This window comes from Agelaius phoeniceus, chromosome 8 (genome assembly GCF_051311805.1).
Source record: "Agelaius phoeniceus isolate bAgePho1 chromosome 8, bAgePho1.hap1, whole genome shotgun sequence".
In the NCBI taxonomy this organism is placed as follows: domain Eukaryota; kingdom Metazoa; phylum Chordata; class Aves; order Passeriformes; family Icteridae; genus Agelaius; species Agelaius phoeniceus.
In genome coordinates this window covers 13,513,133-13,656,529 of record NC_135272.1, presented here as the reverse complement: position 1 = coordinate 13,656,529, position 143,397 = coordinate 13,513,133, and the positions used below count along the sequence as shown (strand labels likewise).

The 143,397-nt window shown below is 44.8% G+C and overlaps 2 protein-coding genes across 2 annotated transcripts; one reads left to right on the top strand and one right to left on the bottom strand.

Moving 5' to 3' along the window:
• Nucleotides 1–26,663: 26,663 nt before the first annotated feature.
• On the bottom strand, nt 26,664–34,214 carry PTGS2 (prostaglandin-endoperoxide synthase 2). Its single transcript, XM_054638496.2, is given in 11 exon segments — nt 26,664–29,313; nt 29,457–29,604; nt 29,767–30,053; nt 30,959–31,205; nt 31,376–31,459; nt 32,246–32,427; nt 32,808–32,951; nt 33,370–33,513; nt 33,622–33,738; nt 34,083–34,194; nt 34,197–34,214. Coding segments are annotated over 11 exon segments (1,890 nt in total). The 3' UTR covers nt 26,664–28,906.
• A 23,105-nt stretch (nt 34,215–57,319) lies between these two features.
• On the top strand, nt 57,320–126,033 carry PLA2G4A (phospholipase A2 group IVA). The gene is made up of 19 exons (XM_054638245.2): nt 57,320–57,455; nt 73,272–73,374; nt 73,534–73,672; nt 79,897–79,978; nt 91,964–92,112; nt 94,576–94,689; nt 97,112–97,149; nt 99,084–99,222; nt 104,031–104,167; nt 107,434–107,656; nt 108,921–109,035; nt 111,401–111,538; nt 111,882–111,974; nt 113,319–113,390; nt 115,082–115,333; nt 120,215–120,399; nt 123,237–123,432; nt 123,639–123,796; nt 124,601–126,033. Exons 3-19 carry the CDS (start codon nt 73,640–73,642, stop codon nt 124,733–124,735), a joined length of 2,259 nt encoding a protein of 752 aa, XP_054494220.1. The 5' UTR covers nt 57,320–57,455; nt 73,272–73,374; nt 73,534–73,639; the 3' UTR covers nt 124,736–126,033.
• The last annotated feature ends 17,364 nt before the right edge of the window (nt 126,034–143,397 follow it).

Below are 143,397 nucleotides of genomic sequence, written 5' to 3'. Positions count from 1 at the left end.
ATGAATTAAAAGTTAATTAATTATTTCCTGCTGCTTTGACCCTTCCTCATGCCAGCTGTGGCCAGTAGAGAGTGTCCCTCCACCAGTCTGGGATGATGTTCTGTGGGATGCTGTAGGGAAGCCCACATGGAGCTCATGCCACCAGCTCAGTCCCATTCTATGGCTCTGCATTCCCAGCATGTGGATCACACCTCTGGTAGGTGCCTGGATGTGTGCTGTAGGTGGAGTCTGCAATCACAGGCTAGAAATAAAAATTGAATGAGTTTTTATGGGGAAAAATATGGAGTTTCAGGTACTTTTGGTGGGGCTGTGGGAGTGAGGGAAGGTCTTTTTTCAATCTGACAGGGATGCAGGGACTGTCTCATGTGACTCTGCAAACCATGTGTTCCCCTAGTAGCTGGGAAGCCAAGCCACTGAATTACAACCAAATCAGTAAATCTGAACTTTGTAAGGTTGGTACAGCTTGGGTTTCTATAGTGATTGTATTTTTGATAGGGTTTGGATAGGTTTCCCTGTGTTCTCAGACCCCCAAAGCTTCTGCACCTGTACAAGAAAAACAGCTTGTTTCCATAGTCCAGCTCTAGATCACATTGAGGCAGCCTCAACAGTTTGAAGCTTTTTGGTTTTTTACTTTTCCTTTGTGTGCTTTTTTAAGTCAGGTTGAGTGGGTTGGATTCCTCTGTCCTGGTAGCTACAGAAAATAAAAGTAAAATCTATTTCTGGGTCCACCCAGGTCAACTCCTGTTGCACAAGCTTGTTTTGGTCCATAATTATATTTAAGTACTCGCTTTGAAATTAACCCAAAACCACAAAAAAAGCAGACTCCATAACTTCTACCTTCAGCTGGGGGGAGGGGGTGTAGAATCCCCCAAGTAAAACAGAAACTTAAAGTATAACAGTTTGAAACATTAAAGTGCGTTTCCAGCTCCCAAATTTCCTCTTCTGCGTATGTTATTAAGGTACTTAATTTGATGAGCATTGCAAAATAGTTTCCTCCTTCTGTGTGCTGCATATTTCATGAACTTTCATTTTTCTCCTGTCTGAACTCTTCTGTGTAAAGTTAGGGATGTCAGGGAAATATAAAATGGCAAATGGTGCTTGACCTCAGATTTTTCTAGGAGAGGAAGCTGATTTATTTGTCTGAAGTTATTATTAGGCTAGCTGGAAATACTAAGGAGAAATTGTGGATTTTTAAAAAAATCCTCTTCCAATTATTTAAAATTGAAATTTCTCATGTTCCTTGTGCCTGCTTCAGCATCTTTCTTGCTCCTCTATCCCCCATTATTTTACCCCTTGGTTAAATTGGTAAAATTGCTCTCAGGACACAGAAGATGTCAGCACTATAGTAGAAAAAGGTGGTTTCATTAAGAAAAAAACCCAAACTTCTATTTTGCAACAAGACAATCCTAAAAGTGTTACATGTGATGGAAAATTTCTAGAACGAGATGACCTGTAATTTTCCTCCCTGCTGTTTTCTTATTATCACTTTGAAGTTGAATGAGACTTTAAATAATTTGTACATAATTTTATAATTACTTTATAATAACTCTCTAAAATCCTGGGAAGAGGAAAGTAGAGATACAGCACTGACCAGGCTGCAAAATCGGGTTTTGATATTGGCTTTTGGCATGGTTTAGCTGTACTGGATTGAAGTTATGCTTGTGGGTGTAAAATGTAAGATCATCTATCAGTACAAATATTTTTTGACCTGGGTTACATCACTTCTTGGTCAGATTTGCATCCATCCAGCTTGTTAAATAAATACGGGTGAGAAGCTTAACCCTGCCCTGAGTTACAGAAGGAAAGGTGACAGGTAAATAAAGGAGGTTATAGTTCATATTGGTTTCCTGCTTTCCCATGACAGGTTTGAGGTCATATTAAGGAGCATTTTAGCACCTGCTGGCACGTAGGGTTATTCCATATATGTATTTTTTATTCAAATACATGATGAAGAGTGAAGCAAATCTCTCACTTTTCTGAGGGCAGGCAGATCTTAATGCTCCATAAATTTCACTTCCTGTAAGTCAGGCCTAGTTAGATACAGCAGGAATGTTACACACAGCTTTCTAATCAATTGTTTCATTAAGAAAAAAGTTAATCCTTTGTCTGTTTGTTTCTTTGGGGTTTTCTTTAGATTTCCTGGGGCTTTTGCATGTTTTCCTTAGTGTCAGAGTTCTGGGTTATGTTTTAAAAAGTTTGTATCTTCTGAGAGGATTTGAGAAGAAACCACATCCTGTTTTCTCTTCTTTCTTATCCATCAGAAATACAAGTTGGGCTGTTCCCAGCTGCTTCTTGTATTCTGCAGAGCTGTTCAACACAGATTTCCAATTGCAGGGCATGCAGCTCTCTCCTCTCTGATTTTGGTTTTCATTCAGCACAAGGCAGCTGTGGAAATAAACCCTTTTATCTAGATCTTCCGAAGTGGCATGTTCACTTTCAGATTTGGAAGAAAACCTAGAAAATTTTTGAAGACTGCAGCTGAAGAAAGAAGGAAGGCATCCCAAGGATGATCCCAACCAAAGAAATTCATAATGGAGAAGGGAGATATGATGTTGAGCTCCTCACACCCAAAAGAATTCAGGAAAATATGTCAGTTCTGAGGGACTCATGGCTAAAGCAGCCAGGATTTTGGTATAAAACCTGGTTACCTGCCCTTGGGAGGGGGAGCCACTGGGAATCCCAGTGACCAGAGCAGGTTTTGGGAAAGCTGTCTTGGCAATGACTGGGAGGCTGGGAACCATCCTGCCTTCCAGTCTGACCAGCTGGGTGTCCAGTTCTCAGAAGAGAGCCAGAACTGGGCCAGTCAGAGTGTCCAGCTGCCAGAAGAGAGCTCGTGGTGGTGTCTGAAAATAATTGTATGGTCTTGTTTCCATCTGTGGCCTTCCAAGACCACAGATCAGAGAGCCCCTGGAATTTTGGTGCAGGGAGGTTTGTATGGATTTGGACAATGAAGGTGTGACAGGGAGCTTTGTATGGATTTGGAAAGTGTGTGACCTGTCAGTACCCATGTAGGTGTGACAGTTGTTTCATGTGCCATGAGCCTTTTCCATGCTTTCCCCAGATGACCTTGTGGATTTGAGGCTTTTCCAGGCTGAGCCAGTAAGGACCACTCTGGGGTGGGATCTTTTGACCTTTCCCCTTTTGCATTTTCAGCATCCCAGAAGCCACTTTGAGTCAGTGTGTAAATCCAGGACAGGTTGAACATTTCAGGGCTGAGGAGATGCCCTTGGGACAGCTGGACAATCCTGTCTGGATTAACAGCTGGATGTCTCAGAAGCACTGGAGTCTTTCCCTCAGCACACACAGCTCATGAAGTATGTGAATCAAATCACATAATTAGACAGGTCTGCAGGATTCCACTGCTCTGGCCACTGAGAAATTGAGTCATCCTCCTGATATTTATGGTATCTCTTGCAAGCACAATGGGAGATGCTGGAATCTGCAGCTGGAAGATGGGAATTGCAGGGTAAATCTCAAGGGTGAGTGTGGTCCCTGCAACTGATCATTCTACCCCCAAACCAACACTGTGAAAAGGAGTTCAGGACTTCAGCTGCTCAGTCTCATTGAGAAAAATTATTGACCATGAAATCCACTCAGAGCAGTCTGGGTCTGTAAATATTTTTACTATAAATATTGGGGTTTTCCATATGTGTCCATGCTTTCATGTTTGACATTTACAATGAAGGACTGAATCGAAAACATTATTTTTAAATAATTACTAATAGTCAACTAGACCTATGTGCATAAAAATATTTGCTCTACAAATGATTGCAATGAAAGGGAAATTAATTGGTAGCTGCTGGTTATAGAAGCACCAAAAAAGCCAAGTTTTTTCTCTTCTCTAAGAGGGTAAAAGTGAGTAGAAATAGGTTTGACCTGTAACAGCACCTGCTTGAGGAGCTGAGGCTATTTCAGATGTACTGTGATAAAAGCAGACAACCCAGATTTCTGGTGGGTTTGGAAAGTAAAAGTCATGAAAAGGTAACTTTCCTCCTCCCATGCTTCCAGTCCTGAAAGGAAGGTGAATATCTGGTCCTGGAGGTGCAAAAACCCGTGCTGCTTTTGTAGAGGAGGACTGGCAGTGCAATGGTCGCATTCCAGAGTTAAATTTCTTTCCATACTGTGCTTCATAAAGATGTAAATGCTCCTTTGCTTTGGCTGGTTCATATTCTCTAACTTTGCCTTCAAGCTCCCTGTTTCAAACTGAAGAGGGAACCCAAAGATCATTCATTTGTTTACTAGCTTCCTTCCCCAGCCATTGTAGTGTCAGAAATGGGGAGCTGTTCATGGTTGAAATCCATATTTGGCTGTTAATTTTTGAGCCAAACTCTTCATTAATGTGTTTAATGAGTGGTCACTTGATGTGTGGGTGTATTTGAGTGTGCTCCATGCTCAGTTTGGAGGTTAAAATCCTACTTGCCAGAGATCACAGCCAAAAAACTCTAAAAACCCACAATAATTCAACATATCATAGAATTCAGACTAGTTTGAGATGGAAAGAATCTAAAAACTCATCCAAGTGCCACCCCTGCCATGGGCAGGGACACCTTCCACTATCCCAGGTTGCTCCAAGCCCCGTCCAGCCTGGCCTTAGGCACTGCCAGGGATCCAGGGGCAGCCACAGCTTCTCAGGGCACCCTGTGCCAGGGCCTGCCCACCCTCACAGGAACAATTCCTTCCCAATATCCCATCCAACCCTGCCTTCTGGAAATGGGAAGTAATTTCCCTTTGTCCTGTTACTAAGGTCTCCCTGGACTCCTCTTCTCCAGCCTGGACACCCCCAGTTCTCCAGCCTGGTTTCAGAGCAGAGGGGCTCCAGCCCTCAGATCACATCTTGATTTTGAAAAGTTCTCAATCTAGTTTAAATCTGAATGTTACCAGGAGGGCAGCAGCGCAAACACCACACCATAGCATAATTTCTCTTTCAAAGTTCAGCCTCAGTGAAGGTTTTTAAAGACCTTTCTTAGAAAGGGATCTTCTTATTGGAAAAGATTTGCATGAACTGCTGCAGCTCCCAACAGTTAGACAGTGGTTTTCCCCTTCTCCTTGACAACACATCATCCAAGGTAGATCCATGCCCCCACCATGGTATTTACAGCAAACTTCCAGGAATTTGGGGTTACACTCGAGGATTGTGACATCAGTATCTTACACGAGGTTCTGTGGTGACAGTCATGTGCACGAATTTTTCTCCTTGTGAAAAGTGTTTGCAAATTAGGGGAAAAAGGGTGGAACTTCGTGTTCCCAGCAAGGGCTGTTCCTGTGCTGCCCATACAAGGGGACGAGCAGTTTGGAGATTCCCGTTCCCAGTGGGAGAGGAAGGGGATCAGCTCATCTCATCTTGGTAACTTCCACCGAGCCAGTGCCAAAGGCTTCATGTTGATTGATGCACAAAAAGCACCACTTCAGCTGCATCAGCCTTCAGGGGACAATTCTCTGAAGCATGGAAAATTTCCAGGATGCATCCAGGGTCTCAGCACAGCAGCTCCTGCTGTGGCCAGCTGGGCCATAGGGTCATTGCCTGTCCAGCTCAGCCATTCCAGAGGTGTCTAGCAGGCTTGTCCTTGGGACATGCTTTCCCTCGGTGATCTCTCAAACAGAAGGTAAAGGAGATTTTTCTGGGAAGTCTCACCCACCTAATAGCCTTTGTAACATGTCTTGGTGTTCACTTTTCCAGGAAATATGTGATAATTTCAACTTTAAGGGTCCTGTAGGAGGCTGATCAGAGGATTTGTGTCAAAAACAGCTCTCCAGGTGATTCTCCCAATGTCCCATGTTATTCTGCGGCTTTTTCAGCCAGGATCCATCTAGGATGCCCTCCTGGAGGCCTCTCTGTTTGTTAGACCTGGATGCTGTGACATGGACCATATGTAAGATTCACAGTCTTGGAATAACAGAATATCCTGAGAGGCAAAGGACCCCACAGGATCATGGATCCAGCCCTTAGCCCCGCCCAGACACCCCAACAATTCCAGCCTGTGCATCCCTGGGAGCTTTGTCCAAACCCTCCTGGGGCTCTGGCAGCCTTGGGGCTGTGCCCATGCCCTGGGGAGCCTGGGCAGTGCTTCCCCCAGAGGCTGAAGAACCTTTTCCCAATATCCAGCCTGACCATCCCCTGACACAGCTCCAGCCATTCCCTGGGCCCTGTCCCCGTCCCAGTGAGGAGCTGCAGCCCCCAGTGAGCCCCCTGTCTCCTCTCTCCAGGCTGGTTGGTGTTGGTGTCAGTGCTGTTCCCTCTGCCTCACCATGGTGCTCCCTGCCCAGCCAAGCCTGACAGCCCCCACACTCCTGACCCCTCTCCCCACACAGCAGGTTAAAGGGTGAATGAAAACAGCTGCTTTCTCTCCTCAGTGGGAGTCAGGAAAGCTTGGAACACCCCGGCAGCCCAGGAAGTGGCCCTGTGGGTGTGCAGGCACAGAGCAGTGCTTGGCAGATCAGTGATTGTGCCCTGGCAGTGTGTGCAAGGCTCAGGCATCTTGCATCAGCCCCTTGGCTGGCTAAAAAACCCTCTCCAGGAAACTCAGGGCTTCCCCTTTTTCCTGGTCACTACTCTCATGCAGCCAGTCTGTCCAGGAACTGTTTATATTTCCCTGAATAATAAAAATACTACCTTTAACTCCTGTTTGAAGGCAGCAGGGATGATGAATGGAGCTTCTGCTCTTCTTCTAAAATCCCACTAAAATTTGCATCAGCTGAGTGGTTTGGGGAAGCTTTCCCTTGCCTGTCCCACAGTCCCAGACACAGGAAATGGGCAGATATTTGCTGTTGCTTCCCATAACCTGCTGGAGTAAGAGAATATGTTAACTCTGTGCAATGGCAAATGGTATATAACACAGTGGGAGGGCTGGGGGACTTCAAACCCTCTTAGTCATCTAGCAATTTCCTTTCAGAGGGCTGGTGGGCTCCTTTATATCCAGATTCACAGTAGGGGATATTTAAAAGCTGGCCCTAACTTGCATTAAGAAACAGAGAAGATTTTCATAATAAAACCAGCCTATTCTTATTCTTTCTATATCAAGTCTTAGAAACATTTAAGTGACACAGCCTTGGTCAAACATTAATGTATCAAGCACCAGCAAACAGGTACAAAAACTGCTCAAAAGATCCAAATCACTTGCATTTCCCTACACTGACTGAGCCAGAGGAAATGGTTTATTGCACTTTTACTGGTGCGTAGAACTTGCTGTGCAAGTTCAACACTTGATATGAATAACTTGATTGAAATGCAGATATTAGGGAAGGAGAGCCTTTAATGCCTCTAGGAACAACCTTATCCACTGACCTTACTAAGTCATATGAAGAGAGAGATTTGGAGTTTATGAAATCCTTCCATCTTATCAAAGTCTCAGAAAAGCCAAATAAGTGCAATTTCCGGGTTCAGAACAGTGAGTTCATCAACATAGAAACACTTCCAGCACTTTATAGAAAGGATCTGAGTGGAAAGGCAGAGTGAGGGGTGTGATACAAACCAGTTCAGTGAATAGCTTGTTCTCCTGAGTAACTTGAGCTTGATAACAACCCCATGTGGGCTTGATATGAGAGCTTGTGAGACGTGGTGGAGCCGGAATCAAGTTTCATTAAGTTCTTCTGGTCTGACTGTTCTGAGCCTACAACCTCACTCAAGGGAGCTTTTCCTAGGAAAGGAAAAGGATGCAAGAGTTTCTGGGCCCCCATGATACTTGTGGGTGTAATGTGGGCAGCCCTTCACAAAACGTGACTGCAGCAGGTGAGGGAGCTTAGTGAGTGCAAACACGTGCTGGAGCCAACCTGATGTCTCAGACACCCATGTCACTCTTTGTGGCAGATTTCTCCAGGCTTTTGCTTCTTTTGGTCAAAAATACCTCTGTTGTTTTCTGCTGAGATGGATCATATGAACTTTCCACACAAATATTGCTGCAGGAATCCAGTGACTGCAATTCCTTCCCTCTCATGCTGCTGTCAGGGATCTTACATACGGGTGCCAGAGTTTAGCATGGTGTGCAGAAAATGAGGATTCCTCAAGCATTGAACCAAAATATTTACTTTTCTCTCCATGGATTTAGCTATTGCAAAGCCAATGTCTGTCAGCAAATCATGAGGGCTAAAGGAGCAGAGCAACCTGGAAGTTATCATTGGATGTATTGAGACCACGTAATGTCCCTGCCATGGGACCTTTGGAAATGGTCAATATCAGCAAATCATGAGGGCTAAAGGAGCAGAGCAACCTGGAAATTATCATTGGATGTATTGAGACCACGTAATGTCCCTGCCATGGAACCTTCGGAAATGGTCAACATGGGGCTGCTCCTTCTACTCTTAGAGACCAGAGGAATTTTTTGGATTGCAGTTTCAGCATTTTTTTCCTCCATGGGCTTTAAGGGTTTCCCAGATCCTGTTCATGTACAAAGCTAGTTATAGCAATGGAAATGTGGGTCACTGTTTGGATTGGAGCTGAAAAGCAGGATCTGACCTTTTTACAGCTATTTTTTCCCTCAATTGCACAGAAAATGTATGCACGATTAACAGACCACTAATAACTGCGTGACCAGCACTGGGTATTGCAGCACAGGTTAACACATGCAACCAGTGACCATGTTTGGTCATGGGAGAGGGCTGTAAATCCACAAAAACCGGGGTTTCATTCGTGGAAGCTGAAAGGATGGACGGTGCGTAACTCCTTGTAAGTCACCGGTTGTGTAAGTGCGAGGAAGCTGCTGGTGTAGTCAGCCCCAGGATCCTGCTCCTGGATCATATATCCTGCAGGGAAATGGCTTTGCACAAGTGCAGGAAGTCAGTTGTGTCAAAGATTGGTGACACACTGTGCGGGCTGAGTGATGGATGCACACGGGGCACTGTCCATGCCATGGGGTCACAGGATCTCTTGGCCTGGAGGTGACCTCAGGAGGTCCCTGTCCAACCTCCCTCAAAGCAGGTCAGCTCTGGGTCAGACCAGGTCACTCAAGGCTGGCAGCAGCTGGGTCTTGAGAGCCTCCATGGATAGAACAGGCCCTGGGAGCACATTGTACCTTCCTCCTGCCTGGAATGAGCAGTGAGGGTCACCCCTCATGTCCAAATGGCCACTGTAATGCCTGATCCTAATCAATTCCTGAGCTGATAAGCCTCAAACCCATCTGAGGTCTGGGCCTCAAAGGCACTGCTGTTACTCTGCTTGTCTCTTAGGCAGAGTGAATAGATTCCAACAAAACTAAAACTACACTAAAATGTTCTTTGTTTGACCAGCAATAGTAAGAAACTCCACCAAAGGTAATTCCAGCCAGGCCCTGGTGAGCTCACAGATGGTTGGGAGTTGAGGTGAGAAGAGTGCCAGGATCTGCTTTATGGACATGACTTCCCTCTCTGTGCCAGGCAGTAGGAATTATAGGAACTTTTCCTTCTTGAGACAACACTCCTTTTTCCCTCTATGTTTCTTTTCAAAACTCTGCACAGTTCGTTTTAAGGAGGCTGCACATTCATAGGCTGCATTGCATAATTCCTATTGTCCTTGCTAAAGCCTTAAAGGAAAATCACTTGAAATAAATATTTTTTCCCCTTGCCCCAGGCAGGATGTAAATGAAAACAGATTCCTTAAACCATGGATGGCCAGAGTATTTTTATTTACTTTTTTTATGGCCAGTTTAATTGTCGTCAGTGACTGGTCAAGGGATTAAATGAAATCCACCTGTTTTCAGTGCTGCTTGGGGAATTTTTATGTATGAAGAATGTTTTTATGCACGTTATAAACAAAATGGGGTTGATTTACACCAGCTACTGTAACAGGAAGCATTACAAAGTGAAATCAATTGCAACATAACACGCAATTGCTGAAGGCAACGAAATTAAAGTAAAATCCATTCTTCTCATTGCAACCTTTTACAGTGCTGTCATTGCTTAAGAAAATTGTGAAATAGCGGGAGAAGTTTCAGGTCTGTTTGAATATTTGAATGTGTTCAAATTGACTGAGGGGAAATTTAGGTTCAATACATGGAAGCAATTGTTCCCTGTGAGGGTGGTGAGGCCGTGGCACAGGGTGCCCAGAGAAGCTGTGGCTGCCCCTGGATCCCTGGAATTGTCCAAGGCCAGGCTGGATGGGGCTTGAAGCAACCTGGGATAGTGGAAGGTGTCCCTGCCCATGACAGGGGTGGAACTACATGAGTTTTTTAAGGTCCCTTCCAACCCAACCAATTCTGGGACTCCATGATACTATTTACTTTCCTCACCCTCCTTATATTTTTGCAGGGAAGAGACCCTGGGAACGACATTTGCCTTGTTTATCCCCTGGACCCTTCCCAGATCTCCATGACCTTTCAGAGGTGATGGACAGGTCTTGCAAGGACACCAGCCAACACTCTGATCACCACTAGATGCCACCCATCAGATCCCATGGACTTTAAGGGAGAAGGTTCCTTGAGAGACCCTGAGTAAATTCCCTTCCAGCACTGGTGGATCCCCTCCTCCTTGAGCCCCATCTCTAAGCTCTGGAGCCTGGAGACCTTCCTAGTGAACAGTGATGCAAAGTAGACAGAGTCCCTCATTCCCACCTGCATCAACAGTCACTAAATACTCTGCCCCACTCAGACACATTTTCCTTGTCCAGCTACACTGCCCATGTAGGTTTAGAAATTCTTCTTGCCGCCCTTGGCCCAGTCCATTGAGCTGTGTCTTTCCAGATGGCACCCCAGCATGTCTGGGCCATGTGTCCCAGTCCCTTTTTTTGCAGACTGCCTGTGCTCCTTCCTCAGTCTGGACCTCAGTGTAGACTAGGCTGCCATGAACTTCCACATGCCCAGACCAGACTCCCTATTTTTGTAAGAACTTGCTTTCAGTTTTGAATATAGAAAATGTCCCGAGGCAGAGATTTCCTTCTCTCTTTAGACCTAAAAGCACATTGTGGTACTTGAATTTCTGCTTTCTCATTGTACTGGGGGATCTTCAGCTCCAGCTACTGCTTCAGCTTCAGCTACTGTGTCTTCAGCTTCTCACCCAGCTATTAACCCTGTCAAATAATCAAGATGGTATTTGGATGAATGTTCTCTTGTAAGTGGTGCTACTGAATCAGAAATTGCCAGGTGAGAGTATTTAGAGCTGCCATGAATGTTTATAAAAGTGAAGAAGCCTAAGAAACTTTGCTTACTCATGAAAAAAAAATTAAAACTGTTTATTCTAGAAGGCCGAGTTTAACTCTGATCTCATTATATGATGTTGTTGATATTCTGGAGGCCTGGGCAGATCCCTGGACACTTTTGCTGTGACCATGGTGACATTTACATGCCAAGTTTAAGGGGAAATTAATGACATAGACTCATTTGTTTGTATACATTCTAGTCTAATGGATTAATCTATGTTTACATACCTGCTGTGTGAGCCACCTGGTAAACACCGAAACCTGAGGAGAACACAAGATATTGGTCCATGGCTTTGCTGAGTTCCTTCTCAGGAAGTAACAGGCCTGTGCTGCTGCTTGGTGCCCAACAGTTTGATTTCCATTGTAAGGAAATGAAGCCTGGCTAAGAAGGAGGCGCTCAAGCACCAAACAGATTAAAGATTAAAGAATTTTCTGTGCTTTGTTGCCTTCCCTCTCTAGAGGGAATAAATCTTTGGTTCTAGTTCCTACAGTTTTTGAGTATGTGGGCCTGGGACAGATGATTCATATGTTTTCATATACTTCTAGGCACATATTTATTAGTTCCTCAGATACAGAGAATTGAATTAGTTGATTAATTAATTAATTAAGAAGCTGTCGCTGCCCCATCTCTGGAAGTGTTCAAGGCCAGGTTGAAAAAGGCTTGGAGCAACCTAGTATCCCTGCTCAGGGCAGAGGGTGGAACCAGAAGAGTTTTAAGGAAATTCCAACTCAAACCAGTCTGGGATTCTTTGATTTGTGAGTGAGCACATGAGTGTGAATAGGAATTTAAATTGAGTCATTTTTTTTGTAACAAATCTTGTTATGAGAGAGTGTAGAGCTGCATCACTGGTATATGACCAAAGCAAGAGGATGATGAAATCCATCAGCAGCTGCTGAAATCCATCCCAGCTGCACTTATTTCATTATTCCTGATGTTGGCATTTATGAAAGCTCTTTTTAGAGAATTTCTACCCTATGAGAACTCTTGAAAGCCTATTTTTTCTTTGAATTGCAACAAACCCATGCTGAAAATGTTGGAATTCCCTGCAAATTGGAAGAGCTGTTGTTGACATGCCATGTGTATGTAGTGGGTCTAGAATTATTTTCCCACTAGAATTATTTACTGACAACAGGACCACAGCCCCATGTAGTTTTCTTTACATGTCTTCACCCTTTCCTTTCTCCTGATTCAGGAGAGAATTGGTGTTCGTAGGTTCATTTGTTCTCAAGCTTTATCAACTGAAACAGTTTTTACAGAGTTCTACTGAAATGTTGATCTCATCTAGACTCTGCATTGGGCAAATTGCTCACTGTGGTCTGCACCAACATTGTGTGAGTTGCGCTGGCTGCCAGCACCACCCCATGCCTTCTCTTCGTGTAGGGTGCCAAAAAAAAGGAAAGCTGCTGCCACTGCTTTTGTCCTTCTGTCTGCAGCATGGCTGGCTAAAAGCAGCTGAGCAAAGTTCATTGTGAGCCATGCTGAGATAGCCACAACCACATGCTGCTGCCTCAGCTGCACCAATTTTGGCCAACAAGTCCAGGCCATGTGGCTGGACCCAGCCTGAGGGCCGCCTCCAGCATCAGCCACGGGACCATTCCCAGCGCTGGTCCTGGCTGCATGGTTGCTCCTGGCATTGGGATCGTCTCGGGTGGCATAGCCCAGTGGCATTGTCAGGAAAAAAAGGGCTCTGCTGGGAAGGGGTCCCAGCTGCTCCATGAGGACAGGGCCCGGCAGGCTCTGCCGGGAAGGGGTCCCAGCCCCTCCACCAGGACAGGGCCTTGCAGGCTCTCTGGGAAGGAGCCCCAGCTGCTCCACCAGGACGGGGCCTGGCAGGCTCTCTGGGAAGGAGCCCCAGCTGCTCCACCAGGACAGGGCCTGGCAGGCTCTCTGGGAAGGAGCCCCAGCTGGTCCACCAGGATGGGGCCTGGCAGGCTCTCCAGGAAGGGGCCAGCGCCACAGCAGAGCCTGGCCCAGCCCCACCAGGCCGCACAGGCCGTGTGGAGCCAGTCTGGCCAGTGCCCAGTTATCTGTTCAAAGGCTGGAAGCAAGAGAGAGCTTCCCAGGGTTTGTTCATTTTCCAGTGTGTTTTCACAGAGGTGTGTCCAGCTTTCTTACAGGGTTTAACCATGTGTCAATATTCAGAACCAGCCAGCTGATTGGTTCTGTTTGATCTGAGGGAGCTGTTAGCAGCCCCTCACGGAGAATCATTTCCTAACTGATGGGTTTTCTCTTTAACTGAAAACCAAACTATGTTAAACCACGACAGCGTGACAGGTTTTTTTCTTGGCCATGCAACAGGAATGAGTCAGTAGGGTGGACAACAACAGAGAAACAAAAGCAAGTGATGTGAAAGATCTTACTTCACTGGTGTGTGTGTGTGTGTGTGTGTGTGTGTGTGTGTGTGTGGTGAGGTGTACAGCTCAGGAACCAGTAATTTGTTTCAAAGGTTTTCTCTATTTCATGCCCTTGATGGAGATGACTCAGATGAGAAATTTCCTGAAATTTCCCTTGGCGGGTTATTGCACCGTTTTATAGCCTACCAGCATGAACAATACTTTTGTGAAGATACTAAGCCCTTAAAAATATGGATTTATGAAAGTTTTGTATGAGCTAATGTAGGTTCTGAAATAACATGGTGGCATAAATGGAATTTCCTTGGAATATAGTCTTGGAGCTGCTCTCATTCAAGGAGGGGCTGTTTGAACAGAAGCAGAGAAGTGTCCTTGCAGAAGGAAAGCCCTGCACAGCACTGGTGTGGTGCTGGTGTCAGTGCTCAGGTCGCTGCCTTGGAAAAAGCTTTTAGGAGGCCAGAGTAGCTGAGGCTGCAGACACTTAAATTTGTTGGTCCTCTATCTATGGCAGCAATTCTTATTTTCAGTGTTTTTCTTGTGCTCCCAGCCCAGGCCCATAGCATAAAGGTGACCATAGTGACTTACATTTATTTACTGTTACTAATCAATGAATGGCCCTTCTTCCATTAATCCAGCTAGTTATTACATGTTTTGGGCTTTGCCATTACACCAAAACGTCGTGCAGCTTTACAAGTTGTGTGGAAAATGTCAGCCTTTTGTTTTAGAATTGCATCAGGTCAGCTGAATAGGCCTCAAGCTGGGTCAGGAGAAGCAGTGATTACTCCAGTGCCAGTCACCTTCCAAATGCCACCTGCTCATGTCTGCGTCATGGGTGATGCTCTGGGCTGGCCCCAGAGGTGACCTGCTTTAAGCTACAGGTTGGACCAGGGACTTCCTGAGGTCCCTTCCAGATTGGGTTTTCCTAGAAGCCAGTTTCTCCCACTAGCTCTCTTCCAAAAATATAATCTATAATAAATAGATAATAGATAATCACAGAACGGCACATTTCCCACTAAATTTATTATCACAAATATTCTGAGTGGGAAGGGATCATCAAGTCCACAAGGATCATCAAGTCCAACTCTTCAGTGAATGGCTGCACAGATCTACTTCAAAACCTTGGTGTTATCAGCACCATGCTCTGACCAACTGAGTTAATCTAATCTAATCTAATCTAATCTAATCTAATCTATATATCCAAGTGTCTCAAGTCCTGGCATGACTTTGTTTATGGTACTTGTCTTCCACACAGATCTTTGTCTACCTCTGCAGGTTGGCCAGCAGCCAATATTGAGATTGGGTCTCCTCAGGTGACAACTGGAGTTTTTTGTCATATTTCTGCCAGGCATGCAAGGCAAAACTGATTAGGAAAATTAATTCTGTCGCCAAAACTTTGCCCTGAAGGATTGCTCTGTCCTGAGAGCATTTCTTCATGTAGACAGTGCTCATGAAGACAAGGAACCTGGAGAACTGCACATGTGTCCTGGTGCCTGGGAGTAAATTATCTCAGGTCTCTAATGACTTCTCCTGATGATCTTGAAAGGCATTTTTCTCCTCTATCATCAGTTTCAAAAGTTAGCTAGTCATTGGTATTTCCTTTAGGGATTTAAGCTCATGGAGAAGCAGTTATAGATTATTTCATTTCAGCCTGTGAGATGAACACACAGATGCTGCACTTATACCAGTGAAATAAGGTTTTCCATCAGGAATGAGAGAAGGAATGTTTGAACAGGCTTCAGGCTTTGGATCCAGACTTGCCTCATTGTGCTAAACTTGCTTACGCACACCTAAGCTGTCTGCTGGACAGCCCTGCTGTCTGCTTCTGGTCAAAGCAAGATTTGGGGTTGATGATTCACAGTAGGCAGAAAAATCAGTCGTGAAGGTGAAGCTTCTCTTAATTCCAGCTATTGATGTACGCAATCCATTGACTCAAAACAGCTCAGGAGCAATGGATGACATTTACATGTGTAATTACATTATACACATAATCCACTGCTCTCAGAAACCTTTCAGGTGGCATTGTTAGCAGTCCTTTATTTGGATTTAAATAGAGTTTATAACATGTCCATGCTCTCCATGATACGTAGCGTTACTGCACTCCTCATTTACAGTACTTCAGGTGGTAATGGGTAAAGGTAAAGCAGATAGATCACATTTTGCCAGGCAGCTATGATCAGCTGGGGTCACTACAGGCTTTCATTTTCTTGGGCGGAAGGAAAATCCTTGTGTGGAGTGTGAGCCGGGTCTGGGTGTGCTGCGCTAGCACCACGTCACTGTGAGCAGAGCAGGACATGGAAAACCCATCTGGCTGCATCCCTGCCTTTCCCAGGAACTCACACTTCTTCACCAACCAGCGCCAGGCGATGTCAGAACCCAGGAATTAAAAAACAAAAAAGGCAACAAAAGAAATCATTGGTGCCGTTCCAAAGTGTTGGAACAAGAGTGGTGTTACGCCACTCCTTTGGAGCTGGACAGAGAGGAATGGGGCTGCGAGAAGCTTTCCAAGCACTGTGATACAAATCCTGGCTCTTTAAGCCTTTCACAAGGTCCTCCTAACCTCACTCTCATAACATTTTGGCTGCAAACTGCAGCAATTTCACTTTATTGGGATTCTCTCAGTACTTCTGGCTTGCAATGAGGTGATTATGCTCTTCTTCTTTATTCACCCCATAAAGTGTTTCACTCTGGGTACTTTCTCCTGGCATGAGTGACAGCATGAGAGCACATAAACAGTTTCTGCCTTCATAATTTTTATCTTTTTTTGCTTATTTTATAAATTCAAATCTCTCTAAAAGCCAGGAAAGTTACAATTCCCCATTATGTAGAATCATAGAATTACAGAATATCCTGAGTTGTAAGGGACCCTAAAAGCTCATAGAAGTCCAGCTTTGATGTAATTTGATGTAATGTAAGGAGGAACCATGAAATTTTCATTGTATTCTGTCACTACCAAGTGCTTCAGTCGATACTACTCCCTCTGCTTTAGTGTAAGTCATAGATGGTTTAGGCAGCCATAGGGAGCTTTACGATTTCAGACGATTTCAGAAAATTTTCCAAAAATTGCGAGGTTTTACACATCCAAGTTGGTCTGAATCATCCCCTGTAGGTGCACAGCTCTGTCCACTGACTACACTGGGGAGAAAAGACTCTTTTTTTGTCTTCTGAGTCACAGCTCAGTTGTCTTTGCAAAGCAACCGGAGAAGGATCAGACAGGAGGTGGGCTGTGGGTTTGCCTCCTTCCTCAGGGGGAAGAAATTCCTGGGATTTGTCAAAAGGAGCCGTGCTGGCCCTGACAGACAAATCTCTTTGGGAGAGCCACCAGAACCAAGAGCTGTTCTGTAAAAGGGAAAGGAAAAGAAAATAGCAAGGAAGAGCTGGAAAGCAGAGGCGGTGAAGCGAGGGCGGGAAGCTCCACGGTGGCCCTGCAGATGTGCCGGATGAGCCGGTCCAAGGGGGCTGTCCTTGGAGGCAGATGGAGCTCCTGAGGGACAGTTGAATGTCCACATCATACCTGTCAGCCCTTTCTGCCCCCTTTCCTGATTGCCTTGCCCATCTGGCAGTGTGGATGTGGTGTGATGTCCACAGCTCACTGTTCCTGCTCAGTGACTGTTTGCCCACTCTCAAATGCCTCTGCTGTTTATCTCTTCCCAGAGCCTTCTCCTTCCTCCATTGCCCTCATTCCTTTGCTCTCAGCATCTCCTTTTTTTTTCTTCTTCCTGTGCTTTCTCTTCATCATTCCTGTTCCTCTTCTTCCTTTGCTCCATGTTTGACTCTGCCTCCTTGTGATATTTTTTTTCCTACACAAGGAAAGCCACCACACTTTAGATGCTTTGTTTCTCTGCTGAGTTGTGTCTTCCTGAAAAGGAAGCCCTTCACATGAAGATCTATGTTGCTACATTTTGTTCCTGGACCACAAGAGCTGCTGTCCATGGAGGCCTCTGGGCACCATGAGAATATGAGCAATGATAATTAATGGAGCACTGCATGCATGGAAAAGGTGGAAGAACTGATGACACAGGGTTGATGCTTGAGACCCTTAAGGAAAGGCTGCTGAGATGTTTCTCCTGCAGTTGTGGAGCAGTTCTCAACGCAATGCCCTTTCCCATATCCTTCTTCTAGAACATCCCCACCCCAGAGTTCTGAGGTTCATCCCCACACTATGGTTATGCGTCTACTCAACAAAGTGAGCTTGTAGAGCTCTTCCAAAGGCACTGAGCCAAGCAGTGAATGCTGGCCATTAAAATGTGTGTCTGAGCAGCACAGCCTTTCCAGGAAACTTCTCCAGGTCTTTGTGCCTGCAGAGAGCCCTGCTAGAGGAGAGGGGAGTGAGGAAACCCTGGAAATGACAGGAGGGAGCAGGGAGCTCTTCTGCCCTCATCCAGGAGGTGCTTACTTTGTCCAGGCTCTTGGAGCAGTAGTCAATAATTCAAATAATTCAATTTAAAACTCCACAGCAGTTGGACTGCCAGTCTTGTTGCCAGGACACCCGAGGACAGCCTGCTGACTTTAGGCACCTGCAGGACTGTGCTTATCTGTGCTTCTCCCCCACTTCCCTGTTCTTCATGAACCCCTGGGTGATGTGCTTAACTTGGTGCCCTGTAGGGGTGTCCTTTGAGAAGTGCACAGAAGGTGCCAAGGATTTCCTCACACTTGGGATGTGCTGGGGTGACCCTTCCACTGTGCTGTTCCCAGCACCTACTGCCCTGTGGTGGGAACCCCAGGGACCATGGCATCACAAAAAGGGCTGGGTTTGGTTAATATTCCCAAGGGTCTCATAACTCTGAGATCTTTTCTGACCCCACAGGCAGCCTGCGTCTCTCTTTCCTGTCACATCACAGACTGCCCCGTTCCCTGTGCAGGGACCACTGTGTGACCAGGCTCTGCTTAGTGACTCCAGGGTTGGGCCCATGATTGGCTGCATCCCCCCAGCATTCCAGGGATCTGTTCTGCACCAGGCTCTGGGAAGGAGGGGAGGAAGGAGCCGTGATGCCATAGCAGAGCCTGCACCCCCTCACGTCCTGCCCTCCTGGAGTGCGTCAGATGCGCCACGTAGGGCTCGAAAGTATGAACGGGTTGGTGTCTCTATCTTCGCACGCCTTCACAGGCTGACATCAGAGTCAGAACAAACAAATAAGTAGGGTTTTCCCTACCCAATTTAAATTAATTTGGGTTGCTTCCCAGAGGCAGTTTTGCTGTGCTCTAGCATGACTTTTTGTGCTTGACAATGGTTCCACTTTGCATATAGGGGGAATTTTAAAACCTTTCTCCTTGTCCCAGTTTATTTGAGGGCAGCATTAAATATCCTAATTTTCCTTAGGCTTTCAAACCCCAAACAGCTTATACATACCATGTTAAACAACTATTTTTTCTATGATAATTGAAGAAATATGATCCAAGTGGTGCAATCATATTTTGGCCTTTTGTTTCCTTTTACAGCATTGTGGTGCTGGAATACACTGCCCAGGTGATGCTCTCCCTGCCAACTGGGCCAAAGAACTCTGCTCCAGGACTAGTGGTAAGCAGAATATCTGTCATCCTACAAAAATGTTCCTATTTTATGATGGAAGAGAAATAGAAACTTAAAGTTGTGGTATTTTTAAATGAAAGAAAGGAAGTGATGGGGAAAAAGTGACCCTGCAACGGTGATTTTATTGGGAGTTAATGTACTTACCTGGAGGATTGAGGTGTCACAAAAGCTCATCCCAAGCACTGGCCCAGGAGAGGTTAAGCCTCTGCTCTCTCTGGCAGATGGAGGGGAGGGGGAAGGCCTCAGCTCTGTTTTGACCAACACATTCCTTGCTAGACCTGAGAAACACTTCCCAAGGACACTTCAGTTGAACTTGGCTTGTCTCCAAAGTATTACATTCCAACAAAAGACTCATTTGTCTGAAAACTTCCATGGGCTCAAGCTGAGAGGTTTCCTTGCTTCCCAGGACACAAAGGAGATGCAAATGAGCTCCTGTTTGCTCTGACGGGGCGGGGGGCAAAAGGGGATTCCAGCTCTGGGTGAATGCGGCTCCACACGTCCGCTCCTTACTCATCCTGAGGCCACTTGAGATGCGTAATGCCAGAGCAAAATAAACTTCACCTTAAAGATGCTTTTGTTGGAGATCAGGAAAAGTCCAGGGCCCAGCTTGAGCCCACAGGAGTTTCCTCAGCACTGGCTGTGGCCCACGGCATCTGAACAGAGAACAGAGCAATTCCATCCTTGTGTCTGCAGACAGTGCAGGGGGGTGGAACAAGAAGATCCAAATCATTCCATGATCCTATGACTTTGTGTTTAGGGATGGGAAGGTTAAGATTTTGGCTGGACATGCAGGGACATTTTAAGGAGATAGTAAATATTTTTTTTACAAAAAGGAAAAAAAAAACTTTGAGAGTAAAATCCCACATTGCTTTACTCAATGCTGCACTCAGGCAGGGGAACCTCAGCACTCCCCATCCATTAATTTTTCCTATTGTGTTCCCCTGTTATAATTTATGTATTTATTTATTTTAAAATTAGTTTCATTGCACCTCTTCTGATTTCTGATATCATTGTGAAGTAGGGCTTAAGCTGTTTATTGCCTGACATGCAGTTCTTTGTCTCAGTAGGTCTGTATTTCCTTCAAACTTAACTTTTATTCATTGCAAGATCTCTATGTTATAGTTTATTCTTAATCAAAAATGTTCTTTTTCTTATAATATATTCTTACTTAAGTACTAAATATATGTTCTTGTTTAAATACTAAGCAAGAAGCCTAAAAGAGGTTTTATCATAGTATGCAGAGGAGTATTTTACATTATGAAGATCAAAACTTGGAAGATGTTTATTATAAGTTTTAATACTGGATTTGGAGACACGCTCCAGCTCTTACTTAGAAAAGCAATAAATGCAAAGCAGCTCTCACTTTCCCCTGGGAATGGTCCCCATATTCCTCCTTTAAGAATAAATCTGAGGATAGAACTGGAAAAGTATTGTCTGGGAAAAAAAAAAAAAAAAGAGAGAGGCTCCAAGTCCAAATTTTCACATTTTCAAGCTTTTAGATAGATTTTAGATTGGTGAAACTTAGCTCAATAAAATTACAAAGCAAAATTTGCAGAAAATTTGACTTGTATGAACTTATTTTACAAGTAAATGCACTTTTCTTCTTATCACCTTGGAGTCTGTGCCCTGTCAGGGTTATGAGAAGCAGGAAGAGGAAATGAGCAGGGGGTTTGTTAGGGGAATCAAAGTGTGCAGTCATTATTTTTGGTTAAACATCACCATTGGAGTAAGAAGAGCTTGCTTTGAGGAGAATTGAGCCTGGCTGTGAACTGGAAGGTGGGGCTGGCTTTGTGCAAGTCAGGCAATGATGGATTGCTCTGTCTCAGTGTGTGCATTTATGGCCCTTTAGTAATAAAGAACCTTAATCATAACCTCCCATGTTGCCTACCCATTCAGGTGCTGTTCATGAGTAATGTAGCTTCTTTTTTAAAGGATGGATCTTCCTGTGAAAATGGGGCTAGAGGCAAATAAATAAAAATTTTATTAGTCACTCAAGATGATTTACCTGACTTCCAGTTCCCCCAGTAAATTTTGTAGTTACTGAGGATGAGCAAACAGATTTAATGTGATGGGGAATGGCACATCCTTCTCTCAATGTATTTTTTTCTCAGACAAACTATTATGAAATCATTCCTCCTTCTGTCTTCTGGTTCCTGGTCTCTAAGTGAAGAGGACAAAAAATTTTAAAAATAATTCAAATTCTATTTTGGAGTTTGGTCTTGAGGTATCTGTCTGAAATCAGAAGTGACAGAAATCTCATGGGAACCTTTTCTAGGGAGCTTTCCTGTTCATTTTTGCACTGTCAGGAGATGCAGACAAGCTCTTGAGTTTTTCAGAAGTCAGTTCTAAATCTGATACTCAGCTGCAGAAGAGTTTTTCAGGTTGCTTCAGAGCACGAAGCACCCCAAGGTGCTGGTTTGTGTCGAATCACACTGGCACATTTTTAGTCTGTAACAAATTCCACGGGGAAAAGGCTTTGCATCTCTCTTGCCATTGCATTCTCTGAAGAAGGAGGGTGGGAAGTGCAAATAATGTTTACAACAGGCCAGTGTCATGCAAATCATGTGCAGTTTCACCAATGCCACCTCGAACAGCTGAAAACACTGGAGACCTGGCTGTTGAATAAATAAATATTACGGAAAATGGTGGTGAATGTTCACTAATTTGGAGAGAAGTTTTAAAGGGATTTAAAACGAGAGATATTTGCAACAAAGGGTGAATGAGGAAGTGACTTCAAATAGGAAGTCAACTTCCTAAAAAAAAAAGGAACCCTGGGGATTTTTATTCTCGATTCACATGAGAAAAGGTTTTATTTTTGCTGCTGCTTTTAAAAACATGGCTTGCTATGAACCATTGCCTGCCCTATTTTTTCCTCTATTTAAAGGGATATTTTAACTGAAAAGCCTTACACATTTGGCACCTCCTTCTTAAGTGATCCAGAAAACCTGCCTGTGCTCTGGGGGCACTGTGGACTTCGCTGTCAGGCAGAAAATTTCCAGAGATGCTTTCAGGAGTTCCCTGGAGTTGCAGAAAGCAAACCCTCAGGCTCTGCTGAAGCAGAGTCACTTTTCAAAGTCTCATCTCTCCCTAAGTGTTCTGATATTTGTTCTGCAATTATGGGAGACATTAACTTCATGGATGGTGTTCATATGCCCCTCAAATTTTCCTCAAAATGAGATAAGGATCTTTTTTCTTTCTTCACACTGAGGAAAATCACACAGAAACTTTGGATCAGTGTTTTATCCATGTCCACCTACTGAGCTGGAGATTCAATTTATAATAGAATGAAAATCATTCCTGATACAGAATGAAGACTATGTAGAACATACAAGGTTTCTTACTCTACAATTATGTCATCTTCCCTTTGGAATGATGCTAAATCCTTTTCTTCATTTATAAATAGGTCTTCCTCTTCATGATTAGGTTGGGAAATCTTTTTTCCCCATCCAGCCTGGGTCAGTTATGGTGACAAATACTCAAACACTTGACCTAGCAAGCAGTGAGAAGATGGTTCACTGTCCCACTTCCAGAAACACATCCTGAGTTTGCCTGAAATTCTACCAGTTCATTGGACATTCAGAAACTCAGTCCATTTCTAATTTTAAAGTGTTTTCTTTTTTCATGCCTTCACTGAAATTCTCCATGCTATAAAAATCCCAGCCCTGATTTAGTTGGAATGGTCTTTCCCTCCCTGCCTCTCTGGACGTAATAGCTCTGGATGTGATGGCATCACCACTTGGAATATCCCTGCCTTGTGTAAGAGCTGCTATTTCACCTCTGTGCCAGCTCAGCCAGGATTTACTATAATGAGTACCCACCACTGCTACTTAGAAACTCTGCCATTATTTGTTAGGCAGGATTAATTAGTCTTGTCTAGGCAACAAGCTGGAAAGCCACAACTGCAAGGACACTGAGCTGTCTCAGCTCTCAGGGCAGGGTTTTGGAGCTGCTGGAGAACATCTGTGTTTTGTTTCTCTGTCATGGCTCACTGGAAACTTTCAGTGCTTAAAATCATATTAAAAAATCCTTTTGCTGGGTTTTTACTGCAAAGTCCTGGTGCTTCTTGTGGTCTTGGTTTCACCTCCCACCTCTAAGGATCATCCAGCATAAATCTGGGGATATCCCTGTTAGCTGAAGCCTGTGTGGCTTGCATGGTGTTCCCTTGATGAATGCCTGTGGAATAATTTCCTTGGGTAGATCTTCTAAAGGGGAAAGGAAGATGAGACCATTTGGGGGAAAAGCCTTCCCACCTCCACAGCTGCTCAGTGTCCTGGGCATTGCTTCCACTCTTTTAGGAATTTTGGGGCATGTGTGTGTGTGTGTGTTTCAAAGGTTTCAGGTGCTCTGAGAGGAAAGTCAACCTCAAAAGCGGCGCTTTTGGGGCAAACGAATGGGTGTTGAAGTTGCCTGTCAGCAGGGCAGGTTTGGACAGGGATGCTCGCACACACCTACATCCACCATGGAGTGAGCCTGGGCTACACCTGGTTACTGCGAGAAAATAAAATACAGAGCAGGAATGCAGCTCCCACAGTGCCTTGGAAGGATTGTGGGGTTTGTCCTGAGACAGAAGGAAGTGTGAGCTGCTACTTTGATCTTGGATGTCTTTTCCAACCTTACTGATTCTGTGATTCTATTGCATAAAGATCTGAGGCACTTGCAAGCAGGATGCTCCTGGTTGTGTGACACTTTGTGTTTTGCCAGTGGCCTTCTGGTAAGTGTTAAGTAATTTAACATAAAAAATTATATATATATATATATATATATATATATATATATATATATATATATTTTAGGGTTGCAGTTAGTTAGAAGATGCAAAGTATTTCCAAATTTTTGTTGATGTGCCCTGCTATTGGCTATACAGAATCATAGAAACCCAGACTGGCTGGGGTTGGACGGGACATTAAAGATCATCTCTACCCCCCTGCCACTTCCAGGTGTCCAGGTTGCTCCAAACCTCATTCAGCCTGGCCTTGGACACTTCCAGGGATGAGGCATTGATCCAGAGATCCTCAGTGGGTATGTAGTGGGTTGATTTGAAAGCAGATGTTTTGAACATTATTTGCCTTCTTCCCCCAGGTTTAGGGTTTCCCTGCCTTGCTTTCTCTCCAATGAGGAATGCCCCCTGGATGAAAAGTAACCAGCATGAGTCAAATTCAGAGTGCTCTGTACCCTGCCCTCTCCAGTGGCAAACCAGTGAGATCTCACCAGCTTTAACAGGTTCCCTCTCCCAAAGCTGCTCAGCTCCCAACTTGCCCAGGCCACCTCTGGCTTTGCTTTCCCCAGCTTTGGCTGCATGTGAATGCTGAGATTTTCAGACAAGAAAAGCACAAAATGGAAAATTGGCTTGGGTTTGATTTTGGTTGTGATCTGTATCTTGCCAATATTGATGAAAATATCTGGACTTTGTAAGTAAGCACAGAACTCCCAGATTTTATGCTAATAGGAAAAAACCCCAAGAGGATCAGAGGAAAGAATTACAAATTGAATCCAATCCTGCTGCTCCTCAGTATGTTATTTGCAAACTGAAATCCCAGATTAAAGGAAAGGGAGCACTCAGCTCTTCCCAAGGAGGGCTTTTTCCCTATGATATTCCTTTGGGATATCGCTGCATTTCTGCCTTGTGTGGCCCTTTTCATGCATTTTAGCAAAGCGGGTAGGATGTCTCAGATCACCTCCTTTTCCACATTTAGAGCATAGAGCCTGCTCTTTTCTGTCCTATATGCACATTCCTACAACATTTTGGTGTTTTCCTTCCCAGTCTTCCAAAGGGAACAGCACAGATTTGCAATTTCCAGAGCTGTTCACCTATTTCATTGGCTGTGGACAGGCAGGGAACACATGACAGATCCCTTCCCTCTCTCCAGGCAAGGCACCTGTTGACTTCTCTGGATTGATGCTGAAAACCAAAGGATTATTTTCTTACGGCCACTTGTTGCAGGAAGATCTCCTGGAATCTGGAGAAGCAGCTGCCTTGGGAGCTCAGCTCAGCTCAGCTCAGCTCAGGTGCAGAACCCAACCTAGTCAGGTGCCTGCAGGGCTCCAACTCAGCGCACGCGAGGAATTCCTAAGCAGTGGGCAGAGAGGAAGTGATGCTGGGGAAAGCCCTTGGCAAGGAAGGGAGGGGACCTGCTTCCAAAGCATAAAGCTCTCCTGAGCCTGGATGGACTTCCTGCTGAGCCCCCCTCCTTTATCACACTTCCAAGGGTGCAACAGTTCCCTCAGCCCCGGCTGGGGAGCAAGAATTTGGCAGGGCAGGGAGGGAATGTTCCTCTGGGGAACATTCTTGTCTTTTGTGTCATCAGGACATGCCCCTGCTCAGAGGGAAGGAGGAGCTCTTCCTCGATCAAACTATCTCAGCCATTGTGCTCGAATCCATTCGGGTTGGCCCTTCCCTAATTAGGTCAGCAGTCACCCAAAACACCTTCTCCATGGATGATCCTGCAGCCTCCTGATCGCTGCTCGTCATCTCCCACTGAAACCACCGGCCTTGTCTTCCCTCCTCCCCTGCTCAGCTTCTCCCCAAACAGGGAAGTGGCAATTCACCTGTGGGGACAATGAGCTGACTGGTGTCAAAGGAAAAGAGCCCCACATGTGGTCTGAACCTGCCCCCATTCACCCACAGCCTGGATAGGCACTGAAGTGATGCTTTTCAAGGGTTCTCAGGATGTTTAGTTTCTGGGACTGAAGATGGTCACTGAAGTATGAGGAGTGAGTGGTGAGGGGAATTGCTGGAGGTGTTTTAGGTGCCTGGGTACAGTAGGAATGCAAAGGAACTGCACATCTATGGAGATGGAAAGGAGCCCCAAAGCAGAGGCAGAACTGTCACACTCTCAGGGCTGGAGTGTTGGGAATATTGACCTGTGGGACACTGGGATGAGCTTGGACCAGAGAGGACTTTGGGTGGCTAGAAGGAAGGTGACTCTGGGTGAAGTACTGTGGCTCTGGGGTTGGTCTCTAGGCAGAGGCTGTGAGAGGACAGGGTGCCAATACTGGGATGGGGGAATACTGGGGACAGTCTGCAGTGGGATGATGGAAGGGGACTGAGGTGCCATTTGCTCAGAGGCTGGTGCAGGTGGTGACTGACAGGCAGTACAGTGATCCTCTGGCACGTCTCCTTCTCAGCTTCCCCTCATTTCTCACCAGAGTTAAAAATGTAGGGAAGAGGCTGGGTGGCCTCAAAGGTGCTTACTGCAAGAGAGGGACACATTGTCCAAGCTCCAGCTCCAGCTTTCAGGAAGCAGAGCCCTGCTCTGGTCTAGTGGTCACTTGCACCCCAAAGCAGTTTCCCCTTCTGGAGAATGCCAAGCATGAAAGGAAACAGCTCTAAGCTGTTCTAGCCTGGGAAAAGGGAAGAGAGGAAGGGAAGTTAGTTACACCAAGGTGGTGTTGTGCAACTCCAGTATTGTACTTTCCCTTTGAAGCTGCCAGGGCTGTGCTGGCATCTCGAATGTAGGTAAGAGGAGCTGGCTACTCCAGGGATAGAACAGTGAAATCACTTTTCACTTGAGGCCAAAGAGAAAAAAATTACTGCATCTGGGCAATTTAGGCTACAGGCATCCTGGGTTTGACACACCAGAGAATTTAGTGCAGCTGGTAATGCCCTGTAATTCTCCATGTAATCAATTAAAGAACTGTTCCACCCTAAATACTGCTGAAGGAAAACACAAACAAAGGAGCACATAAAGGTAATGTTTTCAATTTATTTATATAAACAATTGCATTTTAACAACATTGTTGTCCTACAAAAATAAAGTGAAAAACAATTCACAGAATTTTAAATAAATAATCTCAAACATCCACATTTAGCGGCTGCAGAGTACAGAACGCAGAGTGCACAGGAATCCTTGCTGAAGCAGCCTGTAACTTAACTCAAGAGAGATGGTCTGAGGAATTCCTCTGTGCCTACCCCAAAATAACTCAATCTGTCCAGACTTGTCTCCCTTTGACTCTGCCAAACCCTGCTCCTGGGTTAATGGCAGAAGGGTGCCCAGAGCTGGGTCTGATGGACAATTTGCATGAGGAACAAGTGTCCGAGCAGTGTTCACTTGTTAGCATGTACAGTACTGACCACCTTGGATACCAGGGGAGAGAAGGTTTTCCCTTCTTCGTGCTTCCAACAGAGAAAGGAAAACAAATGCCCTTCTTGCTCCTACAGCATCCATACCAAGGACCACTCCAGATGAGTCACTGGTATCGATGGCTGCAGGAGAGCTCGGTTCTGCTGTTCATGGCCACAACTACAGCCCTACCCAGCACGAGGCATGGCTGGCTCTACACAAATCCATGGAAACAGAAGCCACACACAAACTACACTGCTGCCAGAGCTGGTACAAATGCACAAGCCTCTACAAGTGCTTGAGAGTTCAGATGAAATAGAAAACTCAAGTTCTTTTCCACAAGTAGTCAAGTAATTTTGGGCAGGGGCACAGAATACCCGGTTGCTGCTCTATTCCAGTCTGAAGTGACATTTTCTTTTTCCCTATAGTTCCCCAGCTGCTTTTTTGGGAGGATCATCTTCTCTATTTCCTCTCTAGAAATTAAAAAAAGATACCCTTACATGCAAAGTCTGAAGTCCTATACAAGATCCTGTGTAACCTATGTGCCCAGATGAGACTAGATATTTTACTGCTGGATTAGGACAAATATGTCTAGGAGATTTTGTGCTGGCCGGTTTTAAAGAAGCTTAAGCCACTTAACTTAAAATAACTCTGTTAATAAATTATAAATAAAACATTATCCCTCCTCCCCCCCAATAAATAGAAGTACAAATTATATGTACAGCTTGTGCACACAGGCAGAGCTACCTCCTGTGCCTGGAAGTGCTGCTGAAGCTCTTGTGTTCAGTTCTCTGTGTATTTACAGAGCTGCTCAGTTCACAGCTCCCCTGTTTTTGGGAACACAAAGCCACAGCACACCCTAACTCCAGCTATACTGTCCTCCTGTCCTTGGAGTAACAGACATTAAAACTACATTTTCAAGTAGACCAGAGAACTACAGCTATGAAAAGAATCCCAGTGCCTTGGGCCAAGTTTAAGACCTCCCCAGAGTTACATAATAAAAATATCCCTATCCAAATGCAAGCAGCCTTGTATTGCAGCCTGAGAGTCAGTAACTGCTAAGCTTAGTATCTCATTTTCACCCCCTTACACAACTAATACATCTGTCACACTTCCTTCAAAAAAAGTAGAATCCAGGAAAAGTACTATTTTCTTAAATACTGAAAACATTAAAAATATTTTTTAAAAAAACTTGTAAAAAATTTTACTTTAAATATTTAAAACATTAAAAACATATTTTTAAAAAGCTGTAAAAAATTACTTTCATCTAAATCCAGAAGTGGATTTGTACATAAGAGACAATAAGTTATGATACAAAGTGCCCTCTCTGCAGTGAGGGAGAGGTAGTATCAACAACAAATGCAATGCATTTTCTGACCTTACATAAAGAAGTGAATCTCAAGTATTTTTTTGTTAATTTTTGAGTGCTCATATGAAATCCATAATCTTTTCTGGCAGTTTTCATTAAGTCAGATTTTTTCTTGAACTTTTAGGTCAATAGCTGCTTTCAACTTGCTGAGGAAAAAAGTTGCTTTTGTAGTGTTATGTGACCTATGAAAACTGTCAGACAGAATCACCACCAGCCCCCTTCATCAAGTATTAAAACAATAGTAAAAAGAAGTTGGAACCTTCATCCACTTTGGAATACGTCATTCTGTTACAGAAGATTTTAAACAAGGGATTCACCACTGTCAAGCTGAAACACAGAAAATCCCTTTTGTAAATGGAAGCCTTACTTCAGTAAGGAATTTAAGGCAACCCCCACAACGAAGATGCTTAAGTTGGTTTTTTAAATACTAAGTCATTAAATAGAATAAATAACACAGTTAAATAAATAAATAAATAAATAGAGAGAGAGCTGGATTCCTACAGCTCGGCAGAGCGCTCTTTCAGCAGGAGCGTGGGGTTGATATCTTCCATGGCAGTTTTTGAGGTACTAACGTTAATGGTGGCCTCGGTGGGCTCGGGAGGCAGGATGTGGAAGGCGGTGAAGGGACAGCCCTTCACGTTGTTGCAGATGAGCTTCTGCAGGGAGGCCGTGTTGACGATGTCGAAGCCCACTTTGCCCCCGAAGGTGCTGGGCTTCCAGTACTCCGGGGAGCAGATGGCGTTGCCCATCAGCCCCTTCAGGGAGAACGGGGCCCCCATCTCCACCATGGTCTCCCCAAAGATGGCCCCGGGCCGGGGCTTCTCCACCAGCAGGCCTGGGTACAGCTCCATGGCATCGATGTCCCCGTACAGCTCCTCCAGCTCCGCTGCCATCTCTTTTTCTCCTGCAATGATTAAAAACTGTAAGTGGAAAACTCCCATTTTCTGTGCAGGACTGTCCTGCTCAAGCCTAGCAATGACACTGCAGGACTCTGTGGGCATTTTAAGGCAATGTCTCTCATTTGCTGGGAAGGATGAGGACTGTTACCTGTAAGCTCTTCGAAGGATTGGAACGGTTTCAGCATGAAGCGTTTCCTGTACTCATTCAAGGACTGGTACCTCATCTGCCTGCTTTGGTCAATGGAGGCCTTTGCAACTTTCTGCACTGCAGCAGGAATATTCTTCCCACCAGCAACCTGTACATTAAAGAGGAAAAGCTGTAAGATCTCCTGATATGAGTCACGAGAAAGTTGTGACTTTCCAGTGATTAGTTTTAAATAGCATTATCCCATTCCCTTGTCCCACCCACAGAGGCTCATGCTTCTGTCGGTTCACCATCAACTTGAGGAAGGACCTACCCTGCCAGCACTTTGCTTGGAGAAAGATTTGACCATATGGGAGAGTCCATGCTCCAGCATGATAGAGTTGTTGTAGAGGAACTGCTGGAAGGTGTACTCCTGGTCGTGGATCTGGAAGGTATCGGGCAGCAGCGGGTGCCAGTGGTACAGGGTGTTGAACTCGGCTGCAATGCGGTTCTGGTACTGGAACTTCTGGTTGAACAGCAGCTCAGGGTCAAACTTCAGCTTGAAGTGGTACCCACTCAGGTGCTGCACATAGTCCTCTATAACGATCTTGATTGTCTCTCCTGTTGGACAAAGGAACAAGAGAGAATGTTGGCACTGCTTTTTCTCAGTGGCAGGGAAAGTACCATTTCTGAACTGTTCTATAATATACTACAGTGATCAGGACAACAAACACTTTTCTGTAATCTTTCCTAGAAAGCAATTTATGTATTTTATGTGACTAAGGGGTGGAACAGTACTTCAGATACCAAGAGTTCTTGGCTGTGGGTAGTGAGGTATTTTCTACAGCCTGCTTTCCTCCTCCCAAGACAAAATTCCTTGTACCCTCCACAGAACAGCACACACCAGTATTTACACTGTGTTCAGTTATACAATATCTCTAGGACAGAGGGAGGGGATAATGGAGAAAGTTGATGTCTGAAAACAGATCTCAGCTTCTGAACTACGTAATACAATTGTCTTCGTTTCTGGTTTCAGCTGGGGCAAGGTTTTTTCCAGCTTAGAGCACATCAGCATTTACATAAGATGAAATATCACTGGGTATGCAATTAAGACAGGAGAACTATGCAGAGTTACATTTTACATAACCTTCTGAACTTTAGACTTAATCACAGCCTTTCTTTTAAAGCATACCTGAGCTGACCCAACCCTAGGGAAAAAAAACCAAAACCCCAGATCAGGGAGCCTGAGGTCACCCAGCCTCGCAGGCTTTCTCTGAGAAAGGAACCTCAGCTTCCTGTCTTTTCACTGCTTTCAGTTCTGCTTCCCTCAGATGAGGGAATTGACTTCCCCTGAGTTTTCTTCAGTTCCATCTTTAGCAGAGCTGGGGCAAGCTGCACCTCAACACAACCCCAGTGACAGGCCACGAAGGAGCCACTCCCACCCACCCCAATTTAGGGGATAGCTTCCCCTTCACTCCAGCCACGCAGGCTGGAGCTGGAGCTGCACCTAGCAGCAGGGTTCTCACCGATGAGAATGAGCCGGGCGGTCTGGAAGAGCTGCTCGTCGTCCCACTCGGGGTGCTGGTGCTTGAGCACGTCGCAGACGCGGTTGTGCTCGCGCAGCCAGATCGTGGCGTACATCATGAGCCCCGGCACCAGCCCAAACACCTCCTGCCCCACGGAGAAGCGCAGGTGCTCGGGCACGTGGGGCGGGTACAGCATCTCTGCCTGCGTGTCCCGCACCGTCGGAGGGTACATTTCTCCATCAATCATCTGTGCAAGGGGGAAACAGCAGGAGCTGTGAGCTATCATACTTTGGTAAAGCTCTGTCCACTCTCTCAGTTCTGACTCACGCTTTAGATCACCTACACCATTCACACAGCACTAATGTAGGAAATCTATGCCATCCAGTAAGAAGGTAGGAATTCTGAGCTAAGACATACCTGGTACTTTAGCTTTCCATCCTTTCGAAGCCTCAGTTTAAGTTGTCTCTCCAGAGTCTCTCCATAAATGTGGTTCAAGTCAACCTATAAAATAAAAGCATTTGGGACATGAAGCCAACCTCCATTTTTTGCTATTTTAGGATAAGTCCCTGTTCTATGGATACCAATAGGAGTTCACCCCCTAGATGTTTACCTTTCAATTATATTACCGCTACCTTATAAGTATCATGCACCGATATTTAAGATGAAGCCAAATTATTTCCTGGCAACTGGAGCCATCTCTGCATAAGAGGAGGTTGTTACATCAGCAATATAAAAGGACTCTGTTTAAAGTGTCAGCAATTTTTTATTATGCAGACAGCTTTCTATATATACACACACAATTTACAGCTTTGGTTTGGACGTAAGTGACACTTATAGTGAAGAACTCTTTGTCCAAAGAATGCCAATCTTGGAGGTAAAGATCTTAAATCCAAGTATGTTTTTGAAGTTCTTTTTAAACTAAGGCTATCGGCAGTACATAAGCAATACTTAAGTGCTGGATACGTCTCTTTGGAACTGACAGAGTGCAGAGAAGTTTTGGATACTCGCTACATCTAATGTGCTTTAGGTGAAAGCAGATTTTGGGAACAGTAAGAGATCACTGGGCAGGTATTTTAAACAGAACCACTTGTGCAGAGCACGTGGTTCTGACCCGGGAAGAGACGCTGCTGAACACTGGAATTTGGCCTGAGGAGCAGCTACAGAAGGGGTAATCCCATGGATTGTGGCACAGTGTGTGCACAGGTGTCCCCTGGATGCCACTCTGGCCATTCCAGGTGCTCAGCAGCTCCCAAAGAGCACGAGCCGTGTCCCCAGCTGTGACCATACCCCATGGCCGAGCGCTCTGGTGAAGGCAGGGCCCCGCTTCTGGTCCGTCTTGAAGAACTGGTGGGTGAAGTGCTGGGCAAAGAAGGTGAACATCACATTTGTGCCTTGTGGGTCAGGAATAAACTTTCTCCTCAGCAAAAACTTCTCCACGATCAGCTTCGAATCTGGGAGCTCTTTCTTGCCTGTGGGAGAAACAGACAGTGAGATACTCAAGACAACTCTTTATGCAATACTGAAGTTTATTCCTAACAAAAAGGCTTAAGACTTTCAGTGGAATATAATGACAGCAGCATACAAACAAGGGGAATTACCTACTCTTCTATGCTCACTTTCTTGATTTTATTAGAAATTTCTAAATTCCCTGCTTTTAGCATATAACTCAATAGCAAGAACCAAAATAATATCTTTTAGGTCTTCAAACAATATATCCAAAACATGGTTATTCATAAAGTCAACTACACTGAAAAAAGGCTACAGACAAGCGGGTCTCATAGGAACTACTACTTATTTTTTCCTCTTAGAAAAGACCAAGCAATCATTACGTGTCTGGTTTATTCCTCACCTTTAACACCCATTGGTGTTGGGCAGTCAAGTCCTACTGGTGGAAGGCTTCTTGTGTAGTAGGAAAGGTTGGAATAAGCTTCCCAGCTTTTGTAATTGTAGTCACTATTGTAAGTTGGTGGGCTGTCAATCAAGTGTGATCTTGCTGAAAGACAAATAAATATTTGGTTATTTTTAACTCTACAGTTTAGGCTCAAAGAGTAAATCACAAAGCCAGATTTTTTGCATATATTTGGCAGCAGTTGTAAATTCCACAGATATCAGTTACTGATGTTAAATATGATTACAGTTACTGAATAACAGGACTGGATCCTGGCTGATCAGCTGGATCTCACTATTAACACAAGCAATGGGGTGCCAAGTTCATGTCAGCAAAATCCTGGACTCTTACAGAAAGTAGAATCAAGCTGCATGTTTCATACAAGCCTGCATCACGCAGAAGTCTTAAATTTTGGTGTTTTAATTTCGGTGCAATTTAGGCTGCTTGGTTTGTAAACAGATCAATTCATTGCAATATTCTGGAGTAAGCTTTAAGAGGACTGGAAGAGACAATTCACACTTACACGTTAGTACATATCTCATAATAGTGTCCCTTAAGAAGGGAATGTTGTTGATGATATTCCAGACTCCTTGGAAGTGGGTGAGGATGTAGTGGACAGTGTTTGGTGATGGTTTCAATGCTAGCTTCAGCCACGTGAAGAATTCCGCTGCAAACGACAATGGGAAGGTTATTATCAATTAGATTATGGAGGATAACCTGCAATGCTGGAATTGGACTATGAGTTTCATTTGGGAGAGGGGTGTGGGATACTCACGTGTGGTGCAGTTCTGCCCGTAGAAGCCTGTCCTGGTGCAGTCGCACTCGTAGCGATCTGGCCCGGCGGTCATGCAGACGCCTCTGTTCTGGCAGGGGTTCGAGCAGCAAGGGTTGGCTGCGGGGAACCAGAGCTGGGGTTAGCATCTCTGCAATACACTCCCACCTTCCCAGGGTTTAGACAACCAACAAGAACGCCCTGGAGTTTAAGGCTGATCGGAAAGGCATCACAGCGACCATCCATCCACGGCAACCCCTGGGCTACCAGGGAGCAGCTTGAAAAGCGCAGGAATTCGCCTCTTGTCTGCTGCCAGCAATAACCCCCCTCAGAAGGGGAGATCATCCCTCACAGGCCAGCGGGGACCTGGCACTCACACACAGCAGAGAAATGCCAAGAGAGCGAGGAGCAGGAGAAGCAGAAAGGCAAAGCGCGCGTTAATCCGGAGCGCGGCGCGGACTCACCGGCGTGGCCGGCGGCCAGCAGCGCGGCCAGCAGGGCCAGGGGCAGCAGCGGCATGGCTGGCTTTGGCTGGGCTGTGCTGGGCTGGCGGTGCTGGCTCGGCAGCTCCAAGTGTGGCGGCCCCTGCCGCACATCCCGTATTTATGGCAGCGCGGAGTGAGTCACAGCCGGAAGCATGAACGGAGCACGGAATTTCTGCTCCCGCCCCGCCCGTCCCAGTCTGGCCCCTCGCGGGGAGATGTGCGGGGCGGCTATGGCTACGGCGCGGGGCCGCTGGCAGCGCCCGGCTCCGCTCAATGACGGCTCGCTGTTGGTTTAATCCATTCCATTCATGCAGCAGCGGCTCGCAGGGCTGCGGCGCACACGGGCGGCAGAGCGCCCGCGCTGCGGAGCGCCCCGCGCCGTGGGAAGGAAGGAAGGAAGGAATGCTGGAGGGAATCAATACTTTATCTTTTGGTCATAGATTATTTACCCTTTGCTACTATTTTTAGTGCGTGAGGAGCGACAATGAAAACAGGAGGATGTCATGCGGTTGTGCAACCCAGCGTGGAGCTGCACTTTCGCCCTCGATGGATGCCAGCATTAAACACCAAAACCCCATAGTGGCATTTGCTGATGTTTGAACTACAAATCTGTGACTTGACAGAAAGTGGATTCAGGCCGATTTAAACACAATCTTATTTTTGGCCCCAAAGCGTATTGTAGTTCGTGAGTAACTAGTGTACATCAGTGGTGAGTCTGTCTGGATGTTTTAAGACTGGTACACAAAAAGTTGCATAATCAAGAGAAGGCAGATAATATTTCTTTATACATTTTCATGCAGAAACCACAGGCTGGGTCATACACTTCAGCAGAAGATGTCTCTGTCAGCCCAGCTGAACCGGGGGCCTGTGGCACAGCCACGTCTTGCTCAGTCTTATCAAGTGTAAAAAAAGTGATATTTTTTCTTGCATAAGCCAAATCAATTAAATATGGAATGTTGATTATCCAGTGGATCAGGCTATGCCATGCATAGCACCAAGGGTCTACACACATTCTCATACATTTCATATGTCCATCTCACACTGATTTTGTTCCATCTCACAAAGCTTTCTTGGATGCTGTCACACTGTAAGACTTTACTGCAAACAGCAGGCAAATGAGACTCTGTGTTTAAATAACATGCATAGGAAAATGTTTCCAGAGTTGTTTCCAGCACCATTAAGGGGAAAATTGAATCCAGACAATTGCCCCTAAAATGATAATACAAAGGTAACTGTGCTATGATTTAGAGGACCCTGGAGATAGAAATAACTGATGATGCTTAAAGTTTTCAATTATTACAATTAATCAATATGTAAACCAAGAAACATGGCAGAACTCCAGGCTTTGGAGAGGATGTTTCCCCTTGAGAAGCAGTACTTCTGCAGCTGGAAACCAGTCAGCACCCCCCACCCCCTCCACTCAATGCTGCAGTCAGTGTGACGTGAGCTCTCTCAAGTCTGATTTTGGCTGGGGAAGGTCCCTTGTGTCACTGTCAGCTGCAGTAGAATTGAAGGGGTCCTTCAGCTCTTCAAAATAATGAAAAATCAGGGAGATACAATAGTGCTGCTTCTCAGAAGGCTGCCCTTCCCCATTTGTTGCTTTGGGATTATCTCAGGTAAAGAACTGGTTATATGTTGGAAAGGGAATTTTTCTCAGAAATGGAAGTTTGCTGTGGCAGGATTCACCACCAGGTGGAGATTTTATGCATCAACAAAATGCTCTTTTCGTTTTTAGCGCATAAACCATCTTTGCTAAGAATTAATGTTATTTTTCTTTCTGTTACTTGAAGTACCTTTTGGCCCAGGTCAGAGCAGCCTGTGGAACAGAGAACCTTCGTCAACCTCAGCCTTTTTGCATTTGCTGACATTTCTGCAGGAGGCAATTCCCTGAAGCTATTCCTGTTTCTATTTTAGGTTTAACTGCAAAAATTCACACCTTTCCAAGGCAAGGGTTCAGGACAGAGGATGCAGTGACTTGTAAGGATTGACATGCTTCAGTAATGCCAACAAAAGAAGGAGAGATGGAGTGGCAGCAGGGAAAACATTGTCTCTTGGCACTGGTGCTGCTCCATTTTGCAGTAGGTCAGCTGAACCCAGCTGAATTAGCGCTGAATTCATCCTTGAGCCTTTTTAATCTGTTTGAAATATCTTCCCTCCCTTTGTGACTGTGGCAATCTCAGGTTTTGTAGCACAGTAGTTTCCTGGGATGTCATTTGCTCTGTGCCTTTTTGCTGCTCTTTCATGGCAGAAGGAGCTCAATCTGAAGTCTGCTGTCAGCTTGGATACATTGCTCCCAATGCAAGCACACTCCAAGGCTGATTGGACATGGATACGATAACAATCCTGGATGTTCCAACAATGTTCTTGAGAACTGAAGCACCTCCAGGGGAAGTTGGTGTCTTTAAGCTCCTGTTCTATGCCTTTTGCAGTATTAGAACTCTCTTAACAGAAGGGTTTGATTATGAAATTGCTTTGTGCTTTCATGGGATCACCCTGGCTAGACAGCTAAGCTCTACTTTCCTGTGTCTTCCTGCTGTGTCCTCATGGAGCACTTGGGTCCCAGTTTCATTGGCACCCTGGGTCATGCTGGAAAACAAAAGTACTCATTACCTGGTTTGGAGACAAGGGAGGTTTGCGAAAATTTCAGTAAAAAGGTGCCTTGTTTATGGGGTTTCCAGGCTACCGCAATTTTGGAATTGTTTGGAACACGATTCCAGGCAAAACTACATATGAAAATAGAGGGTGTGAGGGCTGGGAGCTGGACTGCCTTGCCCTCAGGAGAAATCCCATGGACAGTGATTGGCAAGGAATGTTTGTGCATGGGCTGGGGCTGCTGGCACACACCTGGTGCTGGGGGACCAGGAGGGTGAGCTGGGAGCTCACCTCAGGGGGACATCAGTCATTGTGTAGGGAAATGGAGCATACCTTGTCATCCAAATCAGCTTCAGTTGGGGCTGGTTTCATTCCTGGAATTATATTTTTAAAAATGTGAAAAAAACAATAAAATAGGTGGGTGGCACAAAAATCTACATCTGACTTAGGCAAGATGTGAGCAAGTTTGAGTCTCCCCTTTTATTTTCCTTTTTAAGAGCAGCTTGCCTTTGGACTTCAGCTGCTGGAAAACAACATAAATCCACAGCTTGTGTTTTATTTGCAAGCCAGTAAGAGTTTTGAGGAATGTTTTCCAATATGATAGATTTTATTTTACCATTAACATCTGCATAAAGTAAACCCTGCTCAACAAACCCTTTCCAAGCGTCTGTTTTTAATAACATCTCTGAGTTCTTGTTTTAATTCCCTGGCATTCTTGACAGACTCAGTTACTAGTCAAAGGCTGTAATGAAACAGGTGAGAAGAGTGACTTTACATCAGATTTACCTGCAGAGATGAGATGTGAAATGAGATACCTCTGCAGTCATGTGTGGTGCCCAGGTTTCTCCCAGGCCTGTTTGCTTTGCAAATTCTTTGCCAGGTACCTGTATGATATTATTACTACAGGGCATCTGTACACTGCTTGGGACATGATACACATAGTTTGAGAGAAAAAAAAACCCCACAAGAATTACTCCCTTTTGCTCAGCTTAAATGCAGATCTCCACCTGATCCAAAGCAAGGCTGAGCTCTTTCCTTGGGAGGTGCCCAGACACTGAATCCCCATGATTTTAAATGAAAGGGAATGAATGAAGCCCCTGCAGAAATGGCTTTCAGAACTGTGTTTTGTTTGTTCAGATGAAGTGTATTAGATGATTCCTTTCCTCATTAGCACTCTTGGTAGTCACAACTTCAGTCCTGCTGACTAGTTCCTGACAAATAAGCCCTAAATTACTTAAACTCAGCTTGAAGCTCTCTAGGACGACCTTTTTCCAAGGAGTGTAGATGAATGGAGGATGAAGCACAGCATTTTTATCCTATATGGTAGTTTGAGGCAGAGGCTGGCTGAAAATTTCATCCTAGCTACGATCTGTCCCATTTTTAAATTTTTTTTTTAGGTCACAAGACTTTAAATTCCTTTTTATGGGGAATTTAAAGGAGAAGGCCATAAACATGAACTATTGGATAAACATAAGATTTTTGGCAGCCACACTCTGGATTAGACTTGTGTATTTTTTTAAACTTTTAAAAAAAAATTCTAATTATTTTTCAGAGACTTTATTTGGATACACTCATCTATGCGTTGTTTTTTTTTTTCCCTATATAAGCTGTACCTCTTAAAACGGAAAATATTTTTCATCATTTGACTGAAGAAAAGGATGTTTTCTTTATTGGCAATTGTTATTGGTAATTGTTACCAAAGTTAAGCCATGAACCTCCCTGCTCCCGTGATCCGTTTTTTTTTTTTTTTGCAGAGCCCATTTTTCCCCACACAGCCTCCATGTGTTTCTGATGTGGCCATTTGATCACAGGCAGATCTGAAATACGTCATGAGATTTTGTAACTGCCTTTACATAAAGAAACGTCAGCTGGCACTTTATCTGCTTTTGGTCACCAGCTGCAACTCACATTAAGGTAATTGCTTCTGCTGTTCCATTTTTAGTAAGCATTGTATATTGAAAGGCTATCTTTCTGTGGGAAACCTGCACAGAAAACCCGCCTTAGAGAGATTTCCAAATACTTCCCTCCTCAATGCAGATGCTTGGATTTTATTTTAGCAACTTCCTGCTTAATGTTAGTGAAATCTGTCATCCAGCCTCATGCTCTTTTGTTGTGCAAATACAATCATGTGGAATTTTCCTTTGCTTCAAGCACATGGACATTAAACTGGGTAAGGGAAATGGAGATAGGTTTTGCTGAGTGGAAAATTATTTCAGTGTAATGCTTTCTTACATAAAACATGCCTTTGGGTATTGAAATTTATTTAGCTTTATTCATTAAGATTTTTTTTCTACAAGAGCATTTACCAGATCAGTTTACAACAGTGCAAAACCTGCTGTTCCACCAAGTAAGCTCTGCTCTGCAGGCTTTTGTAGGGTTGTCTGTGAATTCAAGGTTTCATGGAATCACAAAATCACAGAAAGGTTTGGGTTGGAAGGGACCTTAAAGCCCATCCAGTGTCACCCTGTGCCATGGACAGGGACACCTTCTACTGTCCCAAGCCCCATCCAGCCTGGTCTGGGACACTGCCAGGGATCCAGGGGCAGCCACAGCTTCTCTGGGCACCCTGTGCCAGGGCCTGCCCACCCTCACAGGGAACAATTCCTTCCCAGTACCCCATCTACCCCATGTTGCTGTCTGGCAGTGGGAAGCCATTCCCTGTGTCCTGTCCCTCCCTCCCTTGTCCCAGTTCCCCCTCCAGCTCTCCTGGAGCCCCTTTAGGCACTGGAAGGGGCTCCAAGGTCTCCCCAGAACAATGCCATCCAGTGCTTTGAGAAGGGGACTCTGCAGCTCCTTGTTGTGACCCTTCCCTCGGTGCCCACAGGGAAGGTGCCACCAAGGTACCCCATGGCCCAAAGGGGACTCAGATATTGATACTGAGACACTGAGTTCCTTGAAACTGACTCTGGCTCTTCCCAGCTGGAGGCTGGAGGAGTCATCTGGTGTCAGCAAGAGAAGAATGTTCCATGACACAGCTCCCGTGGCAGCCCGTGGATGGACAGTGCCCACACAAATTATGGCTTTGACTTGCACCAGGGTGGGGAGGCTCCTGGAGCAGGCTCTGCCCACTGCAGAATACCCAAACTCCCAAGGCTCCTCTCTACTCATCTTCACTTCCAGAATTAAATCAGGACTGTTTTCCAATGGCTTGTCAATTTGCCACACTTCCAGAATACCCTTACAATTAAAAAAAAAAAAAAAAACAAAAAAAAACCTAGGAAGAAATTAAGAAGTAAAAGGGATGAAATTTATTTCGAATGAGCTGATTACTGGTGAGTGAAAAGGACTCAGTGACCAGATTAAAACTGTGCCCTGTGATCCTTTTCCATAATAGCCCTCCAGAAACTCAAATTAATTTGTACTTATGGTGGGAATTGAAAGCACCTGAAGAAATACTGTGAGTTAAACTACTCAGGTCAGAACAAGATCAAGAAAATGTACATCTCAGGAGATACAAACCGGAGAAATTCCTGCTTTATTCAAAATTAAATTAGATTATTGGGAAGGAGACATCACATCATATTTTGTCTTGCCAAGACATATGACTCTAAGCAAAAGCAAATCATCTGGAAATTCTTCAAATACTTTTCTACTTTTTGAGACGGCCAATTATTCAATGGCATAAAAACCTGGCCAGCTCACTGGGCTTAAAATCCAGCCTCCAAGGGAAACTGTGCCCTGGGGATGCTCATCAGGAGATAAAGCCTTGCTGGCTTTGACTCCTCTCCCTAGAATATGCAGTGAGGGAAAATGTATAATGATCAAAATTACAGAAATAGAAAATAATTAGGGATCTGCAAGCCCTGCAGTGGTTGTAAGAGCTCAGAGCCCAGAGAATTTATGTCTGCAAGGAAAAACATCCCATATCTCTTTTTGGTGCTGGAGCTGTGTTAGTCATCCCTCTTCAGGAATGCCATCCATTTATCGTTGCTATTTGGATGTCTTGGGTAACCTGAAGCCAGCCAGGTGCACCATGTGCCTGCAGGAACAGCCCTTTTCAAAGAGCAGAACTGGCCATCACAGGATCCTTAAGGCTGGAAAAGACTTTGGAGTCCATCAACTCCAAGCAAAATTTGCAAGGGTATGTGTTCTCACACAAGAGTGTTTGTTCCAGGATCTGAAGTGTCCAGGTTAGGGACTAACTCATGGCTAGAAGAATTACTGGTTTTACAAGTAATGTGTGTGAATTTATGGTTATTATTATTGTCCTTCACACAACTCATCCTATATAATGAATTTTGATGGTGTTTCTTTGTGGAGCAGTTGTAAATTTGGTTTAATATTGACATGTCTCTCTTCCACTATTTTTCTGTTTATCCAGAGGCAGTCCTGACTATACTTTGGCATTTATTTCTCATCCTGACCTCCGGTGTAGAAGAGATAAGTCATAGAAGCCCAAGAGCAAACAATCAGCTTGTCTGGTTCTGTGGTTTCTCTGGAAACTCTGGAAACTCTGTGCTGGTTGCCTCTCTGTTCATTAAGTAAATGAGGGCTTTGCAGCGTTCTGGCCGTGCGTGTTATTTTGGGGTTTCGTTTCAGATGGCATTCTTCCGGGGATTGTTGTGGAGAGAGTTGCCAGCAACCTAGGGCCAGTGGGCTGGAGGCCAGGTTTAGGTGGAAATAGCAGGGTTTATATCACCAGCACAGAGCTCTGTCTGGGCAGCTAATTTTGGGCTGGTGCTTCTTTGAGGCATCGGCCGTTCCTGCGTGTGTCTGGTTCCAGCCATCACAAAGGCTGTCACAGCCTTGGGCAGGCCAGCAGTGGTGCCCAGGCCAGCAGCCGGTGGCAGGGCTGGTGGGAATCACAATTCTCTGCTGTTCCAGGGAGCTTTTCTGTGCCTGCAGCTCCGTGAGGGGTCCAGCTCTTCCTGGGGAAAGAACACCTGACTCTGTGCAATGCCTCTGTTTCCTCTTGATCCGATTTCCGTGGGAAGGGCCTGAGCTGCCATGCAAACCACTCCCTGTGGCTCCTCTCACCACAAACACACTCCTCCACCCTCTCTCCTGGACTCCATGAACTGGGAGCATCTGGGGTCGGACCTGTGTGGGGTGGCTGGGAATAGAAGTGTGGATGAGGCAAGAGAGACCTTGTGAACTTCCACCGGCTGAACTCCTGTGAAAGGCTGGAGTTCCTGCCCAGATCAATCAAATATGGATTGCTCCACACACTTCACAATAATTCTGAAGTGTTGCAACTTAGTTCATGGGGATTTTAAATGTTTATAGACTTTCCAGAAGGTAGGAAAGAGGGGAAATATTTACATGTAGATAATTTCTGTTATATTTGAGCAATAGAAATGCCGGGCCCCTTGCCCAAGGCTCCTTGCTCCCTGCTCTGCAGCACTAATGAATGTAAATGACTAAAGGCAGGCCTGTGAGCAATGCTGAGTGGAGAAAAAGCCCCCAACAAATGCAAAGCACAGCAGGAATCACCAGATAACCACCTTACATCCTTTTCTGTGTGCTGCACCCACTGGGTGTGCAATATTGTCATATCAGGTGATTTGTTAGTTGCTCCAAAACAAGTCTCTGCAGCCCCGTGGAGATTTACATTGCAACGATTTGGATGCTCTATTTATCCTTGGGCTGGAATATTTTAGTGATTGCCAATTACCTAGAAGTCCTCCTCAGCACAAGGCACTGCAAGATCAGTGTGAAATAAAGAACTTATGCACAGCATCAGAATCTGGACAGTTAAAATGTTCATGATGGGGAGGAGTGAGACAAGCCTGTCTGCAGAACTCCTCAGATCTAAAGGTTTCATACACTGCTGGATAACACTTACCTAACTGATTTGGAACCACTTCCTATGCAAAAAACCATATATGGACTTCAGGCTTGCAGCCATCAGAAATTGTGTTGATTGAGATAACGTGTTTCATTCCTTACCCAAAGGCTTTTGGATTTCATAGAGCTGAACATTTCAAAACATCTCCTTCCCAGGTGTTCTGGTTCCAACTTAATTAGGAGGGTGATTTTAATTTTACTCTTTCTCAGCTGTTCCATTTTGCTCTGATGCTTAACCAAAATATTAATAAAATCTTCACCTCCTCTACGTTAAAAATTGGCTTTTCCACCTGATATAGCTCTGTCCTTATCTTAAGGTGAATCTTTTCCTCTCACTTGGAATTTCACATTTGATATAGCCATTTCTAACCTTCTTTTTAAATTATCAGTATGTGGAATCAGTCCTGATTTTGGGAGAGAGTGCTCATCCCTGAGCTCTAATGCCTGTTGTGCCTGGGATTGGGCATTCATGAACAGGAGCACTGCTAGAGTGCATGTCTTTAAATACAGTCACCCCAGGCATATCCATATCCATTTCCAGGTCTGGAGTAGTATATTTGAAGCTTGTAGCAAACAATGTATTCCATGTTTGCAGAATTTTTGTTTAGAATACAAATAAATAAATGTTTATTCCTGAGTTTATTCCTGAGGATGTGCAAAGTGCTTTGTTTTGACAAGAGCTGAAATTATTTTAGTCCAGCCTGGTAAAGGGACTCACCCCTCTGCCCTTTCCATGCACCTGGGGTGGCTTAGAAGTGTGGCTAGAGAGGTTTTAGAATCACAGAATCATTCAGGTTGGAAAAGACCTCTAGATCATCCAGTCCAACCTGTGACTGATCACCAGAGCACTCAGCCCAATGAGCCTTTGTCAGCCAGACCAGAGCCCTGAGTGCCACATCCAGTCATTCCTTGAACACCTCCAGGGATGGGGACTGGGCAGCCCCTTCCAGTGCCTGCCCACCCACAATTTTGAGTTATGAAACCTGATGGGTGCTGTGACTTGGGGGAGATGCATATAAAAACCTCTGGGAAAAAAAAAACCCACAAGGAAAAAAACCTTTATTTTGCTACCCTCAAAACTGAAAGGTAATAATTAACATTAAGGTAACCAATGCTAACAGAAAAAAATAGTTTGTTTAGTTACTGAATAAAGTGTCATTAGGCAAATGAGATGACAAATTTGAATTGACGTGGATCCTAAAATAATCCATACAAATTTTGCAGGAGTGATAGCCACTGCTGTCGTTCTCTGAGGTCACACCTCCTCCTTTTATCCACATGACGTAACGTGGGCTGGGAGCTGTGTGAACCTTGTTTGCCTTCCCATTACAGGAGCTGTTCTGCTCCCTGAGTTTGTCATAAACCCCTGAAACCTCCTGAAAAGTTTATGGGGGATTATGAGGAGCTGCAAGCTCTGGAGCACCAGGCTATCCCTGTGTCACTGGGACTGTGTGTTCAGCTCAGAGACTGGATTTAAGGAATCATGGGCATGTCTAGGTGATCATTTTTGGCATCATGTTGTTCTTTGGTTTCACCAGGGAATAAAGGTGAAAATGTAGCAAGACCAAAAATAATCATTTGTCTTTAGTTTCTCACTCCCATTGTCTTCCCACTTTGTTATCAAAAAGGAAAAATGTTGGTTTTGAAAATATTTGCCAACTGAAAATGCCCAGCAAGTTGCTCTCAGCTGGGTGTGGACATTCATATGATTCAGTCCATTTTCAGAACCCCATAATCCCAGAATGTTTTAGGTTGGGAAGGACCTTAAAGCCCATCCACTTCCACCCCCTGCCCCTTCTGCTATCCCAGGCTGCTCCAAGCCCCATTCAGCCTGGCCTTGGACACTTCCACAGATGGGGTGTGCAAGCCATGGATAGTGATGTAAATTACATGCCCTGTCTGTCTCCTCTCCCTGACTCTTACCTCAGCAGTCTCCTGGACAGGTTTCCAGTATTTATATTTTATGAACTTTACTAGATAAATATGTGTAAGGCATAATAAAATTCATTTAAACAGAAAATTGTAAATAAGAAAAAAAAAATCAAACAGATCAACATTTTGAGGAGAGAACACAAAATTTATCCACACATCTGGTGAAATAGTGACTCTTTTTGGGTTGTCGCTTTAAAACTTTAAAAATGGTAAAGGTGAAGCCAAAATAATGTTGGGCTTACAAAGGATTTTGATTTAATCCTGTCTGGTGAATATCTATATTGCAAGTAGCATAGCCTTGTGCCCATCCTTTAATGCACAGAATTATGATGAGGAAAAGTGGACTCTGATGTAGTCACCTCTAAAGAGCCATGCTGAGTAGGAGTCTGCAAGTGAATAATTTTTTACCTGTGGAAATATTGTACTCAAAGCCAGCCTATTTCCAGCTGAAGTTTTAGGATCCTGATCCCATTCATTGATCCGTAACCATCCACCAAATGTTTTACAATCCTGATCCCATTCACTGATCCATAACCATCCACCAAATGTTTTAGGATCCTGATCCCATTTATTGATCCCTAACCATCCACCCAGCAGGTTTTAGCTGTATCTTGTACCTCTTTTAGCAAAAACCACCACACAGTGGCATTTGTGTCTTAGGTTTCTTTCTGTCACTATTCAGAAGATCAAATTTCCCAGTCTTTCCAGCAAGCAGAGACACAGGATTGGCTGAGCAGAATCACAGCTGTGAGTTGTCAAGATAGATCAGCAGATAAATCATCTGAGAAGAGCAGACAATTAGAGCTGATAATTTAGTCTCTTTTTTCATAGAGAGAAAACTTGGGCAGGTCCTGTGAAAATACCCAAGAATTACAGCTTTTGATTAGCATTAGCAAGGTGAAATTAAATCTGGACTCAACAACTATGCAGGGACATCTTTGCTGCACAGAGGAGCATCTGGCTCTGGAGCCTTGGCACAGGGTGCCCAGAGAAGCTGTGGCTGCCCCTGGATCCCTGGCAGTGTCCCAGGCAGGTTGGATACTGGGGCTTGGAGCAGCCTGGGACAGTGGAAGGTGTCCCTGCCCATGGCAGGGTGGAACTGGAAGGGCTTTAAGGCCCTTTCCAACCAAACCATTCTAGGATTCTGTGAATTTGTTAAACCTGAGCATGTCCAGTTATATAGAGGAAACCACAGTAAGTTAATATTTCTCCTTTGGTTTCTTTTGCCTTTCTTGGTTGGCAGTAATGGATATTACCCCAGTGTGATGCAGGTTGCGTTTGCCTTGCTTTTTGTGCCTGTTTGTGGCTCATAACATTCTGGACGGATACATTTATATAGATACAGAGTGTGTGGAGGTATGCTTGCATGTGTGACACATCCAACCACATAAAGCTTTTTTCAAAGGGTTTTCTGAGAGCCCACTGTGAACAATTTATTTGGTGTGTTTGAAGCTCTAGACTTAATTCCAATCAGGCTAAGAATTCCATAGCATGTGCATTTGGAGATAAATGTAGATAAAATCTTACCTAACCACTATAGGAACTTGCAGTCAAGTTGATTTAGATGTAGATTATTTCAAGCCCCTAACCCAAGTGGATGGCATGGCTGCAGAGGCTTTGTGTGGTGCTGATGGGTTCAGAATTTCACCATGCTCTGTGCACCCTGTCTGCACCAGGGGCCTGTTGCACTCAAAGAAGGTAAAATTAACGATGGCAGATGGAATTCCTGGTCTTCCTTCTCACCCTTTGCTCCTGTATTCCCATCCAATCACTTGAGGCTGTGGATGGGGAAAAGACAGGGATATTTCTCTAATATGGGAAGGGAGTTGTGAACTATTTGTGTGCCAGGCACAATCCTAGGGATTGCATAACTGCAGGAAAAACACGGAGCTGTTCTGGCACTGTCAGAGTTGGCATGGAGGAGGAGCAGAGTCCTTTGCTAGAACAAACAGTTCCCAAGTCAGCCTCAGTGCAAGGATCTCCTCCTTGGGATCCTTTCAGTTTTGTGGAGATTTTTTTAACTGTGCTGAGTTGAAACTGAAAATAATTTCCATCAGGGAAGGAGCAGTTTTTTCTACCTAATCTTTCCTTGCTAATGGCCCTCTGTGTCTGCTGGACTACTTGGGATTTTCTGAGCACTATTTACCTGGATTTATGACCTGAGCTCAGTTAGAACTGCAAGCACTGGGACCTTCAAGAATGTTAGAATTACTGCTCAGTTCTTAGAAACAATGAAGCATCTGGATGTTTTACACTGAAGGATAAAAATTTCAAAAAGAAAAGGTCTGGATCCAAGATACGTTTTTAGGACTTCCAAAGTGAATCAAACTTTCAAAACTTCAGGTGTTTTGTTCAAGTTTGGGATAAAAATGACTCTTTATATCCAGGAATAGCAATGTGCCCCTTCAAAATTCCAATATCCGTTCCTAGGAGAGTTTTACAAAACTAATGGCTGAAGGTATGGCAGCTTAGTAACAGACTTTGAGTGAGGCATTGTCAAAAGGGGAAAAAATGAAATTCTGCCATCTCAAGTGCAAAACTCTTTGAAATTTCTAGCAGGCTGATAATGAGTTGATTAGCAATAAATCAAAGATGCTCAATAATTATGGTTTCCTTACAGAAGTAACTTCCCAGTTATTAGAAAGTTAACCCAGTATGATATTGAGGCTGGTCCCATCCCGTACCAGAGTGGGATGTAATGGCTTTTAGTGCAATTCCACCTAGATCCTGTCATTCCCTTCTGAGTATAGAAGAGCTGGAAGAAGTTCAGACCCAGAAATAAACCAGGTAAGTGCCTGGAAGGCTGGAGTTTTGAGAGGGTAATAAAGTAGGTAAATATACAGCACAACTTGGCTCCATGACAGTTCACCTTCTATGGACACACTGGCTGGGGAAAGAAGAGTTTCAGGTGTCTGTAAAAATAGCAGATGAAGTAATGGAGGAAATATGCATCTGGACACAGGGGACAGAATCCTTAGAAATCCTTAGATCTTGCAGATCATCCCATTCTCTCTCTGAGAAGTGATAGAAACATCAGAGGGTGCTGAGTAGCTCATGAGGAATGGGGAGGGGGTAGTAAGAAGCAGAGCAGCCACAAACTGCTTTGTGAGAGGCAGGGGAGGAGGGCATCTGCTTGGGCTTCTCTCCTCAGGAGTTTCTCCCTGAGGGAGGGGCAGAGATCCTGGGAGAATTGGGCAGGGACAAGATGGGGCTGGGCCAGCTGCTGGCTCTGTCTCTCTCTGTTTTGGAGGAGCACGGTCGGAGCTGCTGCTCGGGGAAGGGAATTCGCTGCTGCCGCCGCCGGGGCCCAGCCCAGAGCTGCTGCTTCTGCCCTGGGGGGAGCCTCTGCTTGTGAGAGCAGGCCCTGAGCTGGGCCCTCATTCACACCCTCCTCGCTGAACACTGAAACAAGGGAGCTATCCCCATGTGCCCCGGGCTGGGCTGCCCCAGGGTTTGTGCAGCAAAGCCTCTCCTCCATCCCTTCCCTCTGGGCCCGGCAGCCATCAGCCCCCAGGAGCAGCAGTGCCCGAAGCTCTGGCTGGGGTAACGCAGAGCTGCTGCTGTTTGTCTGCCTTGGTGTGCACACTAGGAAAGGGCTGCTATTCCTGTCCTCATACCTTGGCCTGAAAACCCCTTCATTTCAAAATTATAGTAATTCATAGGGTTATATTTTTCCATTCCAAGGGAGGCTCCTCCCTTCTGTAGCAGACACCTGTCTTTCAAACCAAGACACCTGTCTTTCAAACCCAAAGGGACAACAAAAATCAGAGGCCTTGAGAACCACACTGGAGAGGTGGAGTATGGGTGGAAAAGGCTTCTGGCAGAAGGACTTTTTTGGTGACCTTTACCTCTCAGTAGTGTTATAATAAATCCTTAGGAAACACATAGGAAATTGGATGTTTGTAGCAAGTAATGGCCTGGAAGAACAGCCTACAGCCTTAGGCAAAGCTGAAAACCAAAGACGTAGCAAATTAATCATTAATCACAGTAATGGTTTGTTTCCAACACTTTATTGTAAGAAATGTAGGGTTTTTTTGTCAGGTACTCATGCTTTAGGATTTTCTCCTGGTTAGGCTTAGGATGGTTTTTACGTAGAGAACACAGGAAGGATTTGGAATTGGAAAAATGAATGTGTTAATGAGAATTATTTCCCCTGATGGAAATGATCCCATAGAATTCAGAACAAATAGTGAAAGTGGCCATTTGTGACCCATTTCAGACCAGCCATTAAGCATACAATTAAAATTAGGCATATGTTAATATTTCTTTGACATCAGTGGGACTTCAACAGGGCTTAAGTGATGTCCTGACTAGAGAAGCTTCCATCACCTCATTGTTTTGCTGATTTAAATCTGGGCTAAAACAGATGTCCTTAAAGCCTCCATGCATTTTTATATGATGTTCAATCCCACTAGCAAATGTGTTCACAATAAAGTAAAAATGTAGTGCCAAGTTGTATTCAGACCCAGAGCTGCCTGCAGGATTGATGGCAAGGTTTATACAGCTTTGTCACCATTTGTCTCCACAGCAAGCTTTTGTTTGAGGGTGTACAGGGAGAGGTCTCATTAGAGAAAAGGCAGCAGGGAATATTTTTACATTCCTTGAATAAGATGCCATCCTCCCATGTGGAAAGGGAAGAGGTAGCCAGCGAGGAAACAAGGGTTTGTTCTGATAAGCAAAGAGCTGGAATTAGCTCTGTGTGATTGGCATCACATGAGAGAGGATGCTGATGTCGGCTGTGCTGGACCTGCTCTCAGGGCTGTGTGCTGAGCTCTGGGTATTGACAACGATTGGTGAATGCTGGTTGTGGTTCATGCTACTTCTCTGTTTAAAAAAAAAAGGCAAGGAGAGCAAAAGGAGAAAGGTTGGGGTCTGCAGGCCCAGGAGTGGAGGGTGCAGCTGCAGGTGAGGGCCCTGCTCTGCAGTCAGCACTGTTTCACCAGGGCAGCTGGGCTGAATTCCCCCAAAGAAAAGGTGGAACAGAGAAAAGAAAAATTCTGCAAATGTCTCAAGCACAAGAACTGCTTTGTTCTCCTTATTTTCTGCATCTTGGCTATTTCTAACAATTTGCATACCTGAGTACCTTGTTGCCATGATGACTCTTCACCTGGCAATTATCAATATTATCTGTGACTTGTTTTCCTCATGTGTTTTATTCACTTGCCTGCTCCTGTGGGATTGTGTCCTTCTGCCATTTGCAGGCTGGTTTGTCATACTGAAACATTCCCATGTCACATACTGACAAAAATAAAGTTTATGCTTCAATCTTTGGGTATTTTTTTCTTCAGATGTTTTACTTGGCACCTCCACAGGAGTAAGCCCTGTTGGACTCACTGTAAGTGCAGAGTTATGTCCCTTCACATAATTTATTTTGGGAATATCCAGGAATTTAAAGAAGTGTAATCATTGAGGACAAAGCTCAATGTGCCCATTTAGTCATTAATAAAAAAGGATTATGCTCTATCAAATAATAACATCCTCTACTAATTCCTGTATAAAGTTTGTTTTCTTTGGCAAATTGCTGTATGTTCTTTTCCAGTAGATAGTGATACTTGTAAGGAGTGAGTAGATAAGGCATGAATCATTGGATCAGAAAATATCCCGAGTGGGCCCACAGGGATCATGGAGTCTGACCCCTGTCCCTGCCCAGACACCCCAACAATCCCACCCTGGGCATCCCTGGGAGCTTTGTCCAAACCCTCCTGGGGCTCTGGCAGCCTTGGGGCTGTGCCCATGACCTGGGGAGCCTGGGCAGTGCCAGCACCCTCTGGGGAAGAACCTTTCCCTGAGATCCAGCCTCACCCTCCTGTTCTGGTGTTCTGCACTCTGATCTTTGGTGCTCTTCCAAGGCAGTGGGTAAGTGAGACAGAGATGGAGTTAAATGCAGGATTGTGGAGAGAGGCCCTCCCAGAAAAGCCACTGCTTGTGGGGAAGGTGCCCCCTTTTTCACAGAATCATAGGGCCCTTCTCAATTTTCCTATGTAAGAAAAAATACCTTATCCTGGGAAGGTCCAGTTCATTACTGTGAGAACAAATAAAAATCCCAAAGCACAGGTCATGTTTAGGAATCATCTACCACAGAGATTTGAATTCCTTAGGAATTTAACTGCCTTATACCCCCCCCCCCCAGACCCCTCTATCCCAGCATAGAGCATTAGCCCGTGGAGCTACAGGGATCACAGGGCTGGAAGCCTTTCCTTGCTCATACTGCCTTGAGCTGCTGCACCAGGGATGCCAGGCTGGGGCCAGCAGATCCTGAAGCTTAAGAGATTGAGGTAAGATATATTAAAATTATCCAGAGTATTTCTGTAACTCAACATTGTGCAAAAAGTCTAATTGGGATAGTCTAGGTGCTGAGACACAAAATGCACTTTTTTTTCCTTGCTGTATTGGAATGCCCAGGTATATTTGTAGAGTTGTAAAAAAATCCTTCTGCATGCACCCTGTATTTATCCACTGTTCTGTGTTATCTCTGTGTGATAGTGACTTTGAATATTTCTAGGTTTTACTTCTGTTTTTTAACTTCTACTTGCAAAATGATCTGTCAGTTTGTTATTGTGGGGAGAGTGATGGCTTGCTGCCAGGCAGGGTGGTGTGGGTGATGTTTGCCTCATCCTGATGCTTTCCAGCTATTTCTGGGAGCAGATGTCTTCAATCACAAGGATCCTCCTCTCCAGAAATAAATAATGGAAATATTTATCACTGAGTAAAGTGACTGCCAAAGATCAATCTGCATGGTTGCTGACAAGGAACAGCAACTCACAATTCAGTGAGAAATCTTTAGGTTTGCTCTTACTCCAGAGTGTCCCTGACCATTTATAAGATACAGAACAGATTTCATAGTTTCTCAGGGAGAGATGTGCAAGTCTGTACAGTACCTGAGAAACAGCTGGCTCCTGATTTCCTTGGTTTTATTTGTATATTAAGGCAAACATGTTTAATTTCCACCTGATCTATTCCTCAGTGTCAAACAAAAAACCAAGTTAGAAAAAAATACAATTTCCTCATTCTGCAGATGTAAAAAATTGTTCACTTTTCTGTGAACTCTGCAAATTTGGACTCAATTCTTCCTGAAACAGCAGGCTGAGAGATTGTTCCATATAAGACTAAATTTTTATTAAATTTTTATTAAATTTTTATTAATTTTTAATTAAATTTTTATTTTATTTTTGTTAAATTTTTATTAAAATTTTATTAAATTTTTAATGATTTTTAATGAGTTTTAATGATTTTTGATTACTATGCTTGGTACCAGACTGAATCAGTACATTGAGGTTCTGCTGCTCTAGAAGTATTTGGAAAATTCAAATTCAGCCTCAGCACACAAAAGTAGCTTTTTTTTTCCTGTGATAGAAGAGGACTGAGGGTCCGTAACTCCTACTGGTTAAAAAATTCTCCTATTTGAGTTTAACTTGTTTTACAGAGTGTTTCTTTGTGGTTAGAAAATGTTTTTATGTGCTTTGCCTTTGTCATAACTATAGAACAGATTTAGGGCATTAGGGAATAAAGTTTCCTGATAGTGAAAAATTTTGATGGTATCTAGGGACTTTCCTGAATGTTAGGACATATTTAAAATAAACCCAGCCCTCTGCCTGGTGCAGTGTCTCAAATCAGCCTTTGATGTGGGGTTTTCATGTCTAACTTAGTTTATGGGTGGGAGACAGAGTAACAGTCGGGAGAATGAGGACAAAATATCCCAAAGAGAGGAAGGCAGTGTTGGTGAACAGAAGATGCAAAACTCAGCAAACACATTTCTCCAGAGCTTCTCCTTGGTCTGTCACACCTGGAGTTTTGCACTGCTCCTGGATTTCCATGATAATTTCTGATGTGGAGCCAGGTTTCTTGTGGTCACAGCAGAGCTCAGGTTGATTTTAGTCAACGGAGAAGCCAAAGAGTAATGGGTGCATGGAAAGAAAAGGAAGGCATTAGAACAGAAATGGCCTCATTTGTGAGAGGAAATGTCCAAGTTACCCTTTAAATGGAGTGTTGTCTTTGAAGAGCCTGAATGGACCATAAAACCAGCGACCCGTGGTGTTAATAACAGAGTGTGAAGTGAATGTTAATGGTGCCATTACTCTCAAAAGGGCAAACAAGGTTGTCTAAACACCTTCAGCTATTTAATGAAAATATATCTCTTCAAAAGTATATCTCCAATATAGTCTCTTGGTTTCTCTCAGTTTTCTTGTGATACTTGGGGGAGTTCTTTGCACTTCTTAGGAGTGGGGTTGACTTAATTTCTTTTGATTTATGTATTGACCACAAGGACTTCATTAGTTGCTGATTTTTAGTTTGAATTTCAAACTGAATTCTATTTCTTGTAGCTTTTTGTTTGCACTGACTTTTTCTCTAATAATGGTTTCGGGACAGAGCCGAGACTTCTGGACCTGTGAGTCCCCACTTCTTCCAAGGGAACAATAAATTATATCTATAAATATGTGATAACCACATGATTTTTTTCAAGGGGAAATCAAGGGGAAACTGCTGGGCACAGTTGTCAACAAGGCACTGGGCAAGAAAGCAGGTGGGAAATGGCAGTGAGGACAACAGATCTTTAGAATAATGAGCTTCTTGGCATTCATGTTCTTAACATGTTTGGGGTTTATTGTCTATTGCCTCTTTGGTGACTGATTTTTGTTTAGATGGAGGCAACTTTATTTACATCCATAATCTAAGTGGTGCTCCTGGATATAATTTAATAAAATATTTGGTCATGGTACTCATCTCATTTAAAATGTCCTAATAGAAATAGGATCAGTCTCAGTATAAAATTATTCTAATTTGTTGAAAAGCCACAAGTCAAAATCTCATGAAAAGCTGGTGTCCTGTCAAGGAAAGCTGGGAATATCAAGCCCTGGGCAACCTGGTCTTAGCCCAGAGCTGCCTCTGCTTTGAGCTGGAGGTTGGATAGGAGCCTCCTGAGGTCCCTTCCAGCCACTTCTCCTGTGATCCCATCATTTTATGAGGACAGACACCATAGATCCAATAGCAGGCAATTACAGGGACTGACTTTTCCCTTAATATGAAGGTTTCACCTGACATATGCTGCACTTCAAGCACTCAGGGGATATTTCAGGATCACAGGATTGTGACTGAAACCTGCTGTTATTTTAGCTCTTTATGTTTGTTTCCATAAGTGCCATGGGTGGCTTGGCCACAGCCCCAGAAAACCACCTTGTAGGTGGAAGCAGGGAGAGAAAGAAGGAGAAGAATATCAAGGAATCAGGCACCTGACTGAGAGCCCCCTTCAGAAGTCCCTTCTGGTGCAAAGTTTTCTCATTTACAGTGGAAAATCCTCCAGAATTATGACTTATTTTTTTATCTCATAGGGGAAATATTTCCATGTGGGAGTGGGGAAGTAAGGGCAAAGGCAAATTGGCTTGGAGAAAAAGCCATTTTTCTGCAGTCCTGTTATATCTGATAAATGGTCTTAAGGAGTAAAGTGGTAAAAAGGAAATGCATTTACTCTGCTAGACGTCAATGACAGGAAGCACCAGCTTGAAAATCCTGCTTTAGGCAGAACCCCAGCTAAACCATGTCAGGATATGCAATGGATAAGCAAATTGCTAATTTTCACCTGGACAAATCTTAATAGCAAATTTACAGTCTCCCCCTCACCTCATGGTGCTATAGATAATGCTTTTCACCGCAGGAGGAGAGGTATTTTATCTTGACAAGAGCAAATGTCAGCCTTCCGTGGAACACCTCATATTTGTGAGCCTGATCAAAGAATGACATTTCTCTGATACATGGTGAAATGTCTGGAAGAAAGCAGTGAGTTTGTGTGAAGCATCTGACAAAATACCTCTTTTTGTTTACTTAATTGCGTGTTTGTCCTGCTAGCCCCACTCTCCCTTTTCCACGGTCTGCCTGAAGCTATGCCCTTGAGGACGCACTAAAGGGCCCCTGTAATTTGGCATGGCTTCCTTTAAAGTTCTGCTTCAGGGGAGATCTCCTTGGTGCCTCTCAAAGCCCTTTTCTGCACCCTGTCATTGCCTCACCACAGTCCAGGGCTGTTCCCACTGCTGCAGGAAGGGAGGGAAGCCAAGGAGGCAGCGCAGGGTCTGGGGGCTCTGGCAGCTCTGGACACACACAGGGACACTGCAGGAGGCAGTGGGCTGAAATAGCTTGAAATTAGAACAACAAACTTCACATAAAAGACAAGGCAAAGAGGTTTCTTAACCCGTTCCAAGGTTAGTTGGTGAGGCACCCTGCAGCACAGTGTGTGGGGGAGAATGAGGGATGGGGGAAGGCAGCTGCTAAACGTCCTTTGTCACAGGGGAAAAAAATAAATCATGAAACCCTACCCATAATTTTCTTGAAGAAACAGGATTAAGATTAAAAATAATTATATGAAGTAACGTGAACAGTCACAAGTAGAAAAAAAAAGTTTTTATTCCTCCTTGTGTCAACAAGAAGGGAAGAGGAATTTTTGACTTTTAGTTACTCAGCTCTTTATCAGGAGTCTGAGCTGTTTCCTTGAGCAGGGAGAAATCGGAGTTTTGATAATCAGAACTGACCCTGGGAGTTCTAATGGAAATACTGGAGTTCCCCTGCTTGCTGGGGGTGGTGTTTATTAACCAGCATTTGCTATCTGTCAAACCACAACATCTATAACCAGAGCTGTTCCCTGGGAATCGCGCTTTGGAGAGATTTCAAATGCCGAGAAGGAGAGTCAGAGATAAAGCCTGGGTTTGCAGATGCCCCCTCCTTGGCAGAGTTCAGGGGCAGCTGATCAGGCCTGCGAGCAGCACGTGGCTCCACACAAGCCTGCGGCTGGAGCAGGGCTGTGCCAGGGAGAAGGGGGAGCAGGGGGACCCCAGGAATGGGGCTCACACCTGCCTGGGCACCTCAGAGCGCTGGGAACTCCTCTTGTGCTCAGCAGGGCATCTCTTGGGCACTTGAAATAAGTGCATTTGGAGGATTTAGAGCACAGATGAGGGGGTCAGACCCCCAGCCTTGCTGTCAAAGGGAAAAGGGTAACTAAGTCAATGAGAACAATCTTATTCATGTTTTTGTCATCTCTACATGTCTCCAGACCTACGTTCAGCTTGTCTGACACATTTCAGAGTCCTTTCCTACCCAGAGACGAGGTGAGGTGGTCTGCAGACAGCGGTTGACGTGGAAGACAAAAGGACCCAAATAACGGCACCACTGTAGATTTGCTGCATTTTTCTGGTCAATGTTCCCTCAAATGGCACATTGAGGATGTGGAGGAGGAGGCTGCCACATCAAACAGGCGCTTTCTGAGCTGGCAGTCCTAGGCTGGCTTTCTAAACATACACTTGCCCTTCTTTGTGACAGCATTTACAGAGGGCAGCTCTTCCCTACCCTGCTTCCCTACCCTCACCAATGAGACAGACCGCCAGATCATCAGTGGTGGCCAGGGCAGCTCAGCCCCTCAGTGCATCACAGCAGGGGACCAGTAAGATAATGGAGAAAATGAGAATTCTGGCTTGCTTTGTGCCAAGGAGTGGCTTGCTGCCCTCTAATTGTGGCTGCAGCTTTGCCAGACACTCAGCTTTGTTAATAAAATGTGAATGCCACCTACGTGCCCCTCACCGGTATCCTTTGGTTTGCTGCGCTTTGAGGAGGTCTTGCCTGAGTCATTTCAGCCTTTTCTTCTCCCCTTTATCTCTGCTTTTTTAAGACCACATTTTTCAAAGAAGTGAGTTCCAATTTAGGCACAGAGTTTGTGCAAAGCCCCAGTGTAAAAATGGGTCTTTGGAAAGAGCTTGACGTCAACATTGAAGTGAAAATGTCTCATCTTTTGTTATGTGTGGAGAAGAACTGGCATCTTTGAGAGCTGTCATGTTAAGAGTGCAGGTTATGGGTGAGCAGCAGCTGAGGTTTGAGCATGTCAGACTCTCCCACTGACTCACGGTGAGCTCCAAAAGCCCAAGTAGGAAGTACTTTTTTGGGTGCTAATCAAAGGATCAAAGACTCTGGAATAGTTTGCATTGGAAGGGACCCAAAAGCGCATCAAGTCCCATGGATTGCCATGGGCAGGGGCACCTTCCACTGTCCCAGGCTGCTCCAAGCCCTGTCCAGCCTGGCCTTGGACACTGCCAGGGATCCAGGGGCAGCCACAGCTGCTCTGGGCACCCTGTGCCAGGGCCTGCCCACCCTCACAGGGAACAATTCTTAATCTAAACCTGCTCTCCTTCAGCTTAAGACCACTCCCTGTTCAGCAGGAAACAATGCAGCAAATAATACAATGCAATTTAGAAAGAAATTTATCAATTTTGGCATATTTCAAAACACTTCAATTTCAAATCTATTAAAGCAAAACAGAAAAAATGTGAGTGAATGAATGGAAGGGAATTCTAAGGTAATCATCACAAAGAGTGAAAGTGATAGAATTAATAATGACTTAAAATTCCACTTTTTAGATGGAAGTGTAAAGTGGACCAAAGGGGACTGAGTGGTCAAGCAACACCTTGGTGGAGCTGGCCGAGGTTCACAGGGCACAGTCACCGCTGTTTCAACACCCATCCTTTCAAAACCAAGAGTCTGTAAGTGAAAGTGTTGCACGTGCAAACGTTCACGAGGTACTTGAAGAGCACGGACGTGTTGTGTGGTCACATCTGCTGAATCAAACACCTTGAGAGAGGCACATTCCCACAGTAACATCCGCCGCCGCCGCGACAGCAAGGGCATTTTAACGCAAGGGATATTTTAATGCACATCCCATTTATTTGATTACCATTTTCTGCAACATCAGTCGCTCCTCCGGCTCCGGCCAAGCGCTCCCCACGGCAGCGCCCGGGGCTCCTCCGTCCGCTCGGCCCGGTCACCGCAGCGCCCGGAGTGACGGAGCCGCCGCAGCCCCGCCGCTGTCCCCTCTCGCGGCCGCTGTCCCCGCTCGCCCCTTGTCCCCGCATACCCCCTGTCCCCCTCTCAGCTCTGTCCCCACGGTCCGGCCGCCGCCTGGATCCTCCTTAAGAGGCGGTGGCGGCGCGGGCCCCTCCCCGCCCGGAGCGCGGAGTCGCCCGCGGCGGGAGCGGGAGCGGAGCGGGACGCGCCCGGCGGAGCCCGGCAGCCGTAAGCGCGGGGTGGGAGCGGGGCTCACCGCGGCTGCAGGGGTCGCAGGGCGGGCAGGAGCGGTGCCGGGAACGGGGTCGGAGCGGAGCCGCCCCCGCGGCGGGACGGGACGGGGCTGGCGGAGCCCCCGCGGGGAGCAGTCCCTGCGCGGACAGCCCCGGCCGCGCCCGGCCCGCTCCGCTCTGCTCCGCGGAGGGGGCTCCGAGAGGCACGGGGGAGGCAGCGCGGGGTGGGAGCGGGACCACGGGGTCTCTGCACGGGTCCGCAGCTCCGTCCCCGGCCGGGGCGGGGGTGCGTGCCCGGCCCCTGTCCCCGCCGCTGGCACGGGCACGGGCAGGCAGTGAAGCACTCGGCCGTGCGAGCTGTGGGGAAGTGCGGCAGGGCGGCTGCAGAGGGAACATTTCGCAAAATGCCTGCGAGAGCAGCTTTTCTCTTGGGTCTGATGTGGGAGAAATGCCTGTAAGAGTTGCTGCTCACGGCCTCGTGCCGGTTTCTGTTCACTTACATTGGTGTGGTCACGGACCAAGTCACGGAATGGTTTGGGTTGGAAAAGACCCTAAAGCCCATCCAGTCCCACCCCGTGCCCTGCGTAGATACACCTTGCACTATCCCAGACTGCTCCAACCCGGTTCCATGGGGTTCCCTGTGCCTTTTTGGGACTCCCGTACTCACAGGTGCGGGGTGATTTGTCCTGCCCAGCCCTGCTGCACCTGTGCAGCGCTGCTGCCCCAGCGGTGGGACCCGTTCTGTGCTCCCCCAGCAGCTCCGGGCTTTGCATGGGCTCTGTCCCCTTCCCTGGGGAGCTGGAGCTGCTGGGGCTGGCTGACCCCTCCCCAGAGCTTGACCTTGTGCCTTCATTTTGGGGAAAATCCCTTCGGCAGCCCGAACTGCTGAGTGTGGAATTTCCCATGTGGATGACGGGATGCAGACGCCGAGTTCCAGCTCCAGCCCCAAGGGAGGAGCAGTGGTGTGGGTAGGACCTGTAACTGCAGTGGATGTTCCTGGCAGAACTGTTCTTGGCAGAACAGATGCTGTTCTGCGCCTCACTAGGGCGAGATGCACGTGAAGCTGTTGATGCAGGGGATCAGCTGCTTTGTGGTTACCAAGAGTTGTTCAGCCTGCTGAGGATTCCAGACAGAAAGCATGAATCTAAAACTGATGTGCTTATTTTATTTTCTTCTCATTAGTGAGAGGTTTTTAATATATGGTGTAGAGATAAATGCTCTTCTAGCACCGTTGTCTCTCCAAATTTTCACGTTGGCCCTTGTCCACATTTCTGCACTCTTGTGTTCCCCTATGGCAGGGATCCATAACAAAAGAGAAATGCAAATATTGATTTATGCTTGAATCACATAAATTAATCTCTCCTGCATGGCCAGTCTGCACTGGAAAAACACCAGTTTGACTCTTGGCACCAAGTGCTGTTTATGACTTGTTTTTCTTAAAAAAATTAGAAAAAAAGCCAAAAAAAGGGAAAAAAAGTTCTCCAATGCTGGTGCATCACTAGGGTTGCATATTTAACTTGAATATGTTCCATTAACCATTGTTATCATGATTATAATTTTCACAGCACTTTGAATAGGTTACTTCTGCCTAGTTGGCCTAAACCAGCTAGAATGGGAAGTATTTCTGGTTTTTCCCTAGTTTTTCCCTTCAGTTCGTGAATTTTCATCCTACAAAGGGGAAAAATCACGAGCATGGGGTAAGCATTGAGTATTTTCCTCAGAAGTATTCCTGCAAAGCCATTGAGCAAACTTCACTGACTTTGAATAACCTCAATTCTTCTGACCTCAATGCCAAGGGCTGAACCCAGTGCAATGCAGAAATGACCTTCTGGGTGCACATTGCTGCAGGAGTAATGGGAATGGCTCTGTTGGGGTGTTTGAATTGATGTGCAATATCCAGGGATGTGGCAACCTTGGTGACTTCCATGTAGGTTGGAACAGGACAGCCTTGGCAGTAGAACTGGAGATTTGGGAACTGTGAATTCAAATCACATGAAGTTAATTGAATGGCTTGGGATAGAAAATACCAGGGAGAGCAACAAGTAGCATCCAGAGAAGGAGGATCCTTCATCTCCCTTGTACCCAGAAGTTCAAGTATATTAAAACTGACCACAAAATATGAGAAAATACTTTGGTGTCCATGGAAAATTTCTAGCTCAAGAGGTAAAAGCTCAGAGTATGGTATGGCCTGTGGTGAATGTGGAGTTGAGAGAATACACTCCAATTTATTTTTTACCTGACACATAACACTGCTGTGGAGCAGTCTCCCTATCCTTCAGGGCACATATCCTCTGCATCTGAGGAAGGGGAGTGGCCTCGAGGGAGCAAAACTGAATTCTTAACTGTTTAGTTCACACTGATGGGCAGGTAGGTGTCAAAAATATTGGTGCCTTACAGTCTGGACATGATTTAAACTATAAAAGCAGGTCCTTCCCTACAGCTCTGGTTCAGCTAAGGATTCAGCTTCCAGTTAAAGCCTGGGGGCCACTCATGGGACACACTTTTAAACTGAGTTTGCCTCTGGTCTGGTTTTATTTCATTTGTCTCTTTCCAAACAGAAGCTCCACATAATTTGTGGAAGAATTTGTCTTTGATTTGATGGGCAGGGGCAGCAGGATCTTGCTGTGAGGTGATGAACTCTTGTCTGGGTTTGCTGTGGCACTGATATAACTGTGTCTTTTTCTCAGTAATCTGAAAAACAAATCCCAGAACCTGCTTTGGTAATGGAAATGACCTCATCACTGCCCTAGGTTATAATAACGTGATGTAGTAACAGAATACTTTCAAAAGAATTCTTCCTTTTTAAAAAATAAGAAAAAAAGCAGCCCCTCATCACCTTGGTATTCAGACTTTCCTGAGGATTTTCATTTACTGTTTACCTCAGAGAGATGACCCAAATTTCCTGACTGTACCAGTTTCCAGTAGCCTGTGTGTCAACGTCTGGAGCAGAGTTACTCAGCCCATGAGGCAGGGATGGGAGGTGGGCTCTAGGACAGGGGAAAGTGGTCCCCAAAGCAGGACCAAACTAAGCACCAAAAGCTTCCATTTTTTTTTAATAGATTATGGGGAAAACAAAAGGATCTGGTGAACATTTAAACTTTGATTTTTTAAAGTGAAAAATATTGTGGCGATACTGCAAGTGAGAATTCATGGACTTTTTTTAGAAATATCAATTAGTTTTCCAGTTTGAACACATTGTGGAGGTGTCCAAGGCCAGGTTGGATGGGCTTGGAGCAGCCTGGGCTGGTGCAAGGTGTCCCTGGTCACAGCAGGGGTGGAACTGGATGGGCTTTGAGGTCCCTTCCAACCCAAATCACTCTGGGATTCTGTGGTACTACATAGAATGACACAGTTTCTGTAAAAAATAAGCCAACAGTGTTGATGAGGGGAAAATACCACCCATGAATTGACAGATGTACAGATTTGACTCATTTTCTCATGGGTTCATTGTGGGCTGCCAGCAGTGGTGCTTCCTCACCTGTGCTGGTCCTGTCTCAGCTGGCAGCAGTGCCAGGGGACACAGACACTGGAGCTTTTCTCCCAGGTGTTTTCCTTTCCCAGAGAGTGGGCTGTGGGGATGACACTTCCATCTCAGCCTATGCTTCTGCTGCATGCTGGTAATTGCAGGACTCTCAGCACATGTAGGGGAGGATGTTTTTGGGATCTGGACTGACAAACAGCCAGAGTGGGAGTCAGCGTGGGAGTGTCCCAGACTCTTTAAGTGATCCCTGGAGGAAAAGCAGGTGCTTCCATGATAAAATCCATGTGATTCCAAACAGATATCCCTCAGAGCACAGAGTGATGCTCTGGGAGTTCCCTTTGCTCTGTGCAAGGGGGGGCACAGTCTCTGGGGCTGGTGTTGGAGCTGGCTGAGAGGTGCCTGTGGTGTCTCTGAGTGCTGGGCTGCTGTCCAGGCTGCACAGCTCTGCTGGCAAGCCCTCTTCAATTGTGATGTTTAATCTCCTTCCAGATGAGTGGTAGCACTGGTGGCTTGGAGAGAAAGATACAGAGATGCTTTTTCTCCTGCTAACAGCATTACTTCAGCTTAGAATGCTGAAAGTATTTAAAAATACAGCTAAGCCTCCAAACAAAAATTGTTATCTTTCCAGCTTCCCTAAATATGCAACTTTAGGAAGGAGACACAAAACAAATGGTCAAAAGCTTCCACATACACAAGTTCTGAACTATTTGAGATGTATCAGTTGCATCTGTGTTTTTTTGTGGTTATCTGATAGTAAAGCTGTTGAACTGACTCATTTTTGATATTCATCTGGTATTTTCCTTAGAATGATTTCAGCATAAATCAGTAAGGCTCTAATTTCTTTTCCTATTAGTATTATCAGTGCTCATATCCTTTGCCAAGCTGGGTAGGAATGTGCACTTCTATAATAAATGATCCATTTCTATTTACTGGGATTATAAAGGTCCTTATTTATGCACACACTGAGATCTTATAATAAGATCTGTACAAATGTGTATTTCTTCCAGTAAGGGACAGTCCCAGCCTCCAGTAAGGGGCAGTCCCAGCCCCCAAGGGATTGCATTTTATTAAACATGCATGAAGGACAGGACTGATAAGTGGAATGTTGGGATAGGTGGAGTAAGAATTGGATGCACATGTCCAGGCTGTCTCATCCCATCTGCTCCATGGCCTTGGCCAGACCATGAAATAGAAAGATTTAGCCTTACATGTTCTTTGTGACGTTACTTTTGATTTGGTGGTGCTTCCCTGCCCCTCTACCATGTCTGTTTCTCAAGGGTAGAGATTATAAATAGGATTTAATAACTAAAACCGTGTTTCTCATGCATTTAACTTACTGCACTGTCAAGTGGATGTTAAAAACAAATTCCCCCAAGCAGGGGTTTCATTCTGTCCCATCTCAGGGGAAAGGAAACAGCACCCGTGGGTGATTGCACTGATCAGGGAGCAGCTCTGGCTGTGGCATGCACCAGCACTTTGCATGCTCCATCCCAAAAACTGTGCCTTTGGACCTCACATGCAAAACTGGAGCTCTATGCAAAGCCAGCAGCTGCTGCCTGGTCTGGCAGTACTGGGAGGAGCAACATAAAACTGCATTTTGGGGAGAAGGTGGTTGTGGAATGTGAGTAAATGGAAATGTTATGGTTGATCCTGTTGTGTTCTGTATTTTCAAAACTAGCCTATAATGGAGAATTTTGAAAGACTTTTGAGGCACATCTGTTCTTTAATTTAATCAATCTGGGTGTGTGTTGAAGTGAACATTGCAATAGTCCCATCTCTTGTCCTAGACAATTTCTATAAAATACAGAACTAACTATTCATGTGGTGCTGTTCTGTTTGAATCCTTTTCCTCCTAAATCCAAGCAGAATGGATAATGAGTTTCTAACCACAGCAGTGAGTGTAACACCCCTTTATCTCCTGATAAAGGCAGGACTCTGTAATTTTCACAAACCTGGTGGTTTTGGACTGTTGTATTGTGAAGAAAAAGTAGTTTTCCCTGTGTAACCAAAGCCCTACAGCTGTGACTTAAGGACAGTGCTGGTGAAAAACTTAACAAAAATGGGAACAGAGCTTGTACAGCATCCGAGAGGAGGGTGCTGGGAAGCAGGTCCTGGCTTTCCCTAAATCCAGAGTGTTGTTATGGGTGTGTGTTTGTTTCAGTGATGATACTCTCAGAGTCCCTGCTTTTCCCAGGCACTGTGAGGTTCCCTTAGGGAGCTGCTGTGAAGCCTGTCCTGATGGTAACAAGAACCAGCTCTTTGCTAATGGCAAAGCCTGCCAACATCTTGCATTTCTCTGGCATTTTCCACTTGGAATAGCACATGTCCACACAGGCTTTCTTCGTGAGTGATTGCATTCAGCTGGGACATGCTTCCAAGTGTTATTTTGCTTTTTATACTTAAATTCCTTTTTCCAAGAATCCCAAATTCATTGGCTCAGTGCTATTCAATGAGCTCTTCAACTCCCCTGTGGCCTGGAGAACACACGTAAAATTTTTATAAGGGTGTTTTTGAAGTAGAGAAAATTATATTGGATATTAGGAAGAAATCCTTCCCTGTGAGGGTGGGCAGGCCCTGGCACAGGGTGCCCAGAGCAGCTGTGGCTGCCCCTGGATCCCTGGAAGTGTCCAAGGCCAGGCTGGATGGAACTTGGAGCAACCTGGCCTAGTGAAGGTGTCCCTGCCTGTGGCACAGGGTGGCACTGGATGGGCTTTAAGGTCACTTCAAACCTTCTGTGGTTCTGTGAAATTAAATAGCTTCTTCCAAGGCATTAAGTCAAATCTGAATGAAAATCACCATCTGAAAGGAATGGTGTGGGCAGGGCAAGGTCTTTCTCCCCGAGCTGAGGGGCCTTTCCTGGCCACTTAGTGGCTGTTTTCATTTAAGTGCTGGTTTTGGGGTTAATTTCACCCCCAAAGAGTTTTATTTAAACTGATGTAGTTCTCTTCTGACAACTTTGTGCTTTGACAAATGGACATTTTATTTAGAGAAAGTTTCTTGAAAAGTGGTTAAACACCTGCACTCTGAACTCTCTGCCCTGTAACGTGTCAGTCATTTCCCTTTCACCACAGAGCCAACACATCCATGGGTGTTTCATATGCTGAGAGAGAGTTTGAGTTGGCAAGGGAGGGAGTAAGCCCTTGGTGTCTTAAGAAATAGTTAAATTAGAAGCTTAGGTAGTTTGGTAAGAGAGTAGTCATAGTTCATTTAAGTTTCCTAAACTAATCCCCTGTGCCTCAGAGAGGAGCATGAAAGTCCCCCTTGTGTCCCAGATTTTGCAAAGCTCTTTTAACAAGGGGATATGTAAATTTGGGATTTCTTCCTCCTTTGATTGCTGTCCTTTTACTTTTGAAGTCATTGTGGCTCCTTAGTGATTGAGAGTTATTGTATCACACTCCTGAAATCCACATTTAAGTTGCTGTGTTTTTATGGGTTTTGTTACTTCTGTGGGTTTTTTCTGTTTTGTGTAACCACTGATGAAATTAACCTCCTGGTACTGCTGGAATCACATTACAGTAAAGAGAAATTTTTTTTGTGTGTATATTATAGAGAAAATTTTCCAAGAATTGTATAAAGGTATTCTTTTCAGTCTTGATCCATCTCCAAAGCCTTAGTTGGGAATTTGTTTGTAGTGGCTTCAATCCTTCATCCTCTCAGGGCTTGGCTGTGTGTGTGTGTGGATAAGAGTTAGATAGTTATCTAAAAATGAAGTGGCACCTGACTCAAAGCTTTCCTTCTAAATCAGCAGGGGTGGCACTGTACTCGTGCCACAGCTCGGTGTTCTCCCTGTTGGCACTCTGAATCCATCTGGAATGGTGGGGCAGGAAACTGAAGCCCTTGGAACAAAGCAGGAGCAGGGACTGGTTGGCAGGGCAGGGCTGGCAGAGCTGCCCAGGGACCAGAGAACTTGGGGAAGTTGTGAGCCCACGGCACAGGAAGAGGAAGGAGCTGGGCAGGGGCAGGAGGCGCCGCTCCCAGTGTGGTCTCCGGGCAGGAAGGTGCCACTGCTTGCCCTCTCCAGCAGGACAGGAGGGTGGAGGAGAGCCCAGCCAAGCCTGGTGCAGAAAATCAAACCCCTGGGCAAACACTTTGCCAAGGTGAGGTTGCCTTCAAACACAAGCTGGCAGCTCAGGAGCTGCTTGCTCCTGAGAGTTGGGGCTGCCCCATCCCTGGAGATACCCAAGACCAGCATGGATGGAGCTTTGAGCAACCAGGAGTAGTGAGTGGCATCCCTGTGGGTGGAATGAGATGGTCTTTAAGGCCCATTCCAACCCAGACCAGTCTGGGATTCTGTCTAACAGCTCAGATCCAGGGCTGAAGGTCTGCTTGGCCAGAGGCTTGGCTGTGTGGAGCCAGGTGGAGCTTGCTCCAGATCTGGCTTTGCTCAGCGGCCAAGGGTTGGATACAAGACAAAGATCACTATTATGGAAGTACTTAATTTCTCCTCTCAAAAATGTAATATATGTGTTGGGCATGTCTATGTTTGTCTTTGTGTCTGTGTGTAAAACATATATTTGTGTTACTTACTCAGACTCCAGCTTGTCAATAGCCATGAAATATTTCCATATAAATTTTACTCTCAGCATTTAAAGAGGTTGAAAAATGTCAGCGTCAGAAGTTTGTTCATCACTACTTTTACTAGAAAGTCCAGACAGATTTCCTTGAGTCACTCCAATTTTGTCATGCTTTAAGTGCTGTGACCATAGAGACCAAAGGAAGTGCTGCACAATTGTCCCTTTGGCTGCAGATGGTGACCAGAGCTCGTGTTTGGAGTGAGGAGCCCAAAACCAGAAAGTTGAGTCACGTTGTGCAGACATGACGAGTGGGAGATGACAAAACAAACCTTGTGAGTGCAGCCCTTCCTCCAGCCTGGCAGTGCCAGCAGCCTGGCTGGGGCTACAGTCTGTGCCAAAATGCCAGGAAATCCCCAAAACTGATACCAACTGAACTGAAAAAGAATGAAAAAGATATTGAAAGGAAATATTGACCTTACGGTCAGCTAAATTTGTTTTATGTGCTCTACTGGCCAGAAGCTAGCTGTTAAATTTTACCAGCTTGTTCCATTTTTAGCTGTTTTTTGGGGGTTTTGTGTGAAACCACTGCATAACTGCAGTGAAGGACTGTCAGCTGCCTCAGTTGAAGCCTGAGTGCATCAGGCACCATTGCATATTGGATTCTCTCACAAAACCCCATAAATACTTAAATAAAAACTTATTCTAATGTTTTCCCTTTCTGTTTTTAAACCATTCCTGCTTTACAGCAGGGAAGCAAAAGAAGGGGAATGAAGGCGTGGATATGCAAGAACCAAACCCTCATGATTTTAATAGAATCTTTAAAAGGCATTGGCTCAGAAATATTTAGAAGTTGGCTGAGCTCGGTGTTGTCCCCAAGGAACAGGGATGGGTTTGGAATGAGATTTTTGGAGGCTGATTCTGGAGCTTTAAATCATGCAGCAGCAGTTCTTGCCATGGTATCAGTGAGGCTTCTGGAAGGGGGATCCTGAGGTTTTGGCAGGCAGCAGCTCTTGACCACAGTGCATCAGAGCAAGTGGAAAGTTTTGCCAATGCTCCAGGTAAGAAAGAAAGGCAGGGAGGTTTTTTCCCTTCCTTTCCCCCCTTCACATGAGCTTTAAAGGAATATAGTCAACAAAAAGCTCTGCCCAGTCAGGTGTTGCAGTTGAGATGTCTATCTTTAGTTTTAAGAGTTCTTGCATAAGTGTTTGCATTCCTGGCAAGACTTTGGAAGCTGCCACTGGCAGTGAGTTTTTCCATTTCAGAGAGCCTGGCTCTGGGTGCTTGGGGCACCCAATATCTTGAAATTCAAAAGTGAGCCTTAAGCTGGGCTTCCAAAAGTGAAAATACCCTTAAAAATAACTGTCAAACATTCCTGGAAGTGTCCAAGGTCGGGCTGGACAGGGCTTGGAATAACCTGGGATAGTGGGAGGTGTCCCTGCCTGTGGCAAGGGGTGGCACTGGATGGACTTTAAGGTTCCTTCCAACCCACATCATTCCAGGTTTATATGATGGAAAGTTTACTTGTGGAAAAACTAGGTCCCAAATTCCTACTTTATAGAAATGTTGGGCATTTTCCCACCTGCTTTTCCTAATTGCACTGTGCTCATAGTAAATTACCTTGCAGAGGTGGGTTTGAGTAGTGCATTCTGATTGGTTTAGGTCTATGTCCTAATAATTGTTTTTCATGGAATTTCTGTCAGATTTTTCATGTTCCTCTTTGTTTCTTGGCTTTCTTGCTGGAAAACAAGTGAGCTGCTTCCCACATAAGCCTGACCCACGCAGTGGGGATTACTGGTCAGCTGCCTGAGGTTTTTTGACCAGTTTTGAGACTCTGCCTTGTGGCTTTGATTTCTGTAGCAAAGGATAGTGGTTGTTGCCATTTTTAAAGAGTGTTCTTGGTATCTCTCAGCTGAGTTTGTTGTTCTTTCTCAAGGCTGTTTTTTTATTTCCAGTGCAATTTCAGTTGAAGTAAAATACGATGTTGAAGAAGAGTTATTTAAAGGTATTAACTCAAGGAGCTCTTTCATTCCTTGAATAAATGAACTCCTTACTTGGAATTTACTCAGTTCACTTGGACATCCTTCTGTGAGTTTGCCATACAGCGAGTTCACCTATGAGGACATGGGTTTTTCTCATAACCTCAAGGCTCTTGCAGCGAGTGGTTCTTGTTAAGTCCCCTTTGCGCAAGCAGGATAATTGTAATATAAACCATGGTGCCCTGAATCAGTTGCCTCTTCCTCAGACTTGCAGATGCTGTCTATGGGGAAACTACAGCACTTGGCTTGGTTTTCAGTCCAGGGAACTTCCATGGCCAACGTGACACAGGTGTGGGGATTCAGGCAGAGATGCTTCCAGCCTCTTGACTATTCCTGTTGGGGAGGCCATTCCTTGCAGGTTATAAGACAGGGAGGATGTTTTGAATCCAGCCTAATTCAAGTTTATTAAAGGACCATGTCTGATGCCCTTGACTCACCAAGCCTTGCATCGTGTATCATGGAGCGTATCTGTGGCCTGGTAATTTTGCAACTTCTGTTTTCCTCACTTTTGGCCTCTAAAGTAGCCTTCAGCACTAGAAAAGAAGAAACTTTACACTGGTGGTCATTGTTGGGACTTTTCCAGAGTTTCAGCCCTGCTAGAGTGTTTACAGCCCTCCCTCCACTGTTGCTGTGTCACCTATACTTTCAGTAATTGCTTACAGGCCGACAAGTCATCTTTAAAAAAAGATTCACTATCTTTTCATCTATTACGTCCCCTACAGCAGGAAGTCAGATCTTAAAATCTCCTGTCTAGCTCTGCTGTGTCAACTTCCTTGACAAGCTTCACCTCACAGTGTCCTCCAAAAATGTGGCACAAAGGTTGAACTTTTTGCCCTTCTGCTCAGAATCCTTCCTCCCACCCATACTTCCTTAGCATGGGGAAAGCAGTCACAGAACTACAGAATCACTGGGGTTGGGAAAGGCCTGTGACTGATCCCCACCTTGTCACCAGCCCAGAGGACTTCCTTGGACACCTCCAGGGATGGGGACTCCACTGTGGGCAGTCCATTCCAATGTCTCACAACCTTTTCCATGAAGAAGTTCGTCCTGACGTCCAACCTCACAGCCTGAGGCCATTCCCTCTCCTCCTGTCCCTGTTCCTGAGAGCAGAGCCCGACCCCCCCGGCTGTCCCCTCCTGTCAGGAGCTGTGCAGAGCCACAAGGGCCCCCTGAGCCTCCTTTGCTCCAGGCTGAGCCCCTTTCCCAGCTCCCTCAGCCCCTCCTGGTGCTCCAGACCCTTCCCCAGCCCCGTTCCCTTCCCTGGACACGCTGCAGCCCCTCAAGGTCTCTCTGGCCACGAGGGCCAGAACTGGACACAGCACTCGAGGTCCCTCAGCAGTGCCAGCACAGGGCACAGCCACTGCCCTGGGCCTGTGCCCACACCAGGCCTGGCACAGCCCAGGGGCCATTGGCCCTTGGTCCATCTGGGCACACCTGGGCTCATTTTAACTTCTGTCCCCAACACCCCCAGGGCCTCTTCCAGCTTCCCAGCCACTCTTCCCCTCAGCTGGAGCTGCAGGGGGTTGGGGTGACCAAGGCCAGGACCCAGCACTTGTCCTTGTTGACCCTCATCCCTTTGGCCTTGGCCCATTGGTCTACTTGGCACGTCAGGAGAGCATCTACTTTTCCATTTGTGGTGGAAGTGGAGTGATGGGAGCTCTACATGGAGCAGAGGTAATCCTTCCTCCTTGTGTGGGAAGCCCTAAATTAAGAAATAATATTACAGTGATTTTCCAGGATGCTAGACAAAGTCATGTAGAAACAGAGTATTTGTTATTTCTGTTATACAATCACAGGATCAATCTAACCAAATAAAATGCTGTAATCTGATTTGATAGAAATGGAGGGTGACATTCATACAAAAAGTCTGAGTCATTACTTAGCTTATTCCCCTTACTCTTCTCCTGATAGATTGAAAGTTAATGACTTTGCTGGTGAGTCACACTTATTATATTTAAAGTTGTTCCTGTCTTTGAGTTTTTAAGAAGAATTGGACAGCTTGATATAAACAACCTCCCTCTAATGATTTTTCTTACACTTGTGAAGACGTATTCTGGCAATGATATTTATATTATGCTGTGTTTACTCATTTTCAGGGCTTTTCCACTTGGTGAGACTAATTCCAGAGTAAGCTTGTGCTCAGCATGGGAAAAATCTCATTATTCTTATCTTTTGACATATCCTGTACAAATGAATTATCTGTAGGAATGTACTGAGAATGAAAATGTTCCAGTAATAATCTCTGTGTATGTGTGTGTGTGTAGCTTCTTTTTGTAACTGTGTTAAAGTTGGTCTTCCAAGAGAATAATCCCTTCTCCATTTCAGTCTGTCACCTCAAGTGAGTATGAGCTGAGATCACAGAAGACTATTGACTCAAGGAGTGATCCAGCTATCCACTGATAGCTTGGTACTGATGTTGTCTGAAAATGTGCCTAGCAATGAAACACCCTTGTCCTGGCAGAGGTAGAGTGCACTTCTGGGTGAAAGTGAGATTTAGGCACTTAGGGAAAGGCTGCCTGTCCATGACAAGGCTGGGATTTATGGCACTGGGAGGAAGGGAAAGGCTGCCTCTCCATGACAGGGCCAGGCTAAACTGTGGCCTGCTTGCTGTGTAATTTGTAAACTTGGACATTGACCAATGAAACAGTGAGAATCAGAGGGTCATGGAATGATTTGGGTTAGAGGGGACCTTAATGCCCATCCAGTGCCACCCCCTGCCATGGGCAGGGATACTTTCCCAGGTTCCTCCAAGCCCTGTCCAGCCTGGCCTTGGACACTGCCAGGGATCCAGGGGCAGCCACAGTTTTGTGGGCACCCTGTGCCAGGGCCTGCCCACCCTTAGAGGGAAGAATATCTTCTGTATGTCGAATCTAAATTTCCCCTCAGTCCTTTTGAAGACATTCTCCCTTGTTGTGTCACAATTCCTGATGCAGAGGCCCCCTCTGGCTTCCTTGTAGGCCCCTTCACATCCTGAAAGGCTACTGGAAGGTCTCCATACAACCCTCTGTTCTCCAGTTAACTTAATCTCTCCTTTGATTACCTATAATATACAGTTAAACAGTTAATGTTGGTGGTGCTGCCTTGAGGTGCTCTTCCTTTAGGAAGGAATGCTGTCAGCCCCAGGAACAGCACAGTCACAGGTGGTGTGACACCACCAGGTATCAGGAAAACAAAACAACCTGTGTTGGTAATGTCACAGTGTCCTTGAAGATGTGTTCAGAGGCACTGCTTCCCCTGCATCTGCCAAGGGTGGGGCTCACCAACTCCAGCTCAAGTGCAGGACTTTGTGTGTGCTTGTGATACAGCCCTGAATTTGTTATGGTCAGCTTGGGGAGGAGGAGGCTGAGGGCAGAGCTCACCGGGGGCTGCAGCTCCTCCGATCTCTGCTCCCTGTGAACAGGGACAGGACCCAGGGAAGGGCTGGAGCTGGGCCAGAGGAAGCTTTTCCTGGATATCAGGAAAGGCTCTTCCCCCAGAGGGTGCTGGGCACTGCCCAGGCTCCCTAGGGAATGGGCACAGCCCCAAGGCTGCCAGAGCTCCAGGAGGGTTTGGATAATGCTCCCAGGGATTGCTGAGATGTCTGTGCAGGCCCAGGAATCAGACTTGATGATCCTTGGGGGTTCCTTCCCACTCAGGACATTCTGTGATTCCGTGAAGTTTTTCCCATTAGGCAGTGTGGGATGGACAGCATGTAGGGGAAAGTGTTAAGCAAGATAATTTTGGGATTACAGCTCTATTTGCTGCAGATGTTTGCAGTAAACATTCTTCAAGACTTTCTTCATGGCTCTTGATGAGGATCAGGATTTCCTGGTTGTTCTGTATTTGGCTCCTCTGCCACACTGAGATTTCTAGATCTAGAAATCTCTTAATTTGCTTAACCCAAACTCCATGGGTAATACAGTGTGAGCTTCCAGAGGGTGTGGTGTAATTACCTGATCTGAATTAAATCAACTGTAAGGGATTAAGTATTCAAGTCACTTAAAGATCTGCTTTCTCTTGACATGGGCTCTGGGAAGAGCATGGATAGCTGTCCCTCTGCCAGCCCTGGGCACCTGAAATGGCACTGATGCCTGTGCTCGGGTACCTGCCTGCGTTTGTCACATCCTGAGGGACTGTGATTAACACAGCCAGCCAGGAGCTGCCATTTGGAGTACCATGGCATGGGCAGGGCTGGATGTGCAGCGCTGCTGCTCGGAGCCCTGTGGGACCCCGCGATCCCAGGCTTTGTGTACGAGGTCTCCTTGCTGCCTGGCCCTGCTGAGAGCCCTGCCCGTGGCCCTGCGCGGGTGTTGGGATGCAGTTGTTGATGACGTGGTTGTGTTTTTGTCCATCTGCAGGATCCTTGCCTCATCCATGGAGGGCAGATGGTGCCTGGGGATTCTGCTGGCCCTGTAGCCAGAGAAGCTGTTTTGTTGTCTGCAGCGTCACCAACGCGCTTCCTGCAGATGTCGAAACAAATGAGGCGGGGGGTTGTAGGGGGAGAGAGCATGATCTCATGTCTGAACCAGTTGAGGGATCATCTGGGGAACTGGAACTCTGCCTTTAGGATGCAGCACGTTAACTCGAACCAGGCTTTTTGTCCTGGGTCTAACCTGTTCTCTTATTTCCTCAGGCAGAGCAGTATCCTTGGCTTGGTTTTGTGTATCCTCTTAAAGTGAGTGTGGTAGTTGGCTGTGCACTTAGGGGAAATGAGTATTTTCTGGTTTTACAAATTTCCTCTCCGTTATGGTGATTGGGTAGCTCCTGCTGTTCCCTTTCCTGGATTGCCTTCCAAGATGTCAGCAGTTCCTCCAGAAATGATATAGCTGGGCATGTTTACCATGATTCTCCAATGCTGAAGTCTTTCTTATTCCCACTTCCTCAGATAAAAACGAATAAATAAACCCAGGGTGATTCCTAGACTCAAACTATCGTTAGGGCTGACAGGAAAGGGTGGTCAGGCATGACCAGGGAAGTGATGGAATTGCTGTCTCTGGAAGCATTCAGAAAATGTGTGAGATACGGTGTTTTGGGACATGATTTAGTGATGGACCTGGCAGTGCTGGATTAATGGTTGGACTTGATGATCTTGGAGGGTTTATCCAGCCTTAATGATTCAGTGATTGAAGAAAGGACATTGTAATGTTCTAGTGATCATAACAAAATTAAATTTTTATTGTTATGTCTTCATGTAGTTGCTCAAGAGCAACTACATGAGGTTGCTACAAAGGTTTGGGAGTGATATATACAATTGCTTAGGGCTTATCCTGCTGTTTCCGAATTGAGCATTAGGAATCATTGCCTTGAGACCAAACCCCAAATGGTACTTCACTTCTTCTCACTTTGAAATTTCTGCTGATTGTTCAGGTCCGACGATGGTCCAGCTGGATGTGAGAACTGATCCTGTCCAGCAGTTCCCCGGGTTTTTTAAAGATGCAGACAAGAGTAACCTCGGGTACTTGGATGGTTAAAAACAGTTCTGACTTTGAAGGCCTCTGGTGGCCCCTGATCTTCACTGAGTGCTCAGAAAGCAGTGGCCTGTGGAGGGCCTGTGGGAGAGCCATGAAGTGCTGATTTGCAGTTTGCCCCTCTAAGCCTCTGGAACATCTGCAGTCAGTGGAAGGTGGCCAGGAGGTTACATACAGCTCCAGCTGGAGTTCCCTTCCTGGATTTACAGAGGGCAGTATTGCTGCTCCTGCAGAGCTCACAGTCATAGCTAGCACTGAAATGTGTGGAAGCATAAATACTACAATATAGTTACAGAATAGATATAATTCCTCTCTTCTTCTGTTTATCTGCAGAGCTGCTAGAAACCCTGGCATGACTGGAATTTAACATACTGGATTCCTGCTCTTACCCTGAAGTAGAGGAAATAAGCACAAGAAATTTCTCCAGCTCAGGCAGGTAAATACCTATATCTGCACAGCTTATGGGGAATTAAGTTCTTGGTAAACAAATTAATTGTGGAAATCTTCCTAAAGAGTAGGAACTGCTTTGCTCTGTAAAATATAGTTCAGAAGGAACAGATTAATTTTAATTATATCTTCTTCTTTTATTTATTAGTTAAAGGACCTTTCATACTGAACTCTGCTCTGAGAAAAGAGGAAGCCTCTCCTGTGTGGGATTGAAATAGATACTTAGCAGTTGCCTTGGATAAACTAAGGCAAAAATGTCTGTCATAGATCCTTATCAACACATTGTGGTAAGTAGCACTGAATCTTATATATTTACATATATATATATACACACACATACACACCATCTTCTCTGATCTATACACTGTCTTGTATAATGACTTACCTGCTGGAAGTTACTCTAAATAAGCACATAACATTACAGTTGTTACTATTTCCTTGAAGAAATGGTGTGTCTAGTTTTCTTCTTTACAGTGCAGGTTTTTTTTTGGGGAGGAGGAGGAGGTTGTACTCTTTCCCTTTTCATTAGTATGAGTGGAGAGATAAGTTGACATTTTGGGATATTTGGATCTTAAACTGCTGTATGTCACTAATGTTGGTTCAAAGAGAATCCTCACAATATATTGTGCAAACTCTAAGTGAGATGATCTGTGCCACTCAGCAGCACACTGTGCCCCTGCTCCCTTCCTCCTGCTTTATTCCATTTATCCTGCTGCATCCTTGTCCCAGCTGTCACACCCTTGGGATGGCAGTGAGCCAATGGATCCTGCTGAATGAGCAAAAACCCTGTTCAATACAAAAATAGACAAAAATTTCTTAGGGAGAAATCCCAGCACAGGGTGCTCAGAGAAGCTGTGGCTGCCCCTGGATCCCTGGAAGTGTCCCAAGCCTGGTGGACAGGGCTTGGAACAACCTGGGTTAGTGGAAGGTGTCTCTGCCCTTCCCCTGGATGGGCTTTAGGGTCCCTCCCAAGCTAAACCACTCTGGGATTCCATGGAAGGGTTAGAAATTCCATTCTGTGCTGTTGCAGCTGGCCCAAAGTGGGTTCAGCCCGTGGATGTGTAGAAGTAGGAGCAAGGGAAGGAGGAAGGAAATGGGAGCAGAACTGCCCTCAGTGGCTCAGCAGCCTCTGAACACAGCTGTGCTGGAAGTGAGTTTCCAAAGCAAACACTGGGATGGCAATTCCTGCCCAAGCCAAAATCCAGAACCACACTGGGGGTGTTCCTATCAGGGGCTTCTCGTAACAGCAGGGAGCTGATAGCACCAGTGAGGTGTCCCCAGAGATAGCTGCCACACACTTGTCACAGTGTTTTACTTTTACATGGCTAAAAATACTCCCTGTGCTTCCTACAAGTGATCTCTTATCAGCCCTGTGGTTTGTGCCCCATGCACTCACATCCTCCACAGCAGTGTGCAGCCAGCAGATGTCAAACTGGCTTTACTCCCTGCCCAGTCCTGGGAGCTGCTGGGAGGGAGGACAAACCTCAGGGTGATGTCTGTGTTAAAACAAAACTGGCTTAATTCCTCCCAGCATCAGTGCCCTCTCCTGGATGGATTGCTTGGAATGATCTGTATCTTTATGGGAGAGGTTTCTGAGGCACTCGGTTATGTATTTTAATAAATCACTTACATAAAAGGACTTTTTGATACCAGTAATCAAAAAAAAAAATGGAGCTGTCCTACATATGTAACATAATAAATAAAAATGTGTGTAGTAAATGTAGTTACAGCTCCCTGGGAATGCTGAACTGTTGCTAATTCCAGAATCAACAGTGTTTGTGCAAGAGCTGATCCTTTAATTGCTTGGAAAGTGAATTGAAATCTTTGAAGTTTTTTAATTCTGAATAATAAAACTGAAATCCTGTGGAAAGTTTTATTGCAATTTTGATCAGTCATGGGCAGCAGGCTCACATTAATGCAAAAATACTGGATTTAAATGATATTTGGCATTAAATTACTCAAAAGGATTCTGCATTTTCCAGAAGTCCTTATGCTGGCTGTGTGTTTTCTGAGCTTTTTTTTTTCTCCCATTTTATGAAAGACTCTGAGGTATAAATTAAGATGTTCAGAAAGCTGCTGCAGGTGCAGACAGAACTGACTATTCCAAAAATGCAAAGAATTAAAGTGTGTAATACCTCTTCATTTACTTTGACATGGGGGATAAATATTGTAACAATGGAAAAAAGCACTTCAAGATAAAATTTCTGCGTGGGCACAAAAGTTTGTCTTAACTATACTACCCTGTGAAAGAAGAGCATGGACTCCATGAAAATCAATTACTTATGTAAACAAGCAAATATTTTCATTTGTCCAGCTCCATTGTTAGCTCAAGTGTCCTTAACATGAAGGAAGTAAACCCATTTAATACCTGTGCAGTCTGCCTGACTGCCTGGCTCACAGAATGCCCGTGTCCTGGTGGAGCTGTGCTCTGTGACTCAGCATTCTGGAACATGACAAATGTGATTTTTGAGCCCATGCAAATCCCTGGCTGGCCGGGCACGGCCGGAAGGGCGGCAGGCGAAACCCGCCCGTGTGCCGGGAGATCCCGCGGCTCTGTCCCTGCCCTGGTGGGAAGGGGTGGCGTTGGTGTGCAGGGACAGCTACATGAGACTGAAGCAGGTAATTAGGGAAATTTTACTGAGGGCAAGGAAAGCACTCAAAGGTGAGAGAGAAACAAAGGAGACAGGAAGAGCTGAGGTGTGAAAACAGGAGATGCTGAACTGTGGCTGTGCAGTCATGGAAAACGTTGTGGATTGAGTAGTGAACACTGTCCATCTGAGTTTCCATAACTCAGAAAACCCATATTCAGACAGGGCATGGTGAAAACTTTTTGGTTTTTCTCTTTTCCCCTCTACATTGATGGAGAAAGAGGAAGTGAAATGAAACACATATGTAAAGCAGGTCACTTTGGATGGTGTATTTTAGTTTTTTAAATCCATAGAATCCCAGAATGGGTTGAATTGGATGGGACCTTAAAGCCCATCCCACCTCACTGCCATGGGCAGGGACACCTTGCACTGGAGTTAATGGTGAGCTTTTGAAATTTGTAACCTGTCCTAGATTTTTAAAGGAATGTGGATGTTGCTCCTCTCAGTGTTGCAATGTTTAAGTGATTTATTTACCATTATCTGTTTTTCAGAAGTACTTGATGTATTTGTACAGATTTTTATCAAGACTTAAGGTGAACATAAGTCACTTGAGAAAATGCAGCTTAGTCATCTAAACTAGCAAGGGCTGGATTTGTAAAGGCGTTCAGAGTCAATACATTTCTCATTGTGTTTTCAGGGGCCTTCATCGGAGCTCCTTCTGAAAAACTAATAAAAAAAAAAGATTTTTCAATTTGAAATATGGACATTTAGGCCTTTTGATCTTCTTAGAAACTGGACCCTAAGCGGAAAATTGCCCTAATTTCTGCTTACATTTAATTTGCATGAAAAACATTTATTTTGGTGTAAGAAGAGATCTAGACTTACGAGCTTCCTGTGTGTATCTGTGCATTTATTATTTTTTTTACCAAGTGGGAGATTGTTTATTTCAGTAGTGGCAAATTTCTTCCAAGTGTGTGACCATGGCCAAATATTAATAACTGTGTATAACTGTAATCCTCAGTGTGTTGTTTTGGGTGAGGCATGGGGAAAGAAGATACTGCTTTTCTGTTTTGCCAGCCCTCTGTGTTTTCACATGCCTTTCAGAGGATCCCAGTCTTAAACCAGACTTAATTTCCTTGGCAGTTCAACAGCTGGAATGATGGATGTTGCTGCTTAAGTCAGTAAAAAGCAATTTTTGTGAAGGCATTAGTAAAACAGTTATGAACTTGTAATAGAAATAGTGGTGATATCTGTGCTGCTGTGAAGAGAGCAAACTGGGAAATGGTGGCTTGGCTTTGCTTTGATGGTAGGCATAAGAATTTAGGCATATGGGAGATGCAAGCAAATTACTTTACAGAGTGCTTGTTGTCAGAGAGTACCATGTAGTATCCCCCTTTTCCAGCCAGAGCTGTGGGACATCAGAATTGCACATGAACTTCACCTATCAGCTGAGAACTAAACCCAGCAGACCCATATCCCATCCTTGTCACTTAATTATAACTCCTCTTCACTGTTAAATGCTCAGTGATCTCTGATTTGTGGTCTCCAGTGAGGACAAGCTCTTTCTTGACAGCTGAGAAAAAGGAGGAGGGTGGTGTGTTTGTACTTTGGGCTGTTTCTTTTAATTACAAGGTTGATTATGACAAAGGAAATGCTTCAGACTGTATGAAGAAACTGAGGCCAGTTGTGAAACCAACTTCATCAATCTGACATACTTGGGAGATAATATAATGGGAGATAATAAAGCAGCTTTGGACAATTTCAAACAGCAAACTGGAAATAGGGGGCAGCGAGAGCCCATGGATTCTGGGGAGTCACAGCTTGTGGAAGTTCTTGAGGCAGGGTAAATGACAGAGCTGGGGTGACTTCACACAGTTGTGTTCCCAGCCCTTCCCAGATACCCACAAAAATCCCCATTTAACCCTCTGTGGAGGAAAACTCTGGACTTCTTTTTGCCCTGTGTCAGAGGCAGAAATTTGTTCAGGGAGAAGTCTCATCCTCCTTCCTGTTCATCCATCTTGGAAGCTGCAGTGCAGAAGGTGGTGGATGTCACTCAGTCACTGGGATGTCTTCATGTCAGCCCATGGAAGGCTGTGAAATAGATGTTGCTCCTTAGGAACTCTGGGTTCCCCCAGCTGAACCCTCTCTGCTGCATCTGATGCTTCCAAGGTGAGCAGCATCCCACTGGGAGTGTTGGGAAGAGTCTGAATTCCCCTTTTCCCATGGGTGCTGAACCACTTGCAGTGCCATGACAGTTTCAGTGCACCACAGCTGGCTTTGCCACAGTTTCCTCCTTGCCTGCTCATTTGGTCTTGGATCCAGATAACCCCTGTGGCTGCCAGGGGAAAATCCCAGAGCCAGGCAGACAGTCCTGGCCGGATCCTGCAGCAGCTGGCACGGCGTTGGGGTGATTCCAGCCAGATAAAGCTGATAAACTCAGTGTCTGGGTCAGGCATGGCTGCAGTGGTGTCATCTATGGCCACCTGTATGACAGTGTGGGTGTTTTCCAACCCTGTATGGCTGTGGGTGTTTTCTCCTGGAGCCTTTGCCACAGGGATGGGGCTGTGCCTTGGCACACCTCAGGCTGCTGCAGGAGTTGTGTTGCTGTCACTGGAGGTGCTTTTTATTGACTCCTGACTCAAATGCCACTTAAGCACTCACAAGTCACTTTGCTGCCTTTAGAAGATTAGTTTTGGCTTCCTTTTTTTTTTTTTTTTTTTTAATTTGAGAAAATTCCATGTAACCTATAAGATGTTAACTTTTTTCTTTATTCGTAGTTTGGCTCAGGTCTCTGGGTGTGAGCTGTAGACACAAAATAAGGAGGTTTGGCTGAAACAACCATTTCTGGGGGAAAAAAAAAAATAGGAAGTATCCAGATGAAAAAATACCAGGAAAGCACCAGGCAGAGCCTGGATAAGCATGTCCTATAGCAAGGGTATTGTCTGTGATTTTAAATTTCCTGGTGGTGGCCTTCTCCCTGGTTGTTTTGGTCCCAGTGATTGAGTTTATTTTAATGTACTTCAGAAGGTCAGTGGGTGGTTAGGAAAAGATAGAAGTTATACAATTTTTGTGAGACCTGATCCTGGCTTTACTACCTCACATTTCTTTCCAATCTCTGTGTCCCTGTAAGGGCAGTATTGGCTGCCCTGCAGTCTGCACTGGTTATTCTCAGTGGGTTGGTCAAACTCAGGGCTATGTAGATAAAGCAACACTACAGCCAAGTTAGGGACCTCTTTTATTAAGGCTTTTGCTTTTTGTTTCTTAATTTCACATATTTTCCTACTTCTCTGGTTTGCTGAGGACACACCTGCTCCTAGGCAGGCAGCCCCTGCTGTGTGTTTGGGCTTTGCAGGAAACAAGAACCTCCAGAAAGTGCAGGAAAGGTGCTGGTGGCTGTTTTAACAGCTTGCTTTGCACCTTCCTTACATTGTCTTGAGGCTGCTTTCACACTGAATATTGATGTGTACTAGAAAGTACAGCACTCTTACCCCTTGTGTGTGCACTGTGCATTTATCTGCTCCAGAATACAGACTTTGAAGTAATTCCTCTCATTCTTTTTAGCAGGAGAAAGCAATTACCAAGACAAGCTGTAATATAGCCCATTTTTATTTTTCCCTTGCCGTTCTCAGTGGTTGCTGCCTGACTAAATGCCTCGGAGCAGGTTCTGTGGTGAGAGGGAGTGTTGTTGGTTGAGATTAGTAGGTGTGGCTGCAGGAAAATCCAGCAGCCCCAGTGCAGGTACCTCTTGGTAAAGCTCCAGGGTGCAGTTCAGCTTTAGGATGCTCTATCCAGTATGAGTTTCCCTTTTGTTTTGACTGGGTGATTTCTCTCTCTCTGTTTTTGGACAAAATGAAAGCTTATTTTGAGAGATGGGGTGTTTCTTGGTTCTGGATCTTAATCACCTCTCACTCTCTGACTTTCAGGTGGAGCACCAGTACTCACACATATTCACTGTGACAGTAAGGAAAGCCACAAATGTCACCAAAGGAGCCATTGGTGACATGCGTGAGTATCTCTCTTTCTATTTTGCTTTTCTTCTGTGAGCCTGGGCAGGGAGGGGGAGCTGGTGACTCCTTGTGCATTAAATGGTTGTCAGTGGGCTGGTTGGTGGAGTTCTGTCTGTCTGTCTGTCTAAAGCCAGGGCAGTGTCCCCGTGTCAGTGCTCACTCTCACTCAGAGAGCAGATGTGCCTCTCCTTCTTCCCATTGATCCAGGAGGCCTGAGTGAGCTGTAAACGATTTGCCTACAAGCCAGCAACACCTACAATTAGCTTTTTGGCTCGGTCAGAAGTGCTGTGTTAGTGCAGTGAAACTGGAAATTGCTGCCACCTCACAGGGCTGTGGTTTGGTGGGGGATAAAAAGAGCCTCAGCTCTGCTGAGTCAGTGCAGAAGGCAGAAAAAATGTAAGTCCATTAAAAAAAAAAACCCACCCAAATGGGCCAGCAGATCTTGTGGTGGGGAGATGGATGACAAGAGCACCTCTTCCTCTTTCTGGGAGGCTGCTGAGCCTCTGGACTTCACAGCTGAACAGGAAACCACTAGGAAGAACAACTCTGCTCTTCTCTTAAGGAGGGAAGAGGGAGAGAATATTGGCTGAATCTGCAAAAAGAATATTCCTCCTTCCTTAGGTCTGTCTGCTTTGCTGCCAGGCCACCTCTCCCCTTTCCCAGTGCTTGCAGGCTGGGGCAGGGAGGATGAGCATGACCTCTGTCTCCTGCTCTCCCATCAAGCTGATTGGACATCCAAGTGTTTCCCAACTCCTGGAAACTACTTTTGGGTCAAAGTACAGCAGCTGCTCTGACCCACCCATCCTGCTCTTTGCTTCAGGGGGTTTTCATAATTGAAATCTGCTGTTGATGCTAAAATTGCAGGAGGGTTACTTGAGAGGGGGGTGTTCAACAGCCTCAAGTACAAGGGAAGAGAGGGGAGCCCTGGCAAAGGGGAAAAGAGGAATTGGGAATCTGTCATCCCCTGTGAGGTGAGGGGAAGGAGCACACAGGGAAGATGCAGTGGTGTGTGGATACAGATATATATAATTTCATACATATGGTGGTGTTGAGATAAGAAGACCTCAGGAAAGGAGCTGGAAGAGTGGAACAAGGGAACAAGGAGCCCATGAGTTTGTGTGTGTAAGAGGATGAGTTAAATGGAAAGACACAGGTTTTACACAGGTCTTGGATGCAGGTGTCTGTCATGAGGCAGTGTGGGCAACACGGGCAGGGAAAAAAAGCCATGGCAACTTTGTGCACTAGATCAAATATGGTCCTATAGTATCAACTTCAAATATTATTCTTCAATATAATTGTATTTTTTTCTAGAAAAAAAAATCCTCTTATCTTAGCAAGTCATCAAAATCACGAAGCTGTTCAGGAAGAACATTTTATTTTGATAAAGCTTGCCAGAGTGGTGCTGTAGGGCCACTGAAACCTGCTTGGCTTCTTGTCTGAGACAACTGCCAGGGCTCAGTAGCCTGAGGCACCCCCAGGCTGAGGCATCTCTGGGTGAGCTTCAAGGACCCAGGGCTGGTCCTTGGGGTCCTGGCAGACCCCCCAAAACGAGAAAAAACAGATTGTTGCTTCTTTTATTTTGGGAAAATTAAAAGTATTTTTATTCCCTGTCATGGGAGCCTGGCAGCTATTTGATGAAATGAATGATTGTGTTAATTACTGTGGGGAGGTGCTTGAAGCTGTGAGTGGGGAAGGGCCTTCACAGTTGATTGTGCCAACATACACACATATATATATTTTTATATTTATTTATTTATTTGTTTATTTGCTTGTTTGTTTTATTTGATTTGCCAAAAATTAAACTTGTTGAGGGAATTGCTGAACTTTTCCATCAGGTTTTTTGTCTCAAGGACAGGAAGATGGCTGTGACAGACCATGTGTGAGCCCCCTTTGGGGTGGGTGCCTGAATTTCACTTCCCTCATGGACACTCCCAAGCTGTTGACCCTTCTGAGGAGTTCCCCTTAATTTTTTCAGGTTATGAACCAGAGGTGCTCTGGGAACAATTTTACATTGTGGTGTGATGGAGGCCTGGGGCAACATGAGGGATTTTGTTTGTTTTGCTGTTCTTTTTCCATATCAGCATTTCCAAGACATTCTGGAACAGCTCTGAGAGATCTGAACCAATCTAAGTTTATGAAATATGCTGAAGTGCTTTTGTGATATTTTTCATCTGGAGGCCCTGAACTCTACCTGTGCTTAAGGATTTCTAGCTGCCAGGTCTGGTGTGTGTGGAGTCCCCCACAATGGGTGGCATGGAGGCACTGACTCCTCTGGCATGGCCATCCACACCTCTGTCTCCTCAAGCCCAGGCTGGGCAGATAACCAGTATTTCTAGAAAGTTTTCCAAGATTGCTTGAGCTCTTCATGAATGGGCAGTGTAAATGGTTGTGTCATCCTCAGGCCATTTTGTCATTCCATGAATCCATGTGTGGGAGTGATAGATGAGATTTCCTGTAAGAAAAGGAAAGGAGTTCCTGTAAGAACTCCTCACCCAGCATGGTGGGAAGGGGGCAAAAGAGGTTTGAGGGCAGAGCCCTTATTTCCCAGCAGTTCATTCAAGTCCCTTCTTATTTCAGGTGTCTGCCCATTTACTGTTGCCTCTGTAGAAGTCCTTCCTTTATTGGTGTCACTTGCTTCAGTTTTAGTGTCCCCTGGGAGTGGGTGACTCCCACACCCTGGACACCTCCTGTCAGCGTGCAGGTGATGCAGCTGTAGCTGTACAAAGGTTTAAATCCTGCTTTGGAGGCTGCTGCTCTGGGAGGTGTGCTCAGCTCCTGAGCAGGCTGGGAGGTTTATGAGCTGAGTAAGTGCAGCAGGTGGGTGCTGGGTGATCTTGGCTGGCTGCTGTCACTCCCTCTGTCAACAGCACAAGGGAGAGAACATGACAGAAGGGTCACGTGAGGACAGGGACAGCTCTCACCTCTCACCACACAGGCAAACAGGCTCACTTGGAGAAAATGACTGTAATTTATTGCCAGTTAATTGTAGCAGGACAGTCAGGAATAAAGGAAAACCCACCTCCTGCACACCTTTCCTTCTTTCCTGCTGCATCCCTCTACCAGCTGTCATTGGGATTGGGGTAAGCCAACAGACCCTGCTGAATTCAGAAACGCAGGTCAATGAAAAAGAAGACAAAAAAAAATACATTAGGAAGGAATTGCTCTCTGTGAGGGTGGGCAGGCCCTGGCACAGGGTGCCCAGAGCAGCTGTGGCTGCCCCTGGATCCCTGGAAGTGCCCAAGGCCAGGCTGGATGGGGCTTGGAGCAACCTGGGACAGGGGAAGGTGTCCCTGCCCATGGCAGGGAGAGCTTTACAGCACCTTTCAACCCAAACCATTCTAGGATTCTATGCCCCTGCTGCCCCAAACCTGCTACATAAAGCTATTCCAAGGTGAAAAATCAGAAAATCTGCATGGCTTTGGTGAGGATTTCATTATCTGAATTGCTTAGCTTGCTGCTGATTGCAGACCTTGTAAAATCACTTCTCTGACTGGACCTGTTGAAAAAGACTTTGCCTCTGTCCCAGTGAGTTCTTATGTAGTAGATGTGTAGTTTTGAGTCTACTCAGATGCCACCCAAACTCTCACTTTTCTCACTTCCATGACAGTACAATAACTGGTAGGGAAAATCCCAGAGTCCAGAGCTGCAGCATTGTGGAAGAGAAATGCTTGCAAAAAAAACTGGGTCTCCTTTCCATAGCATCTCTCTCCTTCTGGACTTTCAAGGATCTTGGTGGAAAACTGGGTCATAGGAAGCATTGTAAAATTTGTCTTCTATCTTTAAATGTGTATTTAAGTGTAATGGCTTTCACAACAAACGGTGATATCTACAGAGGGAACCAGTTGTGTGACTCTGCTCTTAACGATCACTCATCTTGCTTAATCCTGTTTGGGATTTGCAGCTTTTCCTTGCTTCATCTTCTTTTGATGCTGTAGTAATGAGCAGTGTCATTCCAGTGTGGGGGTACCAGTCATTGGTTTTTCTGGGTCTGGATTGAAGGCACTTGAGGCAGTAATTTGTGTTCAGACTCAGGTGTTTATTATTTCTTATCAGTAGAACAGTCTCACTACTGTGAGTTGGGCACAAAATGGCCAACAATCTCTTGTTACAAGGTCTTTTAAGACTAAACTATCCAATTAAGAGCTGACACCTGGATTATTTTCCCTTTTAACCCAATAACTGATCCCAAAGAGCTGTAATGGGGACTTTTCTGCCCATTTACAAAATGCCCCACAAACCCATGGAGAAGAAGGAAGAAGCAGCATGGAGAAGAAACCCAGGATGACACCCTGTGCCCTCCATCATGCTTCCATCCACAACATACTAAAAATCCCAAATCCTGAATTTCTCACCAAGTGATACACCTGCACTACTCTCTATAATCTATTTCACACTTTTGTGGATTCTAGGTTATTTTGAAGTCTAGGATACTTTCTCCATGAATGAGTGTCAAAGTCAATGCTCCCTTGGGGGTCAGGGCACCTCAGAGCAGACAGAGAAATATTCCCAGTGCCCTGGATTTCCACATTCCAGGTATTATTAGGAAAAAATTTCCTTCTTAAAAATGTTTAAAGTTTGCTAGCTTGCAGCACTGACACTCAGCTTCTCTCTCAGTTGCTGCCCATCAGTTGGAATCAAGGATTCATCTCCACTGCAGTTTAGCTGCTCAGATAAACAAGTGCTGGGAGCAGTGCAGTCACCAGAGCTCAGCTCTGGTTGCAAAACTTTCCCAGACAGAGCTGGGAAGCAGCTCCTGGATGGCTCTGGGCATGGTCAGCCCACGTCACTGCAGCCAGCTGTGGACATCTCCCCAAGGTCAGGAGATGCCCTTCCTCATGGTTTCCTGCATCTCCAAAGGAAACTGGGATGGGAACACACCTTTACCTGTCTGGTCTTGGGATCTGGGAATGAGGAAGGGATGTCCAGCATGCCCTGTTTGTCCCTCACACCCCTGTCCCCTGGGGCTGTTCCCCATGAGCCAGAGCTCCTGGGGTTGAAGCTGGCTTGGTTAAACCCAAGTCATGGCAGTCCAGGCAGGTGTGAGCAGGGTTTTAAACCTGGCCTAGCTGAAAGGAACTGGAACTGGAGATTTGCCTGCTTGTATTATGGTTTGTGTTACAGCAGCTCATCCAGGACTCATCCAGCTGTTCTCTGGACTGCAGCTGGCCAGTCCTGCACCCTGAATTAGCTACAGAGCACTTACCTGGTGCGGTGCCATCAGATAAGGCTCTTCCTGCAAGGCCCTGGAGCAGCTCCTGGTTTTTGCAAGGGGAAAACAAGCTAAACTGCTCCTCTTTTCCAGCCTAACAGCCTGGGAAAAGTAGGTCAGAGTTGGCCAATCCTCCACATCCTACAAGCTGCATGTGCAAGTCTTGATGTGGCTGAAATATGGATCCATAAAAGATGGATTAAAAACAAATCTTAAATGAACAGTGCTGCTAACAACTGTTCAAGATGTCTACTGCAGATCTCAGTCTAACATAACCAGATGCTAGATTTCAGTTTCCTTGGCACACCCACATCCTTTCCCTCTTGTGTGGATATCCAGTGCTGGGAGGTGGAAGTAATGTTAGAAATGGGCTCTTGGGTTCCACAGTGAAACTGATCCAGATAATGTTGCTCTTCCCAGCTTCAGAAATATAATTTTGATGAGAAATTTTGTCTGTGAGTGCTTGCCACGGAGTTACTGAGGGAGGACCTGTTTCTGTGAGACGTTGGTGAAAACTCACTCCCATTCTAGAGGAAGCTCTCCCATGACTCTGTTATGTTGTGATGGTGACATGGAGCAGTGCTGGCTCAGGCCTGGGATCCATCTTGTGTGGCTGGAGAGCCCCCTGTCCCTGCTGCAGGCCCTGCCAGGCTGTGACCAGCCCCAGAGCTTGGCTGGGAGCTGCTCCTATCCTGTAGGCACACAGTGTGTGGTGATTGAGAGTGGGGCTGGCCCAGCCTCATCCCCAGTGGGTGCAGCTGTGAGCAGCAGGTGAGCAGCACTGACAGCAATGAGCCATGGAGTGCCCAGGGGCACGGAGCAACCAGCAAAGGGAGCAGAAGGCACACAGGTGCAGGGCATCAACAGGAGGGGATAAAAGGCTGGGCTACAGAACAAGAAGAGTGGATGCTTGCAGCCTTCTGAAGAGGTAAGGTGTTACTCTGGATATCATGGCCATCTCAGCTGTGACACTGTCCCATGTCCCGCCCTGCTCCAGGCAGAGCTTCCTGGTGGGGCTCCCCTCCAGGACCAGTGGACATCACTGTTCCTCCAGTTTGGGCCTCTCCATTTAGCAGGAAGCTCCCATTTGTCCCCTGTGATAATTTGACTTTGTCTTGCTTTCGATTCTTTTCCCTCCCATCCCCTGTCCCAGAGTGCTTTGAAGTTGTGTTAGGGTTGGGCTAATGCCTGATCCAAGGGAGAATTGGGAAGAACATCAGTCATAGTGAGGTGTAAAGGAAAAATATGAACAGGGTAAGAGTGTGATGCTTCCCACTGATCTCTTCTCTCCTTGGCTGCCTTCAGTGAGACTCCCTGAACTGGCTCTGCCTTTGGGGTCATCAGCTGTCTCTGAGTTTCTCTTGCAGAAAATTCACTGGTTTTCCTTTAATCCACATAGGTCTTCTCATCCACAGCTCTTTGGGTAAGGAGTTCTGCAGGCTGCTGCCTGAAGGAGACTTTTAATTCATTTTGAAAATGTTATTTTAAAAGCATGAGCTGAAAAATCTGAACTGTATCAGTTTGGGGCCTGTGTAGATAACCTAGAGAAGGCAGTGTTTCTTTTCCTCTTGGCCCTTCTACAAATGTGTTTTGACCAAAAGCTGAGTTGTTTGGGGATTTTTTGCCCTTCCAAGGCTGGATCAGTGGAAGCAGTGGTGTCCTGCACCAGTGAACTGGGTGATAGTGCAGTGCCTGTGCTGGGAGCTGGTTCTTCCCTCCACTGAAGTAATGCCAGAGATGAAAAGCACCGTCATAAAAGGCACAAATAATTCTTAATGAAGGTGTTACCTAATCCCAGGATTTCTCATAGCATAGCTGCTGCTTCAGAGTCACCTTCCGCTCACGGAATCTGGCACTGCATCAGCCCTTGGCAAAATCCCCCAAGCCACCAGCCCTGGCATTCCCTCTGGTGCCTTAAACACAAGCAGCAGGGAGTACTCCTGGGGTTTTTAGGTTGCTGTGGCCTTCTGGCAGGTCTCCTGGCATCTGCATTATTGCTAGCTTATGGATTTGTTTGGAGCATTTCAAGTATCTGCTCCATGGCTGGAGGGACAGTTATGGATTAGTACAGTTTTTAAGAATTCCCTTTTTAAAGACTGAAAAAATCACATGAAGCTGGGAAAACCCATGATTTTAAATTCATTACTTTTTCTCCTGACCATGGCAGAGACACCAGCTCATATTTCTGTGCCACTGTGAGGCCTCATAAAATTCACAATTTGAATAGAAATTCTGTGGATACTTAGCTTCCTTCCCCTTTGAGGAGAGAGAGGTCATCTAGCAATTCCCATTATTAGCTTGACCTCAGCCAGGCTGCTCAGCTGCATGTGCTAAACAAGTTGTAGTGTGGTGCAGCAATCCCAAAAAATGGTGGGAAATACACAGTGATGGTCATTTGGGACCTAGTAAGTTTTTATCAATGGGATTGTACTTAATGATAGATAAATTAAAGGTTATTACCACTTTTTATTTTGAGATAGACACATATCTATCTCAGTATTATATTTGAACAGGCTTTCTAGAGTTTCTTTATGGTAATTGTGCTGTTGAAGTTATTGAAATTGGAATGACTGAAATATAAATCATATATCTGAAATAATAATCATATTACTATAGAGGCCTGATGACAGCCATCTCACCAATCTTAATAACACAAGATCAAATGGTTTGCAGTCATTGCAGAAAATTTTACAGGTTTCCCTAATAGCCAGATTGCTTAAAGCATTACTCATTTTTCACTGTGAAAACGTTTGACCCTAATTATTGTCCACTGTGTGTTTCACTTGGTGATTCACAATGCAATTAAAGGGAGAATCCTATAGCCATGACTTAAATAAAGGAGATAAATCAGCTGAGGAAAAGTCAGTGAATCCTTACTTTCTACCTCTCAGCCATTCCCGAGGCAGCAGTTTAAAGTCAGCAGCAGGGATGCTGACTTCCCTCTTGGTTTTGGATGTGTGTCTTCAGCCCCTGGAGCTTTGGGTGGGGGGCTGTAAATCTGGATTATCACCAACATTTTGTTAATTAGCCAAGACTTCATCTGCCTCCAAGCTGCTAAGTGAAGGACCCTCATTGGCATCAGTGCTGAAAGCCTTAATTGTGTCTTTTAGAGTGCAGGTGGGGTTTGAGATACTCGCGCTTAATTGTTGGTTCAGCCTGCCTTGTTTCTGAGAAATGGTGATGGAGCAGCAGGCTTGCATAAGGAGCAGCCTTAGGGCTGAGCTGCACAGAAACTCTGCTTTCCTCAGAAATGTCCTGGGAACAAGTGCAGTTCCCCCACGTGGCTGCTGCTGAGGCAGCTGCTGCAACAAAGGACCAGTTCCCCAAGAGTGCTGCCCCTACACCGAATCCTTAAGGCTGGAAAGGACCTTTAGGTCATCAGGTCTAGATAGAGATAATTCTCAGACATAGGTAATTCTCTTGTCATGACTGAATGGCAGCTTTTGACCCATACACCATAATGATTCTTCCTTTTAAAAACAAAATATAGATGGCAGCCTTCCAGTGCCTAAAGGGGCTCCAGGAGAGCTGGAGAGGGACTTGGGACAAGGGATGGGGAGGGAGAGGACACAGGGAATGGCTTCCACTGCCAGAGGGCAGGGTTAGATGGCATACTGGGGAGAAATCCTTCTCTGTGAGGGTGGCACATGGTGCCCAGAGGAGCTGTGGCTGCCCCTGGATCCCTGGAAGTGCCTAGACCAGGTTGGATGGGGCTTGGAGCAGCCTGGGCTGGTGGAAGGGGTGGCACTGGATGGGCTTTAGGGTCCCTCCTAACCCAAACCATTTGGGGGTTCTGTGATAACAGTGCTGATCAAGCTATTTTTAATTATGTTTTCAGCTTAGTTTTTTTAATGTTACCTGGCAAATCAATTAGCAGAAGCCCAGGCAGGAATGCTGAGAGTGCACACTGGCTGTTGAATGTATATTTGATAACCTCAGTGTTTTGAAATACATTAAGTGAACACTTCTGTGTTATTTGCCAGGTTGCTAGTAGTTTTTGGTCCCCATCCAAGGATCCAAGGAGTGAGATTTTGATTAATATAATATATCTTAAAGAAGTATTTAGTATTATTTATAGCAGTATCTTAATCAGAGTAAGCAGTCTTCCCATGTATTTTCATCTAAAGAAGGAAGTTAAAAAAGAATAGATTTTCATTTTCTTAACTGAAATAGCTCCAAATAAACTTTCAAACATGAAAGGGCAGGAGATTAAATCTTTGCCTTGGGTTAAAAAGCTAATAAAGAGATGGAGTGAGGTGACTTGGCAGTACTGAACTACCAAGGCTGATTTTTCCAAGTTCAGTTGATCCATGCCTTGGGTTTCGTTTCTGTTTCAACACTTCCTGGGGTTTGCCTGATAGAAAGGTAGTGATGGATCTGCATGTCAGAGGTCTGGGGTTTCCACATGCTTTGGGGTTTTAAATATGGATAGGAAACCATTTGCTGTTTGTGTTGATAAGAAAAATTGGATTTTTGTAAGCGTTGGGACTGAGCACAGCATGACCTGAATGGAGAGGGAGGCACTGATCTTTTGCCCAGAGCTCTGCTCAGCCATCAGGATTTTATCTAAAATCCAGGTTTTTGTAGGCAGCTTCAGTCTCCTGGCAGGGCAAGCCTGGGTGTTTATTGCCAAAGTCATGCTGGATAGCAAGACTTTGTCACTTCATGGATTTTTAGTTTCAGACAGCCTTGTTTCTCTTGATTCTTTTCTTTGTGGCAGAGCTTTGTGTAGTAGTTGGAAGGAATGGAAAAGTTGGCAAGTTGGAACATCTGCCCGTGAGGAAAGACTTGGGGCTTGATCCCCCAGTTCCCCTGCCCAAAATGAGGAGACAAGATCAGGCATAATGCCTCAGCAGCTAATAAAGGTTGCTATTTAAAGCCTTTCCACACTGATCCCCAGCTTTAAATAGCTGCTTCTTCATTACTCAAGGGGCACTGAGACCACCTCAATGTAGCAATTAGCTGAGCCCCACAGGTATGGAGCACAGTGGAAAACTCCTTGAAAAGTTGGATTAGGATAACACTGAATAGGATTTGCCTGGGGACACATTCAGAACCTCCTGAGTAGTTTCCAAAAGCCTTTTTTTTTTTTGTTGTTTGGTCAGGGTTTTTCCCCCAAAAGACATTTGATTTGATTTGAAGTTACCCAACTTCTTTGTTTTCCTCTTTTCCTTCTTCTCCCAGCAGGAGGGAGAAGTGACTCTGGTCCTCAGGAATCTCATGGATAAGGTGTTACTGAACTCCCAGAGTTTCTAAAATTTGCCTTTATTGAAAAAAAGTAGCTTTAGACTGAAAATGTGTACAAGGAGAAATCTTTGGACTTGCTTCTCCTCGTGATAAGATTTAATCTGGGCACTGCCCAGGCTCCCCAGGGCATGGGCACAGCCCCAAGGCTGCCAGAGCTCCAGGAGCATTTGGACAATGCTCCCAAGGGCATCCTTGGGATTGTTGGGGTGTCTGGGCAGGGCCTGGAGTTGCACTGATGATCCTTGTGGGTCCCTTCCAGTTCAGGATATTCTGTGATTCCGTGTTTCAGTGTTGGAAAGATGTGGGTGTTTTACCACAGCAGAGCAGGAAGCTTTTCCTGATCCACCATAACCACAGAAATAACTTCCCCTGCTCTCCTGGGAAGCATCTGAGCCCTGGCCCCATTTGACACAAAAAAATCCCCTCATTGCATGGAAAACCCCTGCTTTAACTTGTTAGAAAGTTCATTTTTATGGCTGCGTTCTGTGCTCTGGGGAATGGCTATTTTTAGACGCATCCGATGGGATTTGCCAATGTTTTCTTTTCTCCCCCAGTAATTCCTATCAGCTGCAGTTGCCATATCTCTGTTTCCAGTCAGGGTTCTGCTGTGTAAATGAGGTGTCCTCATCCTGTGGTGACTCCCCAGGGCTGTGGTGGTGGCAGTGTTTCAGAACTGAGTGCTCCTTATGCTGTGTGCAGCTCTGCAGTGCTGGGACAGATTTCCTCCATCACTCCCAAACCAGCAAAGGTGAAAGAGGATCCAAAACCCACAGCAAACTGCTTGTTTTCATTATTTTGTGACACGAGCCAAAGCCATTAAAGGCTAGAAAGAGAGGAAGAAGTAAAAGCTTTTAAAAACATCACTCTCTGGCAGATGTTTGCATATTCCCAATGAACTTGACTCAGTCCCTGTGCCCTTCTGTTTGCTCAAGGCTTTGCCCCTCTCCTCCTAAAACCCTAATGTTTCTTTTGGGGAGATTGTTGGTATTGTTTGTGACCGTGTTCACAGGGGTCCAAGGATGAGGGAAGAGATGAGGATCTGACTCCATGTTTCAGATGGCTGATTTATTATTTTATGATATATATTATATTAAAACTATACTCAAAGAATAGAAGAAAGGATTTCATCAGAAGGCTGGCTAAGAATAGAAAAAGAAAGAATGATAACAAAGGTTTGTGTCTTGGACAGAGAGTCTGAGCCAGGTGACTGTGATTGGCCATTAATTAGAAACAACTCTATGAGACCAATCACAGATCCACCTGTTGGATTCTACAGCAGCAGATAACCATTGTTTTTACATTTTATTCTTGAGACCTCTCAGCTTCTCAGGAGAAAAAATCCTAAGGAAAGGATTTTTCAGAAAATATCGTAGCTACAATTGTTGTATCATTTTTGTCATTGCATTTAGGTAGCTTAAAGAGTTGCATATCTTTCTGTCCTTTCCCATGAGTGGTACACAGAATTGTATCATTTTTTCCAGCCCAAGCTGGAGTTTTCCCTTGCCTGACCTGTGTTGTGCTCCACAGTTGACACTCCCGATCCCTACGTGGAGCTGTTCATCCCCACTGCCCCCGACTGCAGGAAGAGAACCAAGCACTTCAACAATGACATCAACCCTGTGTGGGATGAGACCTTTGAGTTCATTCTGGACCCCAATCTGGAGAATGTCCTGGAGGTAAATCCCATGGCTGGGCTGGGCAGGTGAAGGGTAAAACAACAGTGGCTTACACATGTGTGGCATTTGATGTCTCAAGGTCACCCCTTTGTTTAAAATGTTAAACCTGGGTTTAGCTGTGGTGCTAAGCAAGCAGTGTTGGATAAATTGAGTTATTCAAGGAGTAGCCTGAAGAGTCATTACAAGATATGCCTGTGAGTCATCCCTTGGACAGCTTCTGAGGGATAGTAACTTCTTGTTCCTCACATCAGCTGCAGAGTACTCCCTGCTTCCTACCCTGATTCAGCCCTTACAGATAGGGAATAGGTGGGGCTTAAGTCAAGTCTCTGCCCATGGAGACAAAGCAAAAGGCTGGTTCTGCTGTGTCCTCCTTGCCTGGAGCCCACCCAGGGCTCTTCTGCACACTCCAGCCTTGTTGGCCAAGCCACTGTTCAGTCTCGTGTGTTAAACTTCTCCAAGCTGCACACAAGAGCTGAATGTTAGGTGTGTTTTCTGAGTGGGCATGGCAAGGATTTAAGGTTAGCTCTGCTCCTTTGTGAGCTCTGTTCTTTGTGGAGGATGGCCCTGCCACCTGCTCTCTTCTGACTCAAGCTTACAGAGTTCAGTCTAAATTGGCCAGCTGGGACAGAGGCTGCAGCCTGTGAAGGTTTTCCTTGAGCCTGTGACCATCAGACCTTGGGTCTGAAAGGGAATTGTGCTTCCTTCAAGTTCCCTGTGTTCCTGGGTGTTGTAGAACCATGGCTTACTGCACCTGGGGAAGTGCTCAACAGTTTGAGCATTACACCCATGGTCTGGATCATGGAGTGCATCCTGCACTAGAGACAAAAGACATTAGGGAATTCACAATGATTTATTTCCTGAGCATCAGTTCCTGCCTGTTCCTCTGTGCCATTGCTGGGTCTCCTGGAGCAGAGCCTGGGCCCTGCTCTGAGCTCCCTTTCTCTTAGGCAGCTTCCCTAGGAGTGTTTGAATTTGTTGAGGACGAAATTTGGTTCAAGGGTTTTGAAAAGGATAAAATTACTACAGTCACAAACATAGCAAGATGGATTATAGGTAGAAATGTGTCTTTACAATAACTAAAGGCTGTTGCTGGTTCTGAGATAGGCAATTATCAGGGAATTTTATTACACTACAAAGAGTAGATTATAACATTTAATAATGGTTAATTGTGGACCTGGTGGAGTAGGAAAGAGCCTTTGGATTCTACAATGGAGTGCAGTGTCAGAAATATGTAAAGTCACCTCCCCACCCAAATACTCTGTGAATTCTGAAGCTCAGACTCCACAATCCTTGTGACTCCTTGGAATGTTTCAATCTGCATCTTTAACTCTATCCCAAGGGTAGTTTGCCCTCTGAAGTGTAAGCAGCTCTTCAAAATCCCACTGAGAAGTTTTTGCTTTTGGTTTTAAGAGACAGCACTCAGAGATTGCAGGAATGGGCATAAGGTTCTGCAAGGAAACAGAGCAATATAAATAGCATTAAAATAATGAGCTCTGTCCTAAAATAAAGAGAATTCATAATTTCAAAGGGTTGCTTGTGGCACAGGATGAAGAAAATTCTTTGTAGCTGAGAAGAGGCTGATCCCAGATGTAGCAACTAATTATTCAAGTGATTGTATCTTGATTCCTTTTGTTTTCTACAAAAGATACAGTCCAAGCCACAAACATGTGATATTTTAGAAGATATAATGCCACAAAGTGGAAAAAGAACCTGTAAATCAAATTAGTCTGGAGATCTCATTTAATAAAAACCATGTAAATGAGAATTTGAAATTCTTTCTATATATCTTGAGGACTTGGAAGGCAGCCACTGGGGAAAAAAGTCTGCTGAACATAGATCCACATAGATTAGAACAAAAGCATGGAATGGTGTTCTGCCATATCCACATCCTTCTTTGGATATTATCACATTTTTGAAAGGTCTCTGCTCCAGCATGGAGGGTATGAGAAGAGACTTGAAGGTCTGGCTGGATACAGAGAGCAGCTTTGTGTAAATTGGAATGCTGCACACTTTGCCAAATCACTGCTGTTACAATCTTGGTCTGTAGAGTCAGGGCTGGGGTATGTGGATTCCATCTTCTCTGAAAAGTTGCTGGATGTTTTTTATAATTAGAACGATACGAGTTTCTCCATAGGGAAATTTTACTGACTGGAAATTTGAAGGTACTGTGCTTTGCTTCTACTATATGTAAAATTTGAAGGTATTGGAAAGATGGTGAGATTTGCTGCCAGAAAGGTGCTGAGATTAAAATCCTGTTGTGAGTAATCCTGGTGTACTCCTGCAGTTCAGTTCCTTGAAGTGCCACCTCCACTTATCCTGTTTTAAAAGAAATGTCAGCTGGCACTGGGCATTGACTGGGTTGGGTCAGGCCCATTTTTCTTCCATATAATTTTTTTAATAGGCTTGATGGAATTAAAAAGGGATTTCTTGCAGTGGAATTGAATATCCAGATATCTCTTCCAGGTTACTCTCATGGATGCCAACTATGTTATGGATGAGACTCTTGGCACATCCACGTTTCCCATCTCTTCTCTGAAACTGGGGGAGAAGAAGGAGGTCCAGCTAACTTTCAATAATGTAAGTTGGACATTCATGACTTTGCCCTGGTCAGAAGTTTTCTGAGCATTCACTGTTGCCCATGGATAAACACAGAGCCTAAAGACACTTTTAAGCCTTAATTATCTATCTTCTTACAGCCCTGCTGAGAGGAGAATTAAGCAAAGCAGTGCCACTGAATGTTTTGGTGTCTCTACTGGAAGAATCCTCTTTGAAAGTCTAGTTTGGGACTTCCTCTACCTGAAGCAGTTTCTTGTACACTCAGTGCAGTTTAGTTTCATGGCCTCAGTTTTTGTGGTTACTCAGAGTTTGCTGGTCAGTGCATTGCCCCTCCTGCTGCTGCCTGTGGCTTCCAGAAAGCTGCAGGGATTCTTTTATCATTACATGTTTCACTTTCTGGAAGTGACTTGTTGTAACACAGACCTGGTTAACATGCAGTGATGCAGGTGATGCAGTAATTGGATTATTCCCTGTAAACATGTCTGCAAATCAGATGGAGTCTCTTGAACAGGGCTTGTCTGCCTGCACTGTAACTCCTGGAAACTGTTGTTAAATCTGGGTGGAATTGAGCTTGTTCTGCACATGTTGATATCTGTAAATACCATCTGCATTTCTGGTTTGGGCTATGGTTTATTGTATGATCAGAGATCTTGATTTGTCACCACTCTGCTGTTTTCCATGTGATACAACTTTAAAAGTGTAGTTAACAGCAAATAACTGGTTAAAGGCCTATTTATTGGAAACCAGAGAGCTTCATATGTTAAGTTTAGCATTTCATTGGCATAGCCTTAGGGCAGTTGGAATTTTGATACATTCCATTATTTTTCCTTTTTGAAATAACAGCATTTTTGAAGTTTCTTCATATTTATTTCACTAAGTGTTTCAGTAACTCTAGGGCTTCCAGAGCATGGGCTGGGAGCAGGTCCTGGTTCTGCCAGGCATGAGGTGGGGCAGTGAGAAAGAACTGATGAATGCATTTTGCAAACACAGTTCACAGAACTCATTCCATGAATACAAGGCCTTGCCTTGCTTGAACTTCCCATCAGTGTTCAGCAAAGCTTGGTAGGGAGTCATAGGGCAAAAAAAACAGTGCATAAAAGGCAAATACACTCTGAAATCTATAAGCAAATACTTAAGGGGAGATGAAGTCAGGATGAGCCTGATGTAGACAATGTATACCTAGAATTCCTGAAACTGAAAATGAAATAATACTCCTGAAATGTCTATGGCAGTCTGTGTAAGGTATAGAAAATGCCATGATATCTCCCTGTTGGAATGCTTCCCTCCAAGGGTTTCTTTCATGTGCATACATTTTTATAAGCATTGGATCACTGCATGGTTTCAGGAGTGCTTTCTAAATTAGTAATGCCAGGTGGGGAATAGTGTAATTGCTTCCCTGCCTTTGAAGTGCTTCCTCAGTGACTCTTCACTCTGTTTCTTCATGTCCTCCCTTTGTGTTTTCTCTGCCTGTTCTTTCTTTCTCCCCCCACCTTGCTCATACTGTGCCTCGTTTGCAATTCCCATTTCAGGAATCGGGACTCAGAGGCAGCTGTGCATCCCAGATCCTTCTCTGCAGTCTGAGGGTCAGGCAGGCCTTCAGTCTGGGCTGTTGTGGCTCCATCCCTGGTGCTCACATGCCCCAAGTGAGGAGGAGAATCTGGTTTTACACAGAGGACAATCTGCATCTGTCACTCCTGCAGGGCTGCAGCAGCCAAGGCCATTGCACAGAGAGAGGGTGAAAATACCTCTCCATTCTGAGTTCCACAGCCAGTACTCCTGGATTGTGCCTGACAGGGAATTGCTGCTTTAATCATAATTTTTTAACTTCTTGCCTGCAGGCAGCCCTTCCAGTGCTCTGTGAAAGGCAGAGGAGGCCAACCCATAGCTCATGGCCAGTGTGGCTGGCAAGTGAAGTCATTGTGCAGTGACATTTATTGCATTTTCCAGCAAGCTGGAAGCACTCACCCTTCCTGACTGCTAATTAAGGCATGTTTAGCTGTGGAGAGACACTTGGTGCTCCTGTGGAACACAGAGCAGTGATTCCCTCACACAGGTGGCACTTGGGTGTGATCCCCTGGCTCTCCTGCCAGCCAGGAGGGGGTGAAGAGCATCAGATCCCCTCAGGACAGAGATGAGCTGCATGTCAGAAAGGGATTAGCAGTGCAAGAAAGGCAAGACAGTGGGATCTGAGGAATGAAAGCCAGCACTTACCAACATTTTCCACTGTATTCAATTCTAGTGGTGTATTTTGGAATCACACTTTAAAAAAAAAAAAAAACATAAAAAAGAATCTCATTCGTAGGTACCAAAAATACCCTCCTTTTAAAAAAATGAAAAGAAAGAAAGAGAGAAAAGTTCTTAATGAAGTAGTTGATATTCTAGGTGTGTTTGTGGGTTTTCCCTCTTTAAGTGCTGTAACCATATTGAAATATTTCTTGTTTAGGTCACAGAAATGACTTTGGAATTGTCTCTCGAAGTATGGTGAGTATCTCATATCTTTTTTTAAAAAAGGGGTGAAAATATACCAGCAGCAAAGGATTTTTTTTTTTATTTTAAACCGTTCATTAAAATTTTCATGGAATCACAGAATATCTCGAATTGAAAGGGACCCACAAGGATCATCAAAACTCCTGGCCCTGCACAGGACACCCCATGAGTCCCACTCTGTTGGGATTTTCTTAAAAACATGTGAGGTGGAGTGCAAAAATTCCCTGTTGTAGCATAGAAATAGCAAGTACTGTAAAAGTGAGGAGATTTTACAACTTTGGTTTATTTTCATGTTGTAATTCTGTTATTGACTAAACGCTCTTACTGGGACTTAGAGGTTTAACCCTTCCAAATGTTTGCAGGAATGAGGCCATCCCATGTAGATCTCCCAGCCTGGTTTTTGTGAAGGCCCTTCATTCTTTTATTCAAAAAAAGGGCTTTGTTTCTAAAAAACCCACAGACCTCACTCAGGTGCAGCTTCGTCCTCACTGTTTTACCTTCTCTGGCAACTTCGCCCCTCACATGAACTTTCAGCTGCTGTTACACAGCTGCTCCTAAAATGTATTTAAATGTAAATACTGCACAGTGAATGAAGGTTTAGGTGAAGATTTAGGGCCAGGAATTCTCCATGTAAAAGCTAAGCAGATGCCTACCTTTATTTGTCCCATTTTTTCCCCTTCTCTAGCAGTCTTTCCCCCTCATTCTTCACCTATCCTGGTGAAATACCATAAATCATATTGAGGCATAAGCACAACAATACATTTCAAGTCTAAAAACGATTATCTGAGAGCAAGGAATTTAAGGAGTAATTTTTTGTCTGTAGCTATAAGTAGGAGTGCTGAGCACTGTAAGAGTCAAGTTATTTCCTGATTACTCCGGATGACAAACATCCCCCAGGGATAATTTCTGCTCATCATGTTGTACTAAGAAAATGCATTTGTGGGTGGTCCTTGAGACCACCCTGAACCAGCCAGGCTTTGTACTTTGCAAGTATTTCATATGTCTGACTTTAAATAAACACAAGATGCTTGTGTCTTCTTAGGCTTTGAAGTGTAAAGGATCTTATCAAGTTCTGCTGCTATTCCCTGATAGCCATGCAGATTGTGGGTATCTTCATGGAACATTGCTTCTAGGGACTCTTTTTAACCCTTTTCTTAATCCTATCATTTTATTTCATAATAGGTTATTTTAAAAACAGGAGAATTACCATCTGAGCCTAAATGGATCCATTCCACCAATCTGGGGAATTCTTATCTGAGCCTAAATGGATCCACTGCACCAATCTGGGGAATTATTATCTGAGCTTAAATTGATCCATTGTGCCAATCTGGGGAATTATTATCTGAGCCTAAAAGGTTCCATTTCACCAATCTGGGGAATTCTTATCTGACCTAAAAGGATCCATTTCACCAATCTGGGGAATTCTTATCTGAGCCTAAATGGATCCATTCCATCACTGTATGCTTTTCAGCAGGTACCAGAGTGGATTTGTCCACTCCTCCTCTTTGCTGTCCATGGGAGGTGGCAGCTGAAGTTGTACCTTAAATACAGCACTGAGATCCTTACATGAGATCCTCGTGTACATTTTTTATCCCACAATGTAGAGGGAAAATACTGAGGAAAGGGCTTAGTTTTTCCTGTGGTGTGCCAGTATGATCTGTGCTGTAGGTTTATAATTGTATATGAGTGCAGAACTTGCTTGCTGTATTTATTTGCTTTTAATGAGTTCTATATAAAATGCATGTCTTAAAGACACCTTGTTCTTTGCGTCCATCCCTCTAGAGCAGATGGATGGCGTCACATGAAAAATACAATTTTATTTCATCTTCTGTAAGTGTGTGAGGATTTTCTGCTGGTTTCCCAGGGAGGTGTTAGTGATGCTGTTTGGGATTGAGCCCCTTGTGACAGGCTGTCCCTTTCCCAACCAGCTCCTCCACGGACCTGCGGTTCAGCATGGCGCTGTGCGATGAGGAGAAGAGGTTCCGGCAGCAGCGCAGGGACAACATCATGCACAGCATCAAATCATTCCTGGGGGAGAACAGCCACAACCTGACCTCTTCCCGTGATGTAAGTGTGCAGAGCTTCCAGCAGGGTTAGCATCCGCTTTGGAGTCCTTCATTTGCCTGTCAGAGGAAAGAATGAGGCGTGCGAGGTGGAAAGGTTTGATGGAGAAAGATTATAGATGATAAAAATCCTTTTCTTCTGTGAACATAAAATATTTAGCCTGGAGAGTAATTTTCCTTGGCTCTAAATTTAGAAATTAAAGTTTATGACTGGGGGAAACTATAAAAGGAGAGATTTAGATTAGATATTAGGAAGAAATCCTTCCCTGTGAGGGTGGGCAGGCCCTGGCACAGGGTGCCCAGAGAAGCTGTGGCTGCCCCTCAATCTCTCTGGAAAGGTCCAAGGCCAGGTTGGTCAGAGCTTGGAGCAGCCTGGGCTAGTAGAAGGTGCCCCTGTGCTGGCAATGGATGAGCTTTAAGGTCCCTTCCAACGAAATAATTCTGGCGTTCTGTGATTCATTTGCCCCTTAAACTGCTCTGATTTTTCCCCGTTTGTTAAGGTGTTGGCTCTGAGGGGAGATTGCCATCTGAAAAGTGCCTCAGGGTGCATGAAATACCTGCTGAATCCTGCAGTGGCTCTGGGCACTCACCCAGCACAGAATATGCCCCTGCATGCCCAGTACCCATCCCATGCTCTGTGACCTTCATCTCTGAAAGACTAGACAGGAAATGAGCTGGTTTAAATTTAGAGTCAGCTTGGAAATTAGTTTATTTCTTTCCTTCCTTCTTTGACTGGATTAGGGTTATGAAGTTTTATTTCTTTGAAACATGAAGAACTGGAGCTTTCCTTGATTTGGTGGTGCTTTGGACCATGCCAAGAGGAAGGGAAGCCAGCAGATCTCAGTGGGCTGATCGTGTCTTGGGACATCTCACAGAATCAGGGAATGGTTTGGGTGGGAAGGACTGAAAGGATCATCCAGTGCTACCCCTGCCATGGGCAGGGACACCTTCCATTAGCCCAGGGTGCTCCAAGCCCCATCCAGCCTGGCCTTGGACACTTCCAGGGATCCAGGGGCAGCCACAGCTTCTCTGGGCACCCTGTGCCAGGGCCTGCCCACCACAGTGAGGAAGGGCCCAGATCCTCCTGAGCTCTTCAGAGGTTTCATAAAACAATGCATTATTTAAAGTTAATTAAGAATCCACTTTGTACAGATCTGCTTATTTTGTTGTAGCTTTCCCATTCTCTTCCTTCCTTGCCCATTCCCTCTCCTGTGCTGCTTCCAGAATTGTGACAGGAACACTTTGGGCCTATGGGGGTGTCAAGCAATGAACAGAATCCATGAAGTAATCTGGGTTGATCCCTTCATTGCCATTGGTTCCTTTTGTGCATTTTTAATACGAGGAGAATTTGACAGTCTTTTGGAGCACTGAAGAATATCTTTTACATTTCCCTGAAGTTTTTTTTGAGCAGCTGGTAAATGTTTTATTGTTGTGTACTTTTGAACTCTGTCTTGCTTCACGAAACTTTCTGAGGAACATGAAAGAATTTAACAAGAATTGTACATACTTTAATTGGGAAGAAAAAGTGTGTATTGAGAAGGGACATTTTCAAAGTTTCTTAATTTTCAGTTCAGTTATTTTAATCTTAAAGCATGCAGATCCTATCAGAGTAGGAATCTGTCAGTGTGACATTGGTGTGACCTAGAGCAGAATAAGATTTTCCACAGAAAGGATGTGGTTATTCTGCCAAGCTCCAGTTGGAACTGGAGTAATACTCAGTGCCTCAGGTCTCAGTTCCATGCAGCTGGTATCTGTGCATGAATTATTACAAAGGACAGCTAAGATTTCTTATTCTTTGTGTCATCATCTTCCCTTGGTATCCCTCACTGACTGCAATACTGAAATTTTATCTGTTAAATTGCATCTTCCCAGACAGTAACTGTAGGTATCCTCCCATTTTTCATATGCCAAATGTGTGTTTCTAAGCTTACAGAATTTTTATCTGTTTCTACAATGAAAAAACCCTTTTTGTTCAAATTAAACTGCAGTTTTACTTTTATTGCTACAGTTGGAAGGTAGCAGGAGGATTTATGGGATGTCTGAAGTCTTAACATGAAGTTGGGAGACATTGAGTAGTTTTAGCTGTTTGCGGGTCTTGTTTAATCTTGGACAAGTCACACACTCAAAATTCCCCCAAGTTGCTTCATCTATGAGTGGCTTGTGCTTTGCAGGGATGCTGAGAGACTTTAATACCTCTGAATTCATTATACATGTCTGCATGGGGAAGTGAGTAGTTCCAAATTTCCTAACTTAATCCTGAGGCACGTTCTGGAAACACAGAGGTAGAGATTTCTCGTACTTCTCTTATTGCTCAATTTATTTTTTTCATTTTTGCTGCTTCGAGCAATTTTCTAAAAATACCGTAATCTTCCAAAGAAAGCATATAGTTCTCTATGACTGGATTTGCAGAACAATTTTTTAATAATCATTTGTGTGCCCTATGGCATTCTTTTTCCACCACAGGTATTCAGATTTTGTGCACTGTGTTTGCAGGGCATTTGGATAGAGACATCTACACTACTCATTCCCAAAACAAGATTTAGTATGGTTTAGCTTTTTCTTGCTTGATTACTGGAAGATAGGATTAAGAACCTTTTGGTTTGAGTGAACTCTGTGCTGGTGTTTCTGTACAAAGGATTTGGGGCTCAGTAGAGGAGTGTGCAGCCCTTGGTATCCTCTTTTTCTCTGTTCTTCATCAGGATGTGGTTTCTTGATTCTTGCCTTTGGGTGCTCTGCCTGCAGCTAATTCCCCCCTCTCTGCTTTTGCCCTATTTATCCCATAGATCAACTTGCTGGATGAGTGTATTTCATTTCAGTTTTTACTGTTTTGTGCCCTTAAACATGTCAGACACTGAATTGGAGTTAAAAAGCTGATGTAACAAACCTGACAGGAGGGGACAGTCGGGGGTTGGCTCTGCTCCCAGGGAACAGGGACAGGAGGAGAGGGAATGGCCTCAAGCTGTGCCAGGAGAGGATCAGGTTGGGTATTAGGGGAAGTTTCTTCATGGAAAGGGCTGTAAAGCATTGGAAGGGGCTGCCCAGGGCAGTGGTGGGATCATCATTCCTGTAAGTGGTAAAAAAATGGGTGGATGTGGCACTTGGGGACAAGGTTTAGTGGTGAACACGGTGATGGTGCTGGACTGATGGTTGGACTTGCTGATCTTGGAGGTCTTTTCCAACCTGAAGGATTTTGTGATTCCATAATCCACCTTCCCCTTGCTGTAGCCACCCTTCCCAGTGCAGGAACCTGGGATGCCCAGAGTGCCTGTGGAGCAGGAAGCATTTGCAGTCAGGATGTTGGTGACTCTCCTGGGCATTCCCAGCCCATCTCCATAGTGGGTTCCTCTGCCTCCTGAGGGACTCTCCCATTTTCCCAGTGCCAGTGCACTGGAGGGTGGAGCAGTGGTGCTCTGGGAGTGTTCTCACATGCCTTCTCCAGGCCTGCACCTGCAGGTGACATCTCTATCCTGTTGGGATGTGTCTGCTCAGGCTGAGTGGGCAGTGCTCCTGAGGAGCTTTCAAAGCCTCCCCAGGTGATTAAAGGAATGATTGCTGACATGGCTCTTCCTTCAAAGCAGCTGCTCCGTTATTGGGGTGTTGGCTTAACAAAACATATCCCAAATCCTTCCCTGGGCTGTGTCATTTTTGGGATAGATCCCTATCTCTGGAGCTGCACCATGAATACCTGTGGTTTCTATTACTAAAGCTGAACACTTATGAAGGAGGTAGCAGAATCATCTCACTGCATCAAGAATAAGCAGTTTTGGGGAGTGGAAGCCTCAAGAAACATCTTGAGTGCCTTGGTCATTGTTCATGGGCATTTCCTTGGGACAGTCAGTCCTCAGGGAGTTTCATGGCTTGGAGCATGGAGTCTGTAGAAAGAACAGGATACTGTCATCACATGGATCCCTTTCCTGTCACTAATCCTGTCTATTGACACCTGGAATTGCCTTTCAGGGAGATTTTTGACAGATTAGCAGTTTGATCAGATAGGGGCTTTCTGCACAGCTGTGTGATTCTTTTTATACTCAGTAACAATCAAGAGGTGGTTCCTTTGTCACCCCTGAACAGTGGAGAATCCTCCTGTCTTTTGGAAACTGGGAACCAGATGAGCCCTTTACTTAGGCCAAAACATATGATGATGGGAGTAAATGAATTTTTATTTTATTTTGTCTTCTTTTTAGATACCTGGGGAAGCTGTGCAGTTGAGGGGAATAGCCTGGATATCAGGGCTGGGCAGTAAGAAGGAGAAAAGTGTGAAATGACCCCCTATGGACACAATTTTAACCTGCTGCCATAATAAACATGGTTCTGCTCACTCCTCTCTGGGTGGCTGAGTAATTGTCCAGATCCCCATGAATTCCCATTAGCTCTCTGGTAGTTTTTGCAAAGTGGTGGTAAAACTGAGATTGTCTTCATGCTTTGTAGTAATAGTGGATGTTTTTGTTATAAAACTTGTTTTTAAACTCCCAGTCAAAATATTATTTGTCTCTGTTATGTTTCTCATTAGTGAATGTTACTGCCTTTGGCTCTGTCACAATGATACAAATTGGATTAAAGCTGGTGTTTAGATTCCTTTAAAATTCCCAGTGGTTTTGTAACTGAATAGTTCATTTAATAACTGAATTTATTATCTCCTCTATTTTGCATCACGGATAAGAGGGACAGATTTATTTTATGTTACAAGTGGTGACCCGTAGCATAAAATAAATAAGTTCTAATTCTTGTTGGGGTGTCCAGGGTCTGGGCTGGGTGCTGCCAGGGCACATCCCTTGTCCCTGATGTGGTGCTGGTGTTGTCTCCTCCCTGCAGGTGCCGGTGATCGCCGTGCTGGGCTCGGGAGGGGGGTTCCGGGCCATGGTGGGCTTTGCTGGAGTCATGAAAGCACTTTATGAGTCAGGAGTCCTGGACTGTGCCACCTACATTGCTGGGCTCTCTGGATCCACCTGGTAAGGCCTTCCTCTTGCTTATCCTCAGCTTCCCTGCATCAGGGTCTGAAGGAATTGTCACCAGAGCTGGCTTATTTCTATAGTTACAATTCACAGCACGTTTTATACATCCAAGTCTGCTGGGGGGGGGGGGGGGCTGTTTTGGATGCCCCAAAGGGCAAGGACAGCTCAGGCTCCAGGTGCTTTTCCAGGAGCTTTGAGAGCAGGAATGGATGGATGGAAAGAAGTGCCACACATATGCACCCATATTTCTATATCAACACCTAATGTGTGTTGTTTTATTTTCCTGATGAAAAGTGAAAAACAAAAACAAAAAAATCTCTTGTGATTTGAAGCTGATGACTCAATCAACCGAAAATGTGTTGTGTGCTTCAGGAGGGCTTTTAGAGCTCCTCAAAATCACTAAAAGACCTTCTGCTCCATTTTACAGCCACTGTGAAATCCTGGTGGATTGACTGGGGATGTCTGGGGCCTGGCTGCCGCCCTGCAGGGCATCCCTCTGTTCATTACCCCCTGTCTCTGTGGGTCAGGATTAAAATTAAACAGTCCCACTGGCACAATACATCAGGTTTTAAAATAGTTCATTTAACCTTGAGGAGCAGGCACAGGCATTGAGGGGCAAGATCTTCAGTTCCTGATGAGTAGCTGTGAAGAGCACAAATTATTTCTGGAGATTCCCAGGGAAAGGGCAAGGAGTAATTGGATGAACTCTTGGGGGAATTGTTGCAGTGAGAGTGGCCAAGCAGGGGGATGTGCTGAGCCATCCTCATTGAGGCTGGGGACAGTGTCATCCTCAGTCTGACTCAGTGCTCATGAGAAAGCTGAACTTGACTGAGCACCAGGAGGCTGGAGCAGAGACCTGGGGGTCCTTTCAGACTCTGGGATGAGATTATACAATTGTCTCAATTCTTGGAGAGAAAAAGAACTTGTAGTAGTATGAACAAGCAGGGAGTCTGCCTGAGATGAGTTTTATCACCTGGTTTAGCTCTAAGGAAGCACATGACTTTTAATTCCACACTCTAACCCCAGAGTTGACTCTTGATTGAGATAATGATCAGTTCTATTCCTTATATGGGGTTTTTTGTCAATTATTTTTCATTGTGTGAAGCTTGCTTCCCCTCTCCCAGACTAGAAGGAAGCTTTCAGAATGCCAGGAGGTTTTGAAATGCCAGAAGTGTCTGTGAACTAGAGTAAACTTCTCCTTTAGATTGCACTATAAAAGGTGGGAGCCCTTGTTTTCTGTCTCTGATGGTGGGGGCAGATTTATCACTGTCCATTGAGACAGATGGATGGACCTCTGTCACAGCTGTGAAGAGCAGAAGATGGATGAAGAGCAGTGGAGTGTGGTGTTAAAACATTACCTGTGTTTCTAGGGAAGGGTTTGCAGTCCCTGCTCAGGACAGACGTCACTTTGCTGGCTATGAGGTCCTTTTTGGGGCAAACCCAGGGGTGAATGCGTAGGTGATCTAATGTAAACCTATAAAATCTGAGTTAAAATAGTGAGATTATCATTTATATTAGATTATCTGAACTGCTTCAGTCAGAAACAGATTGGAGACAGTTGTGTTTGCACAAATTTGTCTTTGCTCTCTGATGTCATCCTTCAGTCTTTCCTTGCTTGATGAATAAATAAATTGACACTTTGGCACTCCCTTCCTTTCCTTTCTTTTCTATGCATTTCTTTTGGGAATAATTCTCTTTTCTTTTTTTTCCTGAAGGGTGGAGAATTCCTTTCCTGGTGGGTCAGGCAGGTTTTAACTTGTCCCCTCAGCTGCATGCCTAACCTTGGAGCAATGCTTTTCTGCCATCTTGCTTCAACCTTGTGCTGCCTTCTCCAGCTTCACTGCCCTTTTCCCTGCACCCAGGAGCTCACATGGAGTCCTGGCAGCTCACGTGGGACAGGGCTGGCTGTGCTGTCACACAGAAGGCTGGGCATGACCTCAGGGCCAGGCTGACCCTGTGTGTGTCTCAGAGCTGTGCCTGGAGTAAGGCTTGTGTACCTGGGCCAGGTCACTGGGTAAATAATAGTAAATGAGCCTCTCACAGATTAGAAGGGCCTGTCTTGGTGTGACCTAACCCAACCAAGTGGAAGCCAGGGCTGCCTGCACGTGTGTCTGAGCTTTGTTTGCAGTAAAGCTAAGCTTATTTCTTAGTGACAAACTCATGGTTTACCTCATCCTCACAGTCAGCCAGCTCTCTGTGCAGGTTGTAGTTACTGTGCTTCAGTTTATTATGGAAGCATCATATCCTGGGAAGTGGGGCCATATCCAGCCCTGAACCCCCCTGCCCTGGGCTGAGCCCCAGCCTGGGCAGCAGGGGAGGGATTGGGATGGTGCCCCTGAGCTCAGCTGAGACCCCACCTGCAGAGCTGCCCCAGCACAGGCAGGAGCTGGAGCTGCTGCAGAGAGCCCAGGGCAGGCACCAGCATGGGCAGAGGGATGGAGCAGCTCTGCTGGGAGGAAAGGCTGGCATAGCTGGGATTGTGCAGCCTGGAGCAGCTTTGGGGTGAGCTCACCGGGGCCTTGCAGTGCCTGAAGGAGCTGACAGGAGCCATGGACAGAGACAATTTCCAGGAGATGGAGTGACAGGACACAGGGAAATGGCTTCTCACTGGGATGGGATATTGGAAGGAATTGTTCCCTGTGAGGGTGGGCAGGCCCTGGCACAGGGTGCCCAGGGAAGCTGTGGCTGCCCCTGGATCCCTGGCAGTGCCCAAGGCCAGGCTGGATGGGGCTTGGAGCAACCTGGGACAGTGGAAGATGTCCCTGCCCATGGCAGGGGTGGCACTGGATGGGCTGTAAGGTGCCTTCCCACCCAAAGGATTCTGGTATTCTGTGATACACTGAGATATTTCAGGAATTTTTCAGTAGTGGTCATGAACTGGAGGGCAGAGAGGTGCCTCTCACAGGGAGAGAGCTGCATGTGTGCTTGTAGCACCTCCAGTCTGCCACACAGCTGTGCTAACAGGAGGAGCTCTTTCCAGCCTATGTTCCATCTGCTATCCCTTAAAGAGAAAAATGAGGACTCTTTAATCATTTGCTTCATACACATTATGGAAAATGCACGTTGAGTGCTTGATCCTGTGCTTATATTTAGAACAAATTGCTCAGCTTTCTCTGCTTTGAGAAAAAGGAAATTACAATTTCCTGTATAAATGGAGAGTTAATTAACCTGGTTTAATCAGTACCTGTATCAACTCATGTATGAGCTTCGTGTAGCTTCCAGGCAGCAGGTTGGATGCTCACAGAGCCTGTTGGCCTTTGCAGGTATATGTCAACTCTGTATTCCCACCCTGACTTCCCAGCCAAGGGCCCAAAGGAGATCAATGAGGAGCTGATGAACTCGGTGAGCCACAACCCCCTGCTGCTGCTCACCCCTCAGAAGGTCAAGCGCTACATCGAGGCTCTGTGGAACAAGAAGAGCTCAGGGCAGCCTGTCACCTTCACTGACATCTTTGGCATGCTCATAGGGGAAACACTGATCCATGATGTGAGTGCTCATTCAAGCTGTCAAACTCTTACATAATTCCCATTGTTACTATTTTTTTATTAGCTTCGTTGCATTTAATAAAGGGTGCACATTTTGCTGTAAGAAACAGCATTTGCTTTAAAAAGTACTGTTTGAAGCTGTTAAAGCTGTCAAACTCTTATATCATTCCCATTGTTACTATTTCTTTCAAATTACCTTAGTGACATTTAATAAAGGGTGCCCATTTTGCTGTAAGTGTGATGGTGTTTGCAGGGGTCCCAGGATGAGGGAAGAGATGAGAATGTTGACTCCATGTTTCAGAAGGCTTGATTTATTATTTTATGATATATATTATATTAAAACTATACTAAAAGAATAACAGAAAGGATTTCATCAGAAGGCTAGCTAAGAATAGAAAAAGAATGATAAAGGCTTGTGACTGACCAAGACAGTCCAAGCCAGCTGACTGTGATTGGCCATTAATTAGAAACAACCACATGAGCCCAATCCCAGATGCACCTGTTGCATTCCACAGCAGCAGATAACCATTGGTTACATTTTGTTCCTGAGGCCTCTCAGCTTCTCAGGAGGAAAAATCCTAAGGAAAGGATTTTTCAGAAAACATGTCTGTGACAATAAGAAATAGCATTTGCTTTAAAAAGTACTAATTTCAACGTGAAAGATCCCCTTGGTTTCTTTGAAAATAAGACAACAGGAGAGCTTAATACTGTTGAATTCTATAATTGAAAATTCCTAATTGGCTGAATCAAGCACAAAGACTTCCAGTTCAAATGAGTCAGATGAGCAGCAGCTGGGTTTGGTCTTGTGGCAAGATTGAAATGTGTCAATAGATTTGCACATATGTTTTATACACTTCTATCCCTAGATAATGGGTTTTAAACCATTTAAAACACTGAGAAAGAGGCAACACAGCATTTAGTGGAAGATGTATACAATTCTGCTGCTGAAGGCCTGTTAATGATTGTGTGAGGTTGGTTAGAAGTCCCTGTGTACCAAGGGATAAAAAAATGCACAGATGTTTAATTTAAATCAGAACCTGACACATCAGTGAAAAAGCTTTTCTTATCAAATTTCATCGACAGGAGGAGACTCCCAGATCTTTATATAAAATAAAAATACGTGATATTTATCTTTATATATATGTGTGTGTATGTGTATATATATATATGTAGATATATATGTGTGTGTATATATATATATATGTATATATATCATCAGGCCTTTCCAGGGTGTGTTTGGGAGCAATGTCTTTCTTTCCCTGCAGAGGATGGACACCACCCTGAGCAATATGAAAGAGAAGGTCAATAATGCCCAGTGTGCTCTGCCACTCTTCACCTGTCTGCACGTCAAGCCAGATGTCTCAGAGCTGATGTTTGCAGGTGTGTTCCCAGTCTGTGTTGAGTCACTTGTGGCAAGGAGGGAGGTGTGTGGCTGGTTAAAAAACCCTTTTTCTTTTTAATGCATCTGAGACTAATTGCATCTGACTTCTGGGAATCTGACAGAGTGATAAGAAGTTACTCAGGGATAGGTGATGACATATTCAGGCAGGAGTGCCAAGCCAAAGAGAAACCTGGTGACTTCAGCAGGGGAAAGATGTTTAAATTAGGGTATCAAACAGGAAAAGGAAAATGTCCTCAGTCACCTTCTCTTTCAGAGATGGGTGACATCAGCAGTTAGACTTCATGATCTTAGAAGTCTTTACCAACTCTAATGATTCTGTGATTAAAATTGGACAATAAAATTAGATATAAAGCCTTTTTTTACTTCTTGCCCAGTGTGAAGTGCTATTTCTAACACAAAAAAACCCTTTTACTCTTATTTATTCCATAGGTTTTAATCCCCTCTGGTAACTTCAGTTGAGAGTGGGTCCAGTTGTGGAAGACGTGCACTAAGATATGGATGTGTGCATCTATAGTTATATACAAGACTAGAAAGGGAATTGCCAGGTGGTTTGCCTCAGGCTTAAATGTCATTGTATTTCCTAAAATAGTTGGAGAAGTGGCTGTCAAAGCTTTGGTTGGAATTGAAAATGAGGAATTGTAAATTAGGCTAAATATGTCATGGGAAAATGTGTCTAACTTTGCTACTTAGGAAATAGATACCTTTCTGTTTGAAAATAGGAGTATTTTGGGGTTTAGATGACCTTCTGTTTTTCAATATATTTTTACTGGATTACTGTTTTAAAACCAAAATTATCTTTTGTTAATAATGTCTTTCAGTACGCAAGATCAGAAGCTTTACTTTGCTCTATAAAGATATTCCCTGTGCTAGTGGATCTTGTGTTTGCCTTTTGAGGCTGACATCTCTGTCATTACAGAGGGTGGAGGGTAGATCTTGATTGCTTCTTATTTTAAGCTCCATTCCTCCTTTTAGCTTTTCCTGATGTGAGAGCTCTAGTAAATTTTGAACAGAAATATTTACACTTCCTAATTTACATTGATTCTAAGGAGAAATTTTGTTTCCCTGAGCAGGCTTTGTGATTTGAGAAATCTTCAGTGCAAATGCAAGCTGGAGGTGTCCTAACACAAATAAATTCTAATTCTCAGCTCAGCTTTGCTGTCACCCTGGTTCTGCATGCAAATCTGCCAGTTCATGTTTATACAGCTAAAAGGAAATATGAAACTCCTGGACTGGGACTTCAATGGAATTACCTTCTGTTCCAGTGAATGTGAAGATTTGTGGGTGACTTATTTGGAAAATAGGATGTTGTATTTGACTTAGCTCAGATAAGCATTACCCTTACCTGAAATGAAACTCCCAGCAGTCATGATTAAATCTTTCCTTTTTGGGAAAAGTGTTCACCTTCTGCTCCACACGTCAGCAGGAATATCTTGAGGGTGGATGATTTGTGGGGATATTTCCAAGCTGTCTCTTTCACCTTTCTCTTTCAGAATTACTTCTGGTTTATTTCCAGTCAAATCAACCCCTGCTAAAAATAGGGAAGGTGAAATAGATGAATGGGTGAAATGCTAAAAAGAGAAGAAATGTTTTGTTTGTTATTTGCTCCCTTTTTGAACTGAATTCTCTGATGGAAGCAACTCCACTGGTGAAAAAAAAAGTGTTTCCAAGTCAGCTAAGATCCATTTTCAAAGGCCTACATCAATAGAATCCACATCGCTTCTGATAATTTCTGCTAAGATCAGAAAATGCATGTGAGCATTTTATTCCCTATTTTTCTTGAGCTCTCTGTTCAAAAAAAATGGACTTTTAAGGAGATTTTTGGCAATGTTTGAATTGATAAGTTTATTCAAAGCTGCCTGTCAGCCTTGCCTTTTGACACTGGCTTTCCCATGAAACTTTAGGTTTGGGTAGAATCCAAATGCCTCTGCTAGAATATTTCACAACCCTTGCGATATTCAGTAATTGGTTTTGTGCCACCTCTGTCACTGCTCTCCATGTTTTGGTGGAATTGCAGTGAAGGAAAAGCAGCTTGGAGTTGAGGCCCAATGTGGCAGGGAACCGTGCTGAAGCAGGGGATGAAAACCAGGTGTCACTGTGTGTTCCCTCATTTGTAATCCCTTCTTTTATACCTCTGGTTTCCAAACTCATTCTTTTCACCAAAGTTTATTGTGATAAGAGAAATGAGGATTCTTTCCCTGCTGAGACGTCACTGACCTTGATTTGACATTCCTAATGGTTATTTGGCTTCCCATGTCACTAAAATTTCTTTGCTTGGTTCATTTCTGCATCATTTTCCTCCATCCTGAGATTTCTGACTGAGCAGTTTTGTTTCTAACTTTGCAGACTGGGTGGAATTCAGTCCATATGAAATTGGAATGGCCAAGTATGGCACTTTCATGTCTCCTGATCTGTTTGGAAGCAAGTTTTTTATGGGGACAGTGGTGAAGAAATATGCTGAAAATCCCTTGCATTTCCTCATGGGTGAGTATGTGACACAAAGAGACTTTAAAAGAAAAGCAATTTCAGTAGTTTATGGACTTTTAAATGCAGTCACACAAAGTGTGAGACAGAAAGTGGAGCTCTCTGTTTCTTGGAAGGCATTCATTTGAAAGATTTCACAGATAAGGATTGGCATTGTTGATTTGTTTGTAATTTCCATGGGGGTTTGTTTCTGATTTGGACATCTGAGCTTATGACTTAGCCTGCTCCAGACTCAGAGGTGTGTTCAGAGAGCAACCAACTGCTTCAGTAGTGCTTCAGAAGATCTGTGGAGTTTATTTGCCTTCTGTCCATCACCATTCATTGTTTATTTTTTCTCTTTCAGGTGTCTGGGGCAGTGCATTTTCAATATTATTTAACAGAGTCCTTGGTGTCTCCAATTCTCAGAATAAAGGGCCCACCATGGAAGAAGAATTAGGTACTATTAGTAAATAATTCCACTATGCAGAACAATTACTAGCAAGATTCTCCCTCTGTGGAAGGATGGCACTGCTTGTAGTCATTTAAGAATGTGGAACTAATCACCTTTAATTGCTGGCACTGCTGGATGCTGCTGAGGGGGGAAAGAGCACTGGGAATGTTCTTGCCTTCCTTTCATTTTTGTTTCTGGTCACTCAGAGCTGCTGAAAGTCACATGGACTATCCAGCTCTTTTCTGGTAGTTAATAGAATCCTCTCTTCATGTTGTTATGTGATTTTGGAGAGCAGAAGCTGACAAGTATTTAATAGTTACTTGTGTAGTCTCTCAACACTGGGCTATTAAAATGCAATTTCAGGTTTAGCAAAATGCACCTGAATTTTCTCACCTCTGGGTTGTTAAATTTCTCCATTCTAACCACAGCCTGTTGGTTTTCTGGTCCTTTACTTGCAAATTGAGTGGTTTTGGTTTCACTCCTGGTACAGAAATGACAAGGTGACTGTAAAGAAAGAGTTGTGGCTTGGTTTGGATAGACTTAATTGAGTTTTATCTGAGAATGTAGTTAACGATAAAAGGCTTTTCACACAGCATTACAGGGGAAGATCTGACCAATAAATAAATTGTCCTAGACAGCCAGAGCTTTCTGAAGAGCAAGAAGAGCAAATGTAGATTGAGATACTTTAAATAATAACCTCTGTCTGCCTCCAAATGGATGGAATTCAGCTGTTTGCTAATCTCTTCTTTATGGATGAGACTGAGACCTCCAGGTTCCTATTTCTGATACAACTCCTGAGTGTTAACACCTCCTCATGGAGGATCCCTGTCAGTAAATGGGATCATGGAAAAGTTTGCTTTTGAAAGATAGTGAGACACAGAATGTTATCTGTCATCTGTGACTCATTTCACATATAATTTAAAAGTACTCTTTGAAGTGAGATCAGGTGTGAAAATATTTATGTAACTTGAACCACAGTCTGGACCAGAGCTGGAGATATCCCAGTGCCACCTTGGCACCACAGTAACATTTTCCTAGTTCAGTAGGAGCTACTGAGAAGACAGAAGCTAAACATCTACATTTTAATGAAGGTGAATAAAGTGTGTCAGGTATGCAGAGGGGAGTGGGAGGTACTGCTTTAGGGTTGCATCTTCTTTTCCAGCCCAAAAATTGCAGGCTGAATCCAATACCTGCTGATCACATTCTGATGTCCACAGCAGACCCAGTCTCTTCAGCTATATTTTCTATTACAAAGACTGAGAATTTTATGACTCAGATTGTTTTGAAATTCTTAACTGTTCTGCCAGTTAAACCCCAGCAGTTTAAAGGAATTTATATTTCTTTCAACAGAAAATATTAGGCTAAAGCACCTTGTGAGCAATGACAGCTCAGACAGCGAAGATGAGTCACAGCATCCAAAAGGTAAGGAAGTGCTCAGATTTCATTTCATTGGTTCCTTTTTCCATCAGCTTTTGTGTGGCTCAGCAAAATAGAGAACAGGAGACCCCAGGAGGTTCTGGGCTTCACTTCACATCCCCTGCTCAAACTGATCTCACCTGTCTGGAATTCCACGTACATCCCAAAAAATGTGGTTTGCTGGGCCAGAGCTCTCCAGAAGTCTGTTTCCAGCAAGCTGCTGAGCTCAGAGGCACCTTTGAATTGCTACCAGCCCCCTAAACCAACACTATCCATTGTTTTCAAGGGTTTAGTGATCAAATATTTACCTGGGAATGGTTTAATGTGTGTTTCCATCATTCACAAGTGTCTTCTAGCACCTTTACAAATGACATCTGATACAGGAAATTCCTCATGCATGGCACAGTGTTTGTAACAGTGCCCAAATCCAGGTGCCCAGAAGAGGCACAGCCACAAAAGGAATGTTGGGCAGTGGCAAGAAAAGATTCTGTTGACAATTACCTCTAAGAACCTAAAGCACCTGGAGATTTCTGATGTCTTAGTCAGCTTTCTGTATTTGATTATATTTTTGGGGTGATTTTCACCTGCAGAAATCGAGTTTTATTTTTAGCAAGTGGAGCAAAGATGAGAATGCAGCTGTTTGTGATTTCAGGCTCTACAGAAGACAAGACAATCCTGCATGGTGAGACAGGGAATTGTGTCATTAGCTCAGCTCAGTGATTGCTTCTTCAGCTCCCCCTATGTGTAAAACCGTAGGTGGTACCAGGTTTTGTGTTTATTTGTGGGTTTCCTGTTTAAACACTATAGGCAGCACCAAACACATTTCTCTCCTAGTTTGTAGCCATAGTGAGCAACCAACAAATCTGGGATTGTAAACACTTGGAAATCCTTCTCACTTCCATAGAATGTTATTGGACAGATGTTGGACTTCTCTGATGCTCGTTTTCTCTCTACTTATGTAAAACTCAGCTCCTTTAAAGCCTGGCTTAAAGAGGCAAGTTTAAAAGCTGAATTTAATGTATCAAGCTTGAGTCTGAATTATTTTCTTATCCAAAACACCCCCAAAAACTCAAGTATTGACAGGTAAATGAGTGGAGGGTGGTGCCAGTCCAGGTACTTTTTACTGCTAGCTCCAACTACAGACATCTAAGTCTGCATCTTTCATTGTATTCTTTAGTTAATTAAAACCAGATATTAATTGTAGTTTACAGTTTACTGTAATGATAATTTCAGGTATTTTAGAATTCCCATGCTATAGCATTATCCCTTATGCAGACTAACTCTGCTTTCCTGAGCAAAGCTGGATTTCTAACAGGAAGGAAAGATGGAGAAGGCTGTCAGTGCACATCCAGATAAATTTATGTCTACATCAAGTATGTATCTTATCAGCTCAGGTCTATCCCTGAGCTTACAGAGAAAGCCCTGCTCAGGTCATCCTATTTTCCCAATCTATTTTCCTGATGGACACATCCACACTATTGGGGTGTAGATGAAAGGTTTCACTGGGTTGTGAAGTTGAAAGGATGAATTCTCTGCACTTCTCTGAAATCATTGTTTCAAATCATTGATTGCTCCATCATCTCGTTGAAAGAATTCTTGTATTTTTTTACATCCTTTACTGTATATCCCCTGCAATGGTGAGGTTACACTTGCTGTGTTTAAATACCACTGCTGGGTGTTTCCATTTTTGTGTGCAGGCACGGAGGGCGCTGAGGCCAAGCAGGAGAGCCAGGGGAGGCTGCAGGAGAGCAGCCAGGAGAGCTGGGTGCAGCGCATGCTGATGGCCCTGGTGGGGGACAGCGCCCTGTTCAACACGCGCGAGGGCCGCGCCGGCAAGGTGCACAACTTCATGCTGGGGCTGAACCTCAACAGCTGCTACCCCCTGTCCCCTCTGGCAGAGCTGCTCACCCAGGAGTCCCTGGAGGAGGAGGAGCCAGCAGCAGTGGCAGGTGAGTTCCCAGCACGCTGGTGCTGTGTGTGGTTATTCGTGAGGGCAGAGGCGGCGCGTTCCCAGCGCGGTAACGTCACACCGGGAGGGCTACAACAGCTCCGTGGGCATTGTCCAGCAGTGGAGCTTGTGAGGGGGCTGGGAGGCTCAAAGGGCACCACATGGTGACTTCTATCTGCTCCCTGCCCTGTCCCTTGGCACAGCCACTGGGGGGACAGTGGCTCTTGGTTGGCTGAAGGGACCAAACTGCTTTTGTGCATGGTGCCCTTTGTTACATCCACTTACATTCACTTTATCACTGTCTTGGCCTTCTCCAAAGGGTATCCAGATTGTTCCTTGGCTCTTATTGCTGCTAAGCCTGCTGGTGGGAAGGAAACCTTGCCTTGTTCTCCTGCAGGGCTTCCCTGTTGGAAAAACCTTTGTAGCTCATCTGCTCTCTTTGTGTTTTGAAAAACCCCTGGAGGCAACACACTTCTTCATTTGTAGGATCACAGAATCAGTGAATTTTGGAAGGGACCCACAGGGATCATGGAGTCTGACCCCTGCCCCTGCCCAGACACCCCAACAATCCCAGCCTGTGCATCCCTGGGAGCTTTGTCCAAACCCTCCTGGAGCTCTGGCAGCCTTGGGGCTGTGCCCATTCCCCTCTGGGGAAGAACCTTTCCCTGAGCTCCAGCCTGACTCTGCCCTGACACAGCTGATAGATTCTTTGCTGACACCATGTTCTTCCCAGTGTGAACTCACCAGACCAACCACTCCCATTCCAGGGTCCCTGATGTGCAGGTGCATCCATATTTCATGTTGGCTTAAACAAGAATGCTGATAGAGGATAAGAATTTCAGAAAAATATGAATTTGCAAAAGAAGTTCAAAGTTTTCCCTCACCCTGTGAGGGATGTGGTGTGTGGAACAGTAGCTGTGAAGAATAATTGTGTTTGGTTAGGATTTTGGAGCCTTTGCCTTAGTGTTTACTGCAATCTGCTCAGTAAAAGGCAAATTTCTCAGTGTTCTTCTGGCACTGGAAGTGTCCAAGCCCAGGCTGGACAGGGCTTGGAGCAACCTGGGATAGTGGAAGGTGTCCCTGCCCATGGTAGGGGATTGCCCTAAGTGATCTTCAAAGTCCTTTCCAACCCATGATTCTGTGATCCATCAAGCAAAGAACCACTACACCTCTTTGAAGGGGGTGTTCCCTCCAGGCTGTTCCTCCCAGCACAGCCCTACCAACTATCCCTGGTGACAGCACCATTCTCCTCAGCCCTCATTTCCTATGCAGAAGAAGGAGATTGTCCCAACTGCTCGTTAAGCAACAGTAAATACCTGATGTCATTTAAATCCTTAAGTAGCAGCCGTGCTCTAATGTGTATTTGTTAATGTAACAAATCCCTTGCAGGGCTTGAAGAGTAATTTCCATCTGGACTCCACTTTCTAAATATTTCTGTCATCTCAGTAGTGTTTACAACTGGGTAGTCTTAATATTTATAGTACTTGGAAAAGAGGCAGGAAAGTGGGTAGGAAATTTATGGTTGGAAAAAATGACAGTTGATGAGAATTTTGCATAACTAAGACACGTGGATAGTCTTCAGAATCAACTGTCAGTTTCCTGGGATTTGATTTAGATGGAAATAAAATGCTGGTTTGACAGAACTCTGCACCTCTGACACAATTACTTTGGAGTGCCTGAAACTTCTGTGGGTTAAAATGGCAAAAGTTTGATATGACTGCATTTTTTTGCTGTTAGCCAAAGCCCACATTCATAAACTTGTAGTTACAACTCAGATCTGACAGCTGTGAGTGGTTGCAATATTGTAGTCAAGAATAGTTAAAACCCCCTTGAAATGTCAGTAGTTAATATAAAATGTAATCATTCAGTAGTGTGATGAGTGTATCCACATTTTAATGCTGTGAATTTTCCTAATATATGGAAGAGCTGAGGAGCCCAGAGGCTCAGATGGAAAGGAGACTGTGGTGTAAAATTTAAATCCTTAGATTACTGTGGCACTGGCTGCATTTAAGCTGTGCATATTTATTCCTAGCACTGGCAGTTTACCTGTCAGCTTGAGTGCAGAGGGAAGTCTGTATTGCTTTAAGACTTACTCTCCTTTATTGCCTACACTCCAAAGGAGAAATAAGTGAATCAAAAAGGATATCAATAATACTTTCCATCTCCAGCTGTCCCAAACCCTCTGCAGAGGATGAACTGTGGCTGACCTAGGGCAGTCTTACAGTCATTACTGGGGATTGAATTTAGGGTCTGCAGTGCCTGCAGCAGAGATCCCAGCTGCTTGGTCTGGAAGTAAAACCTTTGGCTTTGCTTTGCCACAGATTCTATTTGTGGAGGTAATGCTAAACATTTTCTTATTTCATCAGGAGTGATGTCATTGTGAACTCTGAGTTGTTGTGTTTCTTTTCTTGATGTTACAACACACCAGAACAATTTGAGAAAATGCCAAGTGCATAACAATGGGGAAAAATAGCCCCTAATCCCTGCTTCCTTATTGCAGTATTTATGGAAACAGTTGTAGTGGATGGACGTCAGTAGCAAGTGCCCTTCTGATCTGCCCTCCTCCCACTGGAGCTGCCATCTGTGGCAAATCTGGTCTCTAGGATGTACCCTCTTTATTTCCTAACAAATATCTGTCTGTGAGTCCCATTGCTGGGAAGCTGACAGGACTGAGCTGGCTAAACATGGAGCTGGGCTGCTAAACACAGACCCACAGAGTTGTTAAGGCTGGAAAAAACCTTCAAGATCATCAAGTCCAACCATCAAGCCAGCACTGCCACTAAACCCTGTCCCCAAGTGCCACAACCTCCCATTTTCTCCCAGTCTGCTGTTTGATGGACTGGAAGGTGCTGGTAATAGGAATGCATCTTTCCTAAAAGGCTAAAAATTCATGTCCCATGCTCTGGCATTCTGGGATTCTATGAAGGCTGTGACTACTAAAACCCATTTATATGGCTGTTATAAATTTATTGATGGCATGAAGACATTTTCTCCTTTCAAATATAGTAAGATTATTTTGATAAATTTGATTTTAGGGTCATGAGGGCTGTAATAGGATCCATCTCACTCTTCAGTCTTGGGAGGAAGTTTGTGTGGCAGTAATAACACTCCCATCACAAACACTGTTCTAGCTGATGCTGTTCTTGATTAAAGGATCTTTCAAATTCAATTTTTGTAACATAAGAAAAGATGAAACTTGAACGAAAATATTTTTCAATTCCTTAGAAGTTCTAGTGAGAACAAGGGTTAAATTCTGCTTGACCTGTTGTCTTTAAACAAGAAGAGGAAAACCAAATTGGTCTATGTGTGCTAAAGGGAACTGTAGTCAGTGTGGGTTTTTTACTGTTTTTTTTAAGTTGTGATGAATTTGATAAATACTGATACATTTTCTTTCATTTATGCTAATTCATGATTATGAAATATATCTGGTTCTAAAATAGGTTTATAAACACACTTAGCCCTTTAGCAATAGGCAATTATTTAAAAGTGTTCTCTCCTTTAGAAATCAAGGCAAATAGTGAGAAAATGGTGCTTTACTATTTAGAAAAGGGTCCTCTTATAAACAGCAACAGAAATAAAAAATGAAATAATCTGTTTTAAGATTTTGTTTGGTCCTCACAACATACTGCTCCTGAAATGATAGGGACAAGGGTTAGAATTATTTTGGATGGATTTTCTTTGCTTCAAAAAGACCTTTTTTTTTTTTTTTTTTTTTCCCAGATTACTGTCATTGTCAATAAGTAGATGCCAGGAAATTCAATTATAGAGAAATAATTATATTTTTCTATCCAGCATTCCTTACATTACACTGCCCTCTACAGATATGAGCATTAGATTTTTTGTTAAAAAGCAAAACCATGCACTGGAAATATTGGTAAGGTCTGGAACAAGAAAAGACTGTCAGGGGAAAAGTTTTTAAGTACAGCAGGGATAGTTTAGTAGTATCCAGAGACTTTCATTTTCTAGTGTCCGGAGACCTGGCCAAGTGTGAAGACAGCCAGGGAAAATGGATTGGCTTTTCCTGAGCTGTACCTGAGGGAATGTTGGGGTTAGAGGGAAACATCATCATCAGAGAAAAGAGTGGTAGATACCACACTGGGACAGCACCAGCAGCAAGTGGCTGACAGGGAATTCTGTCCAGTGCCTGAATTATGGATATGGGTCACTATTTCTCTTTGTTCCTGCTGGAGTGGTGAGAGTGAGGTCATCAGGTCTGGTGCAGCTTGGAAAACAAGACCTGATAGTCCTGATTTAATGAGCAGAAGCAGGCACAGACAAGTGTCACAGGAGGGCAGAGCCACATTGAGGATTTTTGGGTAAATTTGGGAGAACTGGGAAAGATGTGGGGTTGGGAGGGAACCTGGGGGAATAGGTTTGGGCCAGGCATCTGTTCCAGGGCTCTGCAGCCTGCAAGGAAAGAAGTTCTTCCTTGTGTTGAGGTGGAGCATGTTGTGTTTGTTTATGGCCATTGCTCCTCATCCTGTCACTGGCACCACTGAACAGAGTCTGGGACCATCCTCTGACACCCCCATATGTCTCTTGACATCCCATGAACTTTTTCCTTTGTGTATGGATTGTTTGGGATGATGGAGTGAAGGTGGGAGGGCTGGGATCAAACCTGGGCATTTGTCCTCTTTGGTTCACCTCCTCTGGGTCTGCCTCGTGAACTTGGCCTCCTGAGGGCCCTTCCAGTTCTAGCTTTTCACCTCATTCTCCAGTTTTTAAGAGTTTTAGTTACACTTGAATTCATGGTGTGTTTGCCTGGGATTCACTGTGCAGTTCAAATTCCATGCTGTCCCCAGAACCTGGGGAGAGCTCATCAGAACCTCAGTTCTTAACTCAGGTGTCCCTGCTTGGTTTGTTTTTCCCATGTTCCACGCAGATCCTGATGAGTTTGAGAGGATCTATGAGCCCCTGGATGTGAAGAGCAAGAAGATCCACATTGTGGACAGTGGGCTCACCTTTAACCTGCCCTACCCACTCATCCTGAGGCCCCAGAGAGGTGTGGATCTCATCATCTCCTTTGATTTCTCAGCCAGGCCAAGTGATTCCAGCCCTCCTTTCAAAGTAAGTGACACAGGCCCTTCCTTTCCTGCATTCAGGGGTTTAAGGTGACTCAGGTCTATTCCACATGGTCCCAGAAAGGCCTTGGTGCTGTTGTATCTGCAGCTTTGGAATATTTTATTCCACGTCAAGGCAGAATCTTGCCCTGTGCCTCAGTTCCTGTTTACATGCCTTCCATGAGGCAACTGGCACAAAGAGGGATCATGAACTCCCTTGGAAGCGGGAGCTTGGTTGTTTTTATGGGAGTTTTGCTTTGGCACTGATTGCAGAGTTTTATTTTCTGTCAGAATTAAACAATTAAGTCATTTTCCCTGCCGTACTCTCCCTCCACCCAGCTGCTCTCCTCTGTGTGCTGTGATGTAAATGGATGGTTTCGTGTCAGCATCTTGCAGAAATGCCTCATCTCAGGATTGCTAAATAAATAACCTTTTGGAATCAGGGCTAACTGTTCATTTACATCTCACCAGGATAATCCTGGTTTAAAATCCATCTTGAATCCATCCATCTTTAAATCCATCCAGACCAGAGGAAAACAGCAACAGAACAAGGAGTGAATGCCATGGCTGTTTTCTGCAGCAGGTGTGGAAAGCACAGCTGTCACTCTGTACCACCTGCACATCCACACAGCTCCAGCTGATCCCAAAGCCTTTACATGGATCATTTTTGGGAACTGCTACAGAAAAAGCAGCACTTCAGAGACTGCTGTGAGGTTCTCACTTTGTGCTGTGGTTTAGTGGGCCTGGTGGATTTGGTTGATCTGTGTGATCTTGGAGGTCTTTTCCAACTGTAATGATTCTACCATCCTCAAAAAGGAGGCATTATTTGTTTCAAACCCAAATGGATTTTTAAAATAATTTTTAAGGGAGCTCACTTTTACGGGAACTCAAACATTCCTGTTTGAAAAACAGCTGGCATTCCTTGTTGCTTTACAGATAAATTTTAGTTAAAACAAACAGAATTCTTTTCCTTCAGCTGCTGTGGAGTGACAAAACTCCCAAAACAACATCAGAAAGCAACAGCAGTAGCAAAATGAGCTTCAGATCAGTGCTGCTAACTGCAAAGCAAAATTACAGGAGAATAAAAAAGAAAAAATCCTGTAATCTCAGTATCTCCTGGGGCTACTGGGGAGAATAGAGCTCAGAGAAGAGAAGACTTCTTAGTGCTTGAGTTCTTTTGTTTTTCCTTAAATGACTGAATCCCAGAGTCTGTTTTTTCCTTTACATTCTTATGCAAATAGAATATTATCTCCTTTTTTTGTCAAGAGTGTTTGCCCCAGCAGCTAAATTTTGCTGACACAGCACTGCCATTGCCTCTGAAACATCTTTTCCCTCCCTTTTTTAACATTCCACAGGTGGAGTCTGTGCAAAAGGCTGTATACGGTCACCCCTGCTACCCTTAGCATTCTGTCTTTGTCAGCTGCAATTTTCTGGGTTGTTTTGGGGAACATGGAGAGATCAATGAGCACTCAAGTGGCATCCTGAAGGTTTTTCTCCAAAAAGTTTTTTTCAAAATGCTAAAAATCCCTTAACATGATAAAAACTGGTGGGAGAACTAGATGGTGCCTCAGGTTTTCCAGAACCTCTCTTGAAGGGAATTGTTTCTGGAGCACAAGTTGGGTGTGTGCTGAGGCAGTCACAGGTGTATTCCTGAGGCACAGGAACAGGAACCAGTTCTGTCCCATTGGTGCATTGCAAAGAGCAAATGCCACTTCAGAAGTGGGCCTGTATCTATGGTAGCACTCTAATATTTTATTCAATGACTCGAGCCTTGGTTTACCATTTTACACCCACTATCTCTTAATCTCTTCCGTATCCAAAACAGCCGTCCAAAGAAGGGTCCTATTTCATTGAAAACCAAGATTAAAGATGTTTGACCTTCCCTTTCCTCCCTCTCACACACCCTCATTACATGCTTTTGAGTCATTATTTACAAATTAGCTTGTTTACTGGGTTGTCATGAGGAAAAAGAAGCCTGTTTTCCAGAGCTCTTCACGCGGTGTGCTTTGAGAGGCCCCCGAGCGCGGGGGTTAATTCTGAGTGCAACAATGTGTGGCAATGTGTACAACAAGTGTTTAGGAGCTCTCAGTGGTTGCCACAGCACTGGTACTGCTTTGCAAAGTAAAATTATGGATGGCTGTTCCACACTGTCAGCTTTGTAAATTCACCCCCAGGTTTCTGGGGCAGACCACGTTCCTTCCTGTGACTCATGTGGCAGGTGGCAGAGCCTGGGCAGGGTGAGTGAGGTGCTCACTTGGTCTAGCTGAGATGGACTTGATTAATCCTGAGAGCTACAGGGTGGTTTGGGCTGGAAGGGACATGAACCTCATCCCACCCCACACCTTCCACTAGCCCAGGTTGCTCCGAGCCCCATCCAGCCTGGCCTTGAATGCTCCCAGGGATCCAGGTGCAGCCACAGCTTCTCTGGGCACTCTGTGCCAGGGCCTCCTCACCCTCACAGGGAACAATTCCTTCCCAATATCCCATCTAAACCTACTCTCTACCAATGGGAAGCCATTCCCCCTTGTCCTGTCACTCCATCCCTTGGAAATTGTCTCTCTCCATGTTTCCTGTCAGCTCCTTCAGGCACTGGAAGGTGACAGTGAGGTCTCCCCAGAGCTTCTCCTCTCCAGGCTGTGCAATCCCAGCTTTCCTCCCAGCAGAGCTGCTCCATCCCTCTGCCCATCCTGGTGCCTCCCCTGGACTCCCTCCATGTCATTCCTGTGTTGGAGATTTAATAATTTATGGATTACATTAACCACCCCATGCGATCCCTGTCTCTGCAAACCTCCTGACTTTGCAGTGGAAGCTTTTGTGCCACCTGAGTCTTTCTCCTCTTTCCAGGAAATCCTGCTGGCGGAAAAATGGGCCAAAATGAACAAGCTTCCTTTCCCCAAGATAGACCCCAACGTGTTTGACAGGGAGGGCATGAAGGAGTGCTATGTTTTCAAGCCCAAGGACACCTCCTCGGAGAAGGACTGTCCAACCATCATCCACTTCGTGCTGGCCAACATCGACTTCCGGAAGTACAAAGCTCCAGGTGAGCTCACAATTCCTGATGCTGGATCCACCTGTTCCTCTGGAATCACTTGGTGGTTATGTGCTAGGAATGTTTTGCCTCTGAAACAACTCAGAGCAGCTTTGTCTGCAATCCTTAGGGAATTAATTCAAAGGAGCCGTTAAAAATAAGGTAATAAATCCTCAGCCCTAACTTTTGGATGGAATTTTTGTATTTGTCCTGTGCAGGTGTTCCCAGAGAAACACAAGAAGAGAAAGATTTTGCAGACTTTGATATTTTTGATGATCCAGACACACCTTTCTCTACCTTCAACTTCCAGTATCCCAACGAGGCTTTCAAGAGGCTCCATGACCTCATGGAGTTCAACACCCTCAATAATATGGATGTGAGTATGGGGGGTTAAAGGGGCTGGATTGTTACAGGGGGAAGTGGGTGATGTGAGGAAAGCCCTAAATCTGCCCTACAGAAGGTACAGGGCTTTGCCTCAGTGTTTGCCTGATTTTCTCATTTGGTTCTTGTCCTGGTTTTGCCATTTTACCACCCCAAGCCATTGAGTATAACTGAGCAAAGGGCACTGTTAAAGATGTAAACATGATGTGCAGCACTTTATACTCAGGGGTTTTTTGTCTAATTGGACAAAAAGGACACTGGAAGTTTCCTGTGAAGGAAATTTCTTTAACAGCTAACACAATAATAGTGATTTGTAATTGATAGTTGGTGAAACATGGCATCATGATCCCAACATCTGTGGAGTGACAAGTGTAATGATCATCCCAGATAAAGATACAGGGGTTTTAATCAATATAGTGAAGAAAACTTGTTACATCAACACAAAGGATTTAAAAGTGAAGATTTAATCTTTCTCAACATAATAATTACTTTCTACATCCTTGAAATACTGATTTTTCTCAACGTTTGGATTTACCTTTCTGAGTTTCACTGGGGCTTTTTTAAATACTGTGTGTTTTTGTGTGACTTCTTTGGTGTTAGTGGTGTCCCTCATATTTTTATTAACCACATTAAAATCAGTATTTTATACACTCAATAAATACTATTTGTGCTAAAACTCGTTATCCATCTGCTCAGTGATGGAGGGGAGCTCAAAGTGGGAGCAGCAGCTGTTAACGGGAGAAGGGGCTGTTTCTGTCCATTTGCAAGTGTTCAAAGTGAGCTTTGCTGCTGGCTGCAGGTGATCAAGGAGGCGATGGTGGAGAGCATCGAGTACAGGAAGCAGAACCCCTCGCGCTGCTCCGTGTCCCTCAGCAGCGTGGAGGCCAGGAGGTTCTTCAACAAGAGCAACCTCAACAACAACAACCACACGTAGAGGCTGTGCCCGGCCCGGCCCTGCCCAGAAACTGCTCCTGCCTTTGGAACTGCGGGCAGAAGGACTTGAGTGGAGCATCCCGGCTCCTCACAGGGCTGTGCGACACTCCTGAGAAGATCTTCTTGTGAATGCATTTTGTACTGCTTTTTTTGAGAGCTAAAAACATTTCAGTAGGTGGAGATCCTCGTTTCTAAAAGTGTGGATCATTGGGTTCAGTGTCTTTTTGTTTTCTTATAGAATTGTCAACACTGGTTTCTTTTGGGGGGGTAATTGGTTTTTAATTGATGTAAACTGGGTGTAGCTTGAAGGGTAAGATGGAATTAGAAAAAAAAAATTGAAATCCACTTTACTGCTATATGAGAATGTCTGTACCACTCAGCAAAAAACAAAACCTCTGATATTTTCTTTTTCTTATTTAAGCCTCAAAATTACATTGCTTGAACTCTTGTGCTACTGGCAGCCATATGTTAAATTATTGTCAGTTTGTGTATTTCTGACCTGAATGTTTCTTCATAAATTGACAGTGATTTTGCATTTGAGCATGATTAAAACAACACATTTCTGCAAAGGGACAGTGGCAGTGTTTACTGGGGATTGGTAGAACATGCCCAGGTAAGAATGTGAAGCCTTAAGGGCTATTTTAAAAATATATTCTTAGTACTTCGATTAATGAAAGACTGGTCATAGACAGATTCATTTAGTACCATCTCAACCAGTATTGCTGTAACTGTGCAAATGCACAGAAAAATGCAGCTGCACCTCTGAAAACTTTAATTGCTAAAGTCAGTAAATCTCTGGGAAGGGAAATAATTACAATGCATTTCTTTAACGGCCACTGTACCAAAGAATTGTGGAATGGTTGGGGTGGAAGGCACCTTAAAGTAGATCTCATTCCACCCCCTGCCATGGGTAGGGACACCTCCCACTAGCCTAGGTTGGGCCAAGTCTACATGCAAAGTTCTGTGGTTAAATAACATTTCCTGTATTGATCAATAGGTTTTATTTCTATTTGAGTTAGTGCATGTTTAAAATCAACAGAGAAAATAGAAGTAACTTATCTTAGTGCTGCATAATTTAAACATTTTCCATAAATTCTGGAATACAGAAAGGAACTGGTACCATTATATTATTGTAATATTGTCTTTTAAATGTTGTCTTTCCTGTTGGTAATGTAATATTTGTATTTTATATTTTATAATATGTACCTACTCTGTTTCATGGAAGAGTTTTATCATGCTTTATACAGTTTATATTATCACAGTGTTACTAGATGATAAAAAATAAAACTATATTTGTCACCTGCTGTTTTCAGACAGTTTTATTTTGATAATTTGTGGGCTATTTTCAGTTTTTTGTGAAGATATGTGGAGCAGCTCGATGGTGAGGGGCAGCTCACAAGACTGACAGTGCATGGGATGAGTCTTTGCTGCCTTTAATCTTGGATTCCTTATAAAGCAGAGAAGTTTCTTAGATATTATTAAAAATAATGTGGAAGGAGAATAATAAAGTAGGAAAAACCTCTCTTTTGACACAGAATGTGACACCAACCACATAGAGTTTTCCTGTACCTAGAAATGTATTCCCAGCCTGTGATCCCTAGGAGGCATAAAAAGGTGGATTTAGAAAATGAATTATTTCAGGCTTCAAACATTACTGTAGGGGCAGCACATGGGAGATCCTTTATGTCTGAAGGACATGGGAGTGCCACCCTGCACTGGTGAAGGGGGTGAAGCCTTGGGGGTGAGCTCAGTTCCTGGAAAACAGCTCTGATATGGTCTGGAAACCAGCTCTGGTGGGCTCTGGAGAATGGCTGTTGTGGGCTGTGGAGTCAATCTCTGGAAAACATCTCTGGAAACCAGTTTTGGTATGGTCTGGAAACCAGCTCTGGTATTTTCCGGAGACCATCCCTGGTGGGCTCTGGAAAATGGCTCTGGAAATCACCACTGGTGGGCTCTGGACACCAGCTCTGGTGGGCTCCTGGAGAATGGCTCTGATGGGCCCTGGAAAACATCTCTGGTGGGCCCTGGAGACCTGCTCTGGTGGGCTCTGGGACATCATCACTGAGGGTAGCCTTGAGTGTCTCTTCCTTGGGCCCTTGGGACAGGCTGTAGTGCCAGGATGGGCACTGGAAATCTCTGCCTGCCTTTTTCTTTACCAGCAGAAGGGAATGCTCAGAATAAATCCCACTGACCTGGGGAGCACTGGAGCTCTGAGCAGTGGCCTGGGCCTGTTTGTGTTGGTGAGAAGATCCATTTTGGCAGGGAATGGGGCTGCAGCCAATGCCCTTTCCTGTTCCCCTGGGCATGTTTTGTCTGTGGGATGACGCCTGAGCACTGAGTGATCACCTGCAGAGCTGTTCTTACAGAGCACACAGAGCTGATTTTCCAGGAGATCTGCTCGTGCTCAGGAGTGGATGTGGGATCAAACAGCAGATTGTGCAACCCCTTGTGTTGACATAACAGGTTTTTGCTCTGGTGCTCACTGGAAGCAAAGCTGAGCAGACGTTTCCTGGAGCTGTAAATTCACCCCTCACTGGCTGCTGGCTCCTGGGGTTGACAGGTTTGTGTGGGGATGTGACTCAGCCAGGAGGTTACACAGGGCCCTTCTCACGAGGAGGGGTGGGAGGCAGGGGCAGGAGGATTCCCAGGAATTCCCCATGGCAACACAAACACAGCGCTGCTGAGCACGCGAGGCGAGGAGCAGGCCCTGGGGCACGGCCAGGACACGGCAACTCCTTAACCTTTCTTTAGAGAAACCAAACCCCACAGGAACAGCAGTTCTTCCATAGCTGTGTAACCCATGAGGGCCTCACAAATCTGAAATCAGAGAACCAAGGCCAACCCAACTCCTGGTTTTGTCAGGAGGTGTTTGGGAACAGAGCTCCCTGAGCAGGCAGCCGTGAGCTTGGAGAGACCCATGTGGTAGGATGGATCTCAGGGGTGCCAGAAACACAGCCAGGTCTGAGAAAGGGAACAAATGGGGCACTGAAAAGGGAACCCCAGCTGTGATGGGGTCACTGGTGCTGGGCTGAGTCTCTTGTCTGCAGATTTTGCAGCACCTGGGGCTTCCCTGCCATTCCATCTTCACCTGGAGCCAGCAGCCCATTCGTGAGGCCATCCCGAGACCTGTCAGAAAAACCTTGGGGAATTTAACATCAAACCACCTTTATACTTAAGTATTTTGTCTTTAATCAGTACAATGCTCTTCCAGTGCATCCTTCTCAAAGGCTGTGGCCAAACTGGCCACAAAAACCTAGGAACCTTGAGGTGGTTTTGGCCTTTGTGTCTTTCTCAAATTCTCACCCAGGTATATGGTTTTAGTCAAGTCAAAACTGAGCAGGGAAAAATAGGCAGCTCTGGGTTTATTTGAGTGTGAAACTGTAACTTCTGCCATTGAAGAATAAAGCAGACTGGTAAAGCTACACCTCCCATCCCTGGCAGTGTCCAAGGCCAGGTTGGACCGGGCTTGGAACCACCTGAGATAGTGGAAGGTGTCCCTGCCCACGGCAGGGGTGCTACTGGATGGGCTCTAAGGCTTCTCCCAACCCAAACCATTCCATGATTTTATGATTCTAAAGTTATATCATTTGTTTGGCACCGTTTTGTATTTTAGCTGCATTTCTGCTCCTTACCCAACTTTTTGGATGGATTGGAGGGATGGATGCTGGGCCAGCACTGACAGCAGGGGACATGGGACTTGTGCCAGGCAGGCTGTAAGTTCTGGGATAAGGAGGAGAACGTAGGAGACACCCTCCACATCCCGCTGGTGCTCAACACCTTCCAGACGGTTTCTCACAGCTCGTTTAGGGCGTGTGCCGCAAAACACAAACCGGAATTAACGCCATGGCATTAAAAGAGACTGGGGGAAATGTTTCACCAGCGTGTTTGGGAAGTAGAGACTGATGCTTTGCAGCTGTGGACTCAAAGCAAATCCTTCTGGTCCGGTCTCACCAAACCCCAGGGATTTGCCTGAGGGCATTTTTGTGTGACGGGTCAGCCCCTGCTCCTGGCACTGATGAGTCCCAGGATGCTGCCAGCTTGGAGGGCTGGGGTTGGGAAGGTCCCTCTGCTCCTCCTTTGGAACTGCTCTGTCCCTTTATAACCCTGCGAGGAAGCTGTTTTGAACTGATGCCTTTTTGACCTTGCAGAAGCCCAGAAGTTAGTAATGCTGTTTAACTCTCATTTGCTGTTCCTCCTTCAGCTTCAAACCTCTTTTAACACCTTGTTTAAAAACATGTTTTAAACCCATTTTTAGGTAAAGAAATTTATTCCAAGGTGACACAGAGGAGGTTTCAACACCCCACCAGACAACAAGCCTTTTCCTGGTGTTGCCTCTGTGTCTTTTCTGTCTCTTCTTTCAAGATCTGCCAGAAAACAAATTAGAGAATAATTTGACATCTGAAATCCACTGTGTCTTTATTGCTCATTTCCTTTTCTTTTATTCTGGAATCTTGGGATCATGGAACCATTAAGGTTGGGAAATACCTAACAAATCATCAAGTCCAACCATCAGTCCAGCACCACCACCAGGTTCAGCATTAAACCTGGTCCCCAAGTGCCACATCCACATGGTTTTTGAACACCTCCAGGGATGGTGACTCCACCATGCTCCATGACATGGCTGTGAGCTGGGACAGCTGGAAGATCCAGCAGCAAGCAATGTTTCAGTGTAAATTGTTTGAAATACAGGAAACTCAATCTTCTAGATGAAGAACACAGGTATTTATACAGTTAAATATATGTATTTAAAATTTATGCTTAACTTATGAACTATCATTGCTCTAGACCAAACCTACCCCACTTTTCCTCTCAGCCCTGTGCATGTTTCCAGCTAAAGGAAGTATTTAAAGTCCCAAAGATCATTGTCCTGCTGTTTGGTCCCTGTGTGAGGAAAGGGCAGCAGGGTTGGGGTTGGTCTTTGTGTTTGTAAATGATTTAGTACCAGAGGCAAGGAGGGTGAGTTATGCAAGCAGCAAAATGTGATGAGAGTGATCTAAATTTAATAAAATGGCTGAAAACGGTGAAGGTGTGAAAAGTAGGTGAACACTGAGGGACACTGAGTTGCCTACTGTGGGCTTTACACACTCCCAGAGTCAGAAAGCCTCTCTCTGTCCTGAAGACTGCAGCCTCAGGTGTTTTGAACAGCACACACTTTAATGTAGATGTTTTTCTTCCAGGCAGTGATAACTGCCCACAATATCAGCCAAATTCCTATCAATCTGAGAGAAAACTGGAGGGCACAGAGTTTAGTCTAACACTGAGTTTTAGACCATTCTTCTGCTGTGAGTTCTCCCTCTGCCCAACCAAGGCAGTTCTGACCTCTTGTAACCTGGGACATGAGTGGTCTTTAATCAGTGTCTTATTGTTTTCCCTTTTATTTCATGTTTTGTTTTAGAACTTGTGTTTGGTGCACTGATTTAAAAGGATTTAGCAGGAGAGATCTGGGCTGGGCCAATGGCATGGCTGATACACAGAGTAGAAAACAGGTCAGCAAATGTTACAGAATCACAGATGGGATTGGGTTGGAAGGGACCTTAAATTTCATCCAGTTCCACAGTCAGGGACACCTTCCACTAGCCCAGGTTGCTCCAAGCCCCATCCAGCCTGGCCTTGGACACTTCCAGGGATCCAGGAGCAGCCACAGCTGCTTTGGGCACCCTGTGCCAGAGCCTGCCCACCCTCACAGGGAACAATTCCTTCCCAATGTCTAATCCAGTGTTGGTGGAGCTGACTGAAATGAAATAAACCCACCAGAGCCTGTTTGATCCCTTAAACAGATGTTAACAGGAAGGAGCAAGGTCCAAACCCAGCAGCCCCTCCTGTGTGTGTGGCTGGAAGGGAGAGGCCAGAGCTCCTCCTGTGGAGCTCAGTTTGGGGAAGTTTGAACGTTCCACTTCAATGTAAAATTCCAACATTTGTGTTCTGCAGTGTGACCAAAGCCAACTCTCCTGCTCTGTTGTGTAATGCAATAAATGTCAGCTTGACAAATTCAGCTTCATTGAAATAGTTTTTTATAATTGCCCGTGGTGTTGTAAGATGCACTTTACAAATATTTGTTGGCTTAAAGGATGCCACTGAATCACTGTTCTCTGGTGGAAATCCTTGCAGTGGAAAACAGCCCTTGTTCATGTTTTCCCAGTTCCCTGTGTGGTGGGACACTGAGGAAAGCTCTGACAAAACAGAGAACTTGGTGTTATGAATCCACAGGTAATAGCCAAGCAACGGTATTTCACCATCTAAATAAACACAGGGTGCTTAGGAAAAATAGAAATTATGTGAAGATTCAGCCTTTGCTTCCCAGCAGGAGCAGGACACAGAGCTCGAGTGGCTCCCAGATGGGGTCCTTGGTGTCCCCATGTCCCCAGCCCCTGGCTGTGGGCTGAAGGTCTTGGCAGAGCGATGTGACCCAGAGAGGAAGGGCAGTCCCAGCTGCCAGGGGCTGCTCCCTGCAAAACCTGGGCAGTTCCAGCCTCCCTCAGCCCACAGAGGTGAGAAAGCCCTTTGCCAGGCCAGCACCCAGTGATAAATGCTGTGATGTACAAGGCCAGTAAATGGGGATTTAATGATTCTTGACATTCCTCCCGGATGCACAAACAGCTTTTTGTAGGACATTAACACCAGGTGCCCCTGAGCAACCTGGCTGTCCCTCAGGCAACCTCTGCAACCCAATGAGTGCCTCAGGGACATCACAGTCAGTTCTTCAAGCTGCACAAAAAGGTCATTAACCTTGGAACAGAAATCGTTTCAGCGGAAAACTGGACAGGTTTCATTCGTCCCTTACAGGAAGGCTCAGCTGCCCATTTGTCATCAGATTTTCCTCAGCAATCTTACCCCAAAACTTGCTTTTCTCTTTCTCTAATTCTCAGTGGTAACACAGGAAAAATAATTGGAAGTCTCCTCTTTTCTTTTTGCCCCAGAATTCTGTACATGGATGCAAGACATTCATGACTGAGCAGTGGAGCAGCTTTATGTTTTTGGGATTCTCTGGGTAAGTGTAAGGAAACCATGGAGAAGGCACTCTAAGTGCCTCTGTGCACTGAACCCCCGAGTTTAACCCAGCCCCCCCCACCTGTGAGTGCTGTTCAAGGCTCTAAGTTTAATTAGTTAATGCACGGTTAATTGCCAAGTGTTTTACACATTGATCCATCCACTTCGTAGGGGCTATGTAGAGCTGTTAAAACCTTTGCCAGCCCACAGCTCATGTTATGAACAAAGACAACCGTGTGTAAAAACAAAAAGAAAATAAACCTCTGTATCTAAAAGTAGGAAAATTGAGATTTCTGATGATTTTGGGGTGCTGACAAACCAAGGGAGAGCTGCTGGCCCTTTCTCTTATCCAGCAGGAATTGTAGGAGACAGTGAGTTCCCAGGAGAGACCTTGGCACTGTAGCTGGGAATTGCAGTGTGGGATCCTCACGTGTCTCTCACATTTTGTCCTGTGCCTTTTTGGTTTTCTTGCCTTTAGGTATTTTCAGCTATAAATACCTAACAGATAAGTAGCTCATAAATTGTTATGTATCACTCTGAGAAGGCAAGAAAGAAAATGAGACTCTTTACTTGGGTTTAATTTTAAATTGTAAGACTTTTAGATGCAGATAAACACTTAGATTTATTTATAGCATTTGCTCTTTAGAAACGACACAGCCAACATAACATTCATGATGTGGCAGATTTAACAGCAAATTTTGGAAGAAGCCCTGGCTTTTTGTGAGCTTTGGGTTGTGTCTTGGGTAATGTTTTCTGGGTGTGCTCTACTGCAGTACTTCAACTGCTGTGGTTGACATTCCATACATTCATCCATAAAAATCCCAAAATGGTTTGGGTGGGAGGGACATTTAGGCTCAATCTTGTTCCAACCCTCTGCCATGGGCAGGGACACCTTCCAGTGGACAAGATCTGTTGGTTCACTGTTTTAGGAGGAAGACTCAGATGTAGTGTAGAGCATTTACCTGTGCTGGTAGCACGATGGGAGGTTTGATCTCAACCCTTTTTTTTTTTTTTTTTTTTACCAAGAGCAAAAATTCCTGCCACTATTTCCTAAACTCCCATCTTTATGGATGTGAAGGTCCTGAGTGTCACTCATCCCACCAGAGAGTGGCCTCTGGCACATTTTGCATTTCGTAAGCAGCAAGGGGAAATCTCAGGTTAAACATTTTCTGTGTCACAGTTCCATAGTGAGGCAGGGCTGAGGGAAGATCACTGGCACAGGGTGCCCAGAGAAGCTGTGGCTGCCCTGGCAGTGTCCAAGGTCAGGCTGGACAGGGCTTGGAGCAACCTGGGATGGTGGAGGTCGTCCCTGCCCATGGCAGGGTGGGAATGGGGTGAGTTCTAGGATTCCTTCCAACCCAAACCAGTTCTATGAAGAACAGGAGGAATGGAGGCACCAAGAAAAGAGAAGAAATTTCAGCATCTCTTCCCCACGTTGCCGTGGACATCCCTAACAGCCTGACTTCCCTCCAAACACCCCTGGAAGTCATCCAGCCTTTTTCTGTGGCTTTCTGTGGCTGGCAGCACTCCCAAGCTCCCTGACCCTTCAGCCAAGCAGGAGCACTAATGAGCCATCAGGTTTTTCCCAGGCGTGCACGGCATTGTTTTCAGTCTCCAGCCCTGAACTAAACAAACCCCTCATTCCTCCTCAGTTAATATTTACCTGCACAAATGAGGCTGGATTATTTCACAGGTTAGTTTGTAATTGTTACCTGCTTTATTTTGTCTTCCTGACAACGAGTCACAGAATCCTGAGGCTGGGAGACACTCAAATACTGTATCAAATTGGGGCTCAGATTCATCAGGATTCTGATTAAGGGCAGTTGTGCAGGATCTGTAGTTTTTATCCAGAGCAACCTGTCTCAAATTAGTGGTTAAATTTGTTTTGGACTTCAGCAAATAAATCCACAATGAGATTTGTTTTTAGGAACTCAAGGAACTTTACAGCAGTGTAAAAACTGCTAGAAATATCTCTTTGGAAATCAAGGAAACTTTCAGAACTGTGTAAAAACTACAAGAATATCTCCAAAAGTAATGAATTTGTAGCAGCGAGAAATGTTAAAAATTAATTTAACACTTCCTTGGTTTAGAATTAATACAGGATATGTTTCTTTGATGTGAGAAGAAAAAAAAAAAGATCCTGGAGAACGTTTTGTTGCTACTCTGAAATGGACATAAAAGTAAATTTTCAATGACAGTTTCTTCCAGCACTAAGCCAACCCTGGTAAGTGGCACTCTAAAAAATGGGGTGGTTTCAGTGGGCACAAAATCGATGGAGTGGCACAGAAGTCCAACATTTTTTCTGTGTTTTCCCCCTTGTAAGTTCAGTTAGATCCTGTGTTTGCAGCAAAGCTCCTACTTTGTTCCTTGTTCCCTAAAAAAAAAAAAATGTTTACTTGAAGTTCTGTCCAAGTTACCCTCCTAAAAGTGTTCAGCTGTCCCCTGTATGTTGTCTCTAAATCAGAATGACAATAATTATTAGGCAGATGCAGAAGCACAGGGGGGAAAATATGTAATTCCAGGCATTGTACAGAAACTTCTAGTTCTAGCAGTTGAAGTGTTTAAATTCAAATGTCATTTTTCAGGGAGTACTTTGAAGAAATTCTATGTTGCTCTGCTTGGTACTGACAAGAAATGGTAAAAACAAATAGAGAGTATGCAAGAGACAGAAGAGGCTCCACTGGGCTCAGTGCAGAGCAGAACTTCAGAGTTTTCTCAAACGTACCATAAAATATTGGTAGTGCCCTCCACGATTTTTAATTTTTTTTAATTTTTTTTTTTTTTTGAGGAGAGAGCTGTGAGGAATTATGGAATCTCAGAGTGCTTTGGATGGGAAGGGACCTCAAAGCTCCTCCCATTCCATCCCCCTGCCATGGACAGGGACACTTCTACTGGACCAGGTTGCTCGAGGTACAAATCCAGACTATTTTACTAAAGTGGTTAGAAGGTTGCTTAACCTTGGCTTCTTGCCCTTGGGTTTAGAGGATGTCTTCCTTGCTGCTAATTATTATGTCCTTCTTCAGAAAGGCTTGAATACATCAGCCATAAAAAACTCAGCCCATAAGTTACAGCACTCAGCCAGTGACTGGGTACTCTGAAGTACTGGCTTATCAATTTCTCAAAATGTAAATATTTTCCCTCTTTTGGGTATTTTTTGGGTATTTTTTAATAGTGAATTTTTTTTTTTTTAATGCTTAAAATGTCTTGCCTCAGTGAAATCTCTTTGCAGTGAATTTAAGTGACAAACTTTAACCCCCCTTCTCTTTTTTTCTCTTTTAATGTGTTGCTGATGATCTTGTGTTTGTAACATGAAAGATACCATAGACTTGTACTTTGAGGTTTTTTCCTAATTCAATGAAATTCTACAATAAAAGGTTTGTTTTTCTTCATTCAGTAGTTTGTGCTCAAAACGTGGATATTGAATATTCACTTCTCAACTTTAAACACAAGAAAATTTTAGCTTAAGGAAACTGGAAAACACAACAGGGATTTTTACTATGGAATTTTGCATTTTTCTTTTTTTACTCTGTTACAGTGTTCCTGTAAGGGTGTATAAAACTGAAGCTGAGGCCAGGAGAAGGAGTCAAGGCTCTGTCTGGAATAAATTGATAGCAAAGATGAGGAGAAAGAACAAATTGCTGATTTGGTGTGTGCACAGCTGCAGCAACCATAGCTTGGTGCTTGGAGCATGAGGAGCCCTGGAACTCGGGAGCTGGAAAGGGCTGATCCTCATTTTATACGGTTTTTTTAGCTGTCCTGATGTGTGCTTTCCCCCATCCTCCTCACCCTGATGCTGCCTGGCACAAACCAGTCCCATTCCCAGCATCTCCTGGTTTCTGGGCGCCACCTCTTGGTGCTGGGACAGCTCCTCCCTCGGGTGCTGGACAGGGACTGAGGGACTCTGTGCCTGGAAAAAGGGAAAGCCACGCATGCCAGGGGCAGCAGGTCATCTGAGCAGCAGCAAATGAAAGTTTAGCACCACCACCCGAGGAAATGGGAAATCTCATTTCCAAGGAAACCAATTCCCTTGTGAATGACACAGTTGTGAGCTGAAACAGATTTTTATGTTTTGGGCCAGATGAGGTTTGTCCAGTTGGGTTTTGTTGCTGTTTTACTCCTTATTATTGTTTTGGTGGGTGTTTTTAGTCCCCATGAGTAGCCCATGCCAGATCTCCCAGAGAAACCCCCTATATCCCATAGGGAGACAGTGGTGTGAAGGTGAAACATCACAGGATGAGGTTCAGCATCCTGTTCATTAACTCACAGATGCATTTCTCCACTGCCTTTCCATCCATCCATCCATCCATCCCCATCCATCCATCCATCCAAGCTCTTGCACAACTGATAAAGTTTCACTAAGTGATTAAGACATTGCACTGCAGCACCCTGAGAGGTGCTAGTGAATAAATACCCACCTTGCAGCTTGCTTGGAGCCCTGAGAAGGAACAGGAAGGGAAGGGAAGGAGTTAAGTGCTGCTGCTTTTTTTCCAGCAGGGATTTGTGCCACAACACCCTGGGATGATTTACGGTCTGTCTCTGGTCCCAAGTTTATGCTGCTACCCAGGATTAACTGATTTTAGTGTTCAAGGGGGATAAAATGATAAAACTAAAAGGCAGTCTGTAAATTCCAGCAACAAGGGCTGCCTTTTGCAATAGATGGGGCCTGGACATTTTTATGTTCCTCTTTATTTGCAGTTTGGCTCTACCTGGGGGAGCCAACATTAATTGCCAGGAGGTGGAGAGGGAACAGTGCTACAGCCTGGGTCTGTGGGATGGCTTGGAAAAGTACAAGGATATTCCTTCATTTCAGCCCATCTTACACAGGTATTAAGGAATTGTTAACAAGAAGCAATAAAAAGTTTTATAGGAATGGAGGGGTGTAGGGGGATAGAATATAAGTAAATAGAGGTAGTATAGAAAGTAATCTTCCCCCCAAAGAGTTGCAGCTGGGTTAATTATTAAAGATTAGGAGCAGGCCTGATTTTAACAGGTCATAGCTGTAGCCAATAAGAAGAGTGTTATAAAAGAGTGGATTGGTTGGTTGAGGGGTACTGGAGCCAGTTGGCTGCTGCAAGAAGAAGGAAGAGTCAATGCTTAGAGGAGCTGCCCATGCGAAGCATCAAGGAGGTACAAAACTCTAGCAATATGGAACCTTTGCAATATAATGATAATAGAACTCTTGCAATATAATAACAGCAGAGGGGGGGCCATGAGTATTTAAAGAGCAGGTTGGAAAGTGCAGGTGGTGAAGGCAAAGCAGAAAGTAACAAGATAAGCTGCACCAGGGAAAATCTGGTGTAAATGTTCCCTCTCCAACACAAGGAAGTTTTTTCCTGTGAGGGTGGCGTGGCCTCGGCAGAGGTTGCTCAGAGAAGCTTTTTGTGGCTTGCTTTTTTCCCCACTTTTAGGAGACAATTTTGCACCTGGAGTCAAAGGGATCATTAGGAAGGAAAGGAACTGGAAATGGGTAAAAGTCTGAGTGGTCAATTGTTTGCTCTCATTGTTGGATTAAATAGGAGCAATCCCAGCGGGGCAGGAGCAAAACGCTGGAGATCAATGTACCAGAGTTTATTTTAATTTTTTAAAATTTTAAAGTTTTTTTTTCCTCTTAAGTCAAGATGTGATCTGTGTCACCTCCATTTCCTCCCCAGACAACCACAGGATTTTGACTCAATGCTCTTAAAACAGATCCTTTCCAGCCTTAGTGATTCTATGATTACAAGTGCATCATGATGACTACCAGCTCTATAAAATTTTCTTTTATTACTTTCTGCTGTCCCAGCCATAATTCAAGGGCCCAGCTTTGTTCCATGAATCTGCAATTGTTGTGAATGGGTTATGCTTGGAGTTGAATACTGAGATGGGAGTTGCAGACTCATTTCCAGCACCAGAAAGGAGCTCACAGGGATCGTTACTCACCTTGTTTACCCTACAGGCCACCCTTAGGATGTGTGTCATTGCCCATTTTCCATATGGCATCCCAGGGACTGGTGTTCTCCTTGGCTGGCTGGCCCAGGCAAAGCTGGGAGGCTCAGGGACATCAATCAGGCCACCCAGATACTCATAAGGCTTCTCACACTGCACTGTATTTCTGAGTATTTGAGTTTATCCTCCTCTGGCTCCTGTGTGCCAAGCAGTAAAACTGGAATTATTCCATCAAATCTCCTTGGTTTTTTCTTTGCCTAGAATATGGCCAGGTTTTCCTGTGTCTGGACCAAAAGACAAGGAAAAGAAAGGAAAATGGGTAGAAAATGAGTTTGCTAAAAGCAAAATAAGTGGTTCCTATTTTCTTTCCTGTTTAGTGGGAGCCTGAAAACAAGCTGGAGTGCAATCTCTAATTATAACAGTTTTATCTGGAGATAAATGAATGGATGAAAAATATTTCATTTGAAATAGAAATGTCAGGTGAATTTGACAACTATGGGATATGTAAGCATCCAAGGCCAGGCTGGACAGGGCTTGGAGCCACCTGGGGCAGTGGAAGGTGTCCCTGCCCATGGCAGGGGTGGCACTGGATGAGCTCTGAGGTCTCTTCCAACCCAAGCCATTCTGGGATTCTGTGAGATGTCTGTCAAGCAAATGGAGTCAAAGCACAGACTGCGGAAATAATTTTGGTAATGTGGGAGTTTGGGAAGTGTGGGTGCATGTTTGAGGCTGAAAAGAGACTGAAATATTCTACTCTTTTATTGCTATGAGGGGTCAGGAAATCTGCAAATGGCTCAAAGGACAATTGCAAATGTGATTGGGGCTTTGATCAGAGCTGGATTTTGAAGGGGGTACCCCAAGAGGCCAATATATGTTTGTACATCCAAAACACTCTGAAAATGCAATGAATTCCCCTTTGTAATCTCACCCTCAGCTTTGACCCCGGGTTACTGTTTAATACAAATAGAAAATGAGAGAAGATGGATTAGCACTGAAAGAGACCAAATAGCCCATGAGAGCAGTAAGGAACAAAAGGAATAAATCTGTGTTTTGTGGGTAGCGTTGGCTCTTAACACCTTGTTCACATTTTTGTTTCTTTGAGGGGAGGCAGTCAGGGAGATGGAAACGATGCTGATGTGTCACTTGGGGTCCAGCAGACCTTCCCTGAATGCTGGGACAGAGAGGCTGTCTGATAAATTCTCACTGCACATTTATGGTGCTGAATTGGTCTTGCAGCTGAAGAGAATTCAGCCTCTCCTGGAGATCATATTAGTCTCTAAAGATAGAGGAGTAAAATGTGGCACTGCTGTCCCCCAGGGCTGCAAGCATTTCAGTGGAGAGCCCTGGAAATGAAGTCAGAGGGCCCTGAAATGAAGTGCTGGGGACTTTGGCTTTGGAGGCTGCATTATCCCCAGTGGCATGAGCTGCCCCAGGTGATGACAGAAAGCTTTCCTGCTTTCCCAGGGGATGGGCTGCTGCAGGAATAGATTTACTCATGATTTGCTTGCTTAGCACACAAAATTTCAATTTTTCTGTGGGAACCAGGAGCATGTGCAGACTCTTTCTCTTTTTCTCCTCTTTAACCTCTGAGTATCACCAAAGGGGTACTGGGGACAGACAGAGACTCCATCATCAGAAGGCATGAAAAACATTTTATTATTAGAAATCCACAGTTCTTATAGAAACAATGGTGGACCTAAGACCTGATTGGCCTTTAGGAATCTTAGCTCACCTATTGGTCAAGAAGGGACAACTCCTCCTTGTAAACATCTTTGACAAACAGATATTACCTGCCAGGTGCAGAGATAGAATTAAAACCATTATTATCTCATTCTCACAGCTTCCCAGGAAAATCCTGGGAGAGCTGTGTCTCTCTCTGTTCAGGGGATATGTGATCACCACATCTGTGCTGTTATTGCTCCCTCTTTTGGGGCTCCTCAGGAGTTCCCCAGGCCCACCACGTTTGTACATCACACCCAGGTGACAGCTCTCTGTCCCACAGTGGCCCTGTCATTGCTGGTTGCTCTTTCTGAATGCCACTTCAAGCTCATTCCCTGCAGGAAAACTTTAGTGGGAAATTTAATGAGGTTTTCTTTATTTTTTTGTACTCTGGGAATTTTTTTTTTAAAGCAATTACTTATTCACAGCAACTCCAATGTATTTTCAGGGATGGGAGGAGCAGAGTAGAGGCAAGGAAAAGGCACCCTACGTGTTTTGAGGTGGTGGGAAAACCAAACCATGGTGGTTTGACCTCTCCAAAAATGAGAAACTATCAAGAAGCAACAAATCCCACCATCAATTTGACCCCTGGCAAAATTGGCTCCCAAATCCTGATCTATTTAAGAGTGAGGCTGAGACACCACAGGTGGGATCCAGTTTTCAGGAGAAGCTGCTGGAAGCTGTTAATCTTACAAAAATACTTGTGGAGGAGATACCAGCCCTCCTGGGCTAGATATTCCTTTGTCACAGCTGGAAACTTCCCAGCAGGAGCTGGAGCAAGCCCTGAAGTGGGCAATAAGAAACATTGGGGAAGAAGAATAAATGAGCCCGAATCTGACAGCCCTGCAGAATGTGCCCCAGAGAGTGTCAGCTGAGTTATTCAGCTTTAGTTCTTTAGCTCTTCAAACAATATTTCAAATGACCATTAATTCCTGTTGGTTGGGAGTTTCACAGAGTGATTGGGAGTGAGGAGAAAGGTTTTTTGTAAGAAATTCTGAAGTAAAGTCAAGAGCTGCTGGTACTTTTGTCTGATTTGCACATGAATCCATGTGAATGATTCTGCCTCCTAATCCCTGCTCTGCTGGAGTGGATCGTTCAGCAGCACCTTGGAGAGGGATCTTTGTGGAATAACCTGTGCACTTCTTAGCACTCAGAAATAGGAGAATGTAGCAGAGAGCCCCAAAATGCTGCCATGGGAACTACAGAGGGCGTGGGGCTTGTAAACACTCCCTGATACACCTGATACTGATTTCCCTCTAATGTGTAAGCCTCCCTCTTAATTTTTACTTCTTATAGAATTTAGGCATTTTCTTCCTCATTGTTTCTTTCATCTCTCAATGTCTAATTTCATTTCTCAGCAAGCCTCAAGTTTATTTGTAAAAGCAAATCTCTTTTTCCATTCATTGATCAGTGGAATCCTCCCCATTGTTTCTTTTATGTCCTGGTGCTAGCTTTATCTCCCAGCAGACCCACAGCTTGTTTGTAAAGACAAATTCACTATTCCTCTCAGGAGGGACCTTAAAACTCACTTTGCTCCATCCCTGCCATTGTGGGGACACCTTCTACCTTCCACTGGTCTTCCATAGACCAGTGGAAGGTAGAAGGTGTCCCCACAATCTTTCTGCAGCCTCTCCCCACCTGCTGTGGGGTTTGTGGGATATTTCTATGTGTGTGTGTGTGTTATTAGTTTACCTCTTTCATCAGCAGAAACGCCGTAATATCCCATTTATATTTGGCAAAGTGGGATTTGACCGGGGCTGTTGCAGCAGCTCTGAGAGCAATGGGGAGGGGTGAGGGCACGCCCGTATTTTCTCCAGGATTCTGTTCCCATTCCCGAGCAGGAGCTTTCCCTGCCCTGTAAATTCTCCCCACATCCTCTAGATGCTACTCGTGCTCTGCAGGAGCCGCAATTCCCCAGCAGAGCCCCGAGCCGAGGTGTGGAGCTCCCTCTGTGCCAAACCCAGCATCGGCACCTCCCTCCCCTCCCCTCATTCGCTTTCTCCATTGTTCCTGTCACGGCGAGAATTTACAAAATTGTCACTTAACAGGAGAAAGTGACAATTTCCCTCGAAATCTTCTGGTTGCAGGGACCTCTGCTGCCCTTTTCCTCAGCACATTAAATGCATCCAGTGCAAGGCAACGCTTTGGAGAGCAAACCAGCAAATAGCGAGGCTGCTCATTTTAACTCTTCCCCGAGTCTGAGTTCGGTCCTGTGAGGGATTTCTGATGAGCTTTGCACTCTCTGTTATTAGTGCAGGGATTAAAGGAATGTGTTGTGAAGTTTGCCATTAATTTTAATTTTGGGTTCGTGTGTTTTCACCTGTTGTTGTTGTGTTATGTTAGCACTTAGGAAAATGTCTTTTTAATGAGAATTTGGGTCTCTTTTTGTTGTGCTTTTGCCTGACCACTCCCTGGGGGAAGAACCTTTTTCTGATATCCTCTGACACAGCTCCAGCCGTTCCCATGCTCAGATTAATTGTAAAACTGAGTTTTATCTCACAGCCTTGACTTCTACTCTTTTTCCTTCCACTTCACTGGGAGACCCCCAGCAAAACATCCCAGTGCAGACAGTCAGGAGGAGGTTTTCAGTTTGCTATCACACTGAGGGGTTTATGGAAGGTAAAACCACCCATATATTCTGCTGAATGGCCCCAAAATGGCCTCAGGCTGCCTGCAGGTTCAGCAAGGTGACATTGCATGGGTTAACCATAAATCACAAATCAATGGCAGACTAGAACTGAGGCATGAGGGAGCAGCAACAGCTTCTGGGACCTGACAGAGAGATCCTGGCCTTCAGAGGGTTAGGATGTTTAAATCCCAGAGAGAAACCCCGAGAGGGTTAGGATGTTTAAATCCCAGGCTGCATTCCTATGCCAGGGCTTTGCTGGGCAAGCCTCTCCTTGCCTCCCCAGTCTGATTTTAACTTCACTTTCTTGCCCATGCCTGCAGGGACCAGGGAGAAAGGCTCAGCTGAGTGTGGCATGAGTGTTAATTAATAATAGACCACTTATGCTGTGGAAGAGCTGCTTGTGTGCAGTTTTGGGTGTTCTTTTCAAAGGTCAGAAAAGACACACACAGCAAACCCTCCATCTGTCCTCTCAGAGGGGATGATGTTTCAAAGTGACTTGGGACAAAAGCCACAAAATTCTCCCTCAGTTGTGGTGGCTGTGAGGGTTTTAGGACAAGGGAAGAGAATAATTTGATTTTGTATTTTTTAGAAGGTTGATTTATTATTTTATGATATTTTATTAAAAGAAATTATATACTAAAATTATACTAAACTATAGAGAAAGGATACAGACAGAATGTTAGAAAAGAATGAATAATAAAAAACCTTTGACTGACCAGAGTCCTGACACATTTGGACTGGGATTTGTCATTAAGTCAACACAATTCACATGGAACCAATCAAAGATGCATCTGTTGGTAAACAACCTCCAGACCACATTCTAAAGTAATCAGATAATTATTGTTTACATTTCTTTTCTAAGGCTTCTCAGAAGAAAAATTCTGGGTAAAAAGATTTTTCAGAAAATATCATAATAACACTCAGTAGCCACAGCCACATAGGTGTGGTGTAAAACCTCTGGTCACATGTGAATGTTTTCAGAGGAAAAATGCAACTTTTTCCAAGCAAATCCCTGTGGCTTCAGCTCTGAGTTATTCCAGCTCCTTCTGCATGAAGCATTTTAAAATGTTTATATACAATCTAGTTAATATGAAGCCCTTCATAAATTTTAACTGTCTGTGGCAACAGCTCAATAAATTTTCTTGGCCCAGCCAACTGTGTCTCTTGTGGCAAGTATTTAATGTCTGTAAGGAGCCCCAGGCAGGTGGGGTTTGGCAGATTCATGGTTGGCTGTGGGAAAGCCAAGGGAGCAGCCTGGGAGTGCTTGTCTTGCCCCAGCCCAGGTTGTGCTGGGGCTGCCTGGGGATGGCAGAGTAGGATCATGATGAACTGGGGTTAAAATGTGGGATGTCTTTCCTAGGAAAGCCATCCAGGGCTCATGGACATTAAAGCTTGGACCTTTC

Coding starts and splice junctions, on each gene's coding strand:
- PLA2G4A (XM_054638245.2), top strand. CDS start 73,640: ATGTCTGTCATAGATCCTTATCAACACATTGTG. Junction 111,539..111,881: donor TCCCTTGCATTTCCTCATGG/GTGAGTATGTGA, acceptor TTTCTCTTTCAG/GTGTCTGGGGCAGTGCATTT. Junction 123,433..123,638: donor CCGGAAGTACAAAGCTCCAG/GTGAGCTCACAA, acceptor TGTCCTGTGCAG/GTGTTCCCAGAGAAACACAA.